This window comes from Melozone crissalis, unplaced genomic scaffold, assembly GCF_028551555.1.
Source record: "Melozone crissalis strain CALT ecotype California unplaced genomic scaffold, PUWL_Pcris_2 ptg000042l_1, whole genome shotgun sequence".
NCBI lineage: Eukaryota > Metazoa > Chordata > Aves > Passeriformes > Passerellidae > Melozone > Melozone crissalis.
Genome location: NW_026535820.1, coordinates 32,873,807 through 33,017,985, shown reverse-complemented (window position 1 = coordinate 33,017,985; position 144,179 = coordinate 32,873,807). Strand labels below are relative to the sequence as shown.

At 40.2% G+C, this 144,179-nt stretch overlaps 3 protein-coding genes across 5 annotated transcripts in view; 2 read left to right on the top strand and 1 right to left on the bottom strand.

Moving 5' to 3' along the window:
• Positions 1-33,226: 33,226 nt before the first annotated feature.
• On the bottom strand, positions 33,227-74,617 carry ANKS6 (ankyrin repeat and sterile alpha motif domain containing 6). Of its 3 annotated transcripts, none has more exons than XM_054284946.1 (17): positions 74,265-74,617; positions 70,308-70,807; positions 67,964-68,008; positions 65,389-65,593; positions 61,799-61,905; positions 60,215-60,363; positions 54,343-54,553; positions 53,825-53,874; positions 52,606-52,809; positions 50,689-50,854; positions 49,899-50,068; positions 46,201-46,390; positions 44,743-44,859; positions 42,772-42,839; positions 41,386-41,502; positions 40,396-40,492; positions 33,227-35,007 (listed from the first exon to the last, which is right to left on the bottom strand). In XM_054284946.1, the coding sequence occupies exons 1-17, from the start codon at positions 74,615-74,617 to the stop codon at positions 34,958-34,960; spliced, it is 2,799 nt and encodes a 932-aa protein (XP_054140921.1). In that variant the 3' UTR covers positions 33,227-34,957. The 3 variants fall into 3 exon arrangements, with proteins under 3 accessions (XP_054140921.1, XP_054140922.1, XP_054140920.1); XM_054284947.1 differs by lacking the exon at positions 33,227-35,007 and adding an exon at positions 37,083-38,922; XM_054284945.1 differs by lacking the exon at positions 33,227-35,007 and adding an exon at positions 37,083-38,790.
• Positions 74,618-82,644: 8,027 nt separating this feature from the next.
• GALNT12 (polypeptide N-acetylgalactosaminyltransferase 12) lies at positions 82,645-129,231 on the top strand. Its single transcript, XM_054285105.1, has 10 exons — positions 82,645-83,024; positions 96,749-96,918; positions 97,637-97,826; positions 101,216-101,401; positions 103,630-103,747; positions 109,592-109,768; positions 112,343-112,474; positions 119,304-119,417; positions 125,628-125,783; positions 128,269-129,231. Exons 1-10 carry the CDS (start codon positions 82,645-82,647, stop codon positions 128,404-128,406), a joined length of 1,761 nt encoding a protein of 586 aa, XP_054141080.1. The 3' UTR covers positions 128,407-129,231.
• A 7,512-nt stretch (positions 129,232-136,743) lies between these two features.
• GABBR2 (gamma-aminobutyric acid type B receptor subunit 2) overlaps positions 136,744-144,179 on the top strand; it is a 457,309-nt gene continuing 449,873 nt past the window's right edge. The window contains exon 1 of the mRNA XM_054285350.1: positions 136,744-137,694. Coding sequence (XP_054141325.1) covers positions 137,386-137,694 — 309 coding nt within the window. The 5' untranslated portion in view covers positions 136,744-137,385. The remainder of the gene's footprint in view (positions 137,695-144,179) is intronic.

Sequence of the window (144,179 nt, the reverse complement as noted above, 5' to 3'; positions counted from 1 at the left end):
TGTGGAACTGATTTTAAATCCTTATTTGTAAATTCTTATGCAGTGTATGTCTGGTTAATACCTGTAACTTTTATTTGCAGAAGCACACAATTGTTAATGTCTGCATTATTACAAAGATGTAGATTCAGAACCCTGAATTTTAAGACAGAACTACAAAGCAACTACATTTTCTCTTTTCATTCAGTGTAATTGCTAAACAAGCTTATTTTAAAACTTCATCTGATATTCAGTAAAAAGATATTGAAAGTCTAAACAAAAGATGATCAGACACCTCCTTTTAACAGGAAAACGGTAATTCTTTCCAGCATTCATTTATGAATCTATACAGAGGAAAGTGTAAATCCAAGCCCACTTAATTCTGCACTGTTACACATGATGAAGTCTGAAATATTTCAGAGAGGAAAAAGCATTTGCCATTTATAGACACAATTTAATATAAAACACATAGCATGACTCACCTTGTACATTTGTAACAGAAATGTTAAAGATAATTATCAGACAGGTTAAAGAAGTCTTGACATTTCCAAATCTCCTATAGAACTCTGAACTGTCAAGACACGTATGTGGACAAAAAGCATGACAAAAGCTTAATGACTTTTGGAAGTCATTATTTATTTTTAAAGATAATAGTATCTGACCTAACCAGTGTATGTTCATCAAATATATATGAAACTTGAAGCAACTGTGCTATAAAGGTAATATTCCTCAGAGTTTGAGATTTCACTTACCTCAGTCCATTGCAAAAATAGTTGTCTAACACCTAAAAAGTGAGCCAATGTAAAATGTAGAAATATGCTAAAATGTATTTTTATATATTTCCCCCCAAACTTCAAAGTGACTGCAACTTTGTTTGGAACTGACAATTCACTCTTTGAACACAGCAAATGAAACTGGTTATATCATAGTATATTATGCCACGATGTACTTGGATGAGAGTATACATCATAATATTATTATAAACTTATATACAAAATATACATAATATTACTTAATAAAATTAAAAATAAGCTTTGTACCAAGAACTCATCTTTTAGTGTCTTTTCCCCTTCAGGAAGCTTTTACATAGAAACCTGTCCTTTACAGAAAAATTGTAGTGGCTAGTTCCAATAATTTAGATAGCTAAATAAATATTTACAATATCAGAACCTACAGTAAAAACTCATTTGCATGGAACTAAGTAGCCTCATATGGATTATCAATTTTTGCAATTAGTGCGTAAATAAACAAACAGGATTAAAAAAGTCAAGGATACTACACCACAGAGGGTACTTTGTTCCTTTATTTTGACAAGCACAACTTCGTTTAAATTGTGAAGAATAATACTACCAATCAATTTATTGTAAGCTTAAGTATTATGGGATGTTCAATGAAAAGAACATTCTTTAAAAATATATCAGCCAGGATACAACAAGGAGATAAGTTCACAAGGAAATTTGATATCCGTCTTTTCAAGTGAGTTTGAATCTTTTTCCTTCCATTTCAATGCAAAATTTCACTATATGTTTTAGTTTCAATAAACCACAAATTTTTTTCTGGTTATCAATTGCTGAGGCAATTTTTTTTTTTTAAATTTTAAACTTCCACATACTTTTTCCTTACTTTACTCTTTTTCTGGCGTTGCCAAGTGTATCAGCTTAGTTGTTTAATGTCTGCCAAAGCAGATTCTCCATGCTTTGGCTCACTCACCTACAAAAACTGTGTAACATGCTGGTTGTGCAGAATTAGTATGATGTTTAATCAATCTTCATAGGAGCACTCAGCCTCAGAATCCTAGTAGCACATGTGTACAAAGTACCAACACATTTGATTCCTGTGTTTGCAGCATCGACAGAGTTGTAAGAAAGGAGTGGAGTTCCACTTTTTAAATGTTGAAATTATTAATGAGTCATGCTTTCTGCATTTCAGAGACAGAGCATTTCTCCAGGTCAGAGCTGCCATTTTGCTAATGCAGCACTGAGTATACTGGAAGTGTATTAAGGTATAAATGCAGCTCTATAGTAGTGCTCCTGAGACTGAAAGATTGTCAAGAGTTTTTACAGCATGTTCTGTTACATTTTTCTCCAGTGTGTAAAAAATGCTAATGCTGAGGAACAGGACTGGCTATATGTCATCAAACAGTCTTTTTAACTGTCTTTAAACCCTGTTCTGAACTGTTTCCTATGACCAATATTGTTACAGCAAACACATCAGCTGCTTAAATAACTGTTAAAGATTATTTTTTTTTCCATTATTTCACAGAAGTTCCCAAAACATATCAAATGCTAGAGAAACTTTACAGCAAGATGTCCCCATCCTCAACTCCCTCTATACAAACCCCCATCCTCATGATGGGAAAAAGTGTTCAGAGATGTTCCTAGTTCATCATCTCTGAAAGTCAAGGGACAATCAATCAGGCTACATTCTTGCAGCTGGAGGTCACAACTGGAAAGTTTGTAAAACTTTACTGCTTTATAGATGTGTCAGCAGTTGTGGTGCAGATGCTTAATAAGTAAAACAATATTTTTCTCCCCATTAATGCTGTTTCTACTTGTTAAAATACATCTCTTTAAATAGATTTGTTGGTTACTAATATTTTAAATTAATGTGTTCTGTTGATCATTAAGGAACAGACTAGAAACTGAAGTAGTTGTGCCTAATTGAGTAACTATTACTACCTCAGTAATGGGATGTGTGAAGCATTTTATTGGCTTTCTTTGCAGATTGTTAATTTAAATGGATGGCATAGCAATAAACCAGCTCAAGTTAATCAGCTGAACAAAACTGTAGAAAGACAATGTAAGGATCATTTTAGTGCTAACCCAGAAAACTACAGCTGTCGTAAAATATGATAATTAATAATTAATAGAGTTGATGAGAAACTAATTTCTGAAAAAGGGAACATCACTCTAAAGCTACTCATGGGTAAAAATCCCTGAATTTCTTCAGCCCAAAAGTCTCATATTCTAATGAGAAAACTGAACTATAGCAAAGAAAGGTGGTATTTTTCAGCCTCCATAACTGCAGTGAAAGCAACTGAAAAGGTTATGTACAAAGAAGTAGCCCCAAATAGTACACATAGTAAAGGACCAGGACCCTGGCCCTATTGCAATTATTAAAACTCACCTACAGTGTGACACCACTTCTATCAAGGTTTTAAAAATTCTCAATGTCCTACTTCTGTTTGGAACTGTAAGGGCAGGGAGGCAAAACTCTTGTCTCAGTATTAACATCTGAGTAAACAGCTCATCCCCTAAACATTCAGTATTAGATGCTCATTGTGATCCATTTTTTGGGAACACTTACCTATGCATCCATCAGAAACTATAATTGAAAGAACTACTGGAGATATTACCAAACAGCCTTTCTACATCAGAGGATATGAATAACAAATGGAAAAATATGTATTTTTAACAGGCAACTATTTCAGGCTGCAAAATTCTTCTTGAGGTTTACTCACCTTATGATCACCATAGCAACATCTTGGCTATAACAACTGTTCAATTAGTCAATAGGAAAATACTGACAGAAATTTGGTCCCAAATTTTGGCCTCACATTTGTTCAGTTTTAAATTAGAAATCACTTTAAAGTTGGTGTATTGTAATCTGATTACTCAGTTTGTAGGGTACAAAGAATTACAATCTGTAAACATGGTTTCCAGGATAATATATGGGGAACTCAAGGGGGGCAATTCATAACACAAATACACTGAAATCACTAGGACCAAACAGGAGCAATAGGCAGCAGAAACTCAGTCAAGTTTAATAACGGTCTGGATTTTAGGCTAAATGAAATCACTGTATTCTAAAAAGCTTTTACCCTGGTTCCGTGGATGTGCATTGGAGTGCCTATGTAGAGCCACTCTCTTCAAATCATGCACAAACCTTGGACTGACAGCTAACACTGCCATAGAATGAAATTTGCAATATTTGGGATAATTTAAACAAAATGGGGCATGACTGATATGAGCAATTTTGGTCTATCACAGATCTATACCAGAGAAGAAGAAAAATCTTCAATGAAATTATGGACACAACAAATATTCTATCTCTTCAGAATCTGCGGTAACATCTTAACAGCAGGGATTGTAGTATTATGTGGTTTATAAAATTCTGCTTAGAGGAACAGAAAAAAGAAGAAAGCTGGCTTATTTTTTGTTATAATATATTGGCATTATATTTTTGCATAAATTTGTAAAGTGGAAAAAGCAGCACCTATGTTAAGGTACAGGCATGAAAAGTACTTATATACAGGTTTTTAAAGAATGATGTATCACAGACATTTGTAGAAATATCCACTGAACCACTTAACCCAATAGAATTAGGACTTCAAGAATTAAAATCACTTGTCCTGAGCCTTCTCAAGGCTAGTGTAATGTTTTTAAAAAACTTTGAGGTGAGGAGAAAGAGAAGAGCAAGTAAGCCAAACGTTGGACTTATCTGTCTTGTCATCCTCCTTTGAGTCAGCAGGCAGAACAGCCATGAACCAGCACAGACTCAGAATGCCACAGAGATGCAGATGTCTGTAAAATGTGTTCTTCTTAAACATCTGTCTGGGCAAACATATCAGGAAGGCTTCTCATCTCACCAGCCTTTTACCAGTCTGACACTGAAAATTGTCATTTCCATGAAAATGCCAGCCCTTCCTCAGAAATGTATCCAAAGTCTCTGTGAGCCCAGAGAGGTCCATACTCTTTACAAGCATATTTGCATCACAGAACTGTACTATGTTTTGTTGTAATTTGATATACTTCTTTGCCGACATACTGGAAATGTATGAAAGATTAGTCCTCTTTCCCAGCTGGAAACTACTTCTTATGGGGAGCACTTTTTATTATTATCAGCAAGAAAGGCAAAAGCTGGGTGAATCATTACTACACACAGCAGGCAGGCTTCTTCCATGAGCTGTAAGCCGCAGTTTCCCAAAGCTGCCTCTTCTTCCAGTGGCAGCTGGTTTTTTGTTCAGGGATCACTTAAATTTCTTCATTAAAGACTTCTTAACTTTTTAGAATTATTGTCCTCAACCTCTCAAAAAACACAAAAAAAAACCAAAAAACCCAACCAAACAAACAAACAAAAAAAGCAGCATGGTGGTTTTATTCCCATCGTGGAGAAAGAAGAAAAAAAGAGTCTGTTCCTTCCTTAAGTGGCAAAGAGAACTCTGGAAAACTTGGCTCTTCCAGCTTTAACAGCACTCTTAGATAACATGCCTTTCACTTTATAATGTTGACATTCTTGCAGAATACTCCACAACTGTATCAAAAGTCATCTTGTCTTTACATATCAAATAAAAATCTCTCATTTCCCTGCTTACAGCGTGGCATGAGATCAATCTGGGTACTCATGTTCATGAGGGCACAGGTACCTTAGCAATAAACAAAATTTGCAGAGCAAAAGCTCTTGCTTTTTAAGAAGCAATTTATAAGAGACAACAGCTGAATAGCCAGAGAAGATTTATAATTAATCTTGCCTAACACTACATCGTATAGGTAATTCCAAATAAAAGGAAACCTTAATTTAGAAGTTTAAAATTACTCTTATCCTGTGTTCATGTCCCTTTTCTGCTATTGCACAAGTTACAGAGTGAAAATAAGAATGAGACGTTCTTAGGTCTCATTCAAGCCTGTGCAGAAATGTAGCTATTTTTGATGTTGAAATATTTTCTGGCATCGGTGCTTGCTCACAGCTAACTACCAAATGCTGCCAGAATTTCTCCCTCTCTCCCCCATGCAGTATTTGACAACACAAAATGCTGCTCATCCAGACATGAAAACCATATATGGCTGCAGCCTTCAAACAAGTGCTGAGCACTCCAAATCTTCTTTCAGATCCAGCTGCTATATACATCTGTCTGTAAGTACCAGCTAAAGCTTATTTATGCTCTGTCAGCAAGCAGACTTTCTGTTCCAAGCTTCCTCAATACCCATGTTATTAGTCCACTGAATGCTGAATTATCAGAGGATAAGCAGGATGCAAAGCTGCTCTGGTTGCTAACTGAAGGGAAGAGGTGGAGGACTAGCAGAAAATCAGAACATTCAACAACTGCACACGTAGGTGGATTCTCCTCTGAAAAACATTAAAACCAAAGGAGAGAGGAACAATTTGTTCCTTCACCAGGAATCCTCTTTTCAGTTCCCCTTAAAGGGAGCACCGTTTATCTCTTCATTAACATCAGTCATTTCCAAAAGTCAAATACAATTCTCAAAGACCAAACACCACAACCACACACAAAAAAACCCAAACAAACACAAACCAAAACACCCTGGCAGAAATTACTTAGGCAAGAAGCCATAAATTTCAGAAATTTGGCGCCAGTTTGAACTTTTGCAGCGAGAGTTCCTTGACTCTTCTTCCTTGTTATCTCAGGCTCAGTATGGCTGCTGTGGTTCCTCTACCTGAAGAATGTGCTGGAAATGGCTTCTTGGGATTAGTACCTTATCCTTCCTGCCTCAGAATATCCCTGCCATGTTATCTCTCAATGTCTGTTGAGAAACTGGCTTCTCTGTTGAGTACTCAGTGCCCTGCAACATTTAGGAGTCACTGCAATCTCTAAATCACTAATTTTTGAGAATTTGGAGAGACTGATAGAGTAGCAGAAGAGAAGCAGTACCTCAAGAGAAGGGAACATAGGGGGAACTACAAAACGGCCTTCTTTCAAGACTCTAGGACTACCTATTCAACAATCAGCATTTAAACATTTAGAAGACAAAGGATTTGTCAACACATCAAGAACCTATAGCATAGCTCAAGCTACTTATCTTCCTTAACAGCATAACTGGCTTAACAGAAAGAGAGAAGCAGCAGATGTGACCGTCTTTTTTTTTTTTAATTTGATATTTTCTTTTGTGACAGTCATGTAAGAGGACTAGCAAAGGCAGTGGAGATTAATTTAAAATAGAGTGAGCACTTGATAGAAAATGTGCCTATTAGTAATATAAAAGTTAGATTGGGAATACATTGCAATTGGAACAGAGTATGAATTTGTCTTTAGTCAAACTCTTTTCAACACAATAATTTAAAATTTGAATATCATAGAAAACCAAATTACCAGTTTGCAGATGTCACTGGTCTGAAGGCCTCACACCAGAGACTGAAGTGATATCAAAATGATGCTAATGTGTCAGCAAGACATTCCATAGGCAAATGCAAAGAATTATGGCCTGAAAAACTTAATTGCATAATAAGATATAAATAACTGAATAGCTAGAGCATAGAGGACCATAAACTGACAGACTCAACCTGGTGATGTTGCGGTTGTAAAAGGAAAATCTTATTTAGCATATACTGGTAGGACTGTCATATATATGACCAAAGTGATAAAGATCATTCTACTCCATGTTCAGTCAGCTTGACTGGAGCACAGCAGCCACTCCCCAGAATCATACTTCAAGAAAGCAGAGAAACTAAATGCTCAGGAGAAGAATGGTGGTAGGTTTGGGAAACATCGCCTGTGGAGACAGGTGGAAGAAATTATTGCTCAGCCTTGGAAAAAAAGTACTGAGGAGAATCTCTAACACCATTTTAAGATCTGCAGTGAAACATAACCTTATCAATACTCTCTCATATTCAGAGAGAGGGAGACAAAATGTCATCAGCTTCAATGGTATTGTGGAATCACAGAGTGGCTCAAGTTGGAAGTGACCTCAAAGAGATCTTGTTCCAATCCCCCTATCACAGACAGGGATGTCACCCTCTAGACCACCCACTGAGTTTAAAAACAGCACTCTACAATATAGAAAAAAAGCCCAGCAATACTTCTCACAGCTCCTTCTCAGTCTTCCTTGACAGCAGATAGGCCTAAGGCCACACTGCTGCACTGACCTTAAACCCAGGCTGCCAAAACCACAGCATGGAATAGATGCACTTGGAACCTGAAAAATACATAGAAAGTGACATGGAAACTAGCGCAGCATTCATTTACCTTTCTTCAGTAACTAACTCCTAATGTTTTTGTGGTTTTAAGAAATATTATCCACAAATTAGTACTCACATAAATTAACTTTTTTAGCTGCTGCTTCAGGACTGCTAGCACAGTTCTAGGGTGAAACAACTGAATCAGCATAGTAATATAAAACCCTGACATATTCATCGATAATACTAATATAGTAAAAGTATTATCTTCTTGGAATGAATACATGCAGGTAGAAAATATATATACATACAAGTAGAAAATTATAGAAAATTAATATAAATGTTCTGATTAATGATAGTCATTGCAATGTTTTTAAATGTTAATACTGATAAGCAAGTCAATTGCAAATACATTCTGTAACTGTAGCACCATTATTAAAATCAAGAGAGGTTTGCAAGTATTTTTATTGATAGAATAAATGAAATTACTTGAGAGTATGCCATCTGTTGAGTAAAAATCATAAAGATAATTAAAATTGTATTACTAATTAATAGCAATACATCAAATACATCCTTTTAGAAAACTTCAGTATTCAAAGCTACACCACTGCAGGAGGGGCACACCTGGATTCCATCCAGGGATCAACTACATCCCTTTATAGCAGATATTTCACCTGACCTTCTAATCTAAAGATTGTGCTTGCTACTTTACAGTCAGCTTTTCTTCAAGCCAACTTGTCAAACACATGGATCATGTTTTCCAAATGCCAGCAATAATCTGAAGTACAATCACCCAGAATACTTTATCTTCAGGAAAGCAATAGGTGGGGTCATTCTCTTGTGTTAAGAAAACAGAAATAAGTGTTCAACATGACAAGCCTCACATCTCTGAGACTCGGCTAGCCATGCAAATCTTAACGTATCAGGACCCACATTTCCCCATCAGCTTGGATTCCTCTCTCCTTCTGAACTAAAAACCTGTTAGCCTGAGGTGCCACACAGGGCCTAGGCTTCCACACAAAACAACTCTAAAACAAGATCCGTTCTCTAGGCCTGCCATGCTTCTACAGGAGCCTCAGTGAAAGTCACAGGTGGCTCATGAAAGACTGGTGAGAAAAACAAATGGCAACGGTACCAATTACTGGCTTAAGTATATGCAAGTTCTAATGCTGCTGAAATCAGTTAAGGTGGCATCACCTTTTAATCTTTACAACAAATGTGAGAAGTTCTCCACTGTTTAATTCAAGTGTTGCAAATTTAATGTGCTATCTGTTGGATAAGACTGTGATTTTCAGAGCTAATCTAGGTCTGTGATGGAGATGATTATCTGTCCTGCATTAATCTTTACATGAACTGGCACATGCTTGAGGAACTGTGCTACCTGGGCAACTGTTATCAAATCATTCAATGCATACAATATATGCATCTGAATCCTCCCAATATTCTATCCTAGAGTGTATCATTTGAAGGATTAAGTTAGTTTAATTGATGTTTAAAATAATAGAATTTTCTAAACTATACTGACTTGGGATGTTGCAAGAATGTCTCAAAAGCTAAACCTAGAGTTTGCTGATAAACTAAATGGATTATAAGGTGTTGTGTTTATCAGTCACATTAGGATTCCTCCAACTCTCCTTTTACCAGAGCCAGAGTAGCTTTTGATACTTTGGCACACTCCTACAAAAAGGCCTCTGCATTACTAACTAAGAACAGTGAGTGACTGAAAAAAGGGCTCAAAGGCGTGAGATCACAGTTTGTCAGGCAACAATATCTGGAGACAAAACTGTGAGCTGACCAAATCACAGAATAAGCTGAATTGGAAGGGATACACAAGGATCATCAAGTCCAACTCCTGGCCCTACACAGGACCAGTCCCAAAAAAGGACAAATGAGGAATTTTTCCTTTGGCTATGAAATAGGGTAAATTTGATATATTAAATAATTCTCATACTTTTCTCAATCTAACACTTTCTAGATCATGCCCCCTCCACCCCTCAAAAACAGTGCTGAAGTTTCTCTTGTTGAAGTTATTCCTTCTACAACCTGGACTCCAGTTCTTCCTCTCTTATTTTCATAAAAACTTACTGAAGTGTTTCATCTGGCTCTCTTTGTTTAAAAGAGACATGCAAGATACTTTTATTTCATGAAAGTTACAAGCAGGTAAGAAGTTAACAATTAATAGTATGTTTTTCATACTAGTAGTGCCAATTATATGCTGTTTAAGCTTATCATCTAATTGCATAGTAGTGCTGGCTTCAGAGATGGCATGACATTAAGTCAGACTTGTGCTGCATTTCCCAGCAGTGGAATATTCAATTATTTGTTCTGACTCATGTAATTCCCTGTATTCCAAGCTTGTTAATGTCATTACAGGGCTGAAATAAAGTGATTACTCTAAATGAGTATTTATCCGATAGGCAATGCAATTCTTGCCTCCTCCGGCTGACAACAGATGATTGCAAGTGTTCTCTTCTACTCCCTCACCTGCACTTCCCCCTCCTTCCCCTGTCAAGGAGGAAACCATAACATGGTGGTGCTCTGTGAAATACTGTCAGATGGCGTAAAATATATATAATAAAATAAAAAGAAGCGCAACCTTCCCCAGCAGAGTTAAAGCTAATGACCACTGCTTCCACTCCCAGTCAGTGATGACAGGTTGAACTAACTGATAATGGCATGCCTGCTGTTGAGCTGGCCACTTATGTTATTTCTCTTGACATGGTTCTGGGGAAGGCCTAATTTTTTTGACATTTGACCATGCAAATTTGAGTCCTGATACATTATTCTGCATTTACATCCTCCCAGTGTTGCTGTTTAAAATGTGCTACAAGCTCCTTGAGCTCAGCTAATAAAGGCCACAGAATGAAAGAAAGTTAAATATGAATGTAAAAGGAGACCTAAATGAAGGGCTAGCTTGTACATCTCAGAGATGACCTTCTGGAAATGAGCAAGTGGAAAATCCTTTTTAAAGCAAATGGTAAGAAGTGTAACACCAATTTTTTTTTCGTCAAAAATTTTTTAAAGATTCTAAAATATTCACAAAAAGGAAAACATTAAGTTTTACATAGACATTTCTTCAGTCAGCAATTCAGCTGAGTGTATTTTAAGACTAGATTCCATTAATGACTCTTAGTAATACACCTTTCCCAAAGAGCCAGAAATTCAGTGCTTCATTAAATATAAGGAAAAAATACAGCCTACTCTCTCTCTTTCTTTTCACTTGCTCTTAAATTTTTCACATTGTTCAAGTCCAAATGTATTACCTGTGAGCAAACCCAACTTTTCTCCATCTCTTATAATTAATTTGTATAAATTTACTGCTTATGAACAGCAGTATCTTGACAGCTCTGAAAAAAACATCTCCTTCAGCTACAGAGAGGGCGCAGATTGCGCCTGTGGCTCCCCTGCTAAGACTTTTACATTAAACCTGAATGCAACAAATGCAGGGAGAGGTCAGCATTGCATGGACCATCTATAATTCTGTAAGTCAGGGAAGTTGTGGTAAAACTTTCAGTCCCAGGCCCTTCTCTGTTACCTTCTCTCTTTCTTGTTGACTGTTTACTACAACAAACCCCTCCATGCATAAGCCAATATAGAAATTTTTCTGGCTTGCATGTTCTGCCTCACTCTCACATAAGAACTCCAGTAATGAGCTGGCTGCCAGAAGATTGCTCTGCATCCAGACTCTGCTGTCTGCCATGCAGTTAGTACAACAAATATACCAGACTTCCCCTAGTAAATCACTCTGGATAACAATGCATTTCATAATGAGCACAAATGAGGATTGCTAAAGACAAAACACAAATTTACTCTAAACAAGAAAATTTGGACCACTGTGCAATTTGGACCTCCAATCAGCGCTAAAGCTACTTACTGTAGCTTGGTTTTGACTATATTCATTTATATTCTCCTTAGTTTCCCTCCACATTTATTTGATTTCATGTTTGCCAATGACTAAGTACTCTGCAACAAGAAAATATAAGACATGGTCTTCTGTGATCTCAGTATGTTTCCTCTAGAAAACTTGAAGATGTTAACATTGCACTCTATCTTGTGGCAACTACATCATGGTACATCATACTGTTACCAGATTGGGATATTATGTTATAAGAAAAGGAAAGTAACACCAAAAGAGCAGGATTTCTTTTATTGTTACTTCTTCTATCTGCTGGTATCAAGACTTGGTTTTCAAATTCTTATTTGATACACATTAAATGGGTATCTTAAATCTAGCTCAGACTGTCCAACAGTTGAAAAAGATCTTATCATCAGTCACTAACCATGTAAATCTGAAGGCACTTCCTCCAGTTTTCAAAAGAGTTTCTTTTGAAACCAGCAGCAATTTGATCAGTCATCTTGTACTCACACCAAGGTCAAGAAACATGATTTTTTTCCTTACCTACTCTGAATAGATGGTTCCTCCAGAAGGCTCAGTCAATTTGCAGATGTACCTAAAATTTCTCTCTCTCACACCTGGTCCACAAGGAATAGCTCCAAGCTAAGGCAGCCATTTAACCTATTTTTTCCCAAGATGAATTTAGAGACACTTACCATCCTCTTATCCTGTCTCTGTGGCTAACATGGACAACAGGGAAATGCTCTCTCTTGCCCTATGGAAAAGGAGAGGATTAGCAGTCAACTGCCAAAACCTACATCAAAAAAAGGAATATAGCAGTCCAAATATCTGTCTGCATATGTTCATTTTTACCAGAGAATCCTTGCTTCTCCTATGATACCTGCTGTGTTTAAAATGTGTTTTCAAGTTACCTGGAATAAGCCAGTTTCTCTTTTTCTTCATCTTTAAGGAAACCTCATTAAAAATAAGTGGTGGATTTGTAGTGCTGACCAGAATTTGCACATCATTTAACACAAGAAACCAAACGAAAACTAAACTGGGCTACACATTCCCTGTGCAAGACAGTGTTGTAAGTGAAAATCCAGAGAGGATGCTAATGAACAGCCAATAAACTAACTCAGCAATCAGTTCCATTTCTACTCAAGAGACACCACCTGAGCAAGTATTAGTATCTGTAGTTGGTCCAAAAGTAGCAGTAACAGCACCCAACACCTTGAAAATCCTGTGAACTCTTCTGTTTCTACATCTGTATAAAATATATTCTCATCCTGCTACAGCATGAATCAACTTGAAAATCCCCCACCTCAAGTGTTGGGTCATCCCAGAGCAGCTGAGGCTGCAGGGGAAGCCATGAAAAACAGCTGGCTATGCAATATCTTCTCACCAGTTACCTCATTTAAACTACATAGTTACAATCTAAGACACACTCCAAATTAAACAGTATTTCCCTCTGCAATTCTTTAATTCCATGAGGACTGATACCTGAGATACAATTAGAACATCCATGCCAGATACTCATGTGACAGCTTTAAAAATGACAGTGTGGGCATGTGAAGTCCCAATTTGCTCTGTAATTTCCCTTTCAAAACTCAACTGACACCTGCAACATTTGCTGGGCGAAAGGGATATCACATTTTAGCACTGTATTTCCCTGGAGGGAAAAATCATGAACCTACCAGAATTCATCACCAGTCTGGTTTTGTAATCCAGTAACACAATAGCCATGAATCCACTAATACCAAAAATAAAAGATCTGAAGCAAAACCAGTTTTTCAAAGAAATGTGGTGCAGACGCTTTTTAAACACTGCAAAGTGTGTTTCTCTGGGGGAAAGAAATTCCAAAGGAACAGTGGCATGAGTGGAAACCAGAAGAGAGAAAAAGGACACAGGCCAAAACTAGAAACATCTTCAAGATCACACTTCCTCTCCTTTTACTATTGGAAAAAAACTCCAACTGAGTGCAAATGCTGCTCAGTAGTTATTTACTTAGAAAGGCTGATGTCCAGCAATGCAAGCTCAAGGGTTTCTAGACCTACCCAAGCTGTCTCCATTTCACTTCGAACATTTCTCACCTAAGAACTTTCTGGGGAAATGAAGGACTAAAATAAATTACATGACAATGGAATGGGATCATATTAAGTCCTTAGAAAAGTGTAAAAACATGAGAGTGGCTATTTTGTTCCAAATACATAGTCTCATGGTCAGATTATTACACCTGTCCTCCACCAACGAAAGAAGACTTGGAACTTGAAAATACCTTGCAGTTCCAATCTAATTGTTATAGCTTGTAACAGCACTGCATAAATTGCATGGGCTGTCTGAGATTAAAATTAGCCTATTTCTACAGCAAATTACTTTAAATATTAGCATTTTTCTATTTATATCTCAGCAAATAACCCAAATTGTGTAGCCATATTGAATAATAGCTATCTACTACACAGTTTATCAGCTTTTTTCAAGTAAAAGTGACTTAAAAAAAAGCAATGCAAATATTTGAGTATTAGATACATGTAGGGATATACTGCCCTCTGCAAATTGAAATTAAACCATCTGGGATTCTGTATTTCAAGAAGGAGTATGTTAATAATACATATACAATAGATTTAGTACTATGAGTACTAAGATTTAGTACTATTTAATACTAAGTACTATTGAAGCATACATTTAATTCTTTCCTAAGTTAGGACCATGTTTTATGGAATATCCATTCAGATGGTCCCATTGTAATTGAAAAGTATTTAGTCAGCAGCTGCATCTTTAAAAACACAGCCTGAATTACTGACCAGTTATGAAAACATCACTAAATATCTCAAAATGGAACTTCTAATGATGAGAATTTAAGGGCTATTACAAGGATTTTAAATGCAGTTACAAAATTCACAGATAAGAGAGCAATAAAGCTTGGTCAAGTTATCAATAATGGAATCAGAATACCAAGTTCAGTTAATGCCTAAAAAGAGATAACTGCTCTATGCAGAGCAAGCAGGTAGATCCCTTCCAAAGACCATTACTTCTTAAAATCCCATCTCTTTACAAGATTAATATAGGATTAATATCACTGCAGCTGTATTTTTGTCACTTTAGCTAACCACAAATATTCTGCTTCTACATGACATTACCTTAATGCTAGCTAAGTATAACTTGCCATGCTCTGGGGTTATTTGCTGCTGCAATTTCAGCTTGCACTCATACTTTGTCCCAAGCAATAAATTAAAAAAAAAAATCCTACGTGACTAAAATAACTTTTTCCAGAGCCATTTTGATCTTGCCTGTCCCCACCTGCTATTTCTGCTATCTTTGCAGTTTCTGTTATTAATATATATATATAACCTCGATTAAGCAATAGAGTTAGGCCACAGATTTTCTACTCTATTAGGCCTTGTGCTCTCTCAATCTTTACGCTCAGCTTACAGAGTGATGTGGATTTTCCATTTTTCAGAGGATATGTAAAGTAGCAGTTAATTAATTTGGAGAGAAGAAGGAACAGCAACATACAATGCCAAACTAACTCTAAAGCATAAAGAAATGTTTAGAAGCCAGCCTGATCCAGCAGAGAACAAATTAACAGCCAGAAGTTGGGCAGCAAAGACCAGATAACTGACCTGAAAGAGCGAGAATATATTCCCAACAAAGAGGCTACAGTGACACAAAGTGGAAAGGATACAGCAACACAGAAAAGTGAATAAACTCTCAGAGATTCCTGTTCAAAATACACTCACTGGTTGTCGCTTTTAAAAAGAAAAATCTACATCAAAGTAAGACAAAGTTCAAGGGCTGCAAGTGCCCTGAAACAGAGCTCAGCACTGCAAAAGGACATACTCTCCTGGATTATCCATCAAAAGTTCTGCCCATTTCTCCCTGACCTTGTCCGGGGAAGCCTGGGAAAGGTTGGCCCTGGCAAGTCACACACTGCTTGCTACTTGAATCAATTCATTTACTGCTACTCATTTACTCTCACTACCAGCCATAAACACAAACAGGAAGCAGTATGTATTGAAAGCAACATGAAAGGAGATGGGGAGGCAAACTGGAGTGGGAAGTGGAAAAGAGGAAAGCTTAAACAGTGAAGCACGTGCTTCAGATAACTTCAGGCAACTCAAGAGTAGCTGCAATAAAGCATTACCAACGCTTCAGACAATGCTGAAGTAGCTTTGCTGTAAAAGGACATCCTGATACAGGAGTCTTAGCAAACCTAAAAAGCACCAGTGCTGTTTCTATGTAAGACTTGAATGACTGGACTCCCTAAGAGATGAAGCATGGGAGACAGCAATGTAATACAGAGTGTACCACAGAGAGGGTCTTTCAGAGTTTTCTGAAGAAGCAACAGGACCAAACATAGTCTGATCTCAATACATGAGAGCGTATTCTCTCATCAACAGCTGTGTCCAGCTTTCTTGAAGAGCAGCTCTCAGTCACCCTTCCTGCGTGATGATCTGCTAACCTCCTGTGCAGATGCCACATGCCTGATCTACCCCAGATACAACGCCTTGTTCAACTTGTAGCATTTTCCACTGGTCCCACAGGAAAAAAGGGATTTTTGGACATTTCTCCTGGACTACAGAGCAGAAGCAGTAGCTTGAACTACTTGCCAAATGCCCAAAATTCCATCATAAATGACTACTGTGTGTATGCATGGCAACCTGGATTTACTAGTCAGGTGCAGAGGAGACACTCTGGGCACATGGTGAAAGCTCAGTGAATCCAGAGTGTGTCAGATTTGCTGCACACTCAGAGCCTGCACGCTTGGCAAGACTGGCACGTCCTGCTTGTCAGTCACTGCACGTGCCCAGCATTGTGCATCTGGGTGCTGAGCTGCTGGGCAGCTGAGGTCCATTTGCAGGGTCACCATCTGAACATACAACTGACTTGAGGGTAGCAGTAGGACAGCCCTTTGGAGACAGCCCAAACCTACCTGTGAATCCCACCACATTCCTGATCCAACAGCCCTGCGGTCAAAATGATCATGGAGCTGTAGAGAGTAGCAGGTATCATTGCAGGAAATGAAGTGACTACCCTATAAAGAAAAATAGGGATGGAATGTTTGTGAAAGGAAGTGTCAAATTTCTACCCTCCTTCCCTCATGAAACTGCTTGAGTACATGGTGATTAGATCTCCTTAGCTTTGCCAAGGATATAAAATCTTCAGAAATGTTATGTCATTCTCAACCTCCAGTCAAAAATGACAAGGCAACAAGCACAATGGAGATGGTTTAGTCATAAATAGGCTGTCCCAAATGAGTTGGTCCATCTACAGGAACCAGTGCTATGCAGAGAGACTGTCCTGAAAAAGGTGCATTTCATTAATCCAGCATAGCCTTCTGCATAGACCAATTGTGTCTTTATGGAGCTAATCAGAGCAGAGCACATTAATCCAGACACTCTCCTTATCTTGCCAGCTGCTCCACTGAGATGCAGAACACACTTGTGTCCCCTCAGTCAGCCACAAGACAATCGCATGAATGTCTGCTATGAAAAATTCATTTTTAATACCCACTCCCATAGCTGGCAAGCTATCATTTGTTACCAGTCTCATGGAGTGACTTCAAAAGATGAAGAAAATGTCCCTGCAAAACAGAGAATCTGGCTGTACATTTAAATATGAGAAACACAAAGGTGGATGTATTAACCAGACCTTTTCATGGTGACAAAAGCAGAACAAGCATCAGCGAAATAAAGCTGGCGTCCAGTCTTCCCAGCTGACAGCAAGGATGCTACTTGAGTCGGTTCAGATACTTTAACAGGTCATTCACATGAATCAGGAAATAAAAAGAGCTAGGGAACACAAAGTTCTTTCTTACATGTAACAGCCTCTTAACAAGTGCGTCTGGAGTGTGAAAGTGCACCTCTCCCTGCTAGGAGGAAAAAAAGTCATGAACTCTTCCTTCATGAAACTGCTGCTGGAATTTGCTCAGAACCGGCCTTCATATTTGGTTACACTTCTGGAAAATTATTGTATTTATATACAGTGGGAGAGGTATAACTCACTTCAGTTTCCATTTGAAACTTGTCCTTCTGTTAACATCAGTATTGGTTTTTGTTGTTTCGGAAGTCAGATTCTGACCATTACATGGCTTTGCTATAGTGGTCTGTTGTGGTTAAGGAATGGTATTCTCCAATTTAGTAATTCCACCAAAATCCACACCACTGCCCCTCTCCCGTGGTACACTTGAGAGGGGAGTTGAAGGCACAAAAGGCAGAGAATAATGTGCTAAGAACAATTCCTGGAAACAACAATGAGAAAAGAAAATAACAGTAACAGCAGCAATATTAATAACAAAAGTGTGCAAAAAAGTGATTCATGCCAAAATGCTCACTGTGGAGCCCACAATTCCAGCATGCCACCCTGATGGCAAGAGAGCCCTTCCTTTCAGAAGGGAAGTCCCTTCCCTTTGTCCCCCAAAATAAGGTACAGAATAACCTCTAGGTCCTAGCCATTCTCCCTCCTGGCCACTGCAAAATTGAACCAGAACATGCTCATACTGGAGGAAACCAGGGTTTCTAAGTTCTAAGTAATAAAACTGTAAAGAACAGCAGCGTTTTCTGATATTAAACCTTACACTTAAATATTGGGTTTGAACCTTTTAAAATCTTTGGATGGTGCCTAAATTTTGAAAGTTTTTTTTTTTTTTTTTTTAATCCTCTCCTTGCAACATTACCTTTTGATAGTTTTGTCAGGATTAGGCTGAATCAAACTTAAGCCTTTTTTTTTTCCTTTTTACCCAAAAGGAGATGGAATCTGTTCTGGAGCCTCATTTGTTACATCTGGAGCTACTATCAGGCTTTTGATCAGACCAAGTCTTACAGATGGAAAAATTCTACTTTAAAATTCCTCTCGTGTTTGCAGATGTCAATAAAGTTCTTTTAAAGTGTCAGAAGTGATTGCTCTGTTTGTAGTTTTGCTAATACCAATTACAATGGTATTGTCTCCAGTCAGAAGAAGGTATAAAGAAACAACTAAATAAGCCCTTCTCATTCCCCTGCCCACTCAGACACTAAACTGCACACAAAGACCTAGGCACAGAAAGAGATGCGCACACACATGCCACTCTGCTTTTTTGGAAGGAATACATTAAAGTGTTGGCCCTGTGGAATAATGAAGGAAGTATGTAAATACAGCACTCTATTCTTTCAAGAAAAGCTTTAAAAATGCACATACTCCACTCCCCTTAAATTATGGTAGAAGATGGGTCATAATAGCTAATGTAGTAGGCAAGGAGAGAGAATGGAGCACAATTCCCTAAACTCGATAAAATAAGCAATTACTCTTGTTATCTGAATGGCTCTGTCAGTGGAGAAGTTGTCTGTGTCATAACAGAATCTAACAAAGGCTGTTGCCTTTAAGCATCAAAGGCTTTGGCCTTATTATCTTTCTAAGATGTGCATGTATAATAAGTTTTCCTAACAAATGGCGAGGAAGCATCTCTGGCAAAATATAAAATGGTGATAAACTATGTCCAAATGATTAATTCACAGAAATTCTCCATCATACTGCAGCTACATGTGCCCGTCTCTTCTGTTATGCCCTTGGAGATTTTCATACTAAACGTATGTGCATATTTTTCATGGCCACTGATATTTGAATTGCAGCCTGCTCCCATGCAGAACATAAAACACTTCAAACTGCATAATGCTGACTAAATTATAAGTTCTCCAGTGGCCTGAGGTAGCAAGGGCCATAATAATGAGTGTGCTTAAGTGGTTTGTGTAGATTTTTTTTCCCCTTTAATTTTAATGCCCTAACTTGCTGCTGCCTTTTCTAAAGCTAGGGATTGTCTCATACAATCATAACAACAGGGAAATAGAAACTGCATTATGCTTTGAAAAAATGTGGCATGCAAAGCTGAAGCTCCACTCATCAAGCACAGTGATAGCTGATTCAGCCCTGTTGGTCACATGGATAGAAAATGCTTTGGTGACTTTGTCCATACTTGTAATTATATTTGAGCTGTTTTATGTATAAAGTCACACTTAGTGGATAGAAAGCTGAAGCTGCAACCCTTCCAATCACATTCATATTGCACATGTAAAAAAAAAAAAAAAAAACACATATGAAGTATCATTTGATTAAAAAGATAATGAAACAAGGTAAATGAAGCCTGCAAAATACTGAGAATTTTACTTGCGGTATTACAACAGGTCAAAGTGGACAGCTGTATGAGCTGTAACACTTAGTGATTTTGCAATGTTTTCAATGTTCTGGTATTGGTTATTTTTCTTGGGTTTACTCAAAAGACAAATAGATGAAAATGCTTACACTGCAGCAATGCTCACTTCCACGGTAATTGGAAAAATATAGACAAACTGTGCTAATATCCACGGATGTTTACAGTCAGGCAGATAAAAAAAGCCTGGGCACATGCTAGCTGTTTCTATCAACTTCCCCTAGCTCTAAATAGAGACCATTTTTGGCCAGTACATCGAGGAGCAAAGAGCTATTGACTTCACAATTCAATGCAAAGGAAGACAGGCTCCTTGGAAAATCCTTTTCAAGTGCCCCTCTTTTGTTCCACAATGTTTTGAGAAGTTCATTTCTACATTCCCTGCTCTACAGGATTGAGGTAGATGTTTAAATTCACTTCTCACAGGACTCAGACTGATCCCCACCTGCACCTAACCACTTCACCTAGCCTAAGGTCCGAGGCCTTCTTTGCAGATGACTGCAAACTTATGCGGTTCAAGTCAATATGGCTACACAAATCTTCCTTTGGCAACAGTCAGTGGACTTCTTCCTCTGAAGAGGAAAACATGGAGTAAAATACTTTGGAAAGAGTACCTAGCAGTACCTTAAATGGAGGAAGTGAACGTGATGGCTTTCTGTCCCACCTCCAGAATTTCTCCAGGATCCAGTGTGGAGCTCCTAGGTCAGTAAGCAGCAAGGGTGGCTCTATTGGCATAGCATCATGACATACATCACAGTCAAAATAGCCACAATACACAGAATATCACCATATAACTTCAGAAGGCTTCAAAGCATATGCTCTTTGTAGCTCTTCAGTCCAACCTTTGATACCCTTCACCTTACATGCCTTACACCTGGGTGCCCTCTGCACCCTTTGGTGATTGGTCAGCACACCTCAGCACTCCATGTCCCGTTACCTTCAGTGCTGCTCACCTGTCCTGCACAGCTGCAGCCCATTGGGGATGAGGCTCCACCCCAACCCCACTCCCAATTAACACAAACTGTGTGTGCCTAAAGCAGTGGCCAAATCTCTATAACAGGTAAGAACTCCTGAAGCAACACCAAGACCTCCCAGGAAGTATTGCCTCTTCTCTCTGGCCTCTATTACACACTGGACATATTCTCCTTCCGTAACAGAGAAATTAATACATCTTTCATGTGGCTGTTTAATTCCCCATCATTTTGGATACTGTTCAGCCATTTTACTTACTCAAAGTGAGTCCAAAGTGAAAAATTAAACTACTTAGTTGTCAGAGTACAACCCTACTTGTTGCAGTGTCTTGACCTTCTGCAGCTCTTTTCCTCGCTTTCATTCTATATTTTATGATTCAGTGATTCGGTTGCAAGTATGAATTAGATTTATTTATTTATTTATGTATTCTATCTGTCTTCATCCCCAAAATGAAAGCATGGTAAATTCACTGAGTAATAGCTTGGCTGAAGTTGAAAAGGACCTTTGGAGGTCATGTGGTTCAACCCCCCTACTCAAGGAGGGCCACCCAAAACTAGCTGCCCATTACCATGTTAAGATGACTGTTGAGTATTTGCAAAGATAGAGACTTCCCAACCACCTGGCTCTGTCTTCTTTTCACCTTCATTTCAAATATTTTATGTGCTGACAAATTTCCCTTAGTGGTCCTTTGCTGGACTCTCCAGTTTTCATCCCAGCTCACTTTCTGTTCAGCCAACCTATACTTCATCACCTTCTGCATGGCAATCTTGTGAGAGCCGGGGTCAGAAATTACAGAAATTGAGGCAGACAATATCCACTACCTCATCTAACACAGCAGTCATTTCATTATAGAAGGCTATCAAGTGGTCAAGCATGACTCCCTGGGGTGGTGACTTGTCCTTTATATGCCTGGAAATTATTTCCAGGATTAGCTGCTCCATCACATGCAAAGGAATTGAGGCTGTAACTGGCCAGTAGCTCCTGGGGTCCTCCTTCTTGCCCTTTCTGGAGACAAAATGACCCTTTCTTTCCTCCAGTCCTCAGACACTGCTAGTGGCTATGTCATTCAGAGATTATTATGAGTAGTGTCTCAATGATGCCAGTTCCCTCAGATTTGATTGGTGCATCCCACCACAGCCCATGGACTTATATATGTCCACCTTGATTAATTGTTTTCTAACCTGAACCTCTTCCATTAAGGGTAAGACTTCTTTGCTCCAGTCTTCCCTCTTGGTCTCTCACTCCTCATGTTTCTGAAGGTAGGTCTTCCTGGAAAAGACTGAGGAGAAGATGGCACACTCAGTGACTCAGCCTCTCCCACATCTTGTGTCACCAGGGCTCTTGCCCCATTCAGCAGCAGATATGTATTTTCCCTAGTCTTCTTTTGCTAATTATGTACTGTGAGAAGTCGTCTTGCTACCTTTAACACCCCCCACTAAATTCAATTCTAGACAGATTTTGGCTTTCCTAACATAATGTCTGCCTGTTCATAGAGTGTCTCTCCTTTTTATGCCTGAATTTTGCCAGGAACTCCTTGTTAACTCATATAATCGTCCTGATATTTTTGCCTGATTTCCTGCTTGTTGAAATAGACGTTCTTGACCTTGAAGGACAAAATCCTTGAATATCAAACAGCTTTCTTGGGCCTCTTTTCCATTCAGGGCCTTATTCCACAGGAGTCTGCATGAACAGTCTCCCTGCAAGGCCAAAGTGTCCTGATGTCCAGGGTCATGATCCTTACTCTCCTGATATCCAGGGTCATGAGCTTGCTTTTTGCCCTACTTACTCTTCTCACGATTCTGAACTCCACTATCTCATGGCCACTGCAGCCAAGACTGATTTCAATTTTCACATCCTCAACCTTCCTCATTTGTAACTATGAGGTCCAGCAGAACACCTCTCCCCACTCAATCCTCTATCATTTACATCAGGAAATACCATCCAGGAACCTCCAGGACTGTATATATCTGTGTTGTTCCTTTGGTGGATATAAGGTGGGTAAAGTTTCCCCAGGAGAACCACAGCCTGCAAGATGAGGTGTCTTCAGTCTACAGAAGATCTTTTCCATTTGTTCTTCCTGCTGATGACACCTGCAGTTTACACCTACTACATCACCCAGTACTCAGTGACTCATACCCAAGCACACTCAGCTGGCTCATGGTCCATTCCCCAGGCAGAGCTCTACACATTCCAGCTCTTCATATTAAACAAGGTCCTGAAAGCCAGTAAACAGGAGAATGTTTGGTGTCTAAGCTCTTATTTTGACTATGAGCGTACATTGCTTCCCATAAGTATTGACATATATAATTATTCACAATTGTTGTACAGGATATACCACCAAAAATAGGCATGGTTTACTCTGCATACCTGGTTTTACTTCAAGGGACACCAGGAAAATCTTCTATCTCCTGAAATATCTGTCTGCATATTTGGTTACCGTAAGATGTCTGAACAACCAAATTTCCAATCATCCATTTAGTATGGGTAACTTCTTCATTGTATAATCTGCTCAATACTGCTTTTACTGGCAAAATTAAGTCAGGCATGTATTTTAACACATGGAAAGTGAACAGCTATGCTGATTCATCAACCTGAATTTATGTGACAGAGATTCTTAAGATGCAAAAGCCCCTAATATTATTGTATTCAGATACATGAAGACTCCTTCCTGCCAAAGAAATAAACAGGCAGTGATCTGGCTTCAGTCTCTCTCTTTGTCTCTTTCTCTGGCATAACTTATCCAACATTTTAGAGTGCAAATATCTGCAGCACTTTAGTCTTCCTCAAGTCAAAGGTGCTTCACTCATTCCAAGTGGACAGCTAACCTTTAAAGAGGCTTTCCAAGGAAAGTTTCAATTTAGATTTGCATCCTTAGTCAGAGAGCAGTGTGCTGAGGACTCATCTGTGGCTTCAGGCAGATTTTAATTTAAAACTAAAAATACTACTACTACTACTAAAAATACTACTACTACTACTACAAGAATAGCAACTCTACTGGTGGTGCGATGTGTGGGCATCACAGGTAACACTCTCCTGCGGCAGACATTCCAGCTCCTAAAGCTGAATAAAATGTTTTCTTTGTCATACCAAACCTTGCTTATCCCCAGAGGTTTTTCAGAGAAGGTTTGAAAATAAAGGTGTGTTTCAGGAACTCTCATTTACAAAACAGTATGTAAAATAGTCAGGTTTCAGTACCTTTTAATGAGCAGGTGAGCTTTGTTTAGTCCTGGAATATTTATACCACCTTCCCCAGTAAAACAGTGCACCACTTATCTCTGGGGCATTCATATGTGAATCTTGTCAAGATCTACTGCTGAGTTTTCAAGTGTCAGATTTAGGATGAAAGATTTTTAGAGAAGTATCTCACAAACAAACTTTCAAGAGCTGATTGATGTTTGAGACACCTTGCTCTTACTAAGACAATGCAGTTTGTTCAAATTAGTTTACAAGATTTCCCATTTCAGCTCATTAAAAACACAAATGGATGCTAATAACTTATGGAGGGTGCTTTTTATGTATCCCTTTGGAACATGCTCTGTGTTCCCAAGCACTCTTTGCATTTAATATGTGATAAGGGTTGAATTTATAAAAGAGAAGGCTTCCACACAATATTTCAAAAGAGTACTTAAATCATGTCTTTAACGTCCTACCTCCAGAAGATACAGAAGTCTTAGCAAAGACATTTTCAATCCCATAGAACTATATATCTTTTGAGCACCTATCTCCTCCAGATAAACTAGATAAATTGTTTCTAAATCCAAACCTAATGATTGTGATTTTCTTCAGATAAAAGCTCATAATAGAACAGCAACATATTTTTCAAGCAAAATATTACACAAAACGGTAAAACCGAAAGGCTTATATAACAAGGCCCTGTTTGTGTGGCTCAGCCTCCATGTTAGAGGATTTCCTTCCTGGTAAGAAACAAATTCACCTTTCTTCCCAACACCATCCCGAATGAAACACTTATCAAGAGCAGGAAACAAGCTGATAACTTGGTGGCCACCTGTCACTTGGGCACTGGTCCAGTGTTTCTGATTTCACAGAGGCTGCAGAAAAAGTTGTGGTAGAAGCTTGTAGGCCACAGAAATCAGCTCGTAGTAACTTTCAGGTGTAACTGACATAGGATTAATAGATCCAGTTTCCCAGATGGAGTAGTTTACTTATAGTGCAAAATTTCAAGCCACCCCATCTCGGAACATCATCTCTTTGCCAGCTGAAACAAACTGTAGACACATGTCCCGTTTCTTAAATTACCCTTGCTCTGATGTCATCCATGGCATGATTTTAAGACTGCATAAATAAAATACATGCCTGAATGTTAACCAAGCACTGAGCAGAAATACGAGAATGAACTGGTTCTGCTCGTGACTCTAAGTAAATGTAAGCATTGTAAGACTTGGTTTCTAGCTTCTGTGTAACACCCAGTAAAACCCTTGGCCTGGGTCTGTGAAGAATTACCTGGAGCCAAATGGAAGACACAAAAGATGGGTACTTAAATTAACCCCTCACACATACCCAAGTAGTTAGGCACCTCATTCTGCTCGAATTTACAGTAATGCCTCCCGCATGCTAGAATTACCCAACAGCTCTCCAATTTTTATCTTAAAGCCAGTCAGACCACTTCTCTATCCCACATCTTGCCACCAACTGAACAAGTGTATTAGCTAGGGCTCCTGTGGTTCAAGAGATGCCATTGTCACTATCAAATTTTCAAATTAGCATAATCAAGCAATTTCCAGAGCAGTTTGGCCCACCTTAAAGGAGCCATTGCTGAAACACAGGAAAAGGAATAACTGCTGAATACACCAATATTCTATTGTCAGAATTATATAGAGCACTTGCTCTTTATGTTGTTTAATTCAGTTTGGAAACTGCACCCTTCTGATGATGAAGACAGGTCACAGAGCTTTAGAGATGAAAATGAGCACCTTCAATCCCCTTAATTTATAAAGTATTTAAATCTTTGTACTTCTGCAAGAGCTGTCACTTGCATTATTTGTCCTTCTCTCTTTAATGGATAGTTGTAGTTCCCCTACGTTGATCTGAAATCTGACACATTCTTTTCTAATTAAGGACATCTAATGGGAAAGTTACACTTTCCCATGATGCCTACTACAATAAATCCTTCTAATTATTAATGTATCTAGGCAAGTGACATCTCATTATTTGGGTGAGTTCACAAAACCATTTGACAGGGAATAACGATGACTCAACGCCAAACCTAAATTTGGAAGAATTTAAGCAGATCAGAGATTTTTCACTACCATAAATATTTTTGATTCAGATGGTTTAAACTAACACATACTCAGACTGGAGGGTTCAGAACAGTTATACCTCTTCCTACTGCAATGGGAATGCCAACTGCAATGGAGAACAACACTGGTGTGTTTCGAAGCGTACCTGCGAATATGCTGCTACTGTCACAGTTCTCTTTCTTGATCTTTCTGCACCTTATTTCTACAGCAAATACACAGCATAATGACTGGAGTGGAGAATGCACTAGGGCAATTTTAGACCATACTTAAAACTTGATTTGGTATTCGCTCACTGGTATAATTTTGTGAGTTCTCCTTTCCTGTGTGCAAACAGGAGAGGGCTTGGATCCCGATGCCTGTTTGGAGAGCTCACTCACTACACCGTGGAGCTGTCAGAGCACCAGCCCACACTGAGCTATTGAGTTATGTGGGGAGAGGCTGCCAGAACACGCTCCGAGGGCGACCTTAGTTGTGCCAGTGCGGGTGGGCTCCTCAGCCGCCCTCTCCCAGTAAACCCGGGGGCTCTGCTCAGGGCACAGCAAAAGCAAGGCCTGGCAGTCACTTCAGGAGCACCTCTCGCCACCCAAGCCACGCTGTTTCTGCCGAGGCAGCCACAGTGCCGTGTTCCCAGACCCCTTCCCGGTCCTTGGGGCACAGCTCAGGGCCGGAGGTCGCAGCACTGCCCCCTCTACTTCGGAGACCCAGAGCGCTCACAAAGCCCCTGGCGCTGGGGACGAGGCCTTTGCCCCTGCTGGGAAACGCGGGGACGAGGCAAGGCAAAGCGAGCGGGAGAGCCCATTAGCTGCACAGCTGCACTTTCAATGAGCTGCTGGGCGCAGCTCCAGCCCCGCCCGGGCTCCGTCCCTCACTCCCGAGGTCGGGCGGGAGGCGGCCAACGCCGAGCCGGCAGCGCCCCCTGGCGGGCGGCCGCCGCCATGGCGCCCATGACTGCGCGGCCGGGCCGGGCCCTGGCGCTGAGGGGCGGCCCCGGCAATGTCACCTCTCCTCCTCTGGCTGTGATCACTATTATCAGGGTGCTGCAGCGCGCCTCGGCCGAGGAGACTGAATTTCTGGGATTGTCGATAGCAATGAATAATTCAAGGCCCTGCCGCGGAGGCTGAGGAGGCCGAGATAAGCGCACCGAGAGATCAGCGGAGGCTCCAACTTTTTATAAGTGAAAGGGAGAATGTTAAACTCCATCCCTGGCGCCCGGTCCGCCTGTATCAGGTCCTCGCTCTGCAGTTCGCATCCTGGAGTGTTCTGTGCACACCTCCAGTCCCGGCGGAATGCTGGAGTATGCAGGATCCAGCAGCTGACCTCAGGTGGCCCAGTGCTCTGGTCTGGCTCAAGGCAGGGTCAGCCGGGAGGTACGAGCTGTCTGTCTGTCCCCGGGAGGTGCGAGCTGTCTGTCCAGGGCTTCATCCCCTCACGTCTCAAAATCCTGCCAGACTGGGAGCTGCACCAGCCCTGTGGACAACCTGCTGCACTGCTTGGCTGTCCCTGGGGACAAAAGCATCACTGATTGACTGTCTCGTTTCAAGACTGGCAATTGACTCCCGTCCTCCCACCCTGCAGCACTGAGAAGAGCCTGACTCCATCTTCTCGACAGCCACCTTACAGGAACCAGAAGGCTGCTGTCCTCACTAGCTGCATAGCTATCAGAGGGTGCCATGTAGCCCTCTTTACACCATGCTGAATAAACCCAATTCCCTCAGCCTCTCCTAAAGAAGCAAAAACACTGGTGGTCAAGTATTTTAATGCCCTTGCTGGATTCATTCTAGTTTATCCATTGCTTTCCTGCACTGTGGACCCCCAGATTCAATGGAGTGGGGCCTAATAAATGGTAATCAGAGAGGAATTGTCTCCTCTCATTGTGTGGCTGCTGGCCCTCTGTGCTCCTGCCTTATGTCCACCAAGGCCCCCAAATACTTTTGCACAGAGCTGATTCCCATCACTCTGCCTGTATTGTTGCTCAGAGTTCTTCCTTCCCAGGTAAGGGACTTGACATTTGTCCCAGATGAATTTTGTAAAGTTTCTGCTGGATAAACCACTGAGGTACTATTACTACTATTATTTAAGTTTGACCATCCAACCAGTGTTTTATCTGTCTAGTTATCCACTCATCCAAATCGTGGTATCTCATCTTGGATATAGGAATACTGTGAGACAGGGTGTTAAAAGCTTTGGAAAAGTCAAGGTGCTGCCCTTGCATCCCGAAATTCAGACATTTTGTCATAGAAGGCAATCAGATTGGTCTAGCAGTTGGCAACCTTATGCTGACTCTTGCAGCTTTCACCATGAATTTTGGGAAGGAGCATGATCAAAAGCCTGAGGATGGTGGTGCTCCTATCTGGGCACCAACACAATTGTGAATGTTTCTGTAGTGTTTTTAATCTCTCATTTCAACACCTAGAATATATCAAGAATGCCAAAGAGCAGTCTGCTACTGATGCCAATGTTAATTGTTCTTGGAGCTTTCTGTTGACAGTGCTGGTGGCTGCATAACCAGCTAAGGATGGAACATTACCAGCTGTCTATCGGTGAAGGGAAACTCTGGCAGAAAAGTGATTTACTCAACATCACACATGTTGTTGTCAAGCAGGAGCAGAACTCAGGATGTACTCCCTTCTGGTCACATTCCCAATTCACCACATAACGAATGCCAAGAACATAGTCTTCCATTCAAACTTTTGAGACAAATAAATATTTCTTCCATCCAGTGACCTCAGCTTGAGGTTTCATTGCATTATAAATATACATGTCTAACATGCATAACAAAAAAGCAACACAATGGTGAAGTGAATTAACTGAATTGCAACATGCACTTGGCTCTGATAATAAGCACTTACAGGGAACATGTGCTCATTGGGGAATGTTAAAAAACCTAGGATGACAGACTGAAAAAAGCAGGTACATGAACAGAGACAGCAAAGCTGGCAAAAATATTGTTGTTGCAAATGGAAAGTAAATATTTATTTTATGTTTTTACAGGAAATTTCTAGATGTGTGTGGTTTCGTTTTGATTTTAAAAATACTACATTCTAACATAAATATAGCTGTACAGCTCTCATTCATGTTTAAAACTTTCTATGCAATTTTTTAACTTTAAAATGCAAAAAGCATAGGACAGTGTCTTTCCCCTCTTCACTTCCTGAATCGAGCTTGTTTCACCTAGGAAATCACTGGTGTGTCTTTGCCAGACATCTTAAAGGTACAACACAAAGAATCTAGATTTTCTCTCTGTGTGATAAGTAAACTAAAAGGAATTTAGTGCAGCATGGGGAGCCAGACATAGAAGGTGAAAACACCATAGTATGGATTTCCATCCTATCATCAGCTCTGCCTTCTGTATTTGCAAGTTGTTTGGCATTCTCTGCTTGTGAAATGGCTGTGCAAGGCTTTTAATGTGGCATGTTGTCTCCAGGAGAGAAATGAGGAGTTTCTCATGCTGTGCTTAGGCACAGTTCTCCCAAATTAACTCAAAGTATTCACATGTACATAATGGCTGACATATGAGAAGGCTATTGCTAATTTCCACATAATAAACAGGCTGAATCATCAGCTTGGTTTTGTTGATATATCAAACCAAGTCAGGGTTTTCCAGTGTTTTTTGGGGTTTTTTTGTAGTTTTCTTTTGTCCTCTTTGTCCCCTCATGTCTATAAATGAACTGCTCTTTGTGTTGCTTTGATCCAGCAGAAAAGGAAGGTATTATAAAACAAGTCCATTAATAACATTTGCAATATTTATCAAATAACTACTCATCAGATTAAAATGGCAAGGCCTTCTAAGGTGTTAAAACAATGGCATAATGAATGCCAACAGGGAGGCGAGCCACCAACAAAATTAAAAATATATTTAAAGCAACACAACAAACACATTCTGCAGCTCCTTGTCTAACATACCTATGGTTTCTTTGCATGCACACCGTGCTTGCACAGAAATTATGCAACCAGACATGGTAGGTGGGATACTTCATTTCTAGATTATTTTAGCCCAGATTCTTTTGCAGTTCCCTGCACTTCAATCCACTGTGGCTTGGATGTGGTAGTTACACAGGTACAAACCAGGCCAGTATTTGGCTCTTTAGTTCAGTATTGATTTATTGAAAGGTAAAAAGGGACATTCCTTTTTATTACAATTTCTCAGCAAACATCTTGCCACAAGTAGAAAACCATTATTATGTTTAAGCAGTGCTGTCACAAAACCCAGCACATTTAGGAGCTGTCATGGGGCACTGCCTAATCTGAGACCACCACTGTCTTCTAAATTAAGCAAAGAATAGACACTACTAATGTTAGAAGTCAGTATCTTTGATCATCGAAGTTTACATTTCAGGATACTTGAGAAGGTACATGTCTCCTCACACAGGGGAAATAAGGAGGAGTTTGGTTGCAAGTAATTATTGCTGTGCAGAAAAAGGCACTTGGAGCCATTGGCTTCCCTGGGAGTTGGACCCATGTCTGCTGGCTGGCTGGCTGCACCAAGGACTAGTCAGCATGACTTCACAGTCTGTCATCTGGATAAAGCACAGGAAACCACCTGTGCCACGAAGAAGAGGCATTCTGTTATTGCAGGATTTGCTATCTGTTTCTGAATCTCATAGCCTGTTTCCTAACTGTGCACTGACTTGATTTTATTGTCAGTGTGATGAGTGGCAAGAGTCAAGTTATGCAGGGCTAGGAAATATATGGTGTATTGCAGTCTTCAGTATATACTAGGTCCTTTTCCTCTGAATATTCAGAGCCTAACAAACTCTCCAGCATTTTAAAAGGCCATTGCCCACTTCATCATGATGCTGGATTTGCTTGAATGCTGGTAACACAAAAGTGTTGGAAAATTTTAGCTGCAACCTGTTCACTCTCTTTGTCCAAGGAATTAGAAGGAAAACCCTAAAGTTTATGTATCACTGTGTAAACTGAGAAGCAACACAGAGAATGGTAACCATGAATGCTGTTGCTGTGCAATGAAAACGATGGGATGCTTGGAATAGAGCTGACAAACTACTATGAAATTCACTGTAAGAGGATGTCTATAAACCACCAAAGGATGAGCCAAGGTGTGGTATGCATGGCACCCATTGTTTGAGGGGCACATATAGACAAAATATCCTTCAATGCATTCCAAGAGATGTTGTATGACACAGACAAGTCCATGGGACCTGATGTGGTGCACTCTATAAGTACCGAGGGAGCTGTTTGGTGTCATTGCAAACCTGCTTCAATTATCTTTAAAAGGTTGTGGTGATTGGCCAAGGTTTCTGCACAATGTAAGAAAACAGGTCATCCCTATCTTTATAAATAACAAAGAAAGAGGATTCAGGGAACTGGACCTTATCAGTCTCACCTTGACTTTGGGGGATGTGATGGAGAAAATAACCCTAAAAATAACTTCCAATTATTTTAAGATGGTGTTTGGGAGTAGTCAGCACAAATTCACAACAGAGGAAATCATGTCTAATGAATCTGATAGCTTTCTATGAAGAGCATCTCACTGGATGATGGGACACCACTGGACAGAGTCCCAGACAAACACATCTAGGTGGTCTGCTTCAGCAGGGGGGCACTGGACAAGATGTACTCCAAAGGCTCGTTCAGCTTCAGTCATTCTGTCATTGTGTAAAATGTATCTGTGGCATTGCTAAGGACTACAGTTTGTGTGTGTGCCTGACACATACACCAAACAAGCAATTCAAATGCATGATAGGAGATAATACAATGTTTCAGTAGCATCTATCAACTTGAGCTCTCTTTTGTATTCTGTGGCTCAAGCAGCTGGAAAACAGGATCTCTGCTTATGCCTTTTAATTACTAGCACAGAGAATGACACTTTCTGTTTGCTCTAAGTAAAGGTATATGAGCAAAAGATTTTGAACTAAGTCTGTGATAAACAGTAAGTGCTTTGGCATCCTGAGCTGCTGCAGTAAGTGATTCCCAAGGCATTCAATATTAATTCTGAGTATTCAAAAAAAAAAAAAAAAAACCTAAAAAAGAGGCAGATCCTGGAAAGAAATTCAGAAATCCCAATCCAGCAGTTGTACTTCTATCTCTAGCTTTTATTCAATTTATTTTCCATTTATTAATTTTTCCCATTCTTAGGAAGAATGCCATTCTACATGGCAGCAGAGAGTGACGTGGAAAAAAACATATGGAGAAATCTGTGGAGAACAGTTGAAATCAGGCCTGTTGTGATCAAACCCAGCACACTGTTAGCTGCTGTCTGTGCAATGGTTTTATTCCACAACTCAGAAAAACAGGAAATCTGTGTACCGACTAATTGGAGGCTACTGATTCTGTGGGGTAACAAATCACAAATGCTTATTAAAAACAAGAACTCACAGCCATGCATCAAGTGTATACATGAACACAGAATATTTTTAGGCTATTTATAAGGAAGACTTGAAGGGGCCTGCTTTCCAACACATCAACACATCACCTTCAAGAACCCTGCTCCTGTACAGGACTAGCCTGTGCTTCTGCTAACAGTCGTGATATCCCACTCCTCTTAAGACCAGACAGACCTATTCTGAAAATACTTACGAATAAAAACTCAAGATAAGCAAGAGGCCATTTAAAATGCTATAGGTGCAATGCTGGGAATATGGCAATCATACTTCAAATATCTGTTTGCTTTTGTTTTTATGACTGCATGTTAACTCCATGAAGTTTTAATGCACACTGGAATGCTGTGAATGACAAGTGGCAAAAATTGCTTTGAAACAATTCCTTGCTGTGACACTTTAAGGAGGACATTGCATTAACAGTTTATTTCAATAACACAAACTTCTGAGAGACTGGAAATTAAGTGTTCCAAATGAGCTTTAAATATAGCACAAGAAGTTTCAGTTTTAATGGACAAAGCCTGTTCCCACTAAATGTACCCTTGTACTGCCAAGAGGGCTTTGAAATAAAATAAAGTGGCAAGTTTGAGGCTATTAGTGTCAGAATCAGACAAGCCAAGCAATTGTAAATTAAGCTGATCTCAGTATTAAAGAAATCTCTTTGCATGAACTCTTATGTTCCCCTTCACTCTGGAAACCAAAGATATTCCCTTGAGAAGGTACCTGGCTTCTAAGGCATTTGCTGAAGCATGAGAAATACGATAGATGACTGCTTGAATAATTTCCAGATAACAAAGTATCTTTATTTAAAATCAGATCTTCATTAATGCTCAAAGTACAGAAAAAGAAAATTACACTGAAAGAAACTTATAAAAGCTTCTTGTAAAATAACAGTACTCCTCAGCAAAATCTTAGGTTAATAACTCCAGATTGGTCAAGCCTGTAACACTAGACTGAATCACAACAAGAACTGGTTTTTGTAGGATTTTCTTATTTGGTAAAACCCAGAAGGTATCACTTTTCATTATGAGGTAAGCAAAGTTTGCCAACAAAGATTTTCATTTAAACTGAAAAGGAGGACACAGAAAATGAACAGTAAACAGGAATAAAAAAAAAAGCTTTCACCTTTGAAAGTCTGTGACAAATCAGGACAAGTCAATGAAATTACAGTCCCCATCTCTGAATGGTCTCTTTGTCCAAATGGCTGCAATGAATAACCTGATCATAACCCTCACATAGTGTCATGTCTGGCATCCCTTCTGGGTGCTTTGGATACCTCAGGGCCTGGCAAATGCCAGGGGAGGTCTGAAAAACTGAATCAAATTCTGGTCCAGCCCAGTGAGATACTGGTGCTTGAGGCCCTGGTGATGGTACCCACCAAACCTCCGCTGCCTACAGCAGAGTTTAAAGAGCTGCCCGTGCCAGCCCTGACACACAGACACACAATACAGGACTCTGTCTCAAACTTACCTCCTCTCAAAGGCATAAAAAGCAGCCATGAGCTCTCAGGAGCATGGAGAAATGTAAAACCTTTAGTTATATACTGAGAGCACTCAGGTAATTGGAGCTCCGAGATCTTCTTGCCCTTACCTGCAGTACTTGAGTCTTCAGAAAGATAAATATAGTGTCAGAGGCTTCTGATGAATTTTAATTCCTGATGATTTGCATTTTAACTGCTTAACAAAAATGATATTTACTAAGCAGAAAATTATTTCTACTTGTAATTACTGTAACTTTCATTTCAAAACTGCTACAAAATCAAATTATAAAAATGTATCTTTAAGGATATGCTAGTGTTACTATTCAAAAAAACCCCAGCCAATATCATGTAAATGGTTTTATTCTCAAAAAAATAGTCAGCAACATGAAATATTTTAACATTCTTTCTGTTTAAATATTGGTGACAGATTATGCATTTACTCAAATAAAGTGCTGTTTTTACAAATAGGTACTTTGTTTTTATTTTTACTGCTGTTCTAACCTCATAATATTGAATAGATAAAATATATTTTGGCTATTGAAGAATGCAGCATTACTTCTCCCCTTTTTATTTCTTCCCATGAAATCATTACATTTTCAATCTAGACTACTTTATCTGTATCCAATCAAAAGAGGCATATTCAGCTTATGTATTTCCCCATGTAGCAGGGGTCACAATTTGTGGTGTCCTTGCCTTCTTCCACGCTTTTGGCTCCTCTTGACTTGTGCCCATGTAGGTCTCCTGTGGGTTCTTCATCTATGGGCAAGAGTTTAATGAAACATCCATCTTCTTGCACGTTCACCCATTCTTCCTGCTCTTCTGGCTTTGCTCTTCTTAAATTCAGACCACTGATGCCTTGAACAATTCAACACTTAGGCTGAACTATATGGGCAATCTCTTTAGTGTTTTCTTTGCCTTTCTGTGGGTTTTGTATTTTAAGCAGGTTACTGCAAAAAATCCTATGTCAGTGTAGTCAGGACTAACTTTTCAAATTTTCATTTTTATGGATTTACTTAGTCAGATGCCAAGCTTCACCATAAAAAATAAAAACCACTTTTGTTCCAGTAGCTACCTCTTAGAAGAAACAGCTTCTTGTGGTTTTAAAGAGCAGCCAGGAGCTGTAAGAGGGAAAAAAAAGAAGTCTGAAAAACAGTAATCAGCAAGACTCACAACTGTAAACAAGAGAGTAATTCCACTACTACTGGAAACAGGCCCACATTTGCCAATGTACGTTTTATACCAGTATCTAACAGTTTGATCCTGTAATTCGTTTTGCTCATCTTAAGCCATCTCCTTTAAGGAGAAGGTATAAAAAGTCAAACTCACGTGAAAAAGTCACCTACTGCCACAAAGTTTGGAGTATCCCTCTTTTCTCAATGTGTACCTTTCCACTAAGTGATTATCTGAATCCTGTATGATTTTTATATGCAAGTCTGTATTGATTTTGCTCCTATTTTTACTTCTCTCTCTTCAATCTCTCCCTCTGCTGGATAATTTCCATTGGATATTTTTGAGCCTGAATCCAAAAATGAAAAGCAAATACACAAACAATTCTGTATCTGCAGATACATATGTATCTCTAGATACATATAACATACTATAGTATGTGAAAAGAAACTGGAGGATGAGAATTTCCACTAACTACAGACTGCATGGCATCACATTCTTTCTTCACCATAGGTATAACTACACTTCATTTAAACTTTTGTCTGGAGAATATTCAGTTTATTCTCCTGCCTTTGCTCATTGCTTCTACCAGATGTTTGGATTTTCTCTTTTGTTCCCACCTATCAGAAGTGTTGTTTAGATGGGGGAGAGCAGCTGGATGCCTGTACTAAATGACAAGGCTGATCTTTCTCTTTCAGAAATTCCAATAAACTTGGCATTAAAAGGCAAACTAAGTTAACTGGTAGTTAGCTTTACCTCCAACCAATCTTAATGGGATTTTTCATAATGAGTTTAAGAAATATCCTAGCAGAAAAAGATTGTGTCCTTCCAAGTATAAACCTTGGATGCTGTCTTGCATTTTTCATGTAATTTTTGTAAAAATGGCAAATTCTGTTGCAAGCCATAAATGGGAAAGGGAACTTTCATGAAGTGTTTCCATTTTTTATCAGAGGATTTAACATGTAACACTTCTTTGCACATTTATTATAACTACAATAACTAACACATAGGATTTTATGTCTACTCTTCTGGAGGAAATTATTTCAGTTGCTTTTCTCCCCCCATCCCCCCCCCTTTTTTTTTTTTATGAATTCACATGACCTTTTTTCAGCTTTTCATTTCCAATTTGGCAAGTTTGTGTTGAAATGCAACTCTGTCTTCTTTGGTGTCATTTGTTTCAATTAACCTGCTGACCACTGTCAGATCTGTTCAACCTCCTGATTGCACTCAGTTAATGGGAGCATGAATCTTAACACAGGCTCCCAAAAATAAACTAAACAATTAGTCCTGGCAACTAGGCATTCAGAAAGTCCAGTTTTCTTTTTTTACCAGAATCCTGTAAGGTCACCTCAAACCACAAACAGAAACTCCTCCTGGGATACTATTATTTGTTAAATCCCATTCTCTCAGAAAGCTGGACTTCATGCTGCCACTTGCTGTTTCACTGAAGTTGGAGTCCAGACAAAGGATTTTGTTCCTCAGAGCCTCATGCCTCCATGGGCTGGTTATCTGCTCTAAATGGCAAAGCAGAACAGTAATTCTGTGTTTGCTGGACACATTCACTAGGTTATAAAGACGCAGTATGTTCCTAGTAGTTTCTCTTATCATGGCCAGGGTGCATTGTCAATTTTCCAAGATGTAATAGTAGTCAAACCAGCAAAGTGTCAAAACCCGCTAAAACCTTCACTCTTGGAATGAATAATTTTATCAGTATTTTCTAAAAATGACCAACTAATTACCACTGAAAAAAGAGATGGAGGCAACATTCCCCAAGCAAGTACTGTTTGCCTATTCAGAATTCATGGTGCTTCCAAACCTAATGGCTTGGGAGTCCAGCAACCTCTGAATCATTTACACTCCTCTGCCTTATCCAGGTCAGGCAAGGCCTGGAGCAAGGAATTCACAAAGCCCAACCTAGTGTCCCTGGCATGGGGTGGGGTGGAAGGATTCCATTTCAGAAACCTTTATGTGGGAGTCTTGTATACAACTGCATACAACAGTCTTGTAGCTTAACCTGAAGTACTAGCAAAAAAGAATATGAAACAGATACACAAAGCAAGTAATAGCAAATTTCTTAGTCCTAGAGAAGCAGGACTAAGCAGCTGAACTGCTGTGTACAGAACACAGGTTGTTATTCAAATTGTCACATAACTGAGATGTGATAACAGTGATGCAAATCTTTTTAATGGTTCAACAGGAAATGTAGGGAAACAGAGACCAGTGAGCTGGACAGTAACACCAACCAGATCAGTAAAACCTGTAACAATCTGAAATTTTGTTGGAAACAATCAAGAAGGGATTTTGAAGTCTTGCCTCACCAACCTACTAGAATTCCTTGAAGGTGCCAACAGTCTTGTAGATTAAAGAGGTCCATTTGATGCTTGGATTTTGACAAGGCATTTCACAAGGTTCAAGGTTAGCCCTTAAGATAATAAGGAACCCACAGGGTAAAAATAAAATTTCTTGTGTAGATAAATAAACTCTTAGGGAGGCAGAAGACAGAAGTTTGCAGTAAATAATGATTTTTTTCCATAGTAGAGAGATTCACCACTAGTATTTCATAGGCATCTGCATGAGGATATTCAAGATATGAACAGTATATTCAATGTATGATTCTGAAAGGGCACAGAGAGTGAAGGGGAAAACTTTCCAAAGTTACGCATGTAAGTAAAAAGAAAGGTAAACAGAAGACTGGCAAAAAGACTTCATATGACATCTGTGCCTAACAATAAGGTAGTGACAAAATTTGTTGAAGATAAAGTAATACGAAGATAAGTAATATGAACTAAGGCAAACAGAAAAGATGATGTATGTGTGTTTATATAAAACTATAGGTTGTGAGCTCAAACTCAGTAGGATCAGCTGGGTTGTAAGAGGTAATTTGAATTAATACCAATTCAGTCTTCAATGACAGCCAACACATCAAAGTACCAGAAATAACTAGGAAAGAGCAAGAGAATGGAAAGCAGAGAACACAACTGAAAAACAAACAACTGTCTGTCATGTAAATCCATAATATGCCTACATATTTAATACTGTATGTTAGGCTGGTATGTCCCAGGTCTGAAAAGATAACAGCAGAAAAGGAAAAGAGGTTAGAAAATCTATGGTACAGGGAATGACAAAGCAGCCTATAAGCCTTTCCCTCAAAAAAACCATGAATGAAGAAGAATATCATAGTGATCTGTAAAAACATCAGTGGCATGGAGGCAGTGAAGAGGAAACAACTGCTCACTGTATCTTCTGATCCAGTATGATGAAGCAAAAGAAATCAGGACATGGCAAGTTCACAGCAAATGAAAGTAAGTAGCTCTTCAAATCAGTGTCAGATGAGACTGGATGAAAAAGTTGAACACAATTGTATGGACCTTGGATCTGACTTGGTACAGCTGCTCTTATGTTCTAAAATATTACACATTCCTGGAAATTACTTCAAGTTCCAGAGACTGCATAAGGATTCCACTGCTACTTTTTACATTAAAAAGCAGCTTACCTGGTGCAGAAACTTCTTTTAGCTATATGTTGTCTTCCTCTTCTCTGTTAGTGCTTCTGTTTCTGTTTCATAGCCAAATCTGTATCATGGAGCTCTCATACACAAAAACCCAAAAGTCAGATCTCTTATGGCAGCCTTCTTGCAGCCTCTTGTCAGAAGCTCAACCGGAGCAACTGTTGTCTCCATTCTTACAAAAGGAAGTTCTCCTCAGCTCTGAGCCACCATTCTTGTCCTTTGATGCCTTCAAGACACTTAAGGTCAGCAAGTTGCTTGGAGATACATTAGACCTCTATGCTTATTTGCTTCTTGATTAATTCCAGTTCTTTGCATCAGGTAATCAAATCCCAAACAGCTTCTGCTCACCTAGTAATACCTACAGAAGAGGTCTTCAGCTCTGGGATGTTACCAAGAGATATCCAGAAGTTCCCACACATGCTGACTATGCTGAGAATGGAAAGTTGCACAATGCACACAGAGATACCTGATTGTGGCTGTCAGCCAAGCAGACTACACAGAACACTGGAAGTGGCCCACATTCACTAACTACCCAAGCAATTCCCAGTTTGCCCCAAGACATTAGTAGGTCAACAGCCAACACCTGCTTTCACATATCTAGTGAAATGCAGCTGACTGAGATTGGAACAACTGGGACTAGCTCATTATTAATGTTTCCTAAAGTATACAATACCTGAATTATTTAGCATAGCCCCTAAACAAATGAAATTATTTTGTGAGTAGATGAAGGCAGCAAAATAAACAATTGAAGAAGAAGCACTTTCAACATGGCTGAACTTCTCAAGGCTGTTCAATGGCTTTTGTTGTTTCTACTAAAACATGGATACAGAAGTGCATGTGGGAATAGGTTACACCCTATGCTTTAATCTGGAGTAATAGATGAGTATCTGCCTTTGTTTCAGGTGGCTGGCAGGACGGAGATTTGCAGTTTTTATATCTGGGAGTATAGGAAATGTATTCAATTATTACAGGTCAGCAACACCTTCCTGTATGTTTTGGTTACAGACAGTACATTTTAAAAGGCAGTTTTTCTAGCTTGGCTAGCATAACACAGGTGCTTGGAATACATGTATGCCAAAGAAACCAACTATAGATAATCATATAAAAATATCACCTATGCAAAATAACTAAATACATACATACATAAATATATAATTAACATAGCTGCCTAAATAGTTATGTTAAATTGTAAATCTGGAATATATTCATTCTACCTGATCATACTAAAGTGTCTCCTATAAAGAGTATGCTAAAGTTAATTATGTATCATACAGGAACACCTCCCACTGATGCTACATATATACATACAGACACTATAGATAGCATACTGTATATTCTGGTTTGCTATACTTACATCCATTTCTGTGTTTAGTAATGCACAACAAAAATCTTATCCTTATTTCAGATAGTAATGAAGGGTGCATAAACATCTTACAGATACCTCTACTTTTTATACTGAAATCTTCTCTACAGTCTCAGCAAGAGACACACATCATTAGCCAGGAAAGCAGCTGTCTTGTTTGTCACATTCTGTCTTCCAGCCAGTACTAAATAAAATATCCACACATTTGGACATTAGGAAGATTTCTTTCAATAAATGAGTGATTAGACATCGGAATGGGCTGCCCAGGGAGATGATGGAGTCACCATCCCTGCAGGTGTTTAAGAAAAGACTGGACTTGGCCTTCAGTCCCATGATCTGGTTGGCATGGTGGTGTTTGGTCATAGGTTGGACTGTGTGATCTCAGAGGTGTTTTCCAACCTAACTGATACTGTCATTCTGTGATTCAACCTGCAATACATTTTTTCATTAATTTCAGGTGCTACTTACATTGGGAATGACCTGGTGGTCGTGTGTTACTAACACTACTCTCAAAGGAAGAGTGGAAGTTGTGTATAGTTTCTTGTAAAATCTGTCTCTCTCGACCCTGTAAAAGAACAATAAAATAAAAGAAGGTATTCTTAAATTTCTGTTTAAAAGATGAATTTACTAAGAGCACACAACAAATGTATAAATTACAAGTGTGTAAATATGTGTGTCTATGTTCCATATACTATCAGAAATAACAACAAATCCTTACCTTACAGACATATATAGAGAAACTTGTAATCTTTTTTTGAAACTACCAGACAACAATAGAAACATTTCCATTATTTTCTTCCTATTCTTTATGGCATATCTTAGTATGAAACATCATCCACCTCCCCTAATTTTTAGCCTCATCACTACTATTGATACTGACATAGAGAAATTGTCTTTGTGTTTTGTTTCTCTGAACTTCCAATGTCAGAGAGGGAATGGACCTCAAATCTAAGAAAGCTGCTGAGAAGCATCAGCAAGCCTAATCAAAGTCATGTTCAAGTATAAAATCCCTCTGGCAAGAGCACTGTTTACTGTACACCATTCTCAGCAGATTAGTTTGTGTCAACATAAAATTCCAAGGCAATAAAAGTGTACGAAATGAGAGAAAAGCTATTCACATAATCATGGAGGAATCAAAACCTTTTATGTTGACCAAAGGACACCCTTTCTCTTATACTGCATTCTCTAGCTGCACTACTGCAGCCAGATGATTCTTTTTAGCACTGCTGAAATCAGTATTCAGAAACTGCAAAATTGCTCATGTTTACAAGTAGCTTGTTCACTGGACTAGGAAAGAGTTATTGAAAGAGAACAGGAAATGCCACAAAGGAAGACTTTTTACTAGTCAAATACACAAAACACTACGTTTGGAAAAATTATTTTACCTTTTCTAACTAACACCTGTAACTGAATTTCAACTTGGAAATAATTTACTAAGTACAGTACTTTAAAATGTACCTTTCCTGCATTCAGTTCAGAAATAGCTGCCAAAATTTGCTGCCTTGATCCATCTGTTTTAATACCCAACTCTTTCAAATCACCATCAGTAAGTGTGAGGAAAGCTTCCATATCCACCTGCATATTTAAAAAAAAAAAAGAAATTAAAGAAAAAAGGTAAGACGAATTTACCTACGTGAAGATTCATTACTACAGGTTAAAAGTGGTTTGTTGGGTTTTTTTAATTGCATAGATTTAATGTAAATATTGTGCAAAAAGAATTTTTAATTAATTATCAGCACCAAATAGTACACACTTTACCACTTTATTGTAAGGCTTCTAAACTGCTGTTAATCATTCAACTAACCATGACAGTACACCTAAAATATTAATGGATTTTTAGGTTTTTTGCCCATCAAGTTCTGTTAATACAGAATATACAGTCTCCACAGAAATTCCTCTGCCTACAGTGGCAGCTACTTGAATAAACCTAAGGTTTCTCTCTTTTCTTCATCCTTTCCCCCTAAGTATTTCTGGAACTTCAGAATATTGTGTATACTTTTCCAGTGTCTCCTGAGAAAAACCTAGGTAACAGTTTTTATTATTACAACATATCCATAGGGTTGTGATAAGAACAAAAATCTGAAACTTTCCACATTGATACAACCTTCCCACACTAAGTATATTAATTTCTACACAATGCTCCATTGCCTATCATGTTGAGGAACAATAATATCCCAATCTATTGTGATGAAGCTAAATCATCTGGGCCTGTGCTGAATTTTGAACTCTGTAGCAATGTCAGCTTATGGCATGTCCCTTCACTACCCTTTTCTTTGATCAAATAAACACACAGTATTTGCTCACATCTGATCCTGCCTTAAACATTGTAATGAATTAATTTTACTTATTTTCAGCAACATTTCCTGTCATTGCATCCTTCAGCAAGTCAATGCCACAGCTCTAATCTATCATGATGCCTACGCTCCCCACTTTAATTCACTATTGCTTATGCACAGTGGATAAAGAAGATAAAGCAGCCATCTCAGTGACTCACACCCTGCTGCTCTCCTTCTGAAAATGAGGTTTCAGCTATGGTTCCAGGGATGATACAGTATGTCCTATGAACTGTTTAGCCACGTTGGATACAGACATATATACAAAAAGCAGAGTGTAACAACAGAGAGAAAAAAACCTCTGTGTATAGAAAAGCTGTAGGTTAAGTGTAAAAAGCTCTGCTATTTGCATTATTCTGGAGAATGCCACAAATACCACTTGGTCCAGGTTTCAAAGTTCTTTCTGCAACCAGGACTAGTTTTAGAACTTGATTCTGGATCACAAATCTGATGCAACGTCTTATACCCTACTTTCATTAAAACAGTAAAAGATCTTTTAGAAAAGACATACCTCCTGTTCCTCAAATATAGGCTGATATTTCTCAAGTGACAATTTTTTAAGGATGCCAGTCAGCTCATCTGTAATAACAGGGGAAAAAAAAAAGTCAACTCCATAGATTAGAAAATATTGTAACGACCTCAGCATTATAAACTGAAAATACATATTAAAGCCTCTATTTCCCATAGTCATTTATGGCAAGAAAAAACCAACCCCTTTATTCTCCTTCAGAAATTGAAACATTGGCTTACTCTGTTCTCACCTACTTACATATACTGTAATTCCATCTAGTCTTACCTTGCTAGGATAAACACCGTTGTATTGCCCTTTCTACCTCATTAAAAGGATCTTACAAAACCAAACCAGTAAGGGCAACTAAGGCACTGCAATGCCTAAAATGCAGGGGGCTTGGCCCCAGATAGCTGATCCAGATTGTGCAGGTTTAGACAGCAGAACTCCTCAAACAGGCAAGGAACCCAAAGTCTTATTTCTACGTCATCATCCAGGAAGGCAAAGAGTAGAGCAAGCAACCACACACCAGCTCATTCAAAACACTGACACAGCACAGGTCATTCTGAACCCTCTTCTCCTATGGGCCCAACATCCAGGCACCTTGAACAACGACAGCTGAAGTCCAGCTAAGATGAAAACTGGACAGAATTTAAGTTTTACAAGGCCACCTTCCAAGGCTAAGAGTTCTGAATACTGTCTTTCCTTTAAAAGCTTAAGAAAATTAAATGTTGAAGGGCCCGAAAGTGATTCTTCCTACACTTTTAAAAAAATGTGATTAGCTGAAGAGCATAAGAAAAACCTGACATTACTTTTCTTAATCACACACTACATAAAGTTTTCTTTTTATTACTTTGCTGTCACAAGTAACTAACTGGTTTTTCCCCTTGAGTACCTAAGTGGTCAGTTAAGTATTTAAGTACTTAGTACTTAAGTTAACCCTTAAGTACTAAGTAGTCAAGAGTCCAAATGAAGAACATGAATTATTACATTATAAAACAAGACTACATTTAATATTCTGCATATAAACTAACTCTCATTTTAAAGACATCACTAGTCCATTACCAAATATACTTTTCTTTCACTTATTTCACTTCTTTGTCTTTTGACCTTCCCTTTTCTTTCATCATCACTAGAAACATGAAAGAGAATCTCATATTCTAAGCTTCTCAAAAGACATCAAGTACCTTGAGATAAACACACCTCTGTCTACTATTTTGGAAGACTTCTTTACATCGGAGAGTCCACAGACAACTGAAGAGAAAAATTCTAGTTAAGTCTTATTTTCTGCTCGGATTTTGTTGGGTTTTTTTTAACTTTAAATTCAACTAACTTGGTATGCCTAACATGATTTGCAAAAGTTGACATGGTCTCAGACTAAAAGCTTTAGTACCCTGACATTATTCCATGGGAAAACGCAATCAGTTTTAAAAATGTATCATGGGAACTTCTCTATATTGTTTGATGAAAAATATCATCTTAGAGAAAGAAAAGAGAATTCTCATTGGATGACCCTAAGGTATATTGTTAATGGCTTTTTCTTAGAGATTGTTAGTTACCCTACTCATTTTTCATCATGCTGGTGTGATTAGAACTGTAGGCCATGATATGGGAAGAAACTTTCAGGGTGTCTGAGCTCAGTCTTATTGTCATAAACAATTATAACACCAAACACCTTTCACATACAGAGAACGCCTTCAGAGTAGGCCCTTCATGATTTCTCTTCCTCTAGCCCTCTTCCAGTTCCTGTACTATTACTTTAAGGCTGAACAAACCCTGAAACCTCTCAGTTTTACAACTCTTGTTTAACATGTTTGTCCTGTTCTTCACCACTCTATTTGCTCTACACTTACCTTGTCTGCTTACCTCCATGCCAGGAGCAAGCTAAGGCTCTCGGAGCTCTTACTGCTTTTGCCATGTTACTCCTATTTAGCACCTCCTTTCATACTGTTCTATAGTAGAAGGTAAGATTACCTTTTTCCAAGTTTTCAGAGCCCTCTTTTACTCTCACATGGTTTCGTCTTTCATAATTCTCTACATCACTGGCTCTCAGAATAGGGCCAAGTTGTTGATGGTCCACCAAATGGTTGCCTAAAAAGAAACAAAGAACACCTCTGAATGCTGCTGCCTACTGTTCCTTCACAGTAACAGTCAATTTTCATATTCATTTAAGTTCACTTGAAAGAAAAGTTAACGCTACAGACCTTCTGTACTTATTCTTCTCATTACTGCTTGGCATATCAGCATTTGTACTGCTGCTGCTGAATCAAACATCAGTAAGAGAAGCCCTTGAATTAAAGGAGCACTTAACTACAAAAGCTTACAAACACAATGAACCAAGAGCTACCTGGGTTTCTGACAAACAACCTCTGCTACAAGGGAACTCACGGTATCCTGGCATTAGTGCACGGTCACAAAAGTGAGCTTCACTGAGTGAGATGAGAGCAGCTGATGGCTTGGGGAATTTGCTTCATTATCCAACAGTGAGCTCTCTTGCTTTTATGCATCTCTAAATCAGCAACACTTATGTTATCAAGATGTCATTATAAAATGGCACTAAACATGAAAGGATTTGCTCCAGCAGTCACTAGAGTATGTTACAGCTAAGCCATAAGAAGAGGACAGAAAGAAAGTCAAGTATCACCTGTCTTCAGTGTCAAATGGAATTAGTGTTAATGGACAAAGCCGGCGTAAGTGAAAATAAACCAAAATCAAAAGAGACAATTTCAGAAAAAACAAAAATAGTACAAAGTGCCTGCATTCCTTATTTAAAAGGTTCTGAGTCATGTTATTTTCTTCACTTTTTTTTGAGATATTTACAAGAGAAAATAAAGTTATTAATACTCTGTTTCCAATGCAGTAAATGACTTTTAAAATGTTGTAATCTAGACCTAAAAGTCTAATTTAAAAGATACTAATCTTACAGGAAAAGTAGTAACATCATAATTCTTTCTTAGGACTCTAAGTTAAAAAGAGGTTGTAATAAGGTTATTTTCACAATTCAGAAAAATAAATGCACTACAGTTCTTCATGTAGCTATGACTTGCTGTGGATGAAAAATGTATCTCTGTAGTGATATGATTCTCTTCATTTACTAATTAAAAAAATCTAGTGTGGAGAAAGTGCATTTTGTACCCTCAGCAAAGGGTGGCAAACAGGACTTAAGCCACGAAGGGGGAAAATGTGGCCACCTATATGCTAGCTTTGAGGTGATACCAGTCTCTCTGTAAAATGGAAAGAATCCCAGGTTTTGGGAGAGAAAAAGGCAGTTAGTGCAGGAGAATCAATCTCACTATATGAAACACCATAATATATTTTCTAGAAAGAAGGGAGACCTCACTCTCCTGCAGATACACACTAGTCCAGTATAGTCACAGCTTTAAACACATGGTATTCTCGAGGAATAAGCTGCAATTGCAGTGAGCTACTCACCATCCTCTGTAATAGTACCACTGCTGGAGCCATTGCTCTTGGCATGTCTGTGAGAAGAAGAGACAGAGGACTCTGCGTTTTGGACCTTTGGAGATGGGGAAGGTGATGGAGAAGGTGTGAGAGTTGGTGATGTGCTTTTAGATGTAGATGAAGTCCCAGATGGAGGTCTTTTGTTCATCTCCAGTTTTTGCTGCAGTTAATGATACAATCATTTGAGTTAAAAAAAAAATCACAAAACTGTTTACCTATACATGATGCTTCAACATGACTTAAGTTGTGTATCATTTCTGAGAGCATGTAGTCACAACCAGAAGTTTCTGCTTGACCTATATTAAAATAATAAAAGCAATAGTGATTTTATCCCAGATTAAAGTGTCTCTTCAACATTATCAAGAAAAATACAATTATTAAGGCTGTAATTTTGTAATAGGAAAATTATTTCTTGTGAAGAAATACTGTCCACAAGCACTACAATTTTTCTTTCTCTAAAAGGACTATCTTGGTTTAAGTACAGGTGGCACCTATGTACCACACAGTCTCTCACTCACGTCCCCACCTCCCTTGGAATGTGCAGAAGCAGAAGTAAAACTGGCATTAGAAATAAAAACAGTTTAATAACAGAAACAAAGTAAATTACTTTGACTTGAAAATAGGGATTTTCATTCATAGATTTAAGACTCAATTAAAGATTTTCAAAACATATGAGATGTTAATTTAAAGTAGCACTTCATGCTGGATTAACCAGAAACTTGTAGCAAGCACAAACTAAATTTTGGGCGCATTAAGCCCCTTGCTGCACTGGAATGGAAGTTTCCAGCCAACCCTCAAATTTATTATTATCTAACAGGAGTCAAGTGATTTATTAATAATTTAGCAAATATTTGATACATTTGTAGCCATGGAAAACAGGAAAATACATGAGTTAAAATGGGTAGTAGAATATATATATTTGTACACATATCAACAGACTTTTCCAAAAACCATCACTGCACGTCATTTCCTAAATTCTTTGATCTACAAATACATTTTGATGTCTGCACTGTATAACCGAAAAAGAAGGTGATTTTTTACTGGATTCCTGAATTCAGAGTTTAAATACCTTTTGTCACCCAGGCTACTGCAACAAACTGATTAAAAAATTGATCTAGGTAACAATTCAAGAAATGAGAATGACTGTGGTTCCTGTCTTTACAATTTTGCTTCTGTGCTGTGGCACAAATGGAACATTTCTAGTTAATGAAAAAGATGCAGATTTAAAAGATAAAACTCATTTGAGTGGTAACATTCTTCGATTACTCTATCCTATGTCAGAATGTAATACTTCCTTAGCCCTGCACTGAATTGACTAGATGTAATATGATACAAACTTGAGAGCTCCTTGAAAAGCATCATGAACTCATTTCAACTTTGTCCCAAATTTCCATCTAAATTGTTATTGGTCATTTTTGTGGCAGAACGGTCATTCCTCCCTAGCACATTGTCTGCATTTATTTTAATTACATCATCCTGTAAAATGTTATTCATTTTTTTCTTTTCTTTTCTTTAAAGCTTGCACCATCTCACCCCTCATGGGTAAGTTTTGCAAAATTGATCAGTGTAATATCACTGCATTTTTCGATCAGCTATTTCCAAGTTTAGACAGCATGAACCTAATGAGACAACACAAGTCACTCCTCAATGGACATAGACATTAAATTTCCACCATTTACATTGCTGATTGCAATAACACACTGCTAGCCTTTGCAGCCAATGTGGATCCATATTTGATTGTGTTATCCCACCAGGAATCTCCAAAAATCACCTCAGTTGTGTGATACATTAATATGTATAGTAAGATCCACACTATGATATGTTTTGTTACTGGTGGATAAAAGGAAACTTGTCCAGACATCTAAACCAAGAGCACTGAAAAAGCTGTTGGCTTTCCAAAACAGTGGCATAAATATTGTTTAAAAATCTTTTCAACAGTACAAAGAACAGCCTTTCCAGAAGATGATCTGCAGCACATTGCACTTCACTACTCTTTTATCCCCTAATGTATCCCACTGTGAGTGGAAACAGTAGATAAACTTCTTAGTGGCAGCATTGTTGCAATAAAAGGTCACAGGATCTGCAGCCCAAAGCTCACAGGCACAGGTATTATCTCTTGGTGGGATGATTAATATAACTGGAGAAAAATGAGACTTTTGGGGGGCACACAAGGAGCTCTTCTGAAATTACTTCCAAGTTAAAAACAAGCTGAGAGGACATGCTGAGAGTTTAATTAAAACATACTGGCCAGACCACCTCAGAAAGAAAAAGCATTTGGTAGCTGCTCTGCAGACAAGACTTTAATGAGGGAAGAGGATGATAAAGGGGTTTTGTCTACAGGAGAAAGAGATGGATCATTTATAACTCAGGGAGCAGTTACACAGGATAGAAACGGAGGAAAGATTACCATATGCCAAAGAATTGGTATAAATCCTCACACTCTGGTGGTCCAGCTGAGTTAGAAATTTTAGCTCTCAATCTCATCTTTGAAAAGAAACCATTAGCCCCTCCAGAATCAGGACTGACATATCAGAGACAAGGTGACTATTCACTATTCATGGAAGCTGTTTCAGCATTGGTAGTTGCACCTTTTTCTGATTTTTGTCCTCCAGAAATTTCCATGTAATTTCTGAACAAGTTTGCAATTTCATTTGTCATTTTTATGTACTGATTAAATATAAATATTGTGTACTGTTTCTATAAGACAATACAGAATGAGATTGCAAAAGTATTAATTTTATACTCAGGTAATTTTTGTTTCCTCAGGTAAAATTTGAAGAATCTCACTGAAAGATGCAAACAAAGCAAAACAAAATGAGCTGCTTGGAGATTACATAAGCAAAAGTTGGAGAAATTTTGCTCTTGCTCACGTATTCTAACATTTCCAGAATATCAGGCATTTAGAACATAAACCCCAAATTTTGTGTTTTCTTTCTCTTGCTCTCTGAAATGCAATGTTTCTCTATGTAAATAAACCCATCAATTTCTCAAGAGTATGTCACATCTTCTGTTATGATGCTGCTTTCCAATTTGTGTCTCTGCAGATCTTGAAGACTTAAAATCTTAACCATCAAAAATGTACAAAGCAGTTAAGAACTTCAAAGAATGTGCATGAAAATGAGAGCAAAGCTATTCCAGGGAATTGACAGGTAAGTCAGCACAGACAGCATGGCCTCAGGAACAAAACCTGACTTAGGTGATGACCTACTGTTTAAAAATAACACCAGTGGAGCAGACTGGTTATGTGTATATTGTTGTGCTCACCATATCCTGGTACAAATTATGTCATACTCTGCATTCAGGTTGTGCCTTCGAAGGGAAACTAGCTGGAGAAACCAACTATACCACTTCAGGGTAAAATCCAGGAATAACTAACCTAAAACACTTTATCTGGTCCATAGAAAGAAATAATGAGAAACTGTAATAGTGCAGGTCTACCCAAAAATCAAGCATTACATTTACTTTTTTTTTAAACAGAGTGAAATTAATAATAAAGTAAAATCATATTTTAGTATTAGGTTTCATCTTCTGTTTATAAAAATAAGGTTTGTAGAGCTGAAAAGCTTCCACTAACATAACAAGTGTTCATTCTTTTTTGGCTGTGCAGTGTTGTGCACCAGCCACCCATGACAGAGATTTGGAGGGCAAAATTTTACATTTCCCATTACCTTTACAACATTTCCATTGCCAACAACCTGAGCACACTGCAAATCCGACACAGCAGATGAAGGAGTTGACTGGACTGGACTGTGCTGTTGGCTGGGCTTCTGTTCAGGTAAGCCTGCTGCTTTTCTTCTTTGGGCTGCAATCTGAGACAAAACATTATCTGCACTGCCACCTAGAACAAAAAATAAAATAAACCCAGTAAAGGAAACCATATTTTTGTTAACTCTCAAACATTCACTTTCATTTAAAAACTGTCTGGATGAATCATATGACAATTGCAAGGTTCAGATCTCTACAGCAGCTTCCAGAATAAAGAACAGTAGCAGAAGAGGGAAGCCAGCCCTGTCTATACACACACAGAGCTGACTTTCATACCTTTGGACATAGTGTTCATAAGCCACTTCACCACATTGTCTTCAACAACTACAAGGTACAATGCATGCAGCTTTGGTTTTAATTGAAAACTAGCTTTTATTTCAAGCAGAAAGTAAGAGCTGGGTCCTATGCCTGCTGCTATGACAGGCATGGTGCCATGAGCCTGACCCACCATGGGTGAATCCAGTAAAATCTGCATGAGATGGGCTGACCACTGAGAGTTCTGTAGCAGATATAAGGCTGTTCTTCCCTTATGTAAGTGTTTGAAGTCCAATCCCGAGTCCTCTAAATTTACAGAAGCTTTGCTTCTACAACGGTAGGAGCACTCAGAAAAAGTTTACTATCTTCTACCATCATCACAAACACTAACTTTTTAACTGAATCAGATACAAATTACTTTCTTATTAAAAATGGTACCTGATCTGTTATGCAGTTCTCCTCCATGCCTGTTAATTCCTGCAATGTTATTAGATCCACCAGAAGAATGGGGAGAATGGTTGAAGTTATTGGAATTTGAAGGAGATGCTGGCCTTCTTGCAAATGTTGGCAATTTGACTGGTCTAGTACCTTTGCTAACAGATGTCTGGAAAACAAAATAAAAAATAATTTGTTCTTTCTTGATTGAGAAAAATAAAGAGCAAACTTCAACTGCTATTTTCTTTATCCCAAGTTCTGAAACTTGCACTGAAGAACAAAGGGGATATCAGAAAGAATCTTATTCTACATATACATATATACTGAATATATACCTATATAAATATATATATACTGAATACATTTATTCAATGAAATAAATTACAACACATTAAGCCATTAATTCTTCTTAATCTTTGACCAACGAAAATGAGCACATATGATGCACCTGAGAGATGATATACACAGTATTATGAGCAGTAGAGAAGAAAAAAAATTATCACATGTGAAATTTCTGTCCTGCAGAATCCCGGCTTTGTCTCTCCCATCTTACAAAACAGCTACCACCTTCCCATCCATCATAATTTGTTTCTTACAAACTAAGCTGCAAGAAGTGATATAAACTTTCTCTCCACCAGTTGCATTTCTATATTCCCTGCAATCTAAACAGCCAGCTGCACCACTTTATTGAGTTTTATTAAGTGAGGCACTACTGATCCAGCTATACACTACCCAAATCCTCAGCCACTTTTCTTTTGCTTTTACACCACTGGCCACTGCCAGCCGCTTGACATATGAGCTTTTGCAGCTCAGGTTTTTAATATTTCTTACTCTGTTGTTCAAATCACTTCTTCCATCTCTGACTTACTGTTTCCCTCCTTCCTACACCTTCAGCAAGATCGTTCATTCCTCACAGAAGGACTGATGGCTAGTCCTTCCCTACCCCTCACTTTATACACATGCCAATTATCCAGCTACGTTACTACAATCATCTTTTTTGGGATGATAAACACATACCTTCCTGTTATGTCACTTTCCTTATTCTGCCTTATTCCTCCTAAACCAACTCTACTGGTATTAAGCCAACATCCACATAAAAAAAGGAAAGAGAAAAAAAATTCCTCCTAAATGTCTTCACTGTCCCATGTCTAGAACTGACATTGAAACACAATTCTGGACTGGTCTTCTCTACATGTAGTAATTAACAGTCTACAGTTAGGGGAGTTAGCACTTCTCCTTTAAATCCTCCAACTATGAAAGAGAAGGCTGTCAAGGTTGTTTAATTTCCTATCTCAAGACAAACCTCCTAGTTTTCTCTTGGCTTGCCTTTTGACTGAAAACATTGTAGAATCAGGAGAGCTCCTTCTATAAAAAAAACCAGAAATAATCAAGACTTTTTCCAATTTAAAGCTGTGTGCCTTTGAGTCCACTTGATCACTACTTGCTACAATTTTATCTATTGCTAATTTTCAGCATACTATGTCTGTATATTGGTCTTACTGATATTTCTTCCTTCCTGCTCAGTTACTAAAAATTGAGCAATTTTCATTCTTTTCTACTGTCCCTGGTCTTTTTTTCAAGTCAGAGCAGTTTCTACCACACTGTTGGTGGTTCTGGTTAACAGCAAAAAAACCCTAAAAACCCCAAAAAAACCAAACCCAACAAAAAACCAAACAAAATCAATAACCCCCCAAAACCAAACCAAATTTAAAAAAATGTTGTTTCACTTCATACAGAACTTTTGTTTCATTATGCTCCTTACATACACATGTGCATTCTTCCTAAGCAGCACTGCTTAAATGGACAAGCCATTGCTGAAACAGTGGGTTAAAAGAAATTTCTAATCAGAAACAGAGTGGCTCACCACTCAACAGGGCAATGGCATAGCACAGTATTTTCATACACATTTAGTTTGCTTACTATATCAGAGTTCCCACTGCTGTTAAAATCGTGCTTGACTGCTCTCTGTGGCCAGGCAGTTCTCATCTGTTCAGCTTTGCCATCCTTGCTGAGTCGGGTTCGGTCAGAATTCCAAAGCTCAAAGCTTGAGGGTGGTAAGAAAGGTGGGATCACTGCTTTCAGCTTATCACTGGGCAGCCTGGTAAATGGAGCACTACTCCTCAGCTGAGAAAGGGGAACAAAGAAAAGGGTGGGGGAAGAGTCACTTCTTAAGAAAGTTTACTGGGACCTGGTGATGTGGTTTCAAAATACTAAGTTAAGCAAAAAGATGAAAACACATTTAAAAAGAACAGAAATGAGACACAAAAGTACTATTCAAGGAGAAGCACAAGACATAATAACAAGAGAGAAACCAATGAACATTGTGGTACCCCTCAATATTATGCTTATTCATTTGATGCAATGAATATAGCTCATTAAGCGGCAGAAAACTGTCTCTTCAATTACTGGGCTAAATATTGCTCAAGTTGACTTTCACAAGAATAACAATGAATTTCCAAAGAAATAACAATGCAGTCCTCTCTGTATTCCCAGACAGGATGACTGGAAACAGTGAGCAACTGCGTGTTCCTGTTGTATGTGTACTGCAGAAAGAGACAAAAACACCTCAGCTGATTTTGCTCCCTGGAGTTCTGTCAGTCAGTCATATCAAAAGTTCTTACAAAAGAACTCAAACTTCTTTTGAAAGAACATAAAGATAATAACCAGCCAAATTTAATGACATCACCAGGGAGAAAGCTGCAGGGGAATATAAAGCTATAGCATAACGAAAGAAGAAACAGAATAACACAAATACATCTCCCAAACTAAATATTTCATGGTTATCTCTACTAGTGATTTCACATCTCCATTGTACCATCTTCCATCCATGTTTTCCTCACTTCATAATAGTGGTCAGGAACTAAGCAGCTGTTCCATTAATTTTACTATTTCATTGCTGATCAAACAAAGGTATGGATAACTCTTGAAAGAAGTCAGTACAGCTTCCATATCACACTACTTTTAGTACTTTCTAGTCTAAGAACTACTGGTATATCAAAGCCTATCAGTTCATGTCTAGTGACTACAAACAAGCTCTTTTTCTAGAAGTGACTTGGACAGGAGGCAAAAAACTGCAAAAATTATGGGAGGTACACAACCCTCTGAATTAGGCTGAAACACCAAAGACAATGCAACATACCATAGTTTTCAATAATTCATCGTCCTTTTCTCCTTTCACAGTGTTTGCACCTGAAAAATACATAAATTATGTTTTGTTTTTGACATGTTTCTACTTCTGTTTCTAAGGCTAGCTCATTGTTTTTAAACAATCAACAGCTTTACCCTCAGTACGCACACAGTATGAGGATTTCCAGTGACACTCCCATGCACCTCAGCTAAAGTTAAGCCAAGTCTTACTTTGCATTCAGACAGTGGGGAATTTTTATGGAAGATATTAACACTTTGCAGTGACTGGCCTTAATTTAATGGCGTTTACTAAAAAACAGTAACATGGTTCTATTAGTATTTTCTGCTTAAATGCTACAGCACTCAGCACGATCAACAACAAGTACAAACATCTCTCTTTCTACAGACTACAAATACATTATGTTTTTCACTTATATTAAGCTAAAGCAGAACTAAACCAATAAATCAGAAATAATATCATCCCGACCACCCCACAAGAACTCATTTCCCACACGACAACTCTGCCTTTACCACTAGCTTTGTTATTTGAGTTCCAAGCTGGAGCAGCATCAAGGTTTCCAGAGATGTCTGTATCACTCTGTGAGGCTACTTTTATAGTGGAATTTAATGATGGTTCAGCCTCATCCGGAAAAGGCACAAACTGATTAGAAGGAAATCCATGGCGCAATGTCTGAGTCAACTTCAGCTTGCGGAATCGATTGGACATCCTGCTCCACCAGGACTAGATTGAAGAGAAGACACAACAATTTAATTCCAACTAAAAGGAAAATAAAAGAGGAGAAGAGATGTATAATTAAGCAATCATTGGAGAAGCGATAATTTCACCAAGGAGTTTTTGAAATAAGGTAAAAAGCAATGCTAAAGTGGTTTGCAGTTACCAACAGAATCCTTCAGTGTAATTTGCATGTGTAATTATCTCTTCCCTTATTTTTCACCTGGAAAATATTTTAAAATGTGTTTCCACAGTACCTGGAAGGCCAAAGTAGATAGAAGTATTAGGGCAATTTGAATAGGGAATTTTTGCAGCTACATAGAAAATATTTAATTTTCCCATTAACTTCCAATTTCACCATAGATTTTTACTATCTCTGGAATCAATGAATGGCATCTCTATTTTATGCTTTTTATAGGTGTGCATTTGAGCTTATGTAATCTGTATCAAAGCTTCTTGCCAAGATTTTCAAAACCAGTGGCAAACTGTAAGAGTTCCGATAATATTTCTGTCAAACTAAAGATCCACATCCATACAGTGTTTCTATATAGATAATTTAACCAGACTGGGAAGACTATAAACTGAAAAGGAGCAAGGTAAGGAAACAACAGCTGTGAGAACAACATAGGACTATGTACCTATAGGACCTTAGGACTATGTACCTGTAACCTCCATCCATACACATATCACATATGTGGAAACTGTTCTGCAAAAAGACTTTGCTCAAAATAAAATTTATTCAAATATTCACAGACCTGCACATTTTTACAGGCAGACAGTGCAAGCTGCTTCTTTTGTATAGTGTAGAGAAATACCATCAGTCAGATATTTCTCTAGACTATACAAAACCTAAGCCATTTGCACCAAAAATTATGTAGCTTTTAGGTAAATCAGATTGTAAGTACCTTCTGGTTATTTCTTTATTCCGTTTCTCCTTCTCTTTCTGGAACACTTTTTTAAAAACTAATGTTAAAGTAACAATACTTCATCAGAGTAGCTTTAAGTGATAGCAAATCCAGGTAACAACCCTTTCTAACAATACATATTCTTCTCTCTTCTTGGCATTTAATATTTTTCAACTACTCACTCATACATGTCTTTGCCGCTTTTTTATACTTATCCTCTACATATTAATCCTTGTAGCAGAAGACCATTAAAAACATTTTAGATCTGCACAGAGCATTAGCAATGTATAGAGTTCTCAGACCTCTGTATCTCTTTGGTGTCACAACTAATAAAGATTTCCATTACTTTCAGCAACAAAGATCTGATGAAAAAAGGCAAGAGAGACAAATAGCTCTGAGAAAGCAATAAAACCCACAGTTCAGCATTTATTCACCTTCCAAAAGGAATTGGAAGTTCATCTAGTTTTAACATAGACTACAATGAGTTTACAAAAGAGAGTGCTTGCACTTCTTGGTTTTAGTCACTGAAGCTACCTTGCTTTCTGTAAGAAAGATCACTTCTAACTGCCCATCATCTCTGTTACTCCTACTCACAGTGCTTCTGCTCTCTGAACATACACTCACACCACAAACTACCCCAAAATGGAGTAAATACAGTCACTGTGTTACCAGACAAAAACCACTGCTCTCTGGCAAGAAAGTAATGGCACTGGAGAGGTTCACCTTGTCTTCTGGTGTTCACAGTATGATGGTCTGATCTCTGGAGTTTTTAGTTTGCTGTTGTAGGAGTTTGCAGCCTCTCCATATACCCCTACCACATCACACATGCACAGAAGCTGTAATAAAGGGCTTTAAATAGACTGAGGCATTCAAGTAACAAAAATTCATTTCTGGTTAAAAATAGTGTCTATAAAAAGGCTGAAATCTAGCAGCAGTGGGAGAAGGCAACAGTATCAAAGAACTAGATAAATGGTCTTTCCATTTTAGAAATACCTTAGACATTTGTAACAATGCTAGAAATAAAAGAGTAAGGGGAGAACTGGAAATCTCTGCCCTCAATTTTAATCTAGAGGAGAACTGAATGTGGTAATTCACACTGCTCTAATACTGACATTGAAAGTGTAATTTGCTGAAGAAGAACAGGAAGGAAGAAAAAAAAAGGAAATAAAATTTTTGCATATGGAAAAGGGACAACTTTGGTTTTGAGGCTGTTGGCAGGAAAGGGTTAAAATCAAATAAGAGGAGGGAAGGGTTCCTGCTCAAAGTGACCTTTCAGCTGGGAATGTGAAAAATGTAGGTGTGGAAAACTCCATTCATTATGCCATGTTGTTCATCCTCTGCCTGACTGGAGAAGTAGAATTTCTGCGTAGAGGTAACACACTCTCACAGCCACACCCGAAGCCCTCACTTAGAGGATGAACTAAACCTATTGGATGGAGCCTGGGTCCCTGTGTGTCTCTGGCACCCAGCCTTGTCCTTGAGGTAACAAAAAAAATCTTCTCCTTGCAATTCAGCTGCGGCTTGGTGGTTGCCTTGGTTACCCACCCGTGTTGATTCACACAGAGGCCATGAAATGGCAAGAAACAAATCAGTTAACAGTTCTTGTGTGATAGAGGTGAAGAATGAGATCATGAATATCCACTATGTTATCAGCAGGTAAAGGAATAGGGGCCAATACAGTGCACAAACTAACAATAAAAGAAACATCACAATAAGTCTACTAGTTGATGACAAAAGTGCTCAAAGAAGAGGTGAAACTGAAAAGCATTAATTTTTTTAAACTTCATAAGCAGCCTAGCTGTAATCAGGTATTTTAGTATGTGTACCATTAACAGGAGGAAGGCAGGAATATATGTGCATTTGCTTAACAGAGTAAGAGTATTTAAATGAGAACTAGACAAATTAGAACCAGACAATATCGATTAAAATTACTCCAGGTTAATTATAGGCAACATGACCTCTGAATAAATATTGATTATCTTCACTAAAAAGTATGGAAGAAGTTACAGAAATCAGGCAAAAGGCAAATATACAATCACTGAAAAGGGAAAATCTGAAAATTTACTGATCAAAATGCTTACCATAAAAAGGCATAACTGAAAAAACTTCGTATGTCATCACAGCTCATAAGACACAGCCAGCATAGGTTTGTTGAAAATAAACTCTACCAATTGAATCTCTTTTTGACAGAATAACCAGCCAAGTGAGCAGAAGGGAGGAAAAGTTGGAATGCAGCTTGACTTTATTAAAGCTTTTATTGCTATTTCATGTTGCATTCATCAAACAATTGAGAAAAATATGGTTCAAGTAAAATTAATGAAAGGAAAAGACCACAGCCAAGAAATGAGACAAACTGCAAATTATTTGATCTCAGATTGGGAGAACATACTTTGTGCAATAGGTTTGGGAATGTTCACTAGCAACTGCAACAATGAAACACAAGATATTTTTCCATAGTCTATGGAAGACATCCATCTAGACAGTTTTGTAAGCACCTTTAACACTCTAAATTTAAACACTGCCAAATTGACATTTTTCAGTGGAGGTTCAAGCTGGCATGCAAGAAGAAATCAAGTATACTAATGTAGGAAAAAAACCCAAGGAAATAAGCAGGTGTACTAAAGAAAAAAAATCAATCACAACATAGCAGAAACTCAGTATAGATGCACAGTGTTACTGCTGCAAAAAAAAGTGAATTCCACTGGTAACAGGAAACACATCTGTGACAGAGTTTTTGTATGCCACTAAGTGATACTGTGACCCTGGTCAGAATCTCACCACTCATTTTAGAATCCTCATCTTGACAGATAACATACATACTAGAAAAAGTCAAAAGTTTAGGAATCAAAACATACAAACAAGGAAATTTGCATTAATCAATTTTGTTTAGACTAGAAAAATATTAAATATTATAGTTCTTCAAGTATTTATACAGTTCTTACAAAAATGAAGGTGACCACTGAACAAGATTCAATCAATTTAATGGGCAACAAAAGGAAAAATTTCAGGGTGAAAAAAATTCTAACCCAAAAAAGCATCAAGCAGTGGAACTGGGTGCTAATAGAGAAACCATGTGATATGGGAATCTTCACTACAGTGAAAGAAGAGTGAACTGAATATCTATCAAAGATGTTCTTGGTGTATTTGTTTTGTCTCCTGATGCTAAGGCAAGAGAACCTCATGAATTCCCTCTCACTCTCACATTTCCATGATCCTGCAGACCGTACACTCAGTCATTTGCACTGATCTAAACAAAACAATGGTGTAGAGTTGTCATAAGTTTCTTTTGTTCACAGTTACAGCTTACCACAGAGCAGCTGTTCACACAGAAACACGGTTGCTACAAATTCCAGGAGAGATCCCCTCACCACAGCCATACTGTCCCAAAGAGTCATGCCTATTATGACATTGCCCTCCAGCAGAAACTCTGCAAATATCATTTTTATCCTTTTGGAGTATTTGTAAGAAGAGTAAGATATGTAAGATACTCATGGTCAGACAGGCTGATTAGCAAAGCATTAAGAAATGATGGAAGAATGGATTACACAGGCTTACAGGTTGTATTTTTAATAGAACTATACAGAATACAATTTCTGCTGAAAAAGTTTGATAATGACTAGTAAGCACTGTAATACTCTGTAGCTTTGAGGCCAAATACTTAAATATTCCAGATTATTAAATTCATGTCAATAATTGTGCCTGTATCCTTATCACTGGCAACTAGTTTTTTTTTCACCTCACAATCTTTTATGACCCTAATTCAAGCCTTTGTGTCATAACACTGCAAGGGTTGCAATCCAATCCATTGCTGATCTGTATTCCATAGAGCCAAAAGCTATTCTGACAGTCTCCCATCTATGTAAAATAGCTCTGTCTAAATTGACAATGAAGTTGTATCATATTGAATGATAGCATAATCATATGAAAACAATCACATGTTCCTTTATAGTTAAAACTGCAAAACACATTTGAGCTGAAGCAGAACTTTAAATGGTCTTTAAAATTCATGTCAAAAATAGCCTGGAAATTAACATTACTTTTTTCAAGATCCTGGTAATATTTATACTTAAAGGATGACATCATGGACTCCAGAAAATTCTGAGGTACACTACACATGCACCATAATTAAAGATTATTCACTAAATAAACTGATGCCCGGAAACAGGCAACAACAACTAACTCTTCTTCCTTCTCTTTTTCAGTCAATGAAAGTTGGAGTATCTTTGTTTAGTTGGCATACACTTATTCTAACTCTATGTTGTTTCCTATTGGACCACCATCAGTTTTGAGTTAAGGATTCAGCATGCCAGATGACATGTAAGCCTGAAGTACACACTCCTCCACAACTCTTCAAATTAAAATCTCTGCTATGATATTTTTAATTTTCAATGTCAATAGCCTGTTACCATTTATGGCTAGGAAGGAGTCTACCCTCTGTCCAGATTTAAAAGCAAGATCATAATGGAAATTGAGTTCCAAACTTATGAACATGGTACCTTCCACTTAATCATGAGATCTATTTCTAGGCACTGAAATGCATCAATGCAAACTCTTCCCACTGCCCTGCTACCTGATGAAAACGAAGTTGAATACGTGCTACACTCCACAAAACGAGAACATACTGTCAACAAGGAATTCAGAAACACATACAACTCCCCAACAAAACCCAGTTACAGATTAGATCCAAAACACTTCTTAGCAATTGTTTTTTCTGCTTATACATTACAGGAATTAATGAGATTTTAACAAGAATTAATATATTTACCTTTAGGCCTCCTTTTTCATCTGGCAAGATTGGGACATTTAAGGATTGCCTACTCCTGGAACGAGGAAGAGATGATCTGTTGTTGACTTTATTCTTGTCTTTATCTACTTGCATGCATGCTGATGCCAGTAACCTTACAAGCTCTGTATCTAAAAGGAAGCAAATAAAGATAATGTTTGGCCTCTTTTGCTTTCCCAAATTACAACTGATTCACTGACATTTTCCCTGTAAATCACATATAAGTAGCAATTGATCTACCTCTCAAACAAAAGCAGATGAACCCCCAAACCTTTCTTTCTTGACCTATTTTTCCATGTCTTCTCCCCACAATTTGGGCTGCGGTCTTACCATCTCTCTAAAGGTATTTCTCAATATAAATAAGCATGCTACTCAACTGGAATCAGTCATGTGTGACCAAGTGAACTGCCCTCTCTCACACTTTGTACAAGTTAAGAACAAAATTGAGATGTTCCCTTTTCTCACCTGGCACAGAAGAGAGTAGAGAAAAATGAATATTCTTTCTTCAAGCGTAGGTTGCAGAAAAGAAGTTCGAAAGTAAATCCCAAAGAGAAAGAAGATGTTCAGCCTGGACAATGAAGGGACTGAAAAGAAATGGTAAGAAAAAAGATGGACAAAAAAGAAGTAAGAAAAAAGTAAGAGGATGAAAAAAGAACAAACATGACAGGAGACAGGAAAGCAAAAAAAAAATTCTGTAAATCTGCGTTTTGTACAGGAGTCAGGTAGGATTTTCAGAAAGGCAAAGAGAACTGAACAAGAGAGAAGGAAGTAGTGAGACAAACTATTCTGTCACAGAAGTTAGTTCTAAAATAATTCTCTGTATTTATTGTCTAAAATGTTGTACTATTAGTGATCCACCTTTGACATAGAAAACAATCTGCTAGTAACCATGACCACCATCATGTGTAAATTCAGAGACTTCATTAGCAGTAATGGGTTTTGGCTTCAGATAAATCAATTCAGGTACCAAGGAAGATTAACAATAACAAATTCTGTATGTAAAACAAATTGTAACAAAAACTAAATGTGTTTCATTCAAGCCTCCCCAAAGCATGCTGTCTTGTCCTACCAGCACTCCCACACAAACAACCTGAACCCTGAGGTGTGATTTATTCTCAGCCTTTACAAAACTAGCTGGAGGTTCTATCAGGAGTTCCCTAGTTCTGTTCCCACTGTGCTCTCTCTGTCCTGGCCCTTTGCTGCTCTTTGTCAAGGGGCAATTTCTAGCTCCAGCTCTTAGCTCTGTGCTAATGGCACTACAGAATACCAGTGCCACCACAATCAAATGTCACACAGCTGGCACTGGTGACACAAACAGCACAGTTTTCAAGCATCTTCAGAACCAAAAGCAAGAGGAATGCACAAAATCTGTTATCCCATAAATGTATACACTCATCTAACCAATTAACTGAACCCCCACCACTTTCAGACAGTGTCCTTTCTTGGTCCAGTCTGGCCTAGACATGAGAGGATACTTCCTAGCAACTGCAATGTATTTTCTAGATTGGAAGGAATGCATATTTGTTTATACTGTGCATTTCTCCACAGTATTTTGAAATAGCATACCTGGATCATTCAGCAGCATTATCAGGTCAAAAGCTGTGTATCCATTTTTCGCACGGAGGTTAACATCAGCTCCTTGATTTAACAGATACTTTACAACATTTTTGTTTCTTTAAGGAGAGAAAAAAAGGCATCGATCACATTAAAGAACAAGTAAATGAAGAAAGAAGCTCCCAATACTCCATTTGCAACCTTTTATAACATCATTCCTGAATCAGAGATCAGTTTTACACATTCTACAAATAACTTAGTGTAAAATTTGTTCACAAGCTCTTCAAAAGCTCCCACAAGTCCTTTATCAGTCACGTTTACTCAGTATGATTTACATTAATCAACATGCAGAAAGTTAGCCTTAAAAACACCATTTGAGTATCAGCTTCCTAAGCTGATCTTTTGGAAGTGACTGCAATGTGTTGCTAAACACCTTTCCAATGAAAGCCATTAATGCCTAGGGCAGAAAAGTAGATGGAATGACAAAGGACATTTCAGTAGTCATCACATGCCATCACTAAATCTTCAATGCAACCTCATTTTCACAGCTTGCACATTAAGAAATTGCATACAGAAAAGCCAAATTGACTGAAGATAACTTATAAACTTCAAACAGTACTTCACCTAATTACAGCTATAAATTTTATAATTGAGAGGGCACATTATCACTTCCCTGAGGTGTTTAAAATGCAAAAACAATCAGCATTAAATGCCAACCAACACAAACACCTCCAACAAAGCTCCTCAAAGCTAGCTGCATAAAAGACATTCACCATCCTGCTCCAGTTAGCCCCTCTCCCCCCCTCTGATACACCTGAGTAAATAAGCAGGACTAGCCTTGTGAGTTAAAAACAATACTTCAATTCAGCCTATGAAATAAGTGAACAGAAAACAAAGCTAGGGAAAATATATTTAATATTAAAACTCTTTAACAGTGACTGACCTTGTATAAAATCAAACTTTGACATGCATCAGCAACACAGAGAAAAAACATTCTCAAGCACCAACAGGTTACTGCAAATTGTAATAATGAAGCTGAAAAATGGATCTCAACATCTCCACTTCAGAGCATCATTTCTTATTCAGATTACATTTCCATTCCTGAACTCACTCCACACAAAATCAACCTGAAATGGAGGATGACTGTTACTCCTCTCTTCTAACAAAAATTCTGCTTATCCTCACCACAGCTCCTCTGAATATTTCCTATTACTTTGCTACTCTTGTTTAGAACGATCATCCCTCCATCCTGCTCTCCAGTCCTGCACCTTGTGAGCACACAGAGACACCACTTTTTAGTGCCTCTGGCTCAGAGAGACCTTGCCTGCTCCCTCCTTCAAGCCCTTCACTCTACTGGTGGTCCTGAGAAAGGGTTAGCTGAGGCTCTGTGGAGCTCAAAGATTTCCAGATGTTATGAAAATTTGCAACTCTCCATGCTAAGAAAAAGGCTCAGATGCAAAGTACAGAATTATAAGGATAAGTATTCACTTATGTACATGAGGTATCCAACCCACACTGGGGCAGTACGAATGTGGCTTTACACAAAAGGCTCTTGTATATTTCAAGTGCACTACCTCCACTTGTACTATGATTACTCATCATAGTAAAACTTAGCACAGCAACTGTACTTCTGCAGCCTTCATGCTCCTCTTCTATTGATCCAGATGTCCCCGGAGTCAGTCCTGCTGTCATTATTTACCTATGACAACATACAACACTGAGAGGGTTTCATAGCTGGCTGTGATGCTGGGATTATCTTGGGTGACTAGGGACATCTTTTATCCTTCATGGATAGCTCTAAGTTCCCAAGAAGTCACACCCTTATTTCCAGGACTGGGATGTCCTTCTGGTCTTTCCACTGAGCCAGTGTCCTTTAGACAGCTTTACTTAAGCATGAACAATACCAAACACTCCTAAAATTCCACTACCTCAAATGCTAAGCATATTAACAAAATTAATTTACAAAGTTTCAAACTCACAAAGTTGACTGATATATTAGGGAAAAGATTTTTCATAATCCCGTCCTCCAGTAAACTGAACAGCCAGCATCTGAACACATGAGGAACTAACTCTTGTATGTGCTTCCACGAACAAGTACTGAGTACCAGCAAGGGGACATGCTAGCAGCCCTGCCCATCACTTTGTGCTGGCTGCTCCTATTCCAGCTGTGTACTGTGTGACTGATGCTAAGTGAAACAGCTGCACCAGAAAATCTGATCTTAGTGCACTTCTGTCACTACTATCAATAAAGGTCCCAAGAACTACTTCAGAAAAGTTTCACAAGGCAATGACAACTTGACCTCCTATTTTTCCTTTTTGTTGCATTTATATAGTCCAAGCAGATCTGCTGACTTAAAAAAAAAATCTAGTGCAGATTACCTGCCTTTATACAATTAATGCACTACCACTTAAGAGAACCTTCACCTTGCTGCAGGCCTTATCTACAACAAAGAAAAGTTCACCTTCCAGAACTGAATATCCTGTATTCAAACAGTGTTAGGTATATTATAGATATCACATGTGAAGTACCAGCCAGGGCAATTTCTGAGGTCTGAATCCTAAGCAGCTACTTAGATTTATGAAGGAGCCTTACAGAAAATGAAACTATTTTGGCTGCATTTCCAAAAACTCGATGAAAACTAAAGACTGAACAGGACAACACAGAAACGGTTTTACGACTGGAAAATGTGGTACATGGAAAGCTGATTGCCTTGAAGTTTCATAACTTCATGCAGACTTAAAACCCTGGCAGGAAGGGCGATAGAATCTTTCACAATACTGAAAAACATCAAAGGATGGAAGCTGAAGTACGCACCAAGGCTCCTGGAGACTGCCTGGAGCACCATGTACCCAGTACTTACTAAGCTTGCTTCAGGTTCCCAAATGCTTTACTCATTCTAAAATCCAAACATCACAGAATCACAGAATAACCAGAGTTAGAAGAGACTCACAAGGGCAGTTGAATTCAAGACTGTAGAATCCCTGCACAGCACCATCCCCAAGAGTCACACCATGTCTCTGAGCGCTTTGATCCAACACTCCTTGAACTCTGTCAGGCCTGGTGCTGTGACCACTTCCCTGGGGAGGGCCTTCCAGCGCCAAACCAATCTCTAAGCGAAGAACTTTTTTCTAGTATCCAACCTAAACCTCGCCTTGACATTTCTGGCCATTCCCTCAGGTCCTGTCACTGATCACCACAGAGAAGAAGATGTCAATGCCTGTCCCTCCTCTTCCCCCCATGAGGAAGTTATAGATGAGTTTTTCTCTCAGACTCATCTCCTCCAGGCTGAACAGGCAAGTGACCTCAGCCATTCCTCACACAGCTTCCCCTCAAGGCCCTCCACCATCTGTGTTACCCTCCTGTGGACATTCTCTAATAGTTTAATGTCTTTCTCATACTATGGTGATTAAAACATGATTCAGATCTGCTCCAAAAAGCTGAGGGCAGTGCAAGAGTCATGAGAAACTGAAGTCATGAGTCTCTTGATTTTTTTTAAGACCTCTCTGCTTCTACAGTCAGTATCAAAGAGGATTTTTTCTATTGGGATGTAAGAAAAATTAAACTTCTTTACTGCTAGAGACAAAGAGAGCACATATCTTACCCATGGTATGTGGCCTGCATTAGTGCTGTCCAGCCATGAACATTATCCTGCTTATCAATATCAGCCTTTTTCTCAACAAGGAACTGAACAAGGGGCAGCTGTCCAGTTACAGCCGCAATCATTAAAGGAGATGCACCATCAACAGTGGTAACATTAACCTGACTCAGATCTTCATCAATGATGTCTTTAACCAGCTGAAAGTTTCCTGTAAAACAGTAATAAAATATAACTTAAATGTTAGTTAATTAGTACATTTTTCCAGCTGACATAAAAATGCATGAGGCACTGTATTTTCCTCATTTTCTCTACCTGTACACTTATGGCATAATCCCATTTACAATAATTATTTTCTGAAATGAACGACTAAGGAAGGTTGTATAAACTGCAGTGCATCCTGCATGTGAAGACACAAATAGGGAATATTTCTATTAAATTGCCATAAGATGATGTCCTGCAAGGAAAATTGATGATGCTCAGGCACCATTATTTTTCCTTCAAAGATCCCTGTTCCATTTCCACAGGCTGCACTCATGGAAAATCAATGATTTTAGAATCAAAGTAGGTGGGTACAAAGGCACTCTGAAAGGTGATGGAGGTCATACCTTGCCTTAAACAGGTAGAATAATGCCCCGTCTCACACTGACTGGTAAGTTCCTCTTACAAAGATAGTTCACTGATTCTAAAAACTTTTACTGATAGAATTCCACAACCTCAACGGTGTTTATTTCAGTGCTCAGCTTTCTTACATTCTGATTTTTTTTTCTGTCTCCAGTGTTATGAACAAAATTCGGGTAATATTTTTTTTGTGAGAAAAAGTTACAAAAAGCAGCCAGACCACGGGTAGCTGCTGAAGTTCTTCGTGTTTTGTTATTGTAATCACGAGTCGTTGTGGCTAATCGCTCCTTTTGTATCAGCAGAGCCTCGCCCGAGGCTAAGTTGTACCTTTCCCAGAAGGGTGGGAACTTTCCCGAACAGTAGAAGAGACCTGAGAAGGTGGGGGGGGCTATGCAAAGTGACTCCAAGACCACAATGCAGCATGGGTCCCCCGGTGTACGGAGAAGACCCCAAAACGACGAGCCACCTAAGAGTTGAGAGACTAGAGTGATGTCTAGACGTGAAGAGCCGAATGCTGAACCTGCAGAGATGCAAAACACCTTCAGAGCCTCTCGCCCTGACCAAGAGAGACGACCCCGGCGGTGAGACCAGGCTGACTGAGCTGGCAAAGGGACCATCTGACGGGATCAGCAGGCCCTAAAGGCTCCCACGAGGACTTGATCCCCAGCTCTGCCCCTTGCGGACAGAGCTGCGCATATCCTCCTCCTCTGAGTCGCCCGGGAAGACGACGGAGACTGCAGACCCGTCGAGCCACCCAATCCTGAGCTGATCACTTTTAATAAAGGCATTGAAAAAGGAGAAGAAGTCTCCTGGCCCTGTTTATTTCATCCAGTATTCGAACTACGCCTCCAACACAAAATTTCCCTACTCCTTGCTTAAGAGTAAAATCATTTGTTGTCATTAGTCAGCTTAACAGTTCCTTAAAAGTTAATCTAATTTTCAGGTTTCCACAAAAAGGAGCTGGAAGTCACTTGAGTTCTTGCCTAGATTACAAAAAGCAGTATGAAATATTTTACTGAATATATTTGAACAAGGTTGAGGGTTTTTTCCTAAATCTTGAAGTAGGGCTGCTTTTACAAAATGTATGAGGTAGTCAGGATTGCCTTAAACAGAGAGCTTAAGCTCAACTACATCCTTTTTGCTGTCCTATGGCAGGCAAAAGCAGGGAAGAAGAGAAAGGAAAAAAAAAGATCTCTGTGATTGTGTGTACCACCACAGGTACAGGGGCAAGAACAAACAAATCATCAACTGCCATGCAAATGGAAAAATTTTCACCTTTAATAAAACCCTTCAGATGGTAAACTGCTTCACAGCATAGGCTGCTTTCAACTCAATGACAGGCATGAACATTTTCCTTGGAAAGTCGTTCAGAATCCCAGACAAACCCTGCAGCCACTTGAATGCACTCACTGAAACTCATACCCACCAATGCCACTCAGAGAATTTCTTGGAACAGGACTACTTTTTGTATGTTCCAATTTGGCACAAGACAGTGGGTGGCTTTTTTAACACAGACCACAGCAGACTTTGTTAAACAGAAACCCTGGAACCTACAGAATGTCCTCTGAACCCTGGACACTCCTTAACCTAGTGAGTTGCTTTTTTAACAGTGCTGCCATCCATAGCCAAATTAAAAAAAAAGCCAAAACTCAGTGTGCCCACCAGTATTCATTTGGCGTCTCCTATGCTACTTCTTCTGACCCAGCACTAACATCTGTAAATCTCAAAAATCACAGGGGTACAAGAAAGGCACATGATCACTATAAAAATCTAACAGACTTGAGGCTTTCCCAGGAAGATGTTTTGGTAGCTCACATGTTTGAGGCTTTCCCAGGAAGATGTTTTGGTAGCTCACATGTGAAGAGCAGGAACAGAAAAATCATGTTTCCCACACTAGCAAACAGACATGCTCTGAAGTTAGAAAAACTAGACAGGGTGGAAGAATCATGACAGTACTTACCCATTTTCAAAGCATGAAAGACATCAGGTTGCCTCTTTTCTGATTCTGAAAGAAATATAAACATTTATATTAGCAATCAAAAAAAAATAGCAAAAATCTCTAGTAGAATTTTTATACAAAAAAACTATTAAAAATTTAAAGTATTATAAAACATATGTTTAGGCATATACTTAATAAGAACAAAGAAAGTATTGACAAGTTCTGTATTACCTTTGGGAAGAATGAATCACCTGTATAGTTCTCTGAGCAGAGCTGAAGCTAGAAACTATAATAAGGCACCAGCACAGGCTTTTCAATTTCCATTCTCCATCAGGAAATTGTATTTGGAAACTCTTTATTTCCTGCCTGGAAGTCTAAAATATCCACTAAAGAATTACAGTATGGCTTTGTGACCTGGTAAAATCGCCTGTACAACAGTGAACACTCAAATTGCATGGGACTATTTTGAAAGGTGACTCAAAAGGAGTTTTACAAGCTGCTCCAGTTTTATTTCCTCTTGAGTATTTCCAGGTTAATTTGTAAAGGTCACAAAAATAATAGTGTCAATTCAACTATGCAGCTTGTTACTTATGAATTAATATTCTTCAGCTCCCAGATAATCATCCCCATAATAAGAACTGTAATTATTACAAATTGTAATACTTTGAGTGAAGAATCATTCTTTTTACATGGCTTAACAGTGCTTTGAAAATTCTGACACTATATAAGATGAGGAAAAAACAGTGACATATTTTTCACCTTCCACTTATGCCAGAAAATACCATCCTCTATCCTCGAAATTATTATGGACAAATTATTACTACAGAATCAATGGGGTAACAAAATTTTATGGAAAACAAGGAGACACTGAGAGATTACGTGAGCCCAATTCTGGCATTTTTATGAAATACAGAAAAGGTTTATGTTCACAGCTTTACTCCAAAGGAAATCACCTTAATATGCTGAACAAAAGCAATTGCTGAAAAGCCCAAAATACTCCAAGAAACTCTTATTTTAAGACCAAGAAAGAGAGTGATGGGTCCTACATTTTCTCCTGATTCAGAAACTGCTCTTATAGAAGGAACTGTGTGTATGAGCTCACCACTGTAAAACATGTAAAATATGTAAAATAAAACACTGTAAAATATGTAAAACATATTTCAAAAGACTACTTTAGGAAAGGACCAGGCTCCATTCTTGTCATGTGAAAACCCTGGAGGAGAGGCAGTTTCAGGGAGCAGGAGACCATGAGAAGATGCCAGAAGGAAAGACTGTGATCTGGGCAAGCCTAAGTAAGAACTGGGACAGAAGGCAGGTAACACTCAAGCCATTCCAGGTAGTAAATTTGCTGCTGAGAACAGCTGTGGGAAGAGAGCTGCTTTCTCCTAGGAGGCAATTCACCCTATCTATGGCAATGAAAGAAGGAAAAGTTCTTTCTTTCCTGTCTTCCATATGACAGAAATGATCTTTCTTCTTCACAAGATATTCAAGACTCCAGCGCTAGGAGGAGACTTGAAGCGTGGTCAAAAACCAACGCAGAAATTTGTGTGGAAGAATAATGTTTTTACTCCTCTCTCTGCCCAAATGAGTTACTACCCTCCTGATGATGGAAATTCCCCCTCAGCAGAGGTGACAAACATCCACCTGCTTTAAAGCAAGTTCAGTCCTCTCACTTAAACAGAATCCTTCAATACTTTAAGTTGAGGCCAACTCTGCCTGAACATACATCCTGTATATGCAAACACATGGACACTTGTGAATTCCATGGATCTCTGATCCTGTATACTGTAAGCAACTGAGGTCTGTTCCTCAAGGTCATGACCAAACATCTACAATCAATCAGTCCTGCCTGGCAGCATGGCTGGATGAAAGCTCTAGAGTTACAACTTAACCTATAAGCCAATCACACCTTCTCTACAATAGAAAGAGATGTCTGATTTTTGTTCTTACTTCTTCAAGTACAAGGGAAGCTTGACCTGCAGAAATGACACCAAATGTAGACAACAGTTTTGGACATGTCCATATGGCAGTGGAAAATGATCTGAGCTAGCCACATCTTTATCTTTCATAGCACACAGTACAAAGCGGGAAAATCCAGCTCTTCCAAACCCTCTTGTTAAGCACTTCCCAGTGCTGGCTTGCATAAATACCTTGAAAAGTGTCCCCAAAACAGACACATACAGACAGGAATCTTACCCTGCTAACATGGAAAAAATTTGCTGAAGTTGGGCACTTGTACCTCAGCTGAAGTAGGTATGCCTACTCCAACATTTTCAAAATCCAGCTGCAAATTACAAAGAACCGCATGCCCATGCAAAATAAGCTCCTCAATTTCTAAAGTGAAACAAAAAGTAACATTCCATACCTGCCTGAGGCCTAATCGTTGTGAGAGATTCCAAATAGTCCTTCATGTCTTTGTGTTTGAAGCCAACAGAGATTTCAAAAGGGGTTTTATGTAGTACATTCAAGTGATCAGGGTTGGCACCTTTCTCCACGAGCTGCTGTGCCATGCTCACCTTTCCACTAACAGCTGCCAGCATTAAAGGGCTCCAGCCCATTGTCTTTATAGTGTAGTTACAATCAGCTCCCCAGTCTAGCAACAGATGCACTACTGCCTCATGTCCATGCTGAGCAGCTGCCATCAGTGGAGTGATATCAGGAAGGTCATCTCTGCTGCTGTTAAGTACATTTGTGCTAAAATGGTCGTAATTGTCCACAAAAGCTCCAGATTCCAGCAACAATTTCACCATGCTGACATGACCGCCTCTGGAGGCCATTGTGAGGACACTGGCTCCTAACTTGTTCTGTGCATTGAGATCAGCACCATTCTCCAGCAAGATGTGGGCCACGCTTAGATGTCCAAACCTTGGAAGAAAGAGACACAAGGGGGAATTAACACCTTGGACTGCAAAAACCAACATACTCCGAACCTAGAAAACTTCATTACCAAATCTGCCAATTGACTAATACATACACTGTGAGGGATCATACAAGCATCTCTGAATGTGACAATGGGCCCCTTGCTGGAGGAGACCACTCATCAGCTGAGGACTGTAAACAAAACCATTCCACATGAACCAGTGACCGTGCTCACAAAACAGGCACCTATCAAAGAGGATGGTCTGCTCAAAGCAGCAAAGAGCCAGCCTTATTTTCTGCTGCAGGCCACCAAGGCACCAATTCATAACTTCCACAAACCAGTGTCACTTTCAGGCTCTTTTTCCACAGATGTATCCCATTAACAGATCAAAGCCAGTTTGTTTCCAGAGATCTTTATTAAGTACCATCATTACTACTGAACAACTGGAGTAAAAACTGCAGAGTCAGTGCTAACTAAGGAAGAAAAAGACCATTTGATCAACTGGAGAGTCAGTCTTCTATATTTGCATTATCCCTTGTTTTCTAGTTGTGAACCATCAATGAACTCCCACAATATAAGAAGACTTAGGGATTACAGATGTGTCCATGAAGCTCAGAGAGGAACATAGTGAGTGGCCATGACTGTTGTAAAGTTAGCTGAACTTCCCTCAACACCAAGGGGACCAGAGAGGACCTTTAAGAGAAATGGTTTACCAGCAGTGGGACAACTGGGCATGTGAATGGCCTTCCCTAAAACAATCAATGGAAATTATTCTGCTCCTCAATCACACACACCAGCATGGGGGGAAGCACCAACACGGCTCAGCCCAACACCGAGCACCAAAATGAAATGAAAATAAATGTTAAAAAGTAAGGTGCTGGAGAGTTGGCTTCTAGCCAAGTATTCCTGCCTGATAATTGAATAAGTTGACAAAAGCAGGCAGACAGAACAACCACAAACTCACTCAGCTAGAATGCAAAGAGTAAATTTATTTGTTGCTTCGTGAACCTGGGGATCCCCAAAGCAACACACATGCAGAGACACAGAAGTGGAGAAGCAGGCACCTTAACCAGTTCATGCTAAAGGACCAATGGCCTGCAGTTCACACAAGACTTACCAAGAATTATTCCCGGCTGCAAGGTCACTTGAGTGACTTACAATCCTCCTCAACAGTCTTGAGGTTTTTAACCCATTCCTTCCAACACCCAGCACTGTGATGATGGGCATACAGGGACTGGTAATGGGTGTGCCATGGTGTCTTGTGATTCCACTGTCTGTTGCAGTTGCTACGTCAGGCTTGTGCTATGATTTCAAGACACTGCTGTATTACAAGGTTAAATTAAAACCCTGCGTAATATTAAGTATTTGCCAATAAAGAAATATGGCACCAAACCCTCCTTGTGTGAAATATCTACAAGAACTTGGTCAGAGTACTGAACTCTGACAACAGTTTTACCAGCAACATAGTTTTGGCATCACTTGACTATCACAGGCTCAGCTAGTTTGTCAGTAAGCAAAAGGCAATCAGAGACAAGCCACACACCCAACCAGCCAGTTATCAGTGAGAAAATGGCAACCCCATATTTTAATAAATGTAATATCTTGACAAGATGTGTGCATCGTGCTCTTGTTGCAGGCATCATGCACTACTGCATGCCCATGCATGTTGTGGTTAGCACAACCCAACTCTGACCCCGAAGGCAACTTTTGTACATTACAGCAAAGCAAACCTTAGTCGAGGAAACCCCAGAGAATGCTACTGACCACTTAAAGCAACCACAGCCTCAAAGTCCTTTGTTTCCTTCCAGAGAGTATACAGTGGCAAGAGGAAGCCTCTGGAGCTTGTGTACTCCCTATATCTACCTTGTACCCTTCACTGCATCACCTCAGTAGAGCCTGCAGCGGCTGCACACAGTTAATTTTATGCATATTTGCTACATCCTGTCCAGCTGCAACAGAGCTAATCACAGCCAGAAAATGAAACAGCTACCTAAGTCTGAAGCCTACCTTAGTAGAAACACCGGGCTTCCTTTCTGGTTATCCATTAAAAAGAAGAGAAAATATGCTCCTTTACTTTACACTTTTCAGCAATATATTAAACACTTTTCAAATGTCAGCCAGTAATTTCTTGAAATCAGTGAGAGTGTTTTAGTCATCTGACTTTATTGTTTTTAGGGAATGAGCATATGGTTTTCATTAAGGGGGAAAAAAAAACTGTTTCTGCAACTTTTTTCCTTTTCTTTAAACCTTCATAAAATAACTAAATTGTTGAACCTTGTCTTCCTTGTTCTTACTGGGAAACCAGCTGTGTGACTCATTCTTTGGGAACTTTCTATGGCCATTAATTGAAAAGAGAAATGTTGACTTTGAAACAGATTATTTTCTTCCAAGTATTTTGAAGTTATGAAATTAAAAAAAAAAAAAAACAGCCAACAAAAAACCCAAACAAATACAAACAACTCCCCCCCCCAAAAAAAAAAAAAAAAACAGAAAAAAAACCAAACCAAAACACCACCAGAATAACAAAAAACATTCTCTTGATTAAGCATTCCGTTACTATAGGACAGCAATGCCCTCCAACCCTGCAAAACACGACAGTGAGCCCAAGGTGTGCTTGTAGGAATAAAGACAAGCATTAGCATTAGCAACACGGGAACCTCCCCCGGCCCAGCAGTGGGTGACACAGAAGAGAGCATCACCGAGGCACAAAACAAGAGTTTTGTCATTAAAAACCCTCAGCAATGATTTTCCCTAGCCTCTAGCAAGCCGCCTAGGCAAACATGGGCAAACTAAGAGAAATTGTTTCAGTTCGCTTCAGTATGTCTCACATCAGACGTAGTTTTCAACAAGACACACGGATTTAAAAAAAAAAAAAAAAAACAAAACAACACAAAACCAAAAAAAAAATACAAAATTAAGTAAGGCCACGTGCCTATACCTATTGTCACAGAGGAGAGCAGTGTTTCGTGTTCACGTTAGCTCCAATTTTGCGCTGGCTAAACCAAGGAACAGCAAGCAGTGCTTCCAATACCACATTCTCAACATGGAAAGTTTCTAATGCCCCAGGACAACACTTAACCAATTCTACACGGGACAGCCCCTCCTCACCCCCGCCCAGGGACGGGAACAGGCGACCGCTCCGATCCCCCGGGACAACTCAGGGCTCGGCTGGCACCAACCCACCGCGGCCCTCAACATGGCGCCCGCCCTCTCTCCCACGCTGGCCCGCCCTGGCGCCCTCCCTCGGCCCGGAGACCGCGGTTCGGAGAGCGAGGGAGCCGAGCGCCCGCGGCAGCCCGGGGGCGGGGAAGGCAGAGCCCCGGCGGCCGTCCCTCCCTTCCCCGCCCCGGGACTGCCGCCGACTAGGCCGGCGCTCCGCGGCGAGGCGGGATGGCGGTGGGAGATCCGCATCTCGGCTCTGATCCCTCCCTCCCTCTCTCCCTCCCTCCCTCTCTCCCGTACCTGGCCGCTTGCATGAGGGGGCTCCATCCGTAGTGGTTCCTGCTCTGCACCGAGGCGCCCTTCCGCAGCAGGAACCGCACCAGCTGCTCGTGCCCCCCGGCCGCGGCGAACTGCAGCCCCGTGTTGCCGGCCTCGTCCGTGCAGTCCACGGGCACGGCGGGGCTCGGCGGGGACGACGCTTCGCCGCGGGGCTCCGCCGCCGTCTCCTCGGGGCCGCACGACGAGGAGGAGGGGGCCGCGGGGTCGCCGCCGCCGCCGGGCAGCCCCAAGAGGCGTCGGGCGGTTTCGCAGTCGCCCTGCTCGCAGGCGCGGAGGAAGAGCTGGACCTGGGGGGGCACCCCGCTCTCCCCCATGGGCAGCGCTGCCGGGCCCCGAGCGGCTCGGCCGCCCGCGACCGCCCCTCCGCCGCCGGGAAGGCAGCGGGGAGGAGGGGACTCGGCCGGCAGGAGGAGGCCGGCCCAGGGCGGCCGCAGCGCCCCGGCCGCTCTCGCACGGCGTGAAGGGGGAGCCGGGCTGGGCTGCGCTCCTCGGAGCCGGCGAGGGTTGTCCCAGCCTGGGTCGGGGGTCTCGGCGCCTCTCCTGCCCCGCTTGCAGCCCCAGTGGTGTCCCCCCGCCTCGCCCAGCCGGCGCCGGTGTCCTCACGGCTCCTGCCCCCACGCCAGGGATTTCTGCGCCCTGGGCTGCAGCCGTTCCGCGCCGTTACTGACTGCCGCACATTAAATGTCCCCGCATCTGTGGGGCTTATTTTCACCTGACACAAAAATTCCTTCTTCTTCTTGCTTCACAGCGCGACTTCCTACAGCCTGGCGCGGTCCCTCTGTCAGCCCCGCTCCGTGTACCTGATACTTCAGCTTTTACTTACACGGTCCTACTTTATGTCTCCTTTAGCTCCAAAGCGGTGTCTCTCTTCAATGAAATACAGGACTCAAAGTTCACTCTTTTCCCCTACAAACACCCATCTCCTGACAGCACTGATTAGTCTTTCAGTTTAAAATGTTTGTGCATAAAATGTGAATTTCTTGTGTGTCTTCTCTTCAGTTTCAGCCCCCCAGGAAGTCCTGAAATATTTTCTAGGTTAAACTGATTTTACAACATCCAAAGCAAGGCAAAAAAGAAAAGAAAAATCTTGAACTTCGTAACTCAAATGATATCATCTTGTGTCCCCTATCTATAAAATCAGTGACTTCAATGGCAGGACAGGGCACTTGTTATAGGGTGGAGGGTTTGGGGAGGAGAAGACTAGGAAAACTTAAAAGGAGTGTAAAACTATCAAATGCCACTGATGTAGCCAAATGTAGCCATCCCCTGGTTTTAGGCAGTGGCATTCTTATCTTCCAAGTTATACAGCTTTTTGGCTCTGATACACTGGCAAATCCAGATTGCCAGATCATCATGGCAAAGGGCCAAACTTATTTCACTTGGAGAAAGTCTACAGCAAACAAGAGTCTTGGCTGCAGTTATGGACACTTTTCCTTTGGAAAAGTACCATTCATAGCAAAAAAAAAAAAAAAATTGCATATTTATAATTACAGAAATAATAGAACAATTTCCTGGACAGGGCACGTATTCAGGGATACTTCTTTCATTATAGATAGCATGTAGAATATTTAACTCATGAAGAATATTTAAGCATATATCACCTACATTTATGTTAAATAATTTTCTTAAGCATAAAGAAGCTTATAGTGGCCATCAGCAGAGTGAAGATGCATGGCTAAGGAGAATTTTGGTCCAGCCAAAACAGCCTACAACCATCCTTGCATTATAACAGTATGACAAGTGTGCTGTTGTCAATAAAGCTGGATGGTGCAATTGACTCTTTTTAAGATTTCAGAGCCTGGAAGAAGGGAATGGCAAGAGTGATTAATGCAATACATTATTCATGATGGAAGAAAATTGGGTCATACTTACCATATCAAAGTGCATGCTCGGGTATTGTCAAATTAGTGACAGGATCACTCCAGTTTATCTTTGAGATCAGCTACTCAACATGTTGATCCTACAAATTTATGTTATGTAGCTGATGGTTATGCTATCAATTTCTACTAATGGTTTGAAACTCCAGACAAAAATATCATGAATGGAATTAGAAGCCTATCAGCAAAAGACGCAACGCTTATTTTAAGAGCATGAGGGGTACATAGGAAGACATATATATAAGACATAGGAAATATTTGATGGGGTTTAAAAAAGGAGAGGGGAAATTATTTGTTCTGAATTCTGTTGCTGTCATCTGATGGTCATTATCATCTTCAGCTGGCATCCTCGGCATTTATACTGGTATGATCACTCAGGGATTTCTGTCACTGACTGACAATCAAGGCAAGGAAAATAATCAAATTTCTTCTGAAATTAATAAACTGCTATGGAATATTCTCCTGGATGATGCAGTACCAAGCTCTTTACAAAATACAGGACTTGATTTCTTCACCAATGAAAGAACAACCTAAGCCTTTCAAACAGTTCATTAGGATAAGATAATGGAGAAAGCTTAGTTTGGAAGATAAGATGGGACAAAATGAAATCAAGATTCTCTGTGTGTTAATTGTTCAGAAGATTTATCCAAACTGCATCTTTGTCCATTCAGTGAAAAATGCATTGATTTTGACAAGAAATTCATTTACATCAGTTCTGTGCTAATTTGTATAGGTCAATGTTAGATTGCTCAAAGGTTAAAATAATTTTAAATTACAGGACAAAGCCCTAATGAATGAAGAAATTAACTACTTTCAAATAAAGAAGACGAGAAAAGTGCAAGGAACAGAACAGGCCACCAAAAAGGGCAGAACACATAGGGTAGGAGTACACATGTCAGGAATCAACAACTGTGAAACTTCTGTAACATAAGAGAGGAGTTATGTTAACTTCTCTAACATCTCCACTGCTGATGATCTCAAAACACCAGCAACACCACCACCAAGGAAATACAAGTTTTATTGATGCTACTTATCCTGTGATGTGTAATAAAAGAGATAGATTACTTAAAGTCATTATTCTTCAAGACTCAGAACTAAGCATTTGCCAAACAAAGCCTAGGAAACCATTAGAGCATGTAATGTACCTGTGGAACTAGTAAAGTAAGTATAATATGGCAAATGAGCAATGGTATAGAACTACAAATTGGCCAGGTAACAAAAAATTCCATTGCTCTTACAGTAGTAATAGGATGTAATACATTTGGACACATGCCATGACACATGAGCAAATCTCTACCTCACGTGTAATTCAGGATCATGTAATAAGGAAAACTGTAAAAATGCCGTCGTAATCAAAAGCCTCTCAGAACTGTAGAAATGCAAGTAGTCAAGCAATCTGTTCCAAAGAAATCCATAAAACTAGAAACAGCTGACTCACTCACAATCTGCATTATCAAAGTGTGAGGATGGTGGCATCTCAAATCCCCAAGTATGATGGCTTTTTTCATGTCAATTTAAGAGGTAAAATACTTATTTTCTACTGTAAAATCTTACTGATGTGAATCACAAGAAAGTCATACTTCTGAGAAAAAGAAAACTGAATTTTTAAGTATGTCTTTTGTGTGAAGACACTTATGTCTGTCTTAATGGAAAGGAAGACATATATTAGAAATACCATCAGAGAAAAGGAAATGCTTCCCCAGTATCACTGGACTTATGTATGTTTACTGTGGTCCTTTCAGGCATAGAAACAGAAACAACCTTGAAAAAATTACTAAAAACCAAATGGTAGTAAGTAGCTACAGTGTAGAGTGACATAGATTAATTTCACAACATACTATCTGCTTGACTTCTTGGTTCAGAATTTTAATCATGGTTTTCTCTTTGTCTACTATGACCAGCTGCGTTACCTTTATGAGGAATTTACTTCATTGTTTCAGAATATGCCATAATTTTGACAAACTTTCAAAAAGTATTTGCAACTCAGTATTTTAATTCATTGTGTCTGCATGAAATTCTGAAAAATTAGTCAGGTTTCCAACATAACATATCTTCCTTAACATCATACCATACTTTGTGAGCAGAACTGCAGTTTTGTTCCAATACTTTCTGACAGCTAAGCTTCCTGGCGTAGGTTTCCTTTATGTACCTTATCTCCACTGCCTGCAGTTCATGCTTCTATTTAGTTTAAGAGCAAAATTATATGGAAGCAATACCTACCTACAGCAAGCAAATATATTGATTGGTGTCTTTGACATGCATGTTCTGACTCTGTCTGTCTGTCCATCCTGGCTTGTATGTGACCTTTTGAGCAGGCATTTTGTGTGTGTAGTTTATCTATGGGTGCACATACATGTTCTACAGAGATCTGCAAACTGGTGCAGCTGAGGTCTTGCCCAAGTAATCCACTGAATGCTGCCTCATCTTATTCACCTGTCACTAGGAGAATTTCACAGCATTCATCAGCCTGATAGAAGATAGGCAACAGTTTCTATCTCAGCCATCAAGTCTGTGGTTTTATTCTGTTTTATTTTTGGGGTTCTTCCTCTCAACTCCTTGATCTCTCTGCCTCTACACTATACACCCAGCTTCCCTCTTGACCCAAAGCATCCCTGTAAAACAGGGTTCCTGCTGAAGCACCGAGGACCCTTTGGCCCCGGGGAAACAGGGTGCGGCTCATTTCGTGTTTTGCATGTGCTGTGCAGCTGTCTCAAATAAAGAGACTTTCAATCCAAACACATTTATTTAAACAAAAAAAATCCTTGGCAGTGGTAGTGCAATAGGCTGAATAATAATATTTTAAAAATATTTGTGCTAATAAAGGAGAGAAAGAGCAGCCAATGTGAGAACTGGGGAGGTCTACAGGGCAGTGCAGTTTTTGTGCACAGTTAAAACAATGGTGAACAATGACCCCATAGGTCCTATGCTATCTCCAGGGAGTATGTTTTATAGCTTGGATGATTCTTCCTCTCCTTAAGCAAATTTCCTATCTGTGTCCAAAGTATTTGTACATGATGGTTCATATCATATTCTTCTGATTTTTTTTCTTTAGAATATGTAAGCTTTGGCTTTTTCTAGAACTAGGAACTTTATTCTGAAATACACTATTTGAGACTTTATTTTTACCTGGAAGTGTGAATTTAGGAAGCTGTTTAACTTATTGAAAATGCAGTCTTCCCACTCTATTTCTATTTGACATTTTTGCTTTCTACACACAAAAGAAAAAAGAAGGAAAAGTTTCTATGAGGTGAATTTTAAATATTTGGCAAATTTAATAGCTCTGTTTTTTCTGTAACGTATATATCATCACTAAAAATAAGAATACCTTTTAATAACTATACAGGTGTTAAATAGTTCATCATATCTTACCTCTTTAGGGATTCCCTATATGTAAACATAGTCCTTCAATAAGCTCATGTATTTTAGGTGAACTAAATATTACCTGTATTTCAAACATATTTCAGAGAGCAAGAGATACATCCTTAATTTCAGTTATTACATTAACTATTATGTAAATTCTTGTGGACAATTGCATATTGTTGTCATTAGTCTTTTTCTCTTAGTGCTTTTTGAAAGGTTTAGTTAATATTTTGGATACTTTTTGAGGAGAAGAAAAATTTTTCTGTTTTTAAAAATAAACTTTTAACAGCCATTAATTATTCTATTGATCTTCTGATTTAATTTGGACAACTAAGGACACAATAAATATTTCTAGATAAGTAATTAGAGCTTTTATATGACTTGTTTGGTTACTCTACTTATCTTTGCTTGAAACTCCTGAAGCACTTGAAATTATAACTCACTAAACACTAAAAAGTCATAACAAATTATTTTAACTTCCATTGTTATCCAACCTGAAAGAAACAAGAGAATGGCTTAAAAGGAACTCTTCCATGAAAATTTTGCTACAAGTTTTATGGCTAGCAGTAAACTCATTCATTTGCCTTGTTGATTGCAGATTTTTTTTTTTTTCCTGCTGGGCCCTATTTTTATGTTCAGAGATAATTCTTTACACCTTAACTATTTCAGCCCAGAATGTTCAGTCTTCCCATCACATTTACATCCCAAAAATGTTTGAAAAAGTTTGACAAAGCATGTTTTTACCTTCATATTCTTTACATCTTGTACAAACTTCTTTGTGAATGCAAATAATTGAGTCTTTATGATTTTTGCATTAGCCTCATTCCTGTACTTTCTCTTGATGAATTTCCTCTGGTTGATGTGTTTGGATGTGATCCCCAGGGAACTCCTATTTACTGGCAATACTTCAATTCCCACTGCAATGATCATCACAGAAAATCTTCACCCATTACTTTGCCATAAGAGCATTATTACTGCTGAGAGCAGTTCTGTAATTTTTGGTTCTCTGTTTCCCATTTTTTTGTTTCAGAACTTGTTTTGGTCATGTGATGATGTTCTTGTGCTTCTTCCATATTGCTTCTTCCATATTGCTGCTATATTTATTTATATAAAATACAGATTTTTATAATATTTAAGAACCTCTGCAGCAGAACTCTCTGTTTTTTTTTTCTTGGGGTCTTTTTGTTTTGTCTTCAGACCCAAAGTTTGCTAGACACAACATCCTTTATATGCAATGTAAATTCTCATGTCCAACATATTGATATTTAGTAGTTTAGTACAAAGCATATTGAAACTAGATTTATGCCTATATAATTTCCTGTGATAGCTAGCTGTATAGCTGCATAAGAAATAATCTGTCCATAGACATATTCATTGCAAATCCACCTAAATGCCTTGATTTATACTAGCTTGCCACAATCAGAATCAGTCACTGGTTTTCAGCACCCTTCTGTCCAGAGCATGGCCCCCACAGTAGTTGAGTCTGCATTTGTTGTCACATACAATATTTATTATCATGTAAAGTCAGAAAGAGCTCATAGCTGTATGCTCTGACCCTGATAGTGGTGACATTTTTATTTTTTCCCTTCCTTAGTGTTAGTTTCACTCTCTCCTCAGTAGTGCTGGTGAGCACCGCCCAGTGCTGTGTACTGAAGTTCTCTCTCTGGGCATGACCAAACTCCTCTGCTGGGCTGATCTTGACAGGCCTCCAACAGCAGAGGATGTTGCAGTGAACATGGAAAATGCATGGAGCAAATGACGCCTCGAAACCAGTTCCAGTTCCCTGCTGCTAGTGAGAGAGAAACTGTATCCAGTCATGTTACATTTATGCTGAAGTATTTCAAATGCAAAATCAGGAGCTCTCCTGTAATCTCAGGTCTCCACATCACAAGTTTCGGCAGATGGTGCTTCATACTGTTAGGAGCTGAAGTAAAACAAGCAGTATGGATATCTTGTTGAGTATGAAGCAAGTCTGAAAGCTCTAACTAGTGCTGCTGTTGTTTTTTCCCTCCATGATTCTGTCAAGCCATGGAATGAACTGCCTATTATGTGTATAATAAACTTGGGATTTTCACTAGCATTTTGGATTTCCCTCAATGAGGCCACATTGGTTGACTTTTTTCAACCAAGAACACTCCTTTCTTCAGCCAAAAACCTTGTCATTAATACCTACGGTTTCTTAGCCAGTGTTCTGCTCTACTTCTGAAGCACGTGCTATTTCTAGAGGCAGCAGAATGGATGAAGCCTGGTTTCCTATCAATTTGCTCCCTTTAACCCATAAGCTCTTCCTAGCCCCTCTGTGGGAAATAACCTCCCTTGTTGTCCTGCAGCTCTTAACAATTTCTGTCCATAGACAGCAAGTCTTGGGGCTATCTCAATCACTTCCAGAGGCCAAAGCAGCTTGTTGTGGCCCTGACAGCTCAGTGCCAGCAGATCTTTCCCTTGCTGGGGAAATGGCATATCCACCACGCAGCTACCAGCGCTTATGAAGGTCTCTGAAGTTTCAAGGCAACCAGATCACCTTTCCCTTGAAGGGTGACAGCAAAGGCAACATGCTTTCTTCCCTCCTCCCCGCATCCCAGCTCTGTGTGATCTGGCAGAACTGGGATGGCTTCCACTCCCTCCTTGCCCCGGGATGGGTCAGCACCAGCACTGGTTCCACCGGTTGTGGTACCCAGGGTGAACGCGGAGCAGGTTGGAGCTCCGTGTGTGCCTTCCCTGGGATGCCGGAACCCTCGGGGGACAAGCAGCCTTCCGAGCACCAGGAAACCGAGGGACATCGTTCCCGGGAGGCGGCTGGCGGGCGGCAGGGGCGCACACGCCCGGGGGACAAGCGGGGCGGGTTCCCTGTGCCGGGGTACCGCTCCCCGGCCCGCGGCAGCGCCGAGCCCGGCTCTTCCGCGCCGCGCCCCTCCGGGCTGGCCGGCGGCGGGGCGGGGAGGAGGGAGGAGCCGGCGGCGGAGGAGCCGTGCGGGCTTCCTGGCGGGGCAGCGCTGCCGGCGGGGCGGCTGTCGCGGCGTGGGCAGGTCCTGAGAACTTCGCCGAGCCTGCCCGGGGCGGAGGCGCGCCCGTGTCCGTGAGACGGCAGCCGCCGCTCACTCGGCATGGCCGGCCGCCTCGGCCGCGGGATGTGCTGGGGCAAGCGGGGCCGGGGCTGCCGGGGCGAGGGCGCGCTGCTCGCCCTGGGGCTGCTGGCCGCCCTCGGCTTCCTCGTGTGGCGGCACGGCTCGCCGCCCCTCCGCGCCGCCCGCCGCGCCCCGCCGCAGCCCCCGTCCCCCGACTCGGAGCTGCTGCGGCGGCCGGTGTACGCCAAGCCCGCCCTGGACCCCGGGGCGCTGGGGGAGCTGGGCCGGGCCGTGAGGCTGGAGCTGAGCCCCGCCGAGAAGCGCCGCCAGGAGGAGAGCATCCGCCGGCACCAGATCAACATCTACCTGAGCGATCGCATCTCGCTGCACCGCCGCCTGCCCGAGCGCTGGCATCCGCTGTGAGTACCGCCGAGGGCAGGTGGGGCCGGGGCAGGGGAGCCGTGCCTGCCGCTGCTGCTGCTGTGGCTCAGAGAGCCGCTCCGGCAAACCGGAGTGTCTGCTGGCAGCGGGCAGCGCGGGGTAGTCCGGTCTCCCTCAAGTACCTCTCGCTCAGGAGCGTGGAGGCTTTTGGAAACTTTCCCATCACAAACGCTCTTGGATCACAGCGTTCGCTCTCCGAGTTAAGTTGATTGGTGACTTTGCCAGGCTGCCGCACGTACACAAGGCAGTACGAAGCCGCGTGTTGGTGGAGTGTGTACAGGTTGTTTCCCCAGCTGTAGCCCTGGTAGTGTGTTTTCAGTCCTCAAGCTACGCTGCTCTGTCATGTTTCTCCTGCTGCTGTCCCCTGGGTCAGTCACCATGGGCAGCAGCATACTTTCTCAGTCACTCCCAGCTTTACAAATGTTACGCTTCCCAGATTTCAGCTGTGCATTGTCTTCAAATGTCTTAAGACACACAGTTTAAAGGAGATTGTGTTATCAGCAGTTTTACCAGGAGTGAGCTAGAAATGGTGCTCACAAAGGTGGCTAACAGTGTTCTAAAGTGGGACTGTGCTTGATCCGGGATGCATGCTTGCTGGGACAAGGTGCATTCACTAATTACATGTACGGTTATGACACCAGCGGCAGATAATGGCACAGGCAATTGCAAACAAAGGCTTAGATAGTGTTTGATGAGGTGGCTCACGTTTACGGGCAATGGCTCAGTGCAGCTGTGAAGCCAGCGTGGCACAGCAGGTCTGACTGCTGTGCCCTTGTGCAAATACTCCGGGTGGCACCTCTTGGGCTGTCCTGTGAGTGAGCTGCTGGCTGGTGAGAGGAAGGGCCAGCCAATTAAGGGGATATGCTAGCTATCAGAGGGGTTGGGATGGAGCCACGGCTGCTACTGACTCCTCACTTGTGTTTCACTTGAGCTTGGCTTCAGCTGGTTTGTTTCATTGCAGCCGGTTTGTAGGATATGGTAGCAAAAAGCAGTGGAAAAAGCAGGGCTCTGGCTCTCCTGTGCATTCACTTCACGCCCGTGTGTCCTGCCCAATGTTTCACCAACCCTAATTGTAAGTGCTGAATCTAAAGCATGAATCTTAGGATGGCTTTCAAAAAGTTGCAATGCAAATGCAAAGCCTTTTGATCATAAGTTTAAGCCTGACACTGGGCTTGTTTTACTTAGTTATTATTCCCCTCTTATCAGCAGTCTGTAGACCATAGGTCAAAAAGGACCATTTAAGTTTCATTTCCATGGGAAGAATTAAATCATTTCAATGAGTTATTTTGGACTTCTGCCATTTCCCTATGAAAGGGTGTTAGAAAAAATGGAAGGTCACAGTTGTTGAATAGGAGACATTATAGATGGGTGTGGGTGACTATTCTAGAAATGAAAATAATTTAAATAGATTTTGCTACAACAGCAGACCCTTTTTGATTTGAATATATGGATGCTGAAATGACAAAATGTATCCAAACCAGAAGAATCACAGAAGCATCAGTGACATAATCTCAGAGATAATTGCCTTCTGAAGCTGGGGCTGTATTGTACTGTTGGCAGGTGCTTCATGCCTTTGTGCACAGTTAAATCTAAATTATGGCAAAAATGTCACAGAGCATCTCTCCAACTCACACAGCAAATGTAAAAAACTTTCCCAAAGGCAATTTTGCAATGAAGTGTAGGAAGGAAGACCATGTAAGAGATTGAAGTAAAAAAACTCCATAATAATAAAAAAAATTGAAGAATTTATCACCAAGCCCAGCCCACAGCCATAGAAAATGCATTGCACTTAGTTCCAAGATTAGAGGTTATACAGTTTGAAATCTCAAGTCTAGGGGAAATTCCTTTCCTTTCCTTTCCTTTCCTTTCCTTTCCTTTCCTTTCCTTTCCTTTCCTTTCCTTTCCTTTCCTTTCCTTTCCTTTCCTTTCCTTTCCTTTCCTTTCCTTTCTTTTCGTAATGCTTGACTATATATGACCTTTAATGGACATTTTGTTGATGGGTGAGACTCCAATTATAGGAAATAAGTAGTAATGGTAGATGGCAACTAGACTTCAGCGGTCCACCAAAATCATGCAAAGGCTGAATTTTATATGTGATCAGTGAGACAACTTTGGTACCAGAAGGTGACAAATGCACCATTTTTTTAGTGGAGTCCCAAGAGAGAACCAGAGAACTGTGTGCTGGCAATCCTTGGATCTTTTCCAGGCATGTTATCTACAAACTGTGGTAAGGGAAAGAATTAGTAACAGATGGGAGGGTGTGATCTGTTGAGAAAGTTAACAAGGCTTTTGTCAAGGATGACGTGTCTTACAAATCTATATGAGTTCTTTGAAGGTCATAATTATATGGATAAAGAAGTGTGTTGTTATTTGATGAGCTCCCTAAACAACTGTGAAATAATGTGGAAATTCCTTGCATTTATAAATAATTGAGTAGAAGTTGCGAACAGTTTTGTTTTTTTATTTTGGGTGGGGTTTTTTCCAGTTTTTTTGCTTGGTTAGTTTTGGTTTTTGTTTGTTTTAAGGAGTGAAGATTAAGTCCCACAGAAATCTGTGTTGGACTCAATGCAGTTCAGCTTACAGCATGGCTTTCATAAAGAAGTGACTAATTTACAGGTCTTCAGCCTGAAAGACAGGTGGCCTGCTGGAAGTCTATCTCCTGCAGGATTCCTGCAATACATGGTTGATGCATGAAAATGGATAAAACAAATTCTGCCATCTCCCTGTTCCAAAAATCCGTTTTTTGTAAAGCATAGTCTATCCACTAGAAAATTTAAATCAAATATTCAGGAGGTATTGATGGATATTATGCTTGGAGACTCTGTTCTGGGCTATGGGCTTTTGGTCTGTTTCAGCATATTCTTGTGTGTGTGGAGGCAATCTGGACATTTTAGATACCAAAAAAATGGGAGAATAAAAGGGAAACAGAGACAACATTATGGCCACCTGGATGCCCCAATGCTCCTTTTGATGATAATGTCCTCCCACACTGATCAATGAACCCACTCTTTGTGTGTGAATCGGTGAAAACATTTTAATCCAATGAAAACTAGAGTTTTGCTAATAAGATAGAGAGTATCTGAGTCAGTAAGCTCTTAAATGTGACATGCAAAATGATTGCACAAGGTGTTGCTGTGCCAGAAACTCGTGCCAAAAATCTTTTCCTACTACTGCATGTTGTACATCCTGGACCTGCCATGGGAACAGAAGCGTGGCAGGTATTTGCTAATATCTATGTCTGGTAATACTGTACAGGAAGAGAAGAATAGTTTGGCTCTCAAATAATGTATTGATTGATGATATTTGACTATGAATCCGAGAGGTTCCCAATATAGATCTTTCTCCTACTAATATATTCCTCACAGTGAAAATATTCAGAAAGTTGTTATTCCTTCTTGTTCCCACCACCATAACCTGATTTTTGTGATGACTGATTCTGTTTCTATTGACCTATAGACCCAAAGAACTTGACAACTACAATTGTTGCCTTTAGACAATTTCTGCTTCCTTTAACAGTCTGAGCTTGACATCAGCAACTGAAAATGTGTTTCATCACACAGGAATTGTTTCATTTTATTGAAAGTAAACAAATAAACATTATTTATTAATAATCTATAAAAATATCCACTTGGAAGAATCTTATGGATAAGAATGTAAGTTACTAAACGATGATACAGTTTGTACAAGGCTAGAAATGAAATAAGCCATAGATCAGAGAAGGATGGAGATTGGAAGGAAACTTTGGGTATCTAGTCCAACTTTGAAGCCCCCAAGGATGGAGATTTAATGATGTTTGAACACCCCCTTACATGCAACATCACTGCCACAGTGATTTATTTTTATTGTTGTCCCCTGATCGTAAGGTTGTCTGGATAGCTCAGCTTGTCTTCCCAACATCTACCCTTCATTTCTTGAGTTGGTACTCATAAAGTGAGCAACAATTACAGGAGGTTTAAAACCAGCAAGTGTCTTCTGTCAGACTTTGACTTACTGAGGGCCCTGTTGGGGCTGATGCCCCTCTGTAAGTGTGTGTCATGAGCTTGGCCATGGGTTTGGCTGCTGCTGCTCTGCCTTCCTCCCCCTGCAACAACACGTCAGCATAGTGTCCCATGGGCTTCTCCTTGTGTGCTTGTTTTACAGGACTGTAGGGCTAGGCAGACAACTGATATGTTCTCTTAGGCTTTTACTGCTTATTACAATGTGTAAGAATTACATTTCCAGTTTTTCTACATGAGTTCTTTTAGATTAAGGGCTTTTTTCAAGCATTGTTTTGGATTTTAGGCATTCTGCTATTTATTTCTGTATTACAGTAGGGATGCATTGCTCACTTATTTTGGGGATAGTTTCTGTCAAATCACACAAGTTGCCTTTCAGCTGACTCTAGGTACAAAAGGAGCAAGTCAGGACCCGGCATTTTTGTGCTGACTCAGCATTTCATGTTTTCTCTTTCATGGTAGAAGCCTGATTCAGCCCTTGGGACTCATTTTACTTGTGATCACAAGGAAATGGATTTTTAATTCTTTCCGGTCTTTCCTAAGTAGCCACAAAAGCCCCCAAAATACTGAATGTGGTCTGCATAGTATTTTTCAGCTATTAAAAAAAAAGTTTTAGTGGTTTGTTCTTTAATTCTAGGTAATCTTTTGTGTTTTGGAGAGATTCTTTAAATAATTTCTTTATATGTGTGATTTTATGTATATGTTTAAGTGTCTGTCCATATATCTTCAAGTGTCTTTGTTTAGATAGCTAGATATACACAAATTCTCAAATTCTTCTGCCACCACCATTTATGCCTATGATTTTATTTATTTGGGGGAAATATTATGTTTGACTTTACCAAAACAATCTTGTGCTAAGATTGTTTTGTCTTTCAATACTGTTTTTCCTGTTTGTTCCCATAATTGAATTTGATTCTCCCAAAGTCTCTCTTCTGTGGTTTGTTTTGTTTTCTGGGCTGTAAATACTAAATTATACCAGGATATTTGTCTGATAGTATCTTGCTAGCAAGTTCCAAGAATAAGCCTTGGTACTAGGTTTTGGTTCCTTTTCTACTCCAAAAATCACAGCTACTCCTGCCAGGAGTTTTAACCTGACCCTGTTCTGGGAAAAGGCACAGCAGCAGCTGAGTGTTTCCCTCCTCAGCTCACAGTGAAAGATTGACTTCACCCAGGAGCTTCTCTTTCATCTCTTACCTAAAGGTGAAATAACTGCAGTGAATATCTATCTATCTATCTATCTATCTATCTATCTATCTATCTATCTCTATATATATATATAGATATAAATTTTATATTTTTTGTGCTTATAGGAAATAGAGCCCTTTGAAGAGGTGATCTGCAGCAGCTTGAACTTTGTGGCACATCCCTTTCCTCTAAACCATCACCTGATGGTGCACCTTGTGCCCAGAGCTGACTTTGGCCCGGGTGCTCCCAGCTTTGTGTCTGATCAGGAGACACAGCACACGACTTCTTGCAAGCCAAGGCTTTGCATTAAACACTTAAGAGTGTGTTTGGTGTAGTAGTTTTGGAACACTGTGGTCACTTGTTTGGTGTTAGGATTTTTTGGTTTGATTTCTGAGCTTTTTAGAAATCCATAATTGTTTACTAGTAACAGCATTAATTATAATACCTTTTAGTCATTACTTTAGTGTTAGTTGGCAGGATTTCTTTAATATATAAACAGGTTTTAGACCTGAAAAGCAATGTTTCCCTAGGACATTGCATTCTTTCTTCAGACAGTAAGTGGGGTAAAAATAATTCTTCCCTATAGTTGGGGTTTTTTGTTTGTTTGTTTTGAGTTTTTTTTGTTTCTTTTTGCTTTTCTTTTTTAAAATAAAAAAGCTTGCAGTAAAAAATGAAGCAATGCTTCCACTATTGCTTTGATATTCAGGATATTTTGCTACTTTTGTTTCCTGTCATCTGTAAAAATGTGTCACTTTTCATTGTCATTATGCTTTTAACAACCCCCAGCAAATATTTTCCAGAAGAGCTCACATGATTATTTTTCACCGCTTTCCTTTCCAGCTTCTGGTAGACTTCCTCAACTTCCTTTGACATCTAGATTATTGCTTGGTTTCAGCTGATTTAATTTTTAAATTGAAAAAGTTCCCAGATCAGTGATTGATAGTAAGCAAAAATTGATTTTTTTTTTAAAAATTCAAAAGCTGCTTTTGTTTAAACAATTGTCTGTAAGGATCAGGTGCATCCACACTTTATTTGTAGTGATGAATACAATAGCTTCTTTCAGTTATGGCTTTGCAAAATATTTTTTCATGAATCAAATTAATCACACTAAAGTAAGTTTTTGAATGTAGATGTAGGAAATAGTATGTCTCTGTGGAAAGGTTAAGTGTATCACACTATCTTTGAAGAAAAGTGAAAACATTTGAGCAAAATGCAACCACTGTTTCAGCTCAGCAAAATAAAATAAAAATCAAGTGGTTTCCTCACTGTCACATGCAGAATTTCCTTCTCATCTGCACATCCAGAATATGGATCTATTAGGAAATTCTGTAGTATTTCTCTAACAATTTGGAATTAGGAGGCTCTATGGATTTCCTAAATTTGTGGATTTTAGGATACAGACTTAGTAAATTCTCTTACTTGTTCTTTCTAGACATTTATTTCTTAATATATATATTTGATCTGTCTTAAAGAGATTTGCTTTCTGTGCCCCCTCCTTTCCAACCCCCAACTTCTTAACAAATATTTTCTTCTGTTTCAGACTTCGTGTCTTTCTTTCTTGCTTCTCACAATGTTTGTATACAAGGCAGTACAGCCCATTATTATCTGAAATATTAAGACAGCTTTTGGCGGTCAGTCTTGTCTGTACCTTCTTGTCATTGGGAGAATCATTCTGCAGGACATTACAGGACATTAAATAACCTGGAAAACTGTTTCACAATCAAACCAGCTTCTGTTTCCAGAGACTTGTTCATATCACAGTGTTGTGGCCTGTAAAGGGGTGCTTTCTCTGACATGGTTTGTTTCAGCAGATATAATTTAGGGAGCTTTTAGCCAGCCTGCTGGGCTGGGACAGGCGGTGGGGAAGTGTAGACCAGCATCCTGAACTCACCTGCTTAAGTGTTCCAGCCTTGCCCCAAATAATCTGGCCATTTTTCCAGTTATCAGCACTTTGCTGCTGTGTGCTTTGCTACTCACTCCAAGACACACCTTCTGTAAACTTTCAATGCCTCTTTCTGCAATAGTTGAACACGTGGCTTGTGTAGGTGTGTAAAACCAGGTGGAACCTCTCCATGCCCAGATAAACCTTTTTTAATTAAAAAAGAAAGAAGAAGAAAATCCCTGAACTGGCAGTTGGATCAAGGTAGTCTTATGTGACAAAATAGATTTGGCATGGAAAATTGGGCAGTGTTTGGAGGAGATAAGAATAATGTTTATTATATCCTTTAATTCCACTGGAGATGTTGCACTTTTGTATCCCAGGCTTTGGGAGGTGTTGCTTTTGGCTCGTGTGCTGCATTTTATCCATAGATTACTCTCCCACACAGAGGGGTGAGGAGTGGATGTTCATCTATATATTCAGCCTGGAGTGAGGGACACGGCCTTGGTAACTGTGGGGTGGCTTAGAAACCAGTGCTGCCACCTGTGTCATGCAGCAGGGCTCGGGGTGCTTGTGGATGGATGTGCAGAACCCCAAGCTGCAGCTTGGGCACAAGTAGAAAAGGGGATATAAGATCCCACTACTGCTGTGTCCTGTGCCATGGCTTTGGGAAAGTGAGAGAAGCAGGTGCTTTCTCCTGGGTGAAGGTACTTGGCAGATTTCAATGCCCACATTGCTGCCTCTGCAGTTTATGGAGTGGGAGTGAAGATGGTGAAACTAGATTGAGGTGCTGCCATTCATCCCCATCAGCCTCATTTATTGCAGCCTACAAAATGCCCCTTTTGAGCACACCTCTTACTGAAAGAGCAGTTTAAGTGGGTGTTTTAGCTGTTCAAATTAGGAAGAGGAAAGAAGGCTGTGTGGTGGGTCAGCATGTCTATGGTCCATCGCAACAAACCCAGCCAACCTGGTTCCTAGCCCACTGTGTGAAAGTCAGCCTGAAGTAGAACCTTGGCAGTGTTTTCCAGGTGACACTGGGATGGGGCATATATGTCACCTACTGTAGTCACATAAATCAAGTTAAATAAATCAGCTTCAGCAATGACACGTGCTGTTTTGCATTTCTTGAGAGAAGCTGCGCAATCCTGAACTTGCCTGGGGCACTCAGACTGAAACTTGAAAAACAAAACTTACACAGTATACCTTCTGAAAGCATTAAATAATTGATGAGCAGTTTGTGTTCTTAACAAATCTTTGTAAACTCAGAGAACATTTCATTTTTTTTTTTGTTAAAATATATGTAACTGTGCGTATAGAAGATCAAATTTGGAGATTGAAAGTCGGTTTTACCTTTCTGTATCATTGTCACAGTTGTGGTGAAAGTCTCAAGTAAGAGCATGTCAGCAACCATTCCTAATTAACTCATGGCAGTGCGCCCAGTGTGCACACATTCATGCTCTCTCCCTGTGTATAGATACACATCTCCTAGAGAAACAGCTCTTTACAAAGAAATAAATTGAGTGATTACATTAATTGACACAAATGTTCTTGAAAACAACCCATTTAATTTTGTTTAGGCATTTCCTGAGTGATGTCTCCTTGGTTTCTAATAAATAACCTATTGTAAAACTTGCTAACAGGAGACTGTGTAGTGTAGTAGATTCCAAGGTTAATTTATTAAACTTGTCAGCTGTTTACTCTTAGTTAGACTGTGATTTAAAAATGCAGTGTAAAAAAGGCGAAACCAAAACCCCACAGGAATTTGGATGTGTGAGGATGCACTTTTATGTTTGGCTTCAGTCTGCATTTTGTGGACCTAGATGTTTGAGTAGAAGCTGTACTGAAACATAGAGAAAGGGCAGTACATAGCGAACATGGTTTTATGTTCAGCATTATTTTCTCTTTCTTCCTATCGACAGGTTTAAAGATTTATGAACACATTAAGAATTCTATAATATAGATGTTGTCTTAGTGTAAATTGCTAAGAAATGCCAAAAGACAAAGCTTTTGTTTGTTTTATGCCTGTCTTATGCCACTGTGATCAAGTAGGAGGGTCCCTGGAACACCCACCCAGTGTGGCAGAAAGTGCCTGAGGGAAATGAAGGATGATGCTGGAGCATCGTAGTGTCCCTGTCTGCTCCTTGGAAGATGGCTGGGGCAGTCCTGGCCATGTTTTGTCTGTCACTGTGCTGTGCACAAGGCTGAAATACTGGTCTCTTCAGCCAGGTTTCATAAGCTCTTGGAGATCTATTTCACACCCAAGATAGCTCAGCTACCTTAGAAGGCATAAAATCAGCAGGATGGCTTCTGTGATAGTGTGGGAAACAAAAAAAGTTTTAATAAAAGGCAAAATAACACAACTCTTTAGAGAGAATAAACTGAGCCAGGTGCAAGAGGTTCTTGCTCCTGGTAAAACACCTCACAAAAGCAATTACTTCTTTGTTCTTTTTCTAGTAAATTGCTCAGGTGGGACTTCTTGGCTTCTGTCCAATTTGCTATCCTTAAGTTTGAGGTGAAGTCCCCCAGGTCCTGTCAGGTGCCTTTTTTTGCTAATTGAGGAAATAAACTTCTGGGCTTTTTTCCTTTTTAAGGAGACAAAGGATAGTTTTGTCACTCCATCAACAGGGGGCACATTCCTACACGAGGCTTCTGCTTGTGCATTTTCTAGCGAATCTGCAGAGAGCAGGAGTGACCAGAGGGCAGAGACTGAGCAAGTGTCGCTCCTTTGCATTGCCATACCTGTTGTGGCTCTTATTCATTATATACCAGTGTTTGTCAGTGAAATCTGAGTCCTGTTTAAAGCTACATGCATTTATTTTTTTGCCTCTATAAAAGCTTCTTGGATGTGTTGGCAACAGGTTTTTCTTCAGTGACTGATCCTGGTATCTGATAACTGTTACCAAAATCAGGTTGACTAGAGATATGTGTTCTTCTCTGAAGAAAATGAACCCACTCAACATGCACAACATGCCATTTTTAATTTAGGTAATTGTTTATTTTAAAATACAAATTACAAAATTATTACAAAACAGTAAAGTTCCTGTGATTGAATAAGATAAGGAGAATTGTGAAGGAATGTTGGACTTCAAATGCAGCTGCATTTATTTTCCATGTTTGGAAATGTCACACTTACAGGCAATTAATTTCCTTCTGTCTGTGTTATGTTTTTACCAACCATTTGGTAGTATGATGACTAGGTTCAAAGTGATGTATCACAGCCAGTGGAAGGGACCACATTTAACTTTATTCACAGTAAAATTAGGAAATGTTCCATAATCAAACCTCTATAGACAAGAAGGACCTGCTGAAATCTCTTGGGCTGTGCTGGATCAATGGCTTAAGGAGAGTGAGGCGAGTTGCCTTCTGGATCTGTCTTTATGGGCCTGAAGAACCCAGATGATCAGCTCAAAGGTAGTTTTTAGGATGAACAATGTGAGATGCAATTAATACTGTCTTAACACGATCCTCTCTATTGGAAAGGACAGTGTTATGGTTGGAGGGTGACACTAAAGAGTGCCTTACTCAGAAGCTGAAAGCAGGTTGCAGTATAGTATGCATAAATAGATGTTCCTAGTGTGTGCAAAAACGTATTTTGGGACTGCTGTCACCAGTTGCTGTCATTTTAACGGCATACTGTAATTGATATGCATTTGTTTTTCTGAATAATCCAAAAGTAGGAGTGAAATGATTCAGTTGGAAAGTAGGAGCTGGGATGCTTAGCTGACACATGGATAATAAAAGTACATCTTGAAGTTTGCAAGTGTGAATACAGAAGATGGGCTGCTGAGGCACTTCTGTGGTAAACAGGAGTTGAGGAATGGAAAAGATGAGTTATGACCACTAGTCTTTCAATCAGGTTTTGTACTCATAGTGGGTTTTTAAAATTTTTTGTATCTTGTGAAGTGGTAGTGTTTTGTGTCCATATGCATACCACTTAATTGTTATTCAGCAACACTGCCAAGCATTTCCATTTCAGGGATTCATTAGCTTTTTAAAGATTTTCTTCTGCTATAATTTTTCCAGGGTTTAAATGCTTTGGGTTTGTAATCTCCCGAATGGGATTAATTTTTAAGGCTTAGTGAAACTCTTTCATTACAGAAAGATAAGGAAAAGTGTGCTTCACTTTAGCAACACTGTTTGAGACTGCTAACAGTTGAGATCTTCTAGTAATTTAGCGAGAAATATGTCTTGGAAATAATATCTGAGATAAACATGCAAATCTGCACAGAAGTTGAATAATATGGGTGGTTTTTTTTTTTTGTTTGTTTTAGTTTGGTTTGGTTTGGTTTTGTTTTTTTAGTAAGGGCATCAGGGTACTGCTCAGGTCAGGGTGGCCGTGCCGGCCAGCAGCCTGCCCTGCTACCATGGTGGGTCACTTCTCTTCACTCCTGTGCTGCTTTCCACCACAGAGCTGGTAAATTAAACCCATTTTTTAGTGCTGGCCTCTTTCTTGACTTTGGAAACCTAAGAAACGTGTGTTCTGGTATGTCTTGTAGTAGGTTGACCTTTTCCTGCAGTGTGGGGTGCGCTCAAGGAGGGAGGCAGCAATGCACAGTGAATCGCAAACACTGTGGGGATTGCCTTGCTCTGTGCCAAATTATGTTTTCCATCTCCAGCATGTAATTTCAGGCAAATCCATTGAAGTCTTGAATCTATAATTAGACTTATAAGCTTCTTTAGACCTTTTAAGTTTCCTTTCTTTAAATGGAATACAGCATTTTTTTCCCCATTAATATTCCTGACATATTTTTCAAAGAATGCTTTCCTGGTGTTTTTTTTTTTTTTAATTTATTTATATTTTCCTTCAGCTTTCTAAACTGAGTATGTAGAGATCCTATTTCCATCAAGAAATGGACTCAAAATTACCTGGTACAAGTGACTGATGTATATGGATTCTTTTTTCCTGGCAGTACTGAGCAGAAATGTTTTTTAGTAGGCTAAATTAAATATGTATTTCTAAAATTGGATTCATACTGTGGGTTTTTCTGCATTACAATTAAAGAAGTTAATTAAAATGTCACTTGTCACTCCTTTTTATGTGTCAATACATGAATGTCTGGTTAAATAAATCAGTTCTGTCACCAGGTGTTGATGTGAGACGGTTCCCTCTGTGACAGCCCCTCAGGATAAGTTACAGCCTGGAGGGACAGGCATTCTTGTACTTCACTGTATCAATGTGTGTGTCTATGTGTACTACCTATGTATATATGTCTGTACGCACATGTGTTGTCACGGGGCGTTCCTGCCATGCTTGAGAAGCAGCCTTTGGGTGCCTCCTTTGCCTGAGTGTCATTTGTCCTGTTGCTTCCTCATTTTCATATATTTATTACAGAACTACTTTACAGACTTATTGTTTCCTTCATAACAGTTTTAATATTAGGCACAATCAGATTCCGATTTTTTTTCTTTCTGTACAACTGATCTTAATAGATACTGCCTAATTTCCAAAGAAACCTATAAGCCTTTTTTAATGCAGACACAGCAGACATAAATAGTTTGTTAAAATATTCTCAATGTGCTATAGGTAAGCAGTTTGCATCTAATATAATTTTCTTAGTGTTTTGGGGAATTTTTGTGCCCCTAAATTGACCTAAAGTATTTTCCTGTTGCATTTTCTACTGATCAGTTTTAATTTCCCTTTTCAGCTCCCCATAGCACATGTTCTGGAAGACTCACTGCTGTTCTGCTACCTGCCTTGGTATCTGTTGTGATTTAGCAGTCTACAGAAGTTGAAGTCAGTCCTTCTGCCCCTTACAAGCCTTGTTGACTGCAGGCAATAAAAGCTGCCAATATGGAATGCTCTGAGTGAAGAGGAGAAATTGTAGAAGATGCCATCGTTATTTTAAAATTCTTCTAAACCAGGGGATTCTTTTAAGAATTTATACATTTGGCTCAGCTATAACTTCCTTGGCATCCTTATGTTCATTTAGGGAAGTTCATATATATATTTATAGGAAATACATTCTGGAGCTTAATCCCAAGGTTTGCAAACTTTCTGGCTCTCCATAGAGCCAAAACCATGCATTTCTATATCTGTTTTATGCTTCCATGGATTTCACTATTAGATTTTGCCAGTTGTGTGGTCTCTCCAAATTCTGCTTCAGTGTGCATACATTTCAGTTTTGTTGCTGGTTGTTTGGTTTGGGGTTTTTTTTTCCTCTTTATATGTTGCTGTTCCTTCACAGGCGTATTTTTACTGTCTAGCACTTGTTCTATTTTCCAAAGCTACAGTTATCGCTAGTTTATGTTACTGTTTTTACTCCACTTACATTTTACATTTCTTTTTTTTTTTCCTTTAAACTGAGGCACATTTTGTTCATTACTTGTTCTTCTACTTGAAATTGTGCGAAGACAGCTACTGCAGCTACACCAGCCCAGAATACCTCCTATTATTTTTCTTTTTAGACATTTTGATAGTTTGCAGAATTTTATTCTTAATGCTTTTGTGGAAATAGAACCTCTGTAAGAACAACTTCCTAATGTCTTCTCATACAATTTTCTACACACATGCATTTCTTTTAAGATCCATTCTGTGTTCTTGCTTGCAGTTAGTAACTAGCATGCAAATGGATTTGAGAATTGTTTCCTGAAAATTATTAAATGCTTTTGCACTTCTACTAAATGTTATCCCCCCCCTTTACAGATGCAGAGAGGAGAAATATGATTATTATAACCTGCCAAAAACCTCTGTTGTGATAGCTTTTTATAACGAGGCTTGGTCAACGCTTCTGCGAACCGTTCACAGTGTTCTTGAGACATCTCCGGATATACTTTTGGAAGAAATTATCCTTGTAGATGATTACAGTGACAAAGGTAGGAAGAATAAGTCTAAATAATATTGATTGTTGATGGGCTTTTTTGGTCAGCCAGTTCATAGGAGAAAGAGTGGTGCTGTTCAGGTCACATAACAGAAAACTGTATAACAAAGGCCTCTCACTGAAAAAGTTTTTCTTGTAGTGTACCAGTGAAAAATTTGGCTTATGTACCAAATTTAGTTTGGAATGGGGAAGCACATTTGCTGTGCTGTAACATGAGTGCTTGTGTGTATAGATAGACTACAGTCTGAACAGAGCACTTTGGGTTTCCTGAATTGAGCAAGTTTCGATTGCACCAACGCTCCCCTGGTGTCTCATATAATGACAGTGACCTAGTTCTTTGGTCTTGCTTGAACAACGGGACATAAAGGCAATGCTGGCATTTTCCACCACACATGAATTGTGTTAAGAATAAAACTTTTATACAGAAAGCCTTAAGTAACATTTGAGAAGCTCTTATCGATCTGGGGATGTGTTACAGAGGTAAATGTGAAGCGTTCAATTTCTTCAAAGTAACTGTGATTTGTGTCCAAATCCAGGTTTTGTGCTTTTTTCATGTCCTTTCTAAACATGTATAGCCGAATCTGAGTTCAAAGTACCACAATCTTTAGAGCCCTAGTATCAGTGTTATGCTAGTGAGGAGAGAGCTTCCTATAGAAAGACATAAACAAATCATTTCAGAGTGTATTATTCCCTCTTTTTTTGGCTTGTTACAGAACATTTAAAGGAGACTTTGGAAAACTATGTGGCTGGCCTACGCAAGGTGCGTCTTATTCGCGCAAATAAGAGGGAGGGGCTGGTCCGAGCCCGGCTGCTGGGGGCGTCTGTGGCCAAAGGAGACATCCTGACATTCCTGGACTGCCACTGTGAATGCCATGAGGGCTGGCTGGAGCCACTGCTGGCAAGGTGAGCTTGTGTTGTGGGCGGGTTTTCTCTCCCATTGGAGAAGAAGGGGTGAGACAGTTTGGCCCACTTCTGCAGTGGAAAAATGACTCATGGTTCACCAAAGGTTACTGCAGTCTGGTCCCTGAGGCACTGCCAGTGTTTGTGTTTGTCTCCTGGCTGTGGGGGAGCAAATGCAAATGGAAGTTTGAAAGATCATGGCATGGTGGGTTTTGAATTTTTTTGCTTGTTTGTTTTTGGTGTTTTTTTGTTTGTTTGTGTTTTTGTTTGTTTTGTTTTTGTTTGTTTTATTTTTTTTTCCCCTGAGGACCAAGCTGCCTCTTCAGGCAATGGAAAGTTTTGGTTTTCAAGATGATGAGTCCTCACCTCCAGCTTTGGAACTACATTGGTAAAGGAGGCTATTTCTGTCAGCCTGGGTGAGCAGAAGGTCTGGAAACATGTGTGCCCTGCAAGGCAATGTTTGCAAAATGCAAGTCAATAAACTCCATCTTCTTAGTCCTGAGCAAATTCACCTTTCCAGACTGGTTCTGACATCAAGCATCATGGTGTAGGATAGGGAGGAGTAAATGTTATGTCAACACTGACTCTTATTTGGAAACCATCTGTCCTGGGACACTGTACTTTATGTCTATGTGGTCTCTTGTTAATTTTGCAGATCCGTCAGGCTGTTCAGAAAACTTTGGTAATTAAAAGCAAGCAAACAAACAACAAAAAAACCAAGGAACTTTCCCAAAACTCTAACAAAAAAACCCTAGAAACCATAACACTAGCCTTCTGTTTCAGCTGAGAATATGTATTATATTCTTGAAGCCTCACCCATGTGTACCAGCAGCCATACATTGACTTTTTTCCTGCTATGGGTTCAGCCACTGGCACCTCACCACAGCACCTGCTGCTCCTGAATCACATTACAAGGCTCTGTTGGTTTTGCCCCTTTTACTCATAGTTCATGGCTTTACCCTCTTGGATGGCATTAGAAGATACTGATAGATACAGGACCTGAATCAGACCTCCAAAATGTTGTATGTAGAAAACCAGCTTTCTTTAAAACATATTTAAAATAAGAAAAAAAAGAAAGCTTTCCTCAAGGCCAGTGTTTTGTCTTGGATCCTGTTAAGATTCCCACCAGGTACTGTAGAGTACAGAAAAGGACCAGAAAATCAGCCCAAATACAAACTGGAGAGAGACTTCCAAAAGCACCAAGTGTCTTGATGTGTGTGAGTCTTCCTGATTCCTAGTGGGTCTTGTGTTCCCAAATTCCCCATGTCCCTTTGAAATTGTATCTAGAATACAACTTCAGCTTTTTGTTTTCTTAAAATTGTCATACTTACCTTGTTTCTAAATTTCACATTGAGTGCATTCCAGATAACTGGGGGGTAGCGTGAAGAAAGGAAAAGGGATAAACCTCAAATCACGGGCACAGGTTTAACTAAAAAAAGTGTTTGATGGGGGGAAAAGCTGTGATTTCTTCACGTCTTTAGCGCACCACTAGATGGCAATCTTGAGGAAGGATTGGGATTTTTTCAAACGCAATTGTCACCACCTGTAACAAGTTAGCTCTCTTGGAATTCCTGCCGTTCTTGCTGCAGATGCAGACATGCATCTCTAAGGGGTTTTTCTGCAGCATATCTGACTCAAATGTATGGCAGCAATACCACGGTGTTAGCATTTGGCAGTGCAAACATAGCTGTATTTGTAAGCTGCCTGTGCATTGTACCATCTAGCTAATTCTTAATTTACAGAAAAAGTGATGACTTTTCACTTACTTCACTCCTTTCATAATTGAAATCATATGCAGCTACCTACATTTACTTGTTTTCCTACTTGTTACAGGAGGAGGAAAATATTTTTACTTTTTATTGGTTTTTTTTTTTTCCTTTTCCTCTAGTGTGGATATCATTTTCATTGCTTTGTACAATGAGGATTTGTACAAAGTTTTATGCAAGTGAGACAGGAGATAACATTTGTATAAGCCCTTTCGTGTGCTCTACCAAACAAGGTGTCAATGGGAGATCATAAAGAAGAAAACAGCTGTTTCACATATTCCCTCCAGCCACAAGAGGCCATTTCAAGCTTTGGGCAGTCTTTCTCAGCTCAGACAATACTGCTTTGTAATTGCTGCTGTTCTCTGCTGCATTTAACCATCACAAGCTACAGTGAGCCATTGGTCAGTGTACAGATTTTTAGCCTAACAATCCCATGAGGAATGAGCTCTCTTTGGATAACAGATGTACTGCATCTCTTACTTGTTTGACAATATAATGTGTTCAGTTTTCCTTCACCTCTGAAACATGTAAATACAAGATGCAAGGCTAAAGTGCATATCTGCATCTCTAAGTGAAACAAGTTACTTCATTTCACTGAACTATCAGGGGGTGTCTAACTAGACCAGGGAAGATGCTAAACAGTGATTTAGGAGAAAGACCTTGGCTTGAGTTTGTGTGCTTGATGTTGCTCCTAGTACTGAGGGGGGCCATTTAGAAGGTGAGGAGAAGGCTAATAATCCCACTGCTTCCTATAAAGATGAATCCTTTTGGAAAGGAATCCTGAAAACCCTGCATGATATTGAGAAATGGGAGGAAGGGATTTATCTCCTTGTAGAAGTAAACCTGCAAGAAATGTCATCAGCTCTGATGTATTCGTAGTATGATAAAGATCTGGACTATCTTTAGATCACCCTTGCATTAGGAATGTCATTCTGCAGTGCTATCTTGTTTCTCCTTTTCATCTCCTATGTTGACAGGGTTTCTTGAGGCCTCCTTCAGTTATGTTTCGTTGTTGGGGGTCTAATTCCCATGTTGCAGGTTTGGTTTTTTCTAAGCTCAGGGCTTCTTTTTGAGTTACTGTTACAGTACTCACTGCAACATTTGCAGATGATCACAGTTACAAGAACAGCCATGACTTCAAGAGCCAAGAGTCTGGCTGGTTTATTATTCATCGCTGCGGAAGTATGCAATCAAACTGCTCTCTTAAGCAGCTACCTGTACAAAAGAAAATGAATATTTTTTCCTTGATGAAGTGGTGCTGGCTATGGCAGCCAAGCCAGATGCTGAATGTGTTATTTCAATCCATCTGGCATATCTTGCTTCCACCATCCAGGAAGGTTGATGCTTGCCAGTGGAGTTCATCCTGATACATCCTCCTGATGTAGGAAAATGGGGGTTATTCTTGTATTTATTGTATCATCATTTCCTTGTTATTGCAGCATGAATTGAAAAGGAGCAAAACTTCATGTTTGGTATTGTAAGCATTCTTTGTTCCTGTCAGTTCTAGAGTTCTAGTTTTGGGGGGGGGGTTTTTTGGCTTTTTTTTTTTTTTTGTTTTTAATTTTTCTTTTTATTTTTAGAGATGTTTCTAATGGAAGTCACCCTTTTGTTTTAAAACCTTACCAGGATTGCTGAAGAAGAAACAGCTGTTGTCTGCCCTGTTATTGATGTTATTGACTGGAACACATTTGAGTACTTGGGAAATGCCGGTGAGCCACAGATTGGTGGATTTGATTGGCGCCTCGTCTTCACTTGGCACAGTATCCCTGAAAGAGAACAAAAACGGAGGAAGTCCAAGATTGATGTGATCAGGTTAATTTTTATGCATCCTTGAAACTGTGAATGTGTTTTTGATTTCACCTGAAAATGCCAGGTGCCGAAAGATATCTGGGAAATGAACATATTACTAAAAAGTATGTATTTTGTTTAGTTCCCCATTTTTTTCAAAATAACTCCTGTTTACCATATTCCTGGAAAAAATAGTGCTCTAAAAGCTGAAAATCCTGTTTCATCTTCCATATGGAAAGCCTATTGCACAGTAGGCTCTTGACTCCTCTAGACAAACTCTTACAGATGCTTACCAGCACATGGAAAGAGTGTAACTGATTAACTAATACTGGAGGATGCCCTCTGTGTAAAGCAAAGAGCTCTGTGTTGTAAAGAAAATGTATCATGGGCAACAATGAAAAGGGGGAAAAAAGATTACCAACCAGTAAGAAGGTAAAAGCAGTTTTGAAGATTTTTTCCTGTGTTATGTAGTTCACTGTGCTATTTTCAAAGGTGAACCATTTTGCCAGCTCTTTACAGGGGTGAAACAATACAGCTCTATCCCCCATGGTTTCTGTGGAGGACTGCCTCACAGAGCTCAGGCTGATGTCTTCATTATGGGTTTTAATTTTGTTTTATTTTAAAACAAGATGCCATCAATTGGTATTATTTGTCACTCAACATTGTATATTTAGGAGAGGTAAGAGAATAGAACAAACAAACAAGGCATCTGGAAAATGGGAATTGTAGACAAGATACTGACAGCTGAGGATCTGCCATGTTAAACCTAGCCTCATCTGCTATGGAAGTTTCTGTATTTCAGCAGTTTATTGAAGTCAGTTAACCTGTTTGGCATTTTTAATACCGTCATTTTGTTAGTACTTTTATCTGTTATTTTATAGACCACAAAAAATATGGACTTACTAATTTTTCTCAGTCTTTCCTAAGTTCCTTATCATGATATTAATTCCCAGTATTTCACATGTATTAATGTACTTATATTCAACAGAATGAACTTTTTTTTAAATGGGAAAAGTGAGGTAGTAATTGAGTCTTTCTCAGCATGTATTAGTCCATGTCATCCTTAAAAAAAAACAACAAAAAACAAATGGATTAAGTGGTTTTTAAAACATTTAGTTCAAATATGATGCTTTTTTTTTTTGATTCGTGATAAGAAGAATTGTCTTTGACAAGCCAAGAGGAGAATGATGGGGGATAAAGTTTCAGGGTAGCCTGAGGACTGTGAGCTCGACAAGTGTATGGAGAAAGCAGCAGTGCTGGGAGTGGTGTCACCAACAGCCTGGTTTGGAGAGATCTGGAGGGAGACAGAAGGACTTGACTGGTTATGGAGTTTATTTTTCCTTCTGTCCTGTCTCATCTCATTCCATTCTTTGAAACAACATATGACAGTGCGAGACAGTGTTGCTTCAAAAAGAAAGCTGGTAAAATTAGTTTTGACAAATTTAGTGTAATTGATCATTCATTTCGCTTTTGTTGATATTTACCTCAACAGCAATTTAGTAAAATTCACATAATGCCAGATGAACTTAGTTCTAATCACCATTATATGCTTGGCACTTTAAAGAAAGTCATCCTAAAACTGTAAACAATAGGGAACAACATTGAACAAATAAAAATTTATGTATATGTGCACACTCTACCATAATGGAAGTACGTCTCTGTCACTGTGGGCTTTGTGATCTTCAATGAGGACCCAGCCATGACTCCTGATTTTTTTTTTTCTCCAAAACTTAGTAAAAAATTTAAGAACACACAGATGGTTTCTTTCTTTGAAAGAAAACAAATCTCTTGAGGGGCTATATTTACTTAATAATTAAAATGTGAGAGTTTTTTCAGTTGATATTACTGGGATCAAGAATGTTGGTTTTAATTACTAAAGCACAAGTTTTTTTTAATTATTGCTTAAGTAAAATAGATAAGGATACAGCACTTAGAATTTCAGAACCAACTAATGCAATTCTGCCACAAAGAAGCTAATGTTCTGTTATGTAGAGAGGCTCTTCATTTACACACAGACACTGCAATTGGAAAAATTTATTTTAACACAATATTTTTACATTCTGGTGTTGCTTCAGGTATGTTTTTTTTAATGCAAAATTAAATTCAAATGGCCTCTAATAATTGATAAATTTCTGACTGTTACTTTGTATCCACAAAAGACTGAGAAAATAAAAATATATTGTATTTTATTATCTGTTACATTGGTTTAATATTTTTTTTATTCAGTTCAGAGTTTCTATTCTCTTTCATAGGTCTCCAACCATGGCCGGTGGATTATTTTCTGTGAGCAAGAAGTACTTTGATTATCTTGGTTCCTATGACACAGGAATGGAAGTCTGGGGAGGAGAAAACCTTGAATTCTCATTTAGGGTAGGTGGCTTAATTGAAAGTTTCTTTTCCTCAGAATACAACAAGTTCCTGTTTCTTTCTTCATGCCCTTTTACTTAATGAGGTAGCTAAGTGCTAAGAAGGGAGCATTTAGGGAGTATCTTGTTCTTGCACTTCAGGATCACTGTACTTTTCTTCCAAATAGCCATTTTAAAGCAATTTTTAAATACATGTCTTTGTTTTGAGCTCTAGTATAAAATGTAAAAAAGGGCTGTGATACTAGTGGGTGAAGTTTACATCCTGCAGCTTGAAGGAGGTCATGGGGAAGAAGATTTGTAGTGCTTTGATGTGACTCAGAGTTCTTGCTCTGGTTGATGGAGCAAGCAGTTCCCAGCGGGGCAGCAGAAGGCAGCCCCGTACTAATTTTAAGGTCTTTTTCTGTTTCACCTCAGAAAAAGTTTGTACAAAGGTTATAAAAGGTGGAGGATCTCCAGTAACTGTAGAGTTGTGCCCACAGGAGGCGTGACCAAGTGCTCAGATGTGAGTCAGATAGCTGTAATGGAAAGGACTTACAGCAGGAAAAGAGAGCAGACACAGCACAGTCCAGGCTGATCAGCAAAGCAGAGTTCTCCTCTGCTCACCTTTACCAGTGCTGATTCCCACTGAGCACTGGCTGCCTGTGCTTTACCCCAAATCACACTTAGCTCATTGAAGCCATCCAGTGGTGATGTAAGAGGGATGCCTCTTTTGGCTTTCATGGAGCTCACAGCTTCTTATCCTGGATTACCCTTGTCTGTTCTGCCCATCATCTGTTATTTTTGATGGTCATGTTTGCATTTCTCTGAGTCATTGACTCATGGTTCAGGAGGATTTTTGGATTTTTTACCAGGTGACAACAGATTTCAAGGTTAAATAGCATTTTAATGTTACAAAACCACTTAGGAATATTATTAGGAATAACAAAATTATTAGGAATAACAAGCACAGGCTTAGAGTTGATATGGTTTCTCTCTGGAGGAAGACTTGTCAGCTGGAAACGCTCTTCAATCTGAGTTCATGACCACGTCCTTTTTCACCTAGGGAACAGTTTCTGGCACGTAAGCCCAAACACAGCCTAGTCAGTAGTCTTGGTCTAGTTCAGCAGGCCTCCACCTGAAGGGAGAAGCAGTTCACCCACCTCCATCAGCCCTGGAACCTTCTGAAGCAGGAGTCTCTGGTGTACCCAGAACTTCAACTCCTTGAAGAAAACCTCTAATATGGCACATTTGGCATGCAGTTCTTGGCTTCCTGTTCTTTGTGTCTTGCTTTTGGGGAGACCAAGGCTTGCATGCAGCATGACCCTTCCTTTTGGCTCAGAGTGCCCCAGTCCCAGCTGCTGCTTTAGACCCACCCTTCCATTGCCATTGACCTCTATGAAGCTCTGGCAGCCAATCTCATTTTGTACATCACAGGTTCCCCTGAGCCAGGGCTCCCTGGGATGCAGCAGCATGTGTGAGCAGTGCCTTTACTCCTTCAGCATGCAGGACAGAGGTTTCTCATGGGAGAGAGGAAGCCTCAGAGGTGGCCTAGCACACAGGAGAAGCACAAAGGGAGCAGCAGAGTCCTCAGGAGAGAGTGCACAGACACTCTGCAAGGGTCTAAGCCAGCATGTAGGTGCAGGTGGTTCAAGCAATTTCTGGGAGACAAATGATTTAACAGGACAGGCTGTGCAATGGCCAACAAATATGCCTGGCCAATTTTCCTAGTGCAGATTGCCAGTAGCATCTGGGTATTTGTACGCAACATGCTTTGCTCTGTTTGATTTGGAGCCCTTGTACTTGTGCTCTGTGTGGAGAGGATTTTTGTGGAACAGAGCAGAGTGCTATGATGCTGTTTAACTGTGTTCTTTTGGCTGCCTGCAGTGTTCCAAGAGGTCGGAAGGGATAAATCATTGTTAGTGTTGTTGTCCTTGTGTTTTCTAAACCTGTCAGACCTGAAAATTAGGAGCAGAACTACTCAAAACTGCTGTAAATTAATTTATTGTTGCTCTCGTCTCTGAAAACACCACTCTCTCCCAATGACATGAAAAGACTTGTCTTCAAGCCTCCTCTTTCTTGCACTTCGATTATTCTGAGCTGAAGAAATTCTCTGTGGTTTTGAGAGGTGCAACAAGGACAAAGCTTTCACTAAAAGCACGATGACTAAGAGAGATGGAGGCTACGTGCTGAATGCAGAATCGAGTCAATGTACCTTGATTTTGGATTGCTTAATGCTATTTGGCTGGATAAGATTTCACTTCATGGGCATAATGGGCATTGAAACTCCTCTTTCTGAGGGATTGAAAACATGCTCTTTCATCTTCTCCCTCTTGTACTCAGAGCAAAGGGAACCTGGTTGCAGCTTCTGTCCCCTCTCTGCTCTTGGTCCTGCAAGTGGCACTGCAATGTAAGTTTGTTTCTGGACCAAGGCTTAATATGTCTGTGGTCTGTCCTTCAGCCTACCATGTGCAAAAAGGTCTTTATTCTCAAAAATGTTCCTGCCCATGAGCCTGGGTTCCTGCCTCAGAACACCTGGGGTCTTCTCTCTTCCAGTATTTTTGTATTGTTTCTTTTTGTCTGGATCTGGAACTCTGTCCTGTGTTGAGAGCAGCCAGGGTGAGTCTGTGTGTCTGGAGTGCCTCTCCACCCACCCAGCTTCCGGCAGATTGTGCATGAGCGCCACACTGGGGGCTTAGCCACAACTTGTCAAGAAAAAATTGCAGCAGAGAGAGAGCAGCAGAAACATGGGGTTTTCCACATTTTGCCCCTTTTTAGGATGTAGCATCCTTTCTATATTTTTTATTTCTTCCAGATAGTCTTAAATTGTTAGAATGAGCTGGTAGAGCTTTTATTCTTTAGTATTCATTGACCCAGCACAAGGTCAATTGTCCAGAGAGCCTGGCAGGGAGAGCGATCCCAAGGTGAGATTGTGAACATTTTCTGTAGGTTTTCATAATGCCACCATCTGTCTCTGAAAGCAAAAGAAAATACGCCGATAGTCTGCATGCATCAAGATGAAAGTGAAAGTGAAAAAAGGAATGTCACCTTGTTTTCTTATTGAAGTGGAGGAAAAATGTGTGCTTTTATAATGAGAGCTGTGAGTTACCCAGACCTAGTAAAGAAACAGATCTACATGTACGTGAGCTTGCAAAATATGCATGAAACTTATGTGCTTTTCTGTTAGAGAAGGTTGAACTAATTTTATGGAGAATCTTCTGCAGAGCCACTTACTTAACATTTAGTAATCAACTTTAGTTTCTCTATTAAATTCCTCGCTTTATTTTATGGCTGTTCATTTGTACCTGATTCTATGTAGAGGTCATAATTTTTCCATATTAATGAACGTGAATAAACAATTCCTTTTGAGGAATTGTTTAGCTGAAGTATATTCAATTTTCTTTTGTAATAGGATGACAAGATAATTTTTGTAATGTTTTTATGAAATACTTAGAATTTAATGAGCATTGCTTAGCAACCTACAGTTATTTTTTAGAGAGCTTTAATTATTAAAAATTCAGCTGTTATGGAATTCTCTTTTTGTCATCAATTTAGCAGAGGTATGGTCAGTTTGTTTCATTCCTTTGAAATCAGACTTTATCATGGAAGAGCTGAAGCATGTGCTTCCTTTTTAACTACATTTTTATTTCAGTAGTCTTTATCATCTGTTCCTAATATATTTTTTGGAAGTAGATAAATAAAGATGAATTAATAATTCTTATGTGGAATATAACATTGGAAATTTTTAAACTAATAAAATTATGGCTCTTAATATTTGCTGACAAATCTTGAATGGTAAATTGAAGCTTTAAAAAAATAATTTTGAACATAGAAATAATAATTATGAAAAATGTTGTTTTGAAATAAATCTCAAAAAAGTAGGTTGTAAAGTGAAAGTGGATAGTTGGTTTCATAGCAGCTTTCAAAATGCAGTAAAGTAACTTATCTAAGAAAATATGCAAATTGTTTAAAAGATTAGTACAGAATTCTAGATTTTTTGTATAATTCCTTTAATCATCTTTGTTCAAATGACAAATATACTGCTTTTCTGAAAAGCAGCAAAAAAGAGGAAAGAAACCTCACATGGAAAACAAGAAATTAAAATTTTAAATCCAGGAAGTAATAATTATCCAATATTTCCTATAGCTGATTAATGATTTACTTATATCTTTAAAGAAACTCTCTGTTTTAAAAGTAAACATATGTATTAGAGTGCTTACACTTTGGTAATTAAATATAGCATTGTGCCATGCAGAAAGTCTGATGTTGTTATCCAAAACCAAATCAATGGAGATGACACTCATTGATTTCCAAATTTAGAAATTTTAGAGAAATTCTAAGTAACTTAAAATAAAAAAAAAACCCTAAAAGTTAGCAGTCTAAAACCAAGTCCTATCTTGTGTGAGTTGAGAACCTTTATCTTTTTAGATCCCTAAAACTCCCAGAGAGAAAGGTAGGAAAAGTCCCACCACTGATCTTTTGGCACTGTTAGCAGCAGAGCTTTTATTTGCCACCTCATATCTTTCACTCCTGCTGTATTTATTTGGATAGCATATAATTAAAAATGTATGTCTTATACAAGAAGATCGTCAGGGAGCAAACCTCTACCCCTTAAGCCTATCCCAGCTAATTTCCTTTGTCTTCCATTTACAAAGGAATGATGAGCTGCCACTTATGCATGGTTGAATACATGAGGAGAATTCTAAATCTTTTATGGAAAGTCCATCAGAGCCATTGGTGACAGCCTCAAGTTAGTTCAAGTACAGCAACATCTCTGGCCTTCCTCCCATCTGGCAAAATTTCAAAAACCTTGTTTCAGGCACCCTTCAGAAACAGGGCATCTGCCATGGTGTGGTCACACACAATATTGAATAGGAAATGCATAGCTCTGCTTTCCTTTCAAGTAATCAAACTTGCGATCGGAATGGGTGATGGGAAAGTGGCTGTGTAGATGAGCTGCCAAAAGTCCTTGGTTTTCGGAGGTGAAGAATGTAATTACAAAAATGTGTAAATAGTGCTGAGGCTAATGGATCCACTTGATGGTTGTTTCTGGACCTTATCTCATGGCCTGTACATTTCCCAACCTGGGGAGCCAGAGAAGCAGGAGCCTGAGCACAAGGGCAGAGTGATGGTTTGCAGGGATCTGCCAATTCCACATTTGGGTGCAAGTAATTCCTTGGCATCAAGCAGGAATATTAGTTTAGATAGGGGAGGTTGTTTCATTGTTGTTGGTTGGACCATCATAAGTTATAGAAGTACTTTGCTTTTTCTTCTCATGTACTGGGTCTGGGGTACATTTCCCAGCTTTCCAATGGAAAAGGTTAGTGAGATTTTATCACCAGGCACCTATGCCGCCCTTCTAGATTGGTGAATGTACAAATGGGAAGCTTACCTTTGCCAAGTCATCTTTCCAGTAGAATATATAGATGGTACATAGAGCTATAGATTTCTAATAAGAATTAGTTATCAGTTACTGGTTTCTTTCTGAGATAGCTATTTATGTGGTTAATTTGAAAAAGAAACATGCTTCTTTTGTCTTTTAATTTATTTTTTTTCAATAATGCCTGCATTACTTGTATAGTAGATCACATCTTATCATGAGAAAATAAAACTAAGAAAGGAATATTGCACTTCAGATAAAACCAGAGAGTGATTATCTCCTTGTGAACTCAGAGCAAATTACTAAGAGCAACAAGGATGTAATTCTATCCAGTTTAGTCATCAAATGAGACACAAAATTATTGTATGTGTTACTTGTAGTGTGGTGTGGTGTTCTTGAGATGGTGTTGTTCTTACACAGGCTTATTGTTACTATATCATTGAGCTTGCAAAAGACAAAATTAATGATACACACTGTCAATTCTTTGCTCAGATATGGCAGTGTGGAGGAAGTCTTGAGATCCATCCTTGCTCCCATGTAGGTCATGTTTTCCCCAAACAAGCCCCATACTCACGGGTCAAAGCTCTGGCAAACAGTGTGCGTGCAGCTGAAGTGTGGATGGATGAATATAAACAACTTTATTACCACCGAAACCCACACGCTCGCCTGGTGAGTTCAACTCCATTGTTCCTGCAATTTCAGAATTTGTTTTCAACTTACTAACTATTGGCTAAGCTAATACTTAACATGAAGTGCTTTCTATGTTTATTTCTTATGCCTTCTGAAAGTTTTTCCCAGACATAGAGTAAGTGTATAATTTTTAATTCTTTGGAAAAAAAAATTTAAATTCTGTAAGAGTACAAGGTCGCCCAATCTATGTCAATAATAAGTGAAAAAATGAAGGAATAATATGAAGTGGGGTCATCAAAGCAAGGAGGAGTTGTTTAGCCTAAAATGTGCACTTCTGTGAAATGACTGATCCAGGACTCTCACTAAGAATTACGCAATTAATGAATGCAAATCACCAAGTTTCAGTGGACAGTAGACCTTCACGTAAACAGCATGTTAATAATATTTAGCAAAATTACCTGTCTTGTAAAACTTTGGACTGATGTAAACCAAAATAGATTTTTCTGTTTGATTTACTGCTGCACTGCATGTTCAGTTAAAAAAAAACCAAAACACCAACAAGTAGAAACCAAAATCAATATTGAAATGATTAAATTAATTAAAATCAGTCATGGCAACTCAGATGAAAATGTTCCTACTAAAAAGTTTCAAGTATCACTTCTGTCAGTTTTGAGGTTCTTTTAAGTTGATATTTTTATTTTCCTTGAAATGAAAATACAAGATCATTGGTTGCAGAATTTTTCAGGAAATTATTACTGTGAAAACTGAGTATGTCAAAACAGTAAAGCAGCGTGCAAACTCATAACTTGGACGTATTTATCGTTAGGGGCCTGAAGGCTGGAAAACAGTAACACTGGCATGTTCTCTCAGTGTCTAGAAATTAATTAAATGAACCTCTGTCACAAGGTCTGAAATTCAGGCCCCAGAGTAATCATTGCCTGCTGTTGCTTGTTTCTGGAGGTGCCTGGTTTCCCCAGCATGATCTCTTTGCATGAAGTTTTCTAAACGCTGCTTTTTTGGTTTTGTGCCTGGGATGGGCTGCTGGGCATCAGCCTCTGACTGCACTGGATCAGACCTGAGTGGGGCAGGGAGCCCCAGATCAGATCAGTGTGGGGCAGAGGGAGCCCCCCACTCATTTGAGTGGCCAACCCCTATAGATGCAGCAGGGGAAAACTGCCCTTGCAAACATGAGGCTTTTAAAAAATATGCTGGAGGATGTTGGAGAAGATGAATTTGGTTAGCTTTCATCTTGTGTTTGTTTGGATTAAATTGGGTAATTAGATCATTATAGTCCACACATTTGTAATAATTGGTTTACTTTAATGTCATAAAAACCATTTAGGTTTTATTATCGGAGTCTGACTTGGAGAGAAATATGGGATTTGCCCATAGGCAACGCCAGGCTGATTTCAGCTTGTCATACACAAAAAGAGCAATAAATGCTGACAATTTTTCTTGTAAAGTGCTGGGCATCTTATGTCTGTAATGACAGAGCTTTAACTTTAAGGGATATTTGTGTTAGTACTGAAAGTTTCATGTATTGGCTTATTGTAACACAGTGGATATAAGCTGAAACTCATGAGGGTTATTTTTCCACATATCAAAGCTGTTGCCAATGAACTTTGGTTTCCATAATGCTCTGTGCACCACTTGTTGCAGCAGTTGAGCTCAGACCTTTTTACTTCATCAAACCCAAATATTCAGTTCTGTAGCATACAGGAAAATGATTGATGTTATGGCTGCAAAAATGGGTTCCATGAAGTTTCACTTCAAGATTAATGTTCAGACCTCAGAGCTAATATGTCACGCTGTTTGTTTATTCAAACAGGCATCTCTGTTTTACATCTGCTTTGTGTTTTCAGTGGTATTTCCACAGCTCTGAGAAATGCAAATACGTTTGTGGTTTGATGAAAGACTCTGTCAAGTGACCTGTAAAAATCTGGGGGCTGCAAACGCTCTCTCATGCCTGACTATCTGAAATCCCTAGTCAATATGAAGATAGGGTTTTGAAGACAGACATAAAAAGACATGGACTCTGGTCCAATCCATAGACAGAAAAGTCTGCAATGAAAGCTTTTCTCTGGAGGTTTAAGATTTCACACTCCCCACCCCCCAAAATGGTGAAGTTCAAAGGATACATTAGCAGATTTCACAAATTTCATAACTTAAGTGTAGAACTGTACAGGTAATTTGCAAATGGACAGTGTTACAATTTAAAGTCCTAAAGATTCATTCACTGCTTTGGAGATTTTCAATTATGTATCTAAAGGAAGTCTCATTTTCCAGTACGCCTTCTCAGTCTCCAGCAATCTGTATTCAAGGGCTTCCTCACTTGCAGATTCAGGGAGTTTTCTTACACAAACTGTCTTCTAGAATATTTTAAAGTTCTACTTGCACAGTTCCAATTATTTTTTGTCAGCATTTAACAAATGTAAGGATAATGAAATCAAATCCAGCACCCAAACATGGTGATTTTTCCTGGCTAGAAGTCCTACTCATCACTGTAGCATACGGTTCCTAATAATGTATACAGATAATTTAAAAGAGAGCATCTGTTCTGGATTTTTTTTTAATTTTTTTTTCTTCCTTCCTTTTTTTTTTTTTTTCTTTCAGGAACCATATGGAGATGTGACAGAAAGGAGACTTCTACGAGAGAAGCTGAAATGTAAGGACTTCAAATGGTTTTTGGAGAACGTGTATCCAGAACTTCACGTACCCGAGGACAGACCAGGCTTCTTTGGAATGGTGTGTGGCTGCTGAGAAGGGAGCCTGCTTGCAGTTCTCTGAGCTCTCCTACTAAGTCAGTGTGAAGGTGTTTTTGTGCCTAAATCAGTTTGGGATTTTGGTAGAATTCACTTAAAACTGGTAGGCTTTAAAATGTGGTATTTATCAGAATCTTTATTTAAGGGAATGCTGTTTATGAAGGAGTTCTGTGACAGAGTAGGAGAACAGGTAATGTTGCTGTGGACTACTCCTTCTAAGTGACATCTTGGGACTGTTAAAGGCAGGAAAAGAGGAGATTTTTATTTCTCGAAACATTGTGTAACAAAAAGATAACAGTAAAGTGTTTTATTTTACTTGTTGAATTGAAAAGAAAAGGAGTCTGCTTTGAAACATATGTTCATACATTTTATCTGATGAAAACTATGATGCTCTGGTGATGGGAAAGAGAACTGGTGCTAAGTGCTTCCAGATCATAGGGGATTCTTTATATTAAACCAACATGTTAATTTTTAATCTGGAGGTCACTTTAGACCAACAAGGGCACAGGCAATAGTTTCAATCAGAATCCTCTTCTAAGAGCTGACAGCTCTTTATGCTCTTTGCAGCTTACAAAGAAATATAAACTATAGCTCTGTGTATATTACATTACTGTAATCTCATCTGGAAGGGATGAAGGCAGAGATGATGCAGCAAGTAGCTGTTTCCTCTGAAAAATCCCCTCTCTTCTCTCTACCAGCTGCATGTTAGGAACACAAAACTGCACCTTTCCACCAGGCAAAGATGTATCAAATACCTTCCTAATTACCAAATGCCACATCGACTTAAAAGTACTTTTGCTGGTAACTCAATCTCTCTGCAGATCCAGCTGAGCTGCATTCCCACACTGCATCATCACATCCAGCCCTTGTCTTGCTACCATCTGCTCTTCCCCAAGTTACTCAGCCTCTGCTGAATCTCCTTCAGGAAACGGGGAAAAAAAAATCTGATCTCTGTGGACATACAAAACATTCAGAAACAAAGTCTCCCCGCAGTCTGCCCTAATAGCTTTGTAACTTGTTGAATGAAAAAGATGCTAATGTGGAAATGCTGTGGTTTCCCCTGGGGAAAACTCGGCCCCTGGGGAGCTGTGGGAGCTCCCCCAGGGAGGGGAGCAGTTGTCAGAAAAGCCCTTAGGAGCCTCTGGGAGAATTGCCAGCCCCCTCCATTTGTCTTGGAGCTTGCAGGAGAGGTGATATCTCTCTGATCAGTGGCATGAAAGGTGCTACCCACCATTATCCAGTACCTTGAACAAACCCTGGTACAATGCTGGTTCTGTTTTTGCTCTTTTGTTCTGTGTTGCCACTGGCAAGTTCTGAGACAGTTGAAGCAGTAAAGTATTATAAGACTTAGCTTCCAGGAGCATTTCAGGTACTTTATCCTTCCCTCCACCTCCATCCTTCTCCCTCCAAAAGAAAGGGTTAGACTGGTGCCAGTGATAGTGAAGAGAAGGGATTTGTGCAGTTTCTTTCATGATTTAATTGTCATCTTCAGGCAAGGAGTTGACAGTACCTAGAAATAATAACTCTTGTTCAGAGCTGCTTGAGGTATCTAGAGTGTAATTTAGGTGTGCTCTATATATTTCTCTAAAAACAATTCATAAATGCTGTCATCTAGTTGTGAGCATAATGAGAATACGCCATTTTTGGGGGGGAGGAGGAATTTAAAATGTGATGGAAATATGGTTGTACTCTGAGAAATCGGGAGTGCAGAAACGACACCTACTGATTCAGCTGATTTGTGGATATTGAGTCCCATCTGCTAGCTTCAATGAATCACTAATCTTGTTCTTTACTCCCGCCTTAGCTGTGTAGGGCTTTTCTGCCTCACAAAAATACTGTATTTAAAAGTGTCAGCTTTGATAACAGCTCAACTTAGTGTGAGGTTATTTAATTGTTCAAGGAGAATACAAGGGAATATGGAGATTTTTACCTCCCTTAAAAATCTTTTTACTTTTGAACTGAAGTTAAAAATATTTCTAAGATTACCTGTAAGTCAGCCATGTGTTATTCAGACGGAGTCAAGAATTAATGAGCAGCATTCAGTGCTGTGCACTGGCAAGCAGCTTCTTATGCTACATTTTTTTTCTTGATACATAGATAAAAATATCCATACTACCTACCCTTGGTTATCTAAAATGCTAGCTGCCTCAAACTTTACTTAAACATACTGAATTATGAACCTTTTTGCCTGAGATATGATTGCATTCCTGCAAACTGCCTGGCACCTATAAAAGAGATAAATATCTTCTTGCTGCTCCTTGGGCTTTGTGCAGCTTTGGAACTTTGTGGGACATGAACCTTCTGCCTTGAATAATTTCTTTGAGGGGGCAGGAGGAAGTGATGCTGGTGGGCACTCAGTGGGTTAAAACAATATGTCAGCACTTCTGGAAAGGCTGATAATACCTTTTAGGCCCTGGTGTAGCACACTGATGTGTATTTTTCTGGCACAGCCTCTGATTTGGCCATCCTTGAGCATGCTACGAGTAGGTAGGTGTGAAATTGTAACAAGGCTTGAGCCCCAGCTCTGCAGAAATTGCCCACCTGGACAGCAGAGACTGGGCCAGCTTACAAATCCTAACTACCCTGGGAAGGGATGGTGTTTGAGTCTGTAGGAAGAGCTTTGAGCCAGCTGGTGTGCTCAGCATTGGTGTGGTGACATCTCTGCAATGTGCAGCTGGGTGGAGATAGAGGAGCTGGGCAGCTCTGTGCTCTTTCCGTGTTATGGGTGACTGTGGAAAGGCATGGCTGCAAAGCAAGGCAGGAGTCAGGGCTCTTCTCTCTTCTGAGGTGTGTATCACGTATGGCTGGCATTGAGGTGCATATCCAAAGATAAAGATTAGGGTCAATCAGTGAATTTGGCTTTAAGTTTGGCATCAAGATTGCTTTTAAAAAACAGCGGTGACACAAAAATCAGGATTTTAATCTAATTTTCTGTAAGTTTGATCACTTGCTGGTGAGACCATACTATGTTCTGACATGGTAAGTTTTTCTTTGCTCTCGGTTTCTAGCTGATATTTCTTTCAGCTGAATGTAAAGCAACTAAGCTGATAGATGTCTTGTGCTGGGACTTTCTGTCTGGTCTCTCTTTCTGCCTTCTATCACTAAAGGCATCTGTTTCTGACTGAGTCAGTCGGGAAGTCAAAAAACTTGAATTTTTCTTTTGACAACTCCTTCCCTATTGTCCTCCAAGACCACCTCATCTTCCTTTTCAAGTCCTCAGTCATAATTTTCTTTTAATTTAGACTAGATATAATCCTAAAAAAATTGGAAGGAAGATTTTAAACTATGCCTTTAAAACTTTGAAGAATTTTGTTTTGCTGCAACATGAAAGAGAATTTAAAATTATTTAAATTATCTAAAGAACACATATGTTTGGACAGGCTTGCAGAAGAATACAGCTATGTGCTTTAAATTACATAATCAAAGACATTGCATGATTCGTGCTTCAAGTTCTCAGAGGTATCAGGGTCCCTTCTCTAAGGTATACCTCTAAAACTTCATTATAATCCAATTTGTAGAGCTGCCACTTGACGTTGACTTGGTAGCCAAGATTAGGACTGACTAGACCTGGAGACTTTTGCCAATCACAGGAAAATATGCACCACTTGGTTGGCTCTGAAAAGCCTCTGAAAGCTAGGCAGAGGCTTTTTAAAAGGAATTTCTGGAAGAAATTCAAGTGTTTGGTAGTGAACACACCATTGCTTGAGCCACATGCTTATACGTTTTTGAGCTTCCCAGGGGGATTTGGGCTTGCTGGGGTGAGCCAATGAATCCAGCAGCAGTGTGTCACCTTCCTTCAGAGGGTTTTAGTCATCAGTTTTGTATGCCCTTTTCAGCATTGCCCTTAAGTTAACAGGTGATATGAAAATAGCATTTACTCAGTAGAATAATTTCCTGTGACTGCTTGGATTACCTTTGAGGTAAAAGCTGATGTTTGATCAGTACTAGTGAAGCTGTCTGGCTTGCTGCAAATTCATATCTTACTGCATCCCACAGTATCATCTGTCCATCTCACTAATAGATCAGCTCCACTGCCACTGGCAGAATAAAGAGGATTCTGATCTATTTTGTGGATGTCAAGAAAGGTTGGCAGGGCTCCATTGGCTGTACTTATCAACTAATGTAATGAAGTTTTAATGTCAAAAATCTGTTGTTGATGGTTTGTTTACAATGCACTTTATCAAACTAAGACTTATTCATAGAATGCCAGCTGTATTGTGTAGTTATATGCAAGCGTCCAGACATTAGGAAACAATAGATTGAAATATCTCCTAGCAGTAAGGGTTAAGGTCTATGGTGAATATCTTGGTGTTTATTACCTATGTCAGCCTCCAAACAGTGGTAACTAAATGGCACAGAGAGTGACACCTGTAGTTTCAATAACAATGTTTCAATATGAAGCAAATGCTGAAAAAACCACAGCCAATAGTCCTGCATGGGTAGGTGGTTTTAGATCTGAACAATGTGTTTTAATGGCAAGGTGATCAACATTTTTTCTTGCTTCTGTTTCTCTAATGCAGCATTGTGCAAAAGAAGTAAGGTAAGTCACACAGAAAATTTTATTCTCGTTGCATGACTTGTTTATGGTGGATGTGGGAATAAACATAGCTTCAGAAATGAGTGGGTGATCACTGTTTTGATAGAGCTCTTGCACTCTTGCACATAAAAGATAGTTAAACTGTATATTTTCATTTAACAAGAGAAAAATATTTCACAAATTCTCGTATACTTTTTGTCTGCCTTGGAACAGAGGGCAGGTGTGTATCTTTGTTTTTTTGGGTTTTTTAAATAAATGGTGCTGCAGTCAGATTTTCAAATTTTTCTATGTCATTTCAGATCAGGTAATTTAAAAGCTTAGAATATACTATTCCCACTAATTAGGTCTTGAATACTTATTGGCTTCCTGATGAAATGTGGGCATATCTACCAATGTCTGACAAAATAAAAGAACCAGGTGAACAACATGGACCATGTACATGCAGGAAAATGTCAGCATGTTTCACAAGCTGACATTTCATTTATGCATGAAAGCGAAAAAGGAGAGAACATACATGGTAACACCCTAGAATACAGCCTCATTTTCAAACCATCTGATATGAAACTTAAGTTTAGTAAGCTTTTACATATCTTTTTGCTGTGTATATTTGGGCATTGAGTAACATGCATATGAGAGTTACTGTAGTTCTGGTGATGCAGGGCATTTTCAAACAGATTATTTAAAATTTCCCAAAAGGGAGCTCACACTTGAGCATGTGCCAGGGGCTGATGGCAAAGAGCACTAGGGAAGTCATTGGGCTGCCTGGAAGGGCACCATGGATGAGGGCTTTGCTGCCCTTGGAGCCAGTAGACAGTCAGGCAGAGTCATATGTTATTAAACCTACTAATGGGAGACCCTCTGGTCCTGAAGACAGCTGCTGACAACAACAATTGTAGAGATAAAATTACCATTTTAAGTGGTTATGACTTTTAGGTTGATGTTTCCTGATGTAGAATGTAGAAACATGAGAAGCTTATTGTTTGGTTTATGTAGTTCCATGGCAGTGTTAAAAATAGTCTATGTAAGACACTTCTCTTTCCTGTTTTTCTAAGTGTAATTCTTGGCTCCCATTAGGAAAGTAAACAAAATGTTTTATTTTGGCTGTTCAAGGAGAGTTGCAGTGGTCTAATGTGGGAGTGAGCACAAGGCAGTGGAAAGATGATGTTGGGTAACAGTAAAAGTAGAAGTTGGCAAAGCAAACATATATAGAATACAAGTATTTAATTTTCTAGCTTGTGTGGTTTGCTCTGTGGTGGGTTTAGGCCCCGCAGGGTTTGTCTTGTTTGTTTAGTTCTAGCCGCCTGCAATCCCTGTGTGTCCGCTCATTTTCCACATTAAGAACTCTGGATACGATTATCATGACTAGGGAAGAACAGTGAAATAACACCTTGCTGAACTAACTCTTCTGAGATTTACTCTGCCTATTCTTTTTGTCTGTGATATAATTACACTCAGTAACAGGGGCATTCAGCTTCTTGTTTACAGAACCTATTCTGCTCTGTGTGTTTTCAAATTTGGTTATGTGGCTGATACCAGGAATCAGTGGCTATGTGATTGTTTAACTTATTTTTAGTTACTTTTGCCTCCTGAATACTTAAATGAAAATCCTTGATAACTAGCCTGTTGTTTTTAAAATTAGCTAACTTAATATTTTAAAATTTTATGTAGAAGTTATGTACCTCTTCTGTCAGAGATCAGCAACATGAGTCAATAGCATTTAATATCACACCATAATAATATCCCTTTCCAAAGATATATTTTGCCCACTTTCAAAATTTCTGATCCTAAAATCTGTCTGCTTGTTCTGCCTCAAGAGGGTACTGGAGTCCTTTTGAGAACAAATCCTCCTAACATTTCCCATTTGACAAACTGAGAAAAGTATGTAGTCATCTTTTCATAAGAAAATTGAACAAGTAGATCCTGGGGGAAAAAGGCATGGCAGACTCTTTTGTTCTGCATGAGTTGCTGGCTTGTTGGGTTTCAACACACTTTTTCATAGTTTCTACCCACTTCCTTTGCAAATACATTGGAACACAGTGTCATTCCTAGGGGAAGCCATCATGTCTGGCTGCTTGAGAGCTCAAAGTCAAGATGATCCAGTTTTATTTCATATTAGTCTGAGAGATATTACCATTGCATCCCTTTGATCTATTCCCGTTGCTTTGCACTAGCTTTGGGATGGATCTCAGAGCCCAGCAGGATGAGTGTAGAGTGACTACAGAATATGTTCCTTACTTCAGACTAATATTTTAAAATGTTCTTTTGTTTTGATTAGCTGAAGAATAGAGGAATGGAAAACTTCTGCTTTGATTATAATCCTACAAATGAACATCAAGTAACTGGACAGAGGGTCATACTCTACCCATGCCATGGCATGGGACAAAATCAGGTAAGAATAATGTTTTATTGTTATTTTGACTAACATTTAGGGTTGTAATGTAAGGAAGTATGGTAAAGTCACTGCAGTAGGGTTGAGAGAATGTGTTGCCGCAGTAAGGTGATCTTAGTTTGAGTTTTGATTCTTGCACTAAATGCTTTTTATTTTGATGTATCTTCAGGTCAGATTTTCTTCATTCTGAGGATGTGTCTACCCAGCCCAGGAAACTCATGCATACCTTTATTATGCCTTTCCACAGAGCTCATTAGCAGGGGTTAATGGCACATCACTGCAGCTATAGTGCTCACAGGCCAGTGTTCACTCAACTCCAAAACCCCTCTGAGCTTCTCTCTGTCCATGCCTCTAAAGCCCTTAATAACATTGGAAACCTCACCTAGTTCCACCTGGGTGTGTCATCATGTCTCTTCCTCATGATGCTTGTCTAACTACCCAAGAGATTTTGGCCACATCTTCTCCTGTCCTTCTACAGAAATCTCCTCCTTGCTTGGGCTCCACAGTCCAGGAGAGCAGGGGTTCTCTTTAACGCTGTCATTCTTGCTGTCTTGTTTTTAACTTCTGAATATGAAAATGCTGTTTTCTTTCTCTATGTTGACTGAACCTGTGCACAGCAGTTGTTAGTTTTGATACCTGTAAGCCTCTCTGCATAATGGCATGGTAAAACTGTTGTGGGGTACTGTGTGAATGGCTAGAATGGCTGTTTTTGCATAGTTTTGAGTGACCACCTTCCAGAATTGAAGTTTGATATTTGATGTGGGTCATGTACTTGCCTGTCTATCTTGATTTTTGGCTTCTAATCCCGATTAGAGTAAACACAGTACTTGAGATACGGTCTCATCAGTGCTGAGTACCAAATGTCTTGTGAGACCTCTTGTGCATAACCCTGTGACAGCTTGGGTGGCTTGACTGTTTAGGTCCTTTTTTAGTGAAATTAATCCAAACATTCAGTTAGGATTGTTTGGAAAAAGGAAAAAAGGGAAAACAAAGTTTGGAAAAAAAAGAGAGATGTGACAGTTAAACAGAGTATCTGCTGTCGTTCTGAACTCTGCTTAAAAAAACAAACATAAAAGCTCAAGGAGTGTAGAACAAATCTGTATTGGGGAGAAGGCTTCTGATATGAATTTCACTTTACATGAGAAAGGGGAATGAAAAAGCAATGTACCTCAGATCTTAAGAGGAAATAGATTTGCTGCTGATAGCAAGTTTATTGCCTAAATTATTATAACTGTTATTTAGTATTATTTATTAGCTCATGTCTGGTTTATGTCTTAGGTTTCATAATATTTCTGTCCTTAAGGCCAAGGTGCAGGGGAAGGCAGGGGGAGAATCTTGTACGATAAAAGCCAAAGGACCTCAATACTGACAGATGGATACCAATTATGCTAAGCCCCACCTCACCCTGTTTACTCCCTCAGTTCAAATTCTTGCAGAAGTTAAGAATACTTCTATAGATCTCTATAGAGAAGTTAATAATCAGATAACCCAGTCAAGTCACTTTCTTATAAGTGACTTGATAGCTTTTGTAGATTAAGAAGCAAGTAATGTAGAGGATTACATGCTAAGATGCCAAAGGTATTTATAGATATATTTTTCCTTGTATTGCAGATTACAGAGAGGAGAGGGGTTGCATTTTTTTTTTCATTTCTCTGAGCAAAAAGAGTTAGCTTAAATTTTATCTCTTTCCCCAAGAAAGAATAAAGAAATAAGATAAAAGGTGAAAGCAGAAGAGAAGTACAATTCAGAGACAAATTGTCATGGTTTTACAGTTATCCTTTGTTTAGCTAGCACTAGGAGATTAGCCTAAGAGATTAACTGAATTTACTGCAAGATATCACATCACTGGCTATTAATGCTCTTCCATCTCTGCTGATGGTGCATCCGTGTACCTGCGGTGGCAGGCGCCGGGCTGGGAGCAGCGACACTCTGGGAACTGTGCACACCACTCCCTCTGCTGGCACCCAGGCAGGAGCAGGAAGGAGAAGTGGAGAAAGCACCTGACTGCAAAGTAAACCAATAAAGGAAAATATGAGATGACTCGAGAGAACTGCAGAGCCTGAGGAGGGAAGGCCAAACACAGGAAATGGGTAAAACAAGATTAGCGAAATGGGCCAAAAGGCATGGGGGGGCTGGCAGGAGCCAGGCAGAAAGGGCCAAGGTGACAAAGGCAGTAGTAGTTTGTGACAGAGGTTGAGCAGCAGGTGATGAGCAGGGCATGTGTGACACAGGGAAGAGTAGGACAGGGAGTGGACCAAGCAGAGTCACTGGAGAACATTTTAGTGGAAAGGGGCATGGTGACTGAATGAGGGAGCTGAGATACCAGCTGGCAAAGGAGGACATGAGTAGGGGTGATAGGTAGTTGCAAGAGAACAAGTGGACAGCAGGAAGAGTTGTGTGTGGGAGAACAGAGGAAGACTAAAATAAGACAAGATGTAAAAACACAAGTGAGGTGGGAAATGAAGTTGGGGTTGCTGGACTTGCAGCTCCCTTTTCTGGCTCACAAATAGCTGTGAAACCTACCAGCAGGACATTTCTCTCCATTTCTTTCCCATCCCACCACCTTCTTGACAATCTGAAAAGGTAGCAGGCTGTTCCTTGTGGTGTGAATCCTTTGGCAGGTGACACTGTCAGAATCAAAACAGTCAAATCTTCCACATTTATGTCCATTGCTGTCTGCTGATGAAATGATTGTGGCAAGGTTTGGTCATCCTCTAGTTATAACAACAACGGAGTCTCAGAGATGTTTACTGACAGCAGGCAGCCCTTAACTTCTCTTTGGCCCCCTGGTAGGGAATCCACCATCCTAATCCCAAACTCTTCCTGCCTTTTTTCTGTGAGTTTGTTCTCGTCACTCCACTCATTACCTATATGGAGTTTTAACAGCAAGCCCTTATTCCAAGCTTTGCTCCCATTCCCTATCCCACACCTCAGGCAGGCGGCTGTTTATGTAGGGGACAACTTCAAAACTCTTTTCACTGGCAACAAGTCTCCACTTGGTGACCTCTGAATATCTGTGTGCACTGTGCCTGGAGGAGAGAGCACTGTGCTCTTGGTTATTTATAAGATCTAGCACCTGCTCCTGTTTTACATCTCAGTGAATAAAACCAATCTCAGAAAACTAAAGTTCCTGATAGTTTGTTGCTGTTTTTTCTTGAATCCACGGTCTAATTGAGAGGGTTTCTTTTACTCCTTTTGTGTGAGTGTAAGAAAACTAACTGGAGGGTTTTTTTTAAATTAGCATGTTCCTTATCACAAGAAAGGGAGGATAACACTGCAGTGTTAAGAGCTGAGTGTATATGGAAGAGAGGCAGGAAATACACAAAACACTGGGCACTGATTGCTTGTACCTCAGGCTGCTTATGTTTTGTGGGAGTATGTGCCCCACAGAGGAGAATGAAAGGCTTTGAAACTCAACACCAGTAAAGCCCTTTGCCCTTCCGGGTATGGCTGGGAAGCAGTACAGAGGGCAGCAATGTGTGATGGCAAGAAATCAGCCTGATGTGGTAAGAGGATGGGAACACACTGACTGACAGTGTTCTTCCCAGAATTCCCATTTGGAGCTGATACATTTGACATTAACAGTGAGAAGGAAACAAAGAAGTTAGCAAAGCCCTTGGGTTTTCAGCAAAAAAGAGTATCAGACCTGGTAACCTCTCTGCTGGTTCTACCCATCAAATGCAAACTTTTCCCTGCATGCAAAACAACAGGCACAGAGAAGGATGAGAGTGTGTTTCAGGGTCCAGTGAGGTAGCCAAAATCTGCTGCTGGCCCCAGTACCAGAGAGACACTGATGCAGCTGAGACATATCCTGTAGATTGTCCAGAAACCAGAGACACTGGGTAAAAGGCCTCATCAAGTTTGCCAATAGCACTTAAGGGAATATTCTGATTCTCAGAAGGAAAGAAAGGCAGTAAGGCTACTAGTTACTGGGCTGTGAATCAGTTTGAAAATGCTTCCTTTCTGCTAACAGAATGCAAGAAAAGAGAACTAAAAAATGCTTTACCTTTTGAGGAGGAAGATATTTATTTCCTGTATTACTAGAGCTTGGAAAAGCCCAAAGCCTGAAGTATTTATTCAGTTTGAAGTGTAGGGTAATAAACTGATTATGTTCATTGGGCAACAAGGCAGGAGTGCTTGGTTGTTAGTACTATAACCCCATTCCTTGAAGCTATCCAGAAATTAACCATTTTACTTGCTCATCTTTGGAATCTGGTGCAAGTCCTTGAGAGACCATTCAGGAAAGCTATCAGTAGTAAGAAGTGCTCTGATCTAGAAGCTGCTCCATTTATTCTTGGCACATCTGGTACAGTCAGCAGCTTGCAAGCTTTCACTTATACAAATTGCTAAAGAGTTATTATATCTAATACATCCCCTAACAAGCAAGGCTCTAAATATGGATTTGTGAAAGTGGCAGCTGTAAAAAGTGTCCATCCACACACAACTGAGCAGAACTGAGGCTTTTTCTTTATTCACAAGCCATAGGATTAAAATGTATGTCTCTGTAGCTCACTGTGGTGCCCAAAGTAGCGGGTTTTCCATGTGTCAGTCAGATACTGAACCTGGGAATAAAGCCTAAAGGCCAGGGAGTAGCTGCTGCCTGTTAGGGTAAATAATAATAATAGGACCAATATTCACACAATTTACTTTTGTTGTTGATGAGATTTTTTGTTTTTTGCACATGGCAAATGTAAAAATAGTGCAACCTACGTTGTAGCAACAGATCTTAGCAATAGGTTTCAAGGGAAAATCATGGTCTCCGGGGTCTTATGTCAGCAGGGAGACTTCAAACCTGATGTTGCTTTCTCAAAAACACTCATTTCCCTTTGTGGCTTACCACAAATGAATGGTGGCAAACAGGTGAATTCTGGGGGGCAGGGGGGAGGGCAGGGGTCAGTCACTTGCATCATTGCTGGGAAAAAAAAGCCATGAGGCTCCACAGGGTGATGCAATGGGCAGCATTGGTCGGTGTATCGCTGTGACAGCCACCTTGACAGAGAAATTCCTGATTGTGATATTAGGAGGGGCAGATTTCATGAAACAACTACTATCAGTGTAGTCCAGATCAGAGGTCTTACACTTGGAAATGGATGGCTGAAGATTTTGTAATAGCTCAGTCCTGTTTATACTGAAACTCCACTTCCAACTCCTCATCAAGGTTATTAGCCCTGGTGGTTGTTAAGGATGTTTTTGTGGTAAGTTCAAGTATGAACATTTCTGAATTAGTACAGCCCCCTTCACAAAGCCTTACAGTCTCCAGAGGGGAAACAAAACAAAAGAGGATTCCTTCTCTCCCTCATCCTTTTATTGGTCTCTGCTAATGCAGCTGTACTATGGGTAATAAGCAATTTTCTGATGTTTATACAACTCTCCTCTACTTTATTGAGTATAATTTAAATCAGATCTAAACACACATCCGTGCACTATAGTCATCTAAATTTTTTATAAGCTTGCTAAATACAAACAACTCTCCAACTCTGCCACTCTTTAATGAAGTCCAAAAGTTGGCAAATGTTCATGATAAGTACACAATTTTAAGGAAGTTTTCAACCATAACTGCTACAGAAGCCAGGAGTTTCAGAGCATGTTCATAACATTTCTGTAGAATATCGTGCAACAAGTAAAGACAGTAAATTGGCTTTAATGAAGTTTTTTCATGTTTAAAAGCAGCTGTACCTGTTTTGCTTCAAATAATATCTTAAAACTTTATAGAACAAAATGTTCATCACCGTGCATCCCTAGTGGTGGAAATAGCCATTATAACTGGAAATGAACCTGGACCAAACTGCATTTGAACAATGCAGTGAGCAACTCCTTAGTTAAAAGTAATATTACTTTGTGATGACTGAATTAAGAAGGCATAATGTCAGGCCAGAAACTGTTTTCCATCCAATTTTTAAGGGGGGCCTAGAATGTGAAAGTTAAATATTGCAGTTGAATTTTGGAAATTCTTTAATGCTGGAACACCTGTTTTCCAGGACATTTAAGTGCTACAAGAATAAAGCAGTGCTGTGATGAGATTGATTTTCTGTAAAATAGTAAGCAGTAGAAGTTAAGGACTCTTGAATATTTCTGGCAAAATTTCCCTTCACAGCAGCAACTTTTATTCGTGAACCTAATTTTAGTCTCTTAGTATGTGCTTCTTTCTAAGCACTCTCTGTGTGCATGTGAAATGACTGCTGTCCTTTGTTTCTTCCCTTGGGTTTGTAGTTTTTCGAGTACACATCCCACAATGAAATACGTTACAACACGCGACAGCCGGAAGTCTGTGCAGCCGTTGATTCAGGAACTGACTACCTGACGATGTACTTGTGTCAAGAAAATGCCCACAGTGTTCCTGAAAACCAGAAGTTTATTTTCAGAGAGGTAAGTGTGCCTGTTTGGGTTCGGGTTTGCTCTTTTTTGCGAGTGGGTGGAAGGAGAATTGTTGAATTTTTGAAATTTTTATCTTACTGCATACACATTGTGCAGGCCACAACACTGGCACAGGTCTCTGGGAGAAGTAGGCTATCTTGGCTTTCAACATCTGAACACAGAAACAGGGTAGTGAGCAAAGAGCATTCCAGTCATAAAGAACAGGAAGATTAGAGGAAGGAAAGCACCCTTGTTAACATCAAGGAGCTTGGGAACATTCTCTCTTGCATGTTGCCCTTGCTGTTTTCTCCTGAGATTGAGGTGCTTCAATATAACCCTTCCCCAGCCAGTCATATGGCTGGCCTACTTCTCTCTTTTCATTGACTTATTTCCAAATATTTATATTACCATTTATCCCCAATACTTCACACATCACCATTACTTTGTGGTCTTTCCTGCTTTTAAGCAGCTGCCTCTACATGATATTAGAAAAGTTTGTATTTAGTCGTTTTGAATCCGTAAAGAAGCCCCTGGATGCCTGAGAGAAAATAAGCTGGGTGAAAAATGATGGCCTTGGTCAGGTTCTGGAGTGTTGTTATTTGGCTAATGGAAAAGGTCACATAATATATCAAAATGGTATATTTACATAATGTGTCTGCATAATGCATCGAATCCCTACAGGCTCCATGGCTGACAAATGTCACACTTTGATACCACCAGCAGTGATAGGTAGCAGGGTAAACTCTAAAAAAATAAGATGGAAGTTACTGTCTGTTCCCTAAATCTAGTCCAGACTGAAGCTCATAGTGATATTACTAAATAAAAATGTTTAAAAGGTTGACTTTATAAATTATGTTTCATTTTTAATGTCATCTTTTAACAAAATTGCTCAGTCATATTGCATGAATCCCTAAGATGACGTATATTGAAGGATCTTCAGTCACTTCAAGAAGTAATCAAGAGAACTGAACTTTTCAAATTGAAAAAATGAAAAAATAGAAAAAAATTATGGAATGTATGTGTTTCCACCGTAACCATTAATTTCATCATCTGAGACTTTAGGAATTACTTTAAATGTTCTTTCTCATGATCACTTTGTGTGTGTGTGTGTGATTTGAACGTACTGCTCTGCTCCGGTTCCTTTTCTGCTGCTACACTAAATCAAAAGCACCAGTCTCCACCTTTCAAGGCGAGTGATGGGTGAGGTGTCAGCACTACATTTCTTTTGCTTTGTGCATAGTACTGTCAGGCAGCTGTCCTTATGGATGGAGCATAATCAAAGATTTGAACAGCCTTCCCAGCAGCTTGGCAAGAATTGAGTTCTTGTGGACACTGAGTCCAAAATGAGTGAGATGGATACTGATTAATCTGCTCTAAAACTTGAATTATTGTGATGGAAGCAAGAAAGTAATTCTGCAGCTGAATCTGTCAGCAAGTCTGTGAGCAAGCACACGCTGCTGGGCATCAGGAGCTGCAGCTCAGGATGCAGTTAAGTGCAACATTCCTGATGGGGGAAGGAGCAGACTTCCACAGGAGTTGGGGCTATGGACAGAAACAAGGCATTGGCATTTTTCTTTCAAAGCTACCAGGGGCCTTGGGAATTGCTGCACCCAGGCCAAGGGGATGGCCTCAGAGCAGGGCAGTCCTCCACGGTTGCTACGCTGCCCTTTTGCAGCTTGCTGTCCTAGCTGACAGCACTCCTGGATTGGAAGGAGAGACTTGATCTGGAGATAAATGTAAAAAAAGGGCCTGAGATCTCAAAATATGTTCTTTAGGGAATTTGACTGTGGATGCCTGTCAGACCTTACACTTCTGAGGCAGCTTTCCTTTCAGCAAAGCAAGTGAACTCCACACATATCTGCAGGAAAGGGGCACACTTAGATATTTTTACTTTTTCCATCAAAAATATACCCTACGAAGAGACAGGAAAATTTCTTGCTAAAATATTTCCAACATTTATGCTTAATGAGCAATATTTACCTTTTACTCACAAGATATGCAATAAATTGATACATTTGGAGGTAATGCTTGTGGCTTGGCTTAGTTCTTTTCTGCCATATTCTGGTCCAGTTACAAAAGGCAATGAAAGCAAATGTTAGCACATCCTTTACAGGCTGAGATGCCACTTCATGAGTCACTCTAAAGCAATGCTGATGTCAGTTTACCTAAGTTTAAAAGCGGAATCTTTTGATAACGTTTCAGACATCCTCAAGTTAGGCTTTCCTGCACAACCCCATTGGAAGAAAGAAGCTTCTCCTTCCCACAGTCCCTCCTTCCAATCCCTTTTTCCCAGTTGCTGAGCCCCAAAATGTTCAAGGTTGCTTTACTGCCCAAAATCCGTTCCTCGCACAATCCCAAGACATGCCACAAGATGGCCGCCACTGAAGAATATGTGTGATATTCATTTGTTGCAAATGATTTCTGCTACTTCAAAATACATTGGTATGTCTGCAATTTTTGAGACTTGAAAAGCTAACTTTATTTCTGGCTTTTGTAGGATGGTACCTTGTTTCACCCACAAACCCAGAGGTGCTTACAAGCCGAGGCAAACGCTTACAACGGGAACCCAGCACCATTGCTACGACCTTGCACCAACTCGGACTATCAAAAATGGTTCTTCAAAGAAAGAAGTTGATCCAGATGTTGTCTAGGATATAACTGAATACAAAATAATGTGCTCTTTCTAGTCAGCAGTTAGTCAGCCTTTTGAAAAGCTCATAAGTGATATATTTTTGTATGGAAAGAACTGTAATTAGTTGACAAGCCTTGGATCTCGTTTCCTGGAGCTTTAGAAGGCACTAAGTACTGAGAGCTTCATAAAGTGCCACAGAATCTGCTCCTTTTTATTTGGCAGCTACATAACTGCTTCTGAAGTGTCTTAGGTTCTTTTCGTAAGTGACATTTTTTTAATCTACTGTGTCGAAGTAAGGCAGTCACAAAAATTGCACTAATGTTAATCTGCCAATAACTTAAAATGTTTATTTTTCTACTAAAACATTCTCAAGTTGGATTTTTTACAGATAGTAGTTAATAATTGTTCTTGTCTTTTAAATACCAGGAAGGTAAATGTAGGCCATATTCTGCCCTAAGTGACTACCACAAAGCCCTCACTGAAGACAGTGTGGATTTACACATAAAGGCAGAGTATGACTGCATGGTTTTGCACAAATAACAATCTAGTTGCATACAAATTGCACATGCTTGACAATACCATACCTTAACTGATCTGACAAATTTAGATGTTCATGGCACTTGAAAAGTTTCTAATCATGCTTAAGATGGTTTGGGAGTAAAATGGGGATTTTCTCATCTTTCTTAAAGGCAGAAGGCAGCAATATTTAAAGGTGATGCTTTGGGAAAACCTATTTAGATTCATATGGGCCCAGCTATGTGGCTGTGTCCTAGAATCCACAACCAACTTTAATGTTATGTGGATTTTCAATGAGCATAAAACTTTCAAGATAAGACCTATCAACAATAGGTCTTTTGTACAATTTTTCTTTTGTAAAAATTTGAAAACTACAGTTAGAGAAAATGAGTCTTAACATTTAAGTGTTTAAATGATTCATGGAAAAACGATTATATTTTTAAAACAGTTTTGCAACTGATTTCTGTGAAATTCAGCTAATATTAATACAAAAATTATTGTCTTTGAGGTATAACTTGCATTTTGTCTGGGAGCTCCTTTTAGATGAGCTGACCCTGCTTGTGGTCCTGTTGAAAACAGGGCGTGTAATCTGCAGCAGTACAGGATGGTTTGTGCCCTGGTGTGTGGGACCTGCCTTGCCCAGTCAGACAAGGAGTGTGTAGCAATGTGTCTGGCCATCGACCATCAGCATTACCATGTTGATTAAAAGGGTTTCAGCTCATAAGAGGAGTTTCCTTCCCTGTCAGATGAAGGAATGCTTATGTGTAGAAGGATGAAAAAATGTCAACCTTTTTCCCTCAGAACTCCGGTAATCTGTTTTGATTAGTTTGGTATGTGTTTTGTTATTTGCTTTTGTTCATGTTTTCTATAAAAAAATGTACAGCCTTTCCTTGGAATCCCCATAAGCTCATGCCATTTTGGCATACCTATTTATATGATTGGGTGTGGGAGGAGGGTTTCTGCTTTTAGGAGATACATGTGTACATGTTCTCCCAAGGTCTTTCTTACCCATGTAGATAGAAGGTTTTTGTGAGTGCCTTTGAAATTTTGTCTCTGTGGGCTAGACTGATGAAACTGATGTTAGAATTAATAAAATATTTTATGATTCAGTAGAGTGGGAAATGTCTTATCCACTATTTTTTTTTTCTTGTGGCCAGTGGTTTTCATTTCATCATTTTGCTGATCTCTTAGGCCCAGATCCCTACAGCACTTGGGAGAAGACAGCTTCATTTTATGGTGCCTCAAGTTCTGTTTCCTGAACTCAGTAGTGCTTCTGTTCACTTGGTAGCAGCAGTGGTTTATACTTTGTGGAGCCACAAATCAAAAGTGAGTGGCTGCATGAGAGAACAGCAAGGATTTTCTACCAATTTCTGCTTTGCCTTCTTGACTGCTGATTGAACCATGTTAGTTGCTGATAAATGCCCAGCTACCAGAATCACAGCCAAAGCTCTCACTGGCCTCCATTCTCAGTGAGGTTTTCTTAGTCTTGGGATTTCAAGATTTCATCATCAGATGGTGGTATGCAAGTGAAACTTAGTAAGTGGAAATTATTTCCTATACATCTTCTCACTTTGCCCTTGTTTAGAGGGAAGTATTGATGCTTTTGGCTTCCTGCAGCTAAGATGTTTTCACATATGCCAGCAAACCTGCCAGCCTGGCTTGCATATTTGCTAGAAAAACACACTTGAGTTCAAAAGCAAACACTGAACATTAGCAATGCCATCAGCTTGCTCCCTCTGTGTTGGCCTTCTAGTCCCTCCACTTACCATTTTTTATTCCTTGACAGCCTTTTCTTCTTCTCAGCTCACTGGAGTTGAGATGAATTAATGCCTGACTTCAGGTTTGGAGGGTGAAGGACTCCATCAAGCATCTGAGTCATGAAGCACATCTTCAGACTTCCTTTAACATCTCCAGACTTCCTTTTGCAGGAGGTCAGGGTTACCTGCTGAGGAATGGACTGTGGGCTTCGGGCTTCTCCTGAGCACAGATGGGGCTGGATGTCTCATAGAAATGGAAAAATTGGAGGATTTTAGTCACAAATTAATGCTCATTTCTTAGTCTTTCTATTCCTGTATTTTTTATTTTTATTTTTTTAGAAAGCCATCCAGACTACAGTCAGGTACCTAATTATCATATTTATTTGAAATGATCAGGTAGTGATTTTGACTTTTTTTTCATTTACTCACTTACCAATTTCCTTTCATTTAAAAATTGTGGGTCTTCAACATGGGCTAAAACTTATTGGATTTTCAATTCAACAGAAGACAGTACATGAACCTTCCTTCTAAGAAATAAACCACTAAAACCTCTCTATATGTGGCCTTGTCTGAAACATTATGTTGGGGGATTGGCAGAGCTTGCAGAAACACCTGGGAACAACAGTCATCATCGTCCATGCATCATTCAACATGAATTGGAAATAGTATTTCTCGCTGACTCTGCTGAAAACAGATACTCAAAAGTGTGTTCAATTTTTGTTATATTTATAGGAAGTGGTAAGATGCACTGCAAGGGGAAATTCATGTTGGTTGATAAGGACTGATGAGATTGTGCTCCTATTTCCTATTTATGAAAACATGGGCACCTACACAGTGATAGTGCTTGGTTGGTAATTTAAAATCTGATGCTCTTTTAACTTCATTTGCCTTTCTTAAGGCCTTTAGATTTGGAGATTACCTTGAAGTTAGCTGAGCTTTGTCCTGATACCCTGATAGAAAGACAGCAATCTAGGTGTGTGGAGAGACTGTAGGGTTTGGATCATGCAGTTGTGTGTATACCCTTGCAAATGTGCAGGTTTTTTGGCAGTGTTTGAGAATGCTGTATGCTCTTGTAACAAATAAGGAACTTTGGTCCAGGAAGTTAGCTGAGGTAGGTATGAAAGCCCTCGGGAGAGAGGGAAAAGATGGATAGGAGAGCTCCCCCCTGTTCTGTTGAGGCGCAACAGGAATAGCTGAGTTCAAATTACAGCACTGCAGTATTCCTACATTTCTCATTTGCAGAGGAAAAACATTATGCATGTACATGTAGTACTAAAATTACTATGCCTAGATTACCAGTTTTTTGGGTTTTTTTAATCCACTGTTCACTGATATTTTAAGGAATAGACAAAGCCTGATTAGACCAGTCCCAGTCAGCACTGACAGGAATTGCATGGCTCCAGGATTTGCAAGGGTGGCTGGAGACAAAAAACAGGGCAGGACCTTCTCAGTGATCTCTCCAAAAGTATTAAGAAGATGAATATGCAGGAAAATACATACAGGAAGTGAGTTGCTGGCTTAAGGGGCTGCATGATATATTTTGTGTAGCATCAAACCATCTCCCAGAGGACTTGCAGCAGATGCAATTTATTTGTTGGTGCTAATGGAAAATCAGTTTTCTGAGTTTCTTGACTTTATCTGTGGTCTGAAGATACTTAACTTGCAACTGAAGAAAAAGTGGTCAAGGGAGTCATACTAGTACAGATGCTTAAATGTGAAATTAATTAGATACTCTGTGATGAGCAAATATAAATATATAAAGAAAAAAATTGTTAATTGTGCATACGCTGTGAGAAGACTTAGTAATAACTGAGAAACTGGAAGCGATCATTAGCGGGAAGATACTTGACAGTGTTTTTACAGAAATATGGCTGAAGGATTCACATGATTGAAGCTCTGAAATGACTGGGTAACATGCCAAGAAGAAAGTGACATTTGATTTTCGAGTTAAGAGAACAGGTTTTACAATTCTTGTGAACTGATATTTTAGCCAACGAGGAATAAACAGAGGGTGTCTGATGTGGACCACCAAATGAGAATATAATGCCTTTTTGCCTAACAGATAAAGGATGTGTGCTGCTTCAGAGGATTTCATCCTAGGGAATGCACTTTACCAATTTGATGGTAGCAAAACCTTCTGGGGATTTCTAAGGGGAAAAAAAAGGCAGCTGGGCCAGTGGCTGTGTCTGACACAATATTTAATAAGCAGTTTGGTGCAATTCTCCTTCAGGCCTTCTTTTATTTAAAATTAACTGTTACCTGGGCATCTGTTATGCATAAACGCAGCATAGTACCTAAGAAAAGAAATTTCTCATAGCTGAGAACTGGAAAGAAGCAGGCTTTACAAAATATAACTGTAGCAGAGAATCATGTTGAAAACATATGTGGACAACGTGAAACTTTCAATCAGTTTGCAAATTAAATACTTAGGTGCCAGAAATAAAGGTTTTTGTGAAATCAAAAGTTGGCCTCAATGTGTGTATTACACTACGATTTTTAATTACATTATTTTCTTGCAATACATCCCCTGTTTTTGAGGGAGGAGTGAGGGGTGCTTGGGGTTTTTTTGTTTGTTTTTATTGGGGGTTTTTTGTTGTTTTTTTTACAAAAGGTGGAGAAACTGTCATTTTCATGCCTCACTGATACACAGGAAGAATTTTGAGAGGCTTACTTTAACTAATCCTCATTGTTCAATATATGGCCTTACTTGCATCCCCAGAACAAATCCCTAGACTGAAAAATAAAAATTATTTTCTTACAGTGAGTTGTTTCCTTTTTTTTTGGTTTTTTTTTTGTTGGTTGGTTGATGGGTTGTTTTTATAGAACTTGAATGTTACAGTTTCTTAGTGTTTCCCAAATACTTATTAATCTGTCTTCACAGTACTACCATGAAGGAAGAGCACCCTGTTTTACTGTCAGGGAGTGCAGCAAGAAACAGATTAAGGTCAGAAGCACCACATTGTTAAATACTGTAATTTGAAGTGCAGCTTTGCTTGGTTTAAATGATATCCAGCCACACTGCAGACCTCTGCAGACCTCTCCTAGATGCATTTCTTTGCCCTGTGCACTGCAGGGACACCAGTGTCGGCTGGTCTCTGCCTCCCACATGAGGGCAAGCCTTGAACTTCACTCTGAGTGGAACTGTCCAGTGACTCTTTTTCTGGCCTGTGCTGGAAAAGCAAGGAGATGCATTTCAATCTTCAGCTGACAAAGGGACATTTGCTGCTGCAGCAGTAGCAAAGAAGGATGTCAGGTAGTTGCTAATAATGTCCAAGATACTAATTCTGTTGCAACACACAACCTGGCCTCAAGCTTTCTTTCAGAAAGACTGAGTTCTCAAAACCGTAGATATTGCTTCCAAAAAAAACCCCCAGATCTTGGAAAGATGATGACAGTCCAGAGACAATGTGAGTGTGTGTGCTAATAAACTGCCAATGTTGTAGAAGGATCACCAAGTTGATTGAAGTAGCTGTAGTTCTGGTAGCCAAGTATGGGTGAAAATCACAGAATGATACAGTATATAAGCAGTGAAGAAAGATTTTTCTGTGGAACTAATTTTGACAGACAAACTTGCATAGCAAGCTGAGAATGGCAAAACATCATTTAGCATATGATATTCTGGTTAAAAATAGCATTACACAAAATCAATATGGCACCTATTCCTGCTGGCATCCTAGGAATGTTCTTGGTGTTATGATAATCAATTTTCTGGAAGAAAATGAGTTGCTGGAAAGTTTGCAGGTGACAAACTGCTGGACAAGTCACTTGTACAAACAAAGGTCATAGTTTGATTTATTCCAGTGCAAGACCAAGCGCACAGGAGTAAGGAGGTAGGGGATGCTTTTAGGCAGTGCTGGCAGGAGTGGGGAGGGGCAAGAGCTGGATGCTTCTCTGGCTCTGGTCCAGGGGGTTTTCCAGATGCCTTCTGCCCCACCTGGGTCACAGAAACTGATGCCTTGAGAAGGCTGACCTAGAACAGAGGCTAGACAGAGTTAAAGAATAAAGTAGGTATTTATTAGAAGGCCTCAGTGGATACACCTTGGGCAGTACAAGAGCCCAGCCAGGGCTACACCCAAGATGAACCGAAACAGTCACAAAATGGACAACCGGTCATGAGGTCTCTCACTTTTATAAGTTCTGCTCCATTTGCATATTGGAGTTAACTGTCTAATTGTAGCTTTAGATTATGAAGTCCCATCCTTCTTGTTTTCTCCTCTTCAGTCCACTGTTTATCCTCTTGGGTCTGAAATTTGGACCATTTGTCCTTGGTCCCCAGCTAGAGAAGGAATTATTTTATCTTCTACTCCATGAAGAGAGCTTACTATCTCCTAATAGGAAGCTCAGAACTACACATTAAAGCAGTACAGAATTTGAAAAGTAGAAAAGCTAAAACCTGAGGCATCAAAAACATGGTGTAGATGATTTCATAAAGAGACATCCCCACAGGGACAACACTGCCTGGTCTGCCTGTAGGAATTAGGTTTCTCAACCTGCCAACCTGCCCAGCCTATGGAACTGGCGGGTACTGAGGGAGGCTGCAGCTTATGGCCCAGTGCAGGCAGGTCACAGAAGGGCCAGTTCAACATCATGTGGAAAAAGGAGCGGTGCATTGGAAGTGCCTCCAGGAATGATTCTTGAGGTGAGGGAAGGTTGGCCTTACTATTTTACAAAAGCAAAATGTGATTAATCTTAGCCCCTGTGTGTGGGAGAAGATCACTGATACTGCGTCCCCTTAAGCTAATAAAGGTATGATGAGACCTGGTGGTGGGAAGTTGGAATAAGACAAATTGATACAGAATATGAAATGCACCTTTCAGCAAACTAATTAATAATTGAAATGATTTATCAAGAGATGTGATGGACTCTTCATTACTGATGTCTTAAAGTCAACAGTGCTGGACGTCATTCTGAGTGAAAGGCTGTAACGCAACAACTGTTATGAAATTACTGGTGGAGAGCTTTTAGCCCAAGGTCAGATCTTACAGTCTTAGAATGTATTAATCCATGAAAATTCTTTCCAGTTTATTGCAGACATGCTGCCATTGCTCTGTAATATAAATTAGATGTATTAGGTTGATCTTCAAAGGTTTGCTTGGAGTGACCTCAGGAAATTTATGAATATGTATAAAAAGTGGGGTGCCTAAGGCAGGGTTAAGAAAAGTTTTGCATTTTGCCTGTACCACCTCCTGTAAGGGATCTACCTGAGATGAAACAGATCAGCGAACTGCTGCTCTGGGACTCTGCAGACCGTGGATCTGGGTGGGCAGTGTGAACGTGTTCCCTGGGGTGAGGGACAGCCTTGGAGCAACGCAAAAAGCCTTGGGCTGTCCATGGGATATGCCCCACAGCCACTGAGATGTGGAGGCAATTATTTAGGAGAACAGGCTATTCACAGGGTTGCGACAGCCCCCGGGAAAGCTCAGAGCCCTGCCGCAGCCTTAATATTTTCCTTTCTTCTATCCTTTTTTTTTTTTTTTTTTTTGTTGTAACCCGAGCGCTGTCAGGCTCCCCAAAACCCGCCAATTCTGCGGGAAAAAGAAACCGGTTTAAAAAAAAAAAAAAAGAAAGAAAACCCCCAAAACCCACGACTTGAGCTGTAGGAGAGGCGCCGCCGCTGCTGCGTGCCGCAGAGCTGCCGTGGCCCGGGCTGGCTGCGCGTGTGCGTGTGCGGGGCGCCGAGCCCGAGTGGGAGCGTGTCTGCGTGCCGCGTGTGAGGGCGGGAGCGTGCGCGGGGCCCGCCCGCGCCGGGCAGCGCTGCCGCGGGCTCCGCGCGTGTGCCAGCGGGTCGCGCGTGGGCACAGCCCGCGGGCCGCGGCTGCCGCCGGCCTCCCCTGCCCGCCCATGGGCAGCGGCCGCCGCTCGCACCTCCCCGCGCCCGCCCTGGCAGCTCCACCTGGAGAAGGTGCCCGACCCGCAGGCGGCCAGCGCTGATGCCGTGAAGAGGGAGCTCGGTCCGGCCCCCGCCGCCGCCGCCGCCTCACACTTTGCTCTGCCCCCGGCCGCGCATCCTGCCCGGCGGCTCTGCCCGAGCCGGAGGAAGGGCGCAGGCGGCACTCCGCGCCCGCGGCGGGGGCTGCCCCGGCTCCCGCGGAATGCGGCACTAGCACCCCCGCCCCGGCTCCGCTCCGCTCCCCTCCTCCGCCTCCCCGGCTCCAGGGGGGGGCTTTTTCCTCATCGGCGTTTTCTGCCGGAGCATCCCTTTTTTTTTTTTTTTCCCTTTTCACCCTTTTGGAGGAGGAGGAGGAGGGGGAAGGAAGGAAGTGTTCAATGAGGGCTGCTCGGCTCCCCCCCCCGCGCCTGAGAGGTGCTGTCCCTCCCTGAGCGGAGAGGGGGGAGAGCTGCCGGGGAGGCAGAGGCAGGTCCCGCTCCCTTGCTGTGCCGCGGGGAGAGCGGAGGAGGGTGGTGGGGAGAGTGTCTGTGTGTGCGTGGTGGTGGTGGTTATTTATTTATTTATTGCTCCTGGTGGTTGCAGCTGGCAGACCTGGGAAGGAGTAGGCGCCATTGCCAGAAGGATTATTGCCAGGGGAGGGGAGGGGGGGGGAAGAGAGAGGAGACCCCGAGGCACCCGAGGAAGCGGAGAGAGGCAGATCTTTCCCTCCCGCCTTCTGCCGCCGGGGGATGCGCCCAGACTGAGAGGGGCTCGGCTCTTCCGCCGCTCAGCCCGTTCCTCCACCCTCAGTCCTCCTCCTCCTCCTCCCCATCCAGCAGCATGCATCCCTCTTCGCGGAGACCGGCCGCTGCCACCTCCAGCCCTGCCATGCTTCTGCTGCTCCTGTGCCTGGGCTGGGCGCCGCCGGGCTGGGGCTGGTCGCGGGGCAGCTCCCGGGGGGCGGCCGGGCTGCGCCCCAACGCCACCACGCCGATCTCCATCATGGGCTTGATGCCGGTCAACCAGTCCGAGGAGGAGAGCAGGATCACCCAGGGAGTGCTACCCGCCGTGTATCTGGCCATGGATCAGATCCGCAACGAGTCCCTGCTCAGCCCCTATTACCTGGACCTGCTGGTCTACGACACGGAGGTAGGGACCGCCGCGGGCCCCCGCCGCCGGGCGCAGGGGGAGGCGCCGCCGCCCAGTCCCGGGGCGCTGCGGGTGCAGGGGCGCAAGGGCAGCGCGGACGCCCGGGCCGGGCTGCGGCTGCCGGCGGGGCCGTGCGCGCCGCCTCCGAGCCGCCTTGCCCGCCCGGCCCCGCAGGCTGCCGGCAGATGTGCGGGCACCGGCGGCGGAGCGGGGGGACGCGGGGCCGGCGGGCCGTATCCTGCCCGCCCGGTGTTACCAGGAGCGGCTGCCCCGGCAGCTGGGGCTCGCCCCGCCGCGCCAGGAGCGCCCCTGTCCGGGAGCCGCCTGCAGCGCGGGGGTGGGCCCGGACAGTGCCCGGGCTGGTGGGGGGTTCTGGTGGCGGTGGCCGGGATCCGGTGCCCTTGGCACGCACATACACCGGTGGGAGGAAAGCTGCCTCGCCCAGCGGAGCCGCGGCCGCAGCCCGGTGCCAGCCGCCACCCGCTCAGCAACAGATGCACTCCGGGCGCTCCGCTCCCCCGCGCCGCCAACGGGCTCACGCTGCCAGCCCGGCTTATCCCATGCGGCGGCGGGACGCGAAGGGCAGCGATCGCGGCCGTAGCTTGAGGAGGAGGAGGAGGGGGGAGAGGCTCTGGCGGGGGCTCCCTGAGATGCCCCCCGTGCCTGCCCCCGGCGGGAGCGGCTGGGCGCTCGCCCGCGGGTGCGCGGCAGCGGCGGCGGGGCGCGGAGGCGCTCGCTTCTCGGGAAGAACTAAATTTGGAGTGCCCGTCCCCGCGGAGCGCTGCCAGCGCGGCGGGATGCCTGCCCCCGTTCCGGAGCGCTGCCAGCGGCCGGTTCAGGACTGGGAGAGCGGGGAGCCCGGCTGAGCGAGGAAACACACTCCTTTTACCTGGGAGAGGGAGCAGGGAGCGAGGCGAGGGCTTTGTCGAGCTGGTTGCCACTACCAGCCGCCCACAACTGCCTTTGGTTTTTGTCACAACTTCAGTACCTGTGTTTGCGGAGGATACGCGCGGCTCCGGTACCGGGGCTCCCCTGAAGATGGCAGTCGCTTCTTGTGCAATGCTGGCGCCGGGGTTGGCTTCCAAGACAACCCCCGGTAAAGCAGGTGACTGCTGAAAATCTTGCCGGCTGTAATTTAAGGAAGCCCCCGTCTGCTCCCTTTGGGTTCTCAGGGTCCGGGGGGAACAAGCTGAGAGCAGCAATGACAGGCTGTACTGCTTCGTGACAGTGTTTGCGTCCCTGAAATGACTACCGAAGGCCTCTCCTTCCAGGGTGGCTGCTTTTTATTGGCATACATTTGTCATAGTGTGTTTTTTTAAAGATATCTCTGAGCAGAAATGCATGGAGGGCAATACTGCTGAAGATGTCACTTAGGAAGGAGCAGGCTGCCATCCTGTTGTGTTGTGTGAACAAGACTGGATACTGACAGGGAGTACAGGCGAGATCAACCTACAGTAGCTGCTTGTTTCCTTAAAAAAATGAATCTCAGGGAACTCTGCAATTGTAATGAAAAGAATTATGGGGATTTTCTGAATGGCATTACCTGTCTCATAAAGTGAGATGCATGTCAGGAAAAAATCACAGGTCTCCTAATCCTGTTTTCATTATGTTATTCTATATTAGTTTTTCCCTTGGAAAGAATTCTATCCAATTCTTTCCCTTGGATAGAATTATTACAAAATATGCATAGGAATTAGAGGAGCCTAGGCAGGATGTCCCTTCTTCATACAGTAATATTTTAATCAATCAGGTGCTGCGCTTTATTGCAGTCAAAATATTGTCGCGTTCTTCATAGCGATTTTGGGTTCTAGGTTAGGTAGTTATCATAAACATATTCAGGAAAAACATTACCGTGTTTATTCTGGAATGAGTATCAGTTTCTTAAAAATTGCATTTTTACTGCTTGGTACTCCAGGGGCATAAGAAATCAGAGTCTTGTTGCCAGCTTGCTGTGTTGCTTTGAATGCTTTTAAGCAATTAATACATGGATGGTTACGGAATGCTAAGTCAGGTGAATGTATGTGTTTGGAGTACAGTTGGGTCATTACTGCGTGCTTAATAGTGACAAGTAAATAAGTTAGTGTCCACAAGGAGTGCTGGATTGACTGCACCCAAACGGAGTGGACGAGTGCCTGGAATAGCCATTAAATACCTAATGGCAGCACAAACTTTTCCCCTCGGTTCAGGCATTACCTTTTTTACTTCAGTGCACTTAGAGTAAGCAGGAAGGTAGCTGGCTCATCATGCCCGCTTGATTCTCAGCCTATTTTCTGAGGCTGCCAATAAATAGATATGCCTGAAGGGGCCTGGATCCTTATCATTGCATAATCAGAGGCCAGGGAGTAGCTCTCCCTCTCAGGGCTTCACAGGTGGTGCTTGTGACATTGTTGGCTCTTGAAAGAGAGAATGTAGAGCCTTGAACACATGGGATTTTTTAATAGCTTGAGAAATAATTGCAGTATATTTATAATGCTTAGGAAATGTATGGCAGTGATTTACTAACTCACGTATTCTCCCTTGTGTCTCTCCAAAATCCCTCATTGTTGCAGTCTGATCCTTGTATTGCAATTTTCCGTAATGCTTTAACTAAGTGCTTGTGAAAAACAATAATGAAAATAAACAGACTAGACTGGTCTTTTTATTCTTTATTATGCATTAAGGTTCATTCTGTCAGAATTGAACTGAATATTCTGTCTGGCTTGATAGTTCTGGTTTGGATAAGGAAGCATCATAATGCCTTTACTTTCTGACCAGCCATCTGAAGAACTGCAGTGTGCCTTCTAAGGTCAATTGTTGTTTGTCAGCACTTGAACTCGTTAACCTTTGAGGACATGAGCAGCAGCTCTAGTGTTTTTCAAAGTATTTAAATTGAATTAACCACTTAAGTAAAAGGTGTACTTTATGACTCAGCTGAGATTGTGTGAATTACGTCTTTGTTATGAAATATGACCACAGGTTACATCACATACAAAAATGCAGAGGCTTCTGTTCTGGGTATTTTTTATCTTTAAATGTGCTCGGAGTGTGATCCTGATCCAGTCTATTTTGGTACTTCATGGGCATGTCTTTATCTATTTGGGCATTCCTGTGCAGACTCAGCCAATAAAATGAAGCGCAGATGTAGGCATTTGCAGAACTCTGGTCTAAGTGACTTTACTTTGTGCTGTTCATTTCGATGAGAGTGGGAGTCTCTCTCTAGATGAGACTCTTGGGCAAAATTTCATAATTGTGTTATTTGAGAAACTCAAAAATTTATAAAGTGATGTCTAAAGAGTCTCATCCAAACCCCATTGAAATTAATGGCAGTAAATGCACCAATTCCAGCAGCCCTTGGACCAAGTCCTAGAAGTTAAGGGTGCTTGATAGCTTATGGCTTCAGATAACAACCATGATACAATATTTCTTTTCATTTTTTCCATCCCTGTGATTGTAGCTTTAGTTGGTTCAAAAAGAAAAGAAATAGTTTGCAAAATAATGAAAGAAAAGCCTCTACAAACACTAGATACAGCTGAAGATACGCATAAATCAAGAACGATTATTTCAACGTAAGCACCCTGACACACATCTGTTGCAGGAAAAAAGCAGAATAACTCTAAAAAAAAGGAATTAATCATTCTAGTCGACCCTATTATACATGTCAAAAGTATTTAATTTGCATCAGGCAAAAACTGACCATATGGTAACTGGAGGAAGAGGCATTGTGGAAGAAGGCAAGGGAAGTCAATGGAAGTTGGATATCTGTCCTTCTACATCTGGACATCTTCCCTCAGATATGCATTGGATTTTCTTATTTCTTGTAGGAGCAGTGCTGCAAGTGCAGACAGTATGGGTTTTTTTTTTTTAATCTAAACATGCATAGTCAAGAAAGCACTTGTTTCTGAAAATCAAAGTGCGTTTTGACAAGCTAAAAAAATCTTCCTGAAGTGGATATATTATCACAAAGAGGAAAGAATATTTGTACTGGTGAGATGAGATTATTTAATTTTCTCTAACTACAACAAACACCTTGTGGTAAGCATGATATAATCTCATTTTTTGTGAAATAATACATTCTAATACCTTTAAATAGCGGGTTGGTATAGAGGGAGGAGCTCTGGAAAATGCGCAGGATTCCACAAAATCTGAAGGAACAAGTGAGCTTATTGATATTTGAGACATATTTGCCTTTTTCTATTCTGTAACTAAGTAGAAAGTGCCTTTCCTAATTTATGTGTCAAGAAATTACAGTTTAGGTGTAGTATGTGTAGACTTTATCTTTGTTTCCTTCTTCTTTTTTACTAAAAAAGTGCATGTTTTCAGTAAAACTCTCAAGGCTTAAGAAGGACCATGCACCCATCTGAGTCATTTTCACCAGCTGTTCTAAGTTTTAAAGGACCCTGAGCCCCCAAATAAAGATGCCCCTTCCAGAAAGTCCTATCATGAGCGGTGTCAACAGAACCCACTCATGTCCTGTTCCTGCAAGTGGAAGTAAGAAAACTGTTCACTTTTGCTGAGTATGGGGAGCAATTCCAGAAACAGGAGAGCAGGTCTGTGTCAGTGGTACGGGATAAGGTGTCTGTGCACTGGAGCTCCACAAGGTGGTTCTCAGAGAGGGACAAACAGCTGCTGGCTGCTGTCTGAAAAACTCCTCCATTACCATAACAGGGCTGAACAGGGGCACCTCTACCCCCGAAAGAAGTGCATGTGATGTGTTGGTTAGGCCCTCTGTCTTGGGAGGCATCGATCCAAGTCCCTCCCTGGATTTGCAAGAGGAAGCACGATGTACCACAGTCAAGTGGGGTCTCTGGGGTGAGCCCTGTGATGCTTGTGAGTGCTCTGAGCACTAAACTGGAGCCTTATTTTGATTTCTGGAGTGCTCACAATGGGACAGGTGAGGCTGTGTTGTGGTCATCTGAGGGTAACAGCTGAATACATGGGAGAAGTCAGGGTCTGAAAGAGGGTACAGTTAACAGCAGACAGAGCTGGCAGACATTTGTTCTTGTGTCATCAGGTGAGCATGTGTCTGGCACACGTTGAGGCAGTTGGATAATTTCTTACCTTTAAATATTACTGAGTACTTGTGCTGTCTGATATTTGCAGAGAGGGAGGCATTAAAATGCACTACACTGCGTGTATGGTGCCAGTCACTGTCTGCTCTGCTGGTGACTCTCTGCTTGGAAGGGACATCTTTAAATAGTCACTGTCCCCTCTGACTTCCGAGTAACATGACTCCAACATAACCTCCTTTTGCTTCAGAGTTTTGTAAACTTGGAGGGAAGAAGCTGAAAGTTAAGTGTTTATGTTAATTCCATGCTGGCTTCTGCGCTGATGTTAAGGTGTGGGTGGGGAGAGGAGAGAAATCATGTATTCACTGCACCCACTCCTCTGGGTGCGGATCCCAGACCTGCAGAATGTACATCCTCTAAATATCTCTGCAAAGAGATTAAAGCCAGTTTCTGGCATATGTCTTGCAATCTCTTGTATAACTTATCCTATGCATACTGCAAAACACACTCTTATGGAATCTTTAGATTCAAATGCCAAACGTGCTCCATCAGCACGGAAAAACTATTTTTTGGGACTAAATATAGGAAATAGTATTTATTTGCATTTGAAGAAAGTAGAAAGGCCCTGTCCTCTTACATCAGCCAGAGTTAATTACTCAAGTTTGTGGAAAGGATGGGATGTAACATCCTGGTGATAACTGTGAAGAAAATATTTGTAAGAGGAAAACAGAGAGGAAGGAGCTAGATGAGAGAGATTTAATGATAGCATTCACAAAGAAAGTTGTTGATATACTGTTTATATTATTTTAATTAAATACATGTAACTATTTAGAATTACATCATAGCATTGCATGTCAAGGCTGCAAAACACCACCTTGCATTAATAATGTGAATATGATGATACATGTGCATATCAAGCTTTGTTCTCTGCTTTCAATTTCATTGCTTTATGGACCTTTTCATGGCATAAGGCAGAAGAATAATGCCTTTGAGCAAACTGTAGAATCTGGGAACCAAACAAAACTCAAGTGGATACCATTGCTGTGATAGAAAGGAGATGCTTTTCCTTAGAAGGGTTGAACCATTGCATGGGGAAGTCTGGCTCAAGGAATCAAGTGGTGAAAGTTAACAGAGGAAAACCCCTCATTATTCCTTTTGATTTGAATAATTTTTGGAGCAGCTGGGGTTAGCAGAGATGTGTGCTGAGATCAGTGAGCACAGCTATGACTCAGGCTTGTGGAGATGTCTGTTAATACACAGCAGCCCCATATATCCCAGGAAGCCTATTTCAGACTGTGGGATTCCAAACTGAGATGGTGCAGTGCATATACATGACATTTTTTCAAATTTATTTTTGTACTAGGAATCTTGGATCTAAATCAGTGACAGAGCCTCTAACTTTTCAGCAGCCAGATGCACTCTGATTTGTGGGTCTAGCTGAGCTAGAAATGAGATTTGCAGTACCTTTGTGGTTCTTGGGCTCCTGCATTAATGGCCCAG

Coding starts and splice junctions, on each gene's coding strand:
- ANKS6 (XM_054284945.1), bottom strand. CDS start 74,617: ATGGGGGAGAGCGGGGTGCCCCCCCAGGTCCAGCTCTTCCTCCGCGCC. Junction 53,875..54,342: donor CTCAAATAACAAAGCTAGTG/GTAAAGGCAGAG, acceptor TGTATTTTTCAG/GTGCAAACACTGTGAAAGGA. Junction 50,855..52,605: donor GCAGTGGGAACTCTGATATA/GTAAGCAAACTA, acceptor TTTGTTTTCCAG/ACATCTGTTAGCAAAGGTAC.
- GALNT12 (XM_054285105.1), top strand. CDS start 82,645: ATGGCCGGCCGCCTCGGCCGCGGGATGTGCTGGGGCAAGCGGGGCCGG. Junction 103,748..109,591: donor ACCTTGAATTCTCATTTAGG/GTAGGTGGCTTA, acceptor TTCTTTGCTCAG/ATATGGCAGTGTGGAGGAAG. Junction 125,784..128,268: donor AGAAGTTTATTTTCAGAGAG/GTAAGTGTGCCT, acceptor TGGCTTTTGTAG/GATGGTACCTTGTTTCACCC.